At 41.0% G+C, this 109,663-nt stretch overlaps 3 protein-coding genes across 3 annotated transcripts; 2 read left to right on the forward strand and 1 right to left on the reverse strand.

Moving 5' to 3' along the window:
- The first annotated feature begins 204 nt into the window (after positions 1-204).
- clpb (ClpB family mitochondrial disaggregase) lies at positions 205-40,421 on the forward strand. The gene is made up of 16 exons (XM_061719214.1): positions 205-877; positions 3,344-3,395; positions 6,524-6,610; positions 13,393-13,496; positions 14,649-14,777; positions 20,399-20,496; positions 26,206-26,320; positions 30,990-31,067; positions 34,032-34,087; positions 34,176-34,220; positions 34,978-35,139; positions 35,255-35,411; positions 37,034-37,107; positions 37,215-37,334; positions 38,336-38,440; positions 39,282-40,421. The coding sequence occupies exons 1-16, from the start codon at positions 397-399 to the stop codon at positions 39,474-39,476; spliced, it is 2,058 nt and encodes a 685-aa protein (XP_061575198.1). The 5' UTR covers positions 205-396; the 3' UTR covers positions 39,477-40,421.
- A 9,744-nt stretch (positions 40,422-50,165) lies between these two features.
- On the forward strand, positions 50,166-55,611 carry phox2a (paired like homeobox 2A). Its single transcript, XM_061719216.1, has 3 exons — positions 50,166-50,698; positions 51,617-51,804; positions 53,122-55,611. Exons 1-3 carry the CDS (start codon positions 50,476-50,478, stop codon positions 53,608-53,610), a joined length of 900 nt encoding a protein of 299 aa, XP_061575200.1. The 5' UTR covers positions 50,166-50,475; the 3' UTR covers positions 53,611-55,611.
- On the reverse strand, positions 55,291-90,571 carry inppl1a (inositol polyphosphate phosphatase-like 1a). The gene is made up of 27 exons (XM_061719215.1): positions 90,143-90,571; positions 75,195-75,258; positions 74,511-74,658; positions 74,354-74,435; positions 71,887-72,033; positions 71,689-71,779; positions 70,805-70,894; positions 69,872-69,970; positions 68,303-68,453; positions 67,838-67,944; positions 66,268-66,370; positions 65,922-66,118; positions 65,567-65,684; positions 65,102-65,198; positions 64,240-64,378; positions 64,047-64,146; positions 63,203-63,291; positions 63,009-63,090; positions 62,177-62,266; positions 61,800-61,913; positions 61,241-61,417; positions 60,992-61,147; positions 60,823-60,907; positions 59,396-59,482; positions 58,459-59,242; positions 57,651-57,784; positions 55,291-57,399 (listed from the first exon to the last, which is right to left on the reverse strand). Exons 1-27 carry the CDS (start codon positions 90,310-90,312, stop codon positions 57,291-57,293), a joined length of 3,810 nt encoding a protein of 1,269 aa, XP_061575199.1. The 5' UTR covers positions 90,313-90,571; the 3' UTR covers positions 55,291-57,290.
- Positions 90,572-109,663: the final 19,092 nt, after the last annotated feature.

Here is a 109,663-nt window from a genome sequence, read left to right on the forward strand (position 1 = left end):
CGTAATTTCTTCTTTTTTTTGTCTTAGTTTGGCCCTAATACTCCGTCGTAGTTTACTTATCCCTTGAATCAAAGTTGATGCAGTTTATAAAAAAAACTAAAGTGACTCACTCACACTGAAACTACCGAGGTATTTTTCGTCATAGCAACACGCGCGGTAAATAGGACTGCATTTCCCAGAATCCCCCGCGGCTTCCAGTGACATCCACGTTACGATGAGGTGAAACGTTTATTTTCGTCCCGATGTGTGTAACAAGCTTTCGGTAATGCAACCGTGGTTGCTAACCCCAGTCTTGCCCGCGAAGACCGCGCCGTGTTGGATTTAGTTAGCCCTCGGAGTCACTGACAGACTCAGGGTTTCATCTACACCTTGTTCTCGGTGTGGGAGTTTACCGTCATGTTATCGTCTGTTCCCGGCAGGCTGCTAGCGCGAAGGTCGCGCAGCCTTTCACCTTGCAGCCTGGTGCTGCACACCAACACCGGCGCCCAGACCCAGGGCTTCCGCGAGAGCCCGGCCGGCGCCGACCGGAACCCCATCGTGTCCACGTCCCGGGTCTCCAGGAGAGGGATCTTGGCTGAGGACGCCGTCGGTCCCCGTGTGAACCCATCGGTGCAGTACCACCAGCTCGCCACCAGGTGGCTGTCACACCTCGAGAACCGCCGCAGCGCCTGGGCCGCTCTGGCCAGCAGGGGGCGCCAGAACCGCTACTGGGAGGACAGCCGGCAAAGAGGGGAGGACCAGGGCCGGGGCCAGGACCGGGGCCGGAGCCAGGACCGGGGATCAGGTGGTGGAGCCGGCCGTGCAGGAGTGGCCTCTGCCGGTGTTCTCTCCACTGCAGCAGTGGCCTTGTGCCTCAGGAAAGACTCTGAAAACAAAGGTTGACTTAATTACTAGGGATGGGCGGTATGGACTAAAAAATGTATCACGATAATTTCTGGCATTTATCCCGATAACGATAAAAATGACGATAAAAAAAATACCAATTCAACTCCACCTTTTGTAACTATAAATCTATCACCATATTCAGTCTTTGGAGCCCCCAAAACACTGCTCTAAAAGAATACTAAATGCTACTAAACTACACCAATTAAATTGAATTAATAAAAAACAATTAAATTAGTACACCTGTACTGCAAAACTGGAATGACTCAGATCCGCCATGTTCATTTCTTTCTTTCTTTCTTTCTTTCTTTCTTTCTTTCTTTCTTTCTTTCTTTCTTTCTTTCTTTCTTTCTTTCAGGCTCATATCTTTCTTTCTTTTTCTTTCTTTCAGGCTCATTTCCTTCCCTCCTTCCTTCCTTCCTTCCTTCCTTCCTTCCTTCCTTCCTTCCTTCCTTCCTTCCTTCTTTCCTCCTGCTTTCTCCTTCCTTCTTCCCTTCCTCTTTTCTCCCTTCCTTCCTCCTTTCCTTGTTTTCTCCCTTCCTTCTCTCTTTAACGCAGAACCAATTTATCGTTTTTTACCACGAGATGACAAATTCTTACCGTGGGGAATTTTTTTGACGGTTTATCGTGAACGGTAAAATATTGCCCATTCCTATAACTTTTAAAAGTCACTACCAGAGGTGTCAAAAGTATTCACATTCATTACTCAGGTAGAAGTATAGATACTAGAGTTTAAAAATACTCCTGTAGAAGTTGAAGTATCAACTCAAGTTTTTTACTCAAGTAAAAGTATAAAAGTACTGGTTTCAAAACTACTTAAAGTATTAAAGTAAAAGTAATGTAAGGGGGAAAAAAGCCATTAAGGACAAAAGCCATTGAAAATGAATGCATCTTAGTATAATGCAAATATATTAAAGAACCATATATGTGTACTATTGAGCATTGACATGTGTTTCAGAGAGCAGAAGATATGATGACTAGTTGCCTATAAGTATTGTAATGGTGCAAAAAGTCAAACTTCAGAGGCATGTTATCATTTATCCTAACCTTTATTGGAATGTACATCCAAGTTTAGTTGCAGGAATCTGAGGGAACGGATGTAAGAACAAAACTGGACAAGAACAGCTGTACCACAACCACAACCAAATTCACTCTATCCGGATGGAGCAATTTAACTGGATAGTTTTGTTTTAAAGGCTGAAATGAAATAGAGTAACAAGGCTGTTTTTAAAATGTAAGGAGTAAAAAGTACAGATAATTGCTTGAAAATGTAAGGAGTAAAAGTAAAAAGTCTGAAAAATAATTACTCCAGTGAAGTATAGATAACCAAAATTTCTACTTAAGTAAGGTAACAAAGTATTTGTACTTTGTTACTTGACACCTCTGTTACTGACTGCTTTTGTGTGTGGAATATTACAAATTTATAACACTGTTTTAGGATGACTTGCTAGTATGTAAACAAATACACAAAATGTATAGATTAGATTAAATTAGATTTATTTATTGTACCCTTGGGTAAATTTGGTTTACAGTGAGTGATTCCTCTCGTATTATACATACAATCCAAAACCATACACCTAACAACACAGGACAAGATAAAGTGACGACAGTGCTTTGGCTAAAAGAACAAAGAACAAAAAGGATGGCCCCAAGATAAGAAGCAAGATAAGTTAAAGCAGCTCAATGTAACTTTTCCACCTTAATATAATATTTCCAGAGTCATTGTGATGGTACATCAACTTCCAACAGGTTTAATGACACCTCTGTCATGGTCTGAGGGGTCTGTATCGCCTTCACTGGCACTATGTAACTTTGAGGTGGATGGTAGGAACCCTTAAAGCACTACCGCTTTTGTCCAAAGGAGCCGCCAAACTCAACAAAAGCTGAAAGTTACATTGTGCTGCTTTAAAACGTCATTAGATTAAAAAAAACACTAGGATAAAAAATGTGCCTTTTCATAAAAACAAGATAAAGGAAACAATACAAAACATAAATACAAGGTTATGTTGCAATTTCTCTCACTTGTTAATAGCACTGATGGCTGCTGGTACGAAGCTGTTTTTGTAGCGTTTAGTTTTGCAAGCAGGTACCGTGAACCTCCGACCTGATGGGAGTAGCTGAAACTCACCTTTAAGAGGGTGGGAGTTGTCTTTTAAAATAAAGCCAGCTATCCTCTGTAACTGATTAGTATTCAGGGATTCTGGATGAAGCTGAGACTCACCAATCAGCTTGCTTGAGCATTTCACGATTTGGTTTAAACAATTTTTGTTTTTAAAGGACACATTTCCAAACCAAATCCAAAGTATACAAGTACTTACTGCCTATAGAGTTTGAAACATATTGTAGAAATGAACATAGCTCCATTTACATGTATTCCCAGTTTTGTGTGTTTCTTTTAATTATTTGTTTTTATGATATTTTTGCATAGTTAATGTATCCTGTGTTTGTCTTTGCAAAAAAGGTGATGCTCTTTTGGAGGGTGCTAGGACCAGTAACTCTCAGGATGTGGCCAGGTACCACAAAAGCTCCTACACACAAATACACAAGTTTGGTTGAACATCTTGCTTTTCGTGTGACCACAGTGCATTCATTGTTTAGGAGTTGCAGTCCTTGTTCATCCATGCTCTTTATCCTCATAAGCTCCTGCATGAGTTGTAAATACATCTTCAAAGACCATATGCTCTTAAATGGCAGAGCATGTGTACTTTTGAACACATTTGAATGGAGAGTCTGTTTTTGAAATAGCTATCATTCTTCAACGATTAAGACAGTTTTTTGTCGAAGTCTGAGTTGAAGCAACAAAATCTACATGAAAGTCAAATACAGAAAGATTTAAAACTTGTGATTGTATGTAGTACAGAAACAGCCCTGATGGAGACCTTACAGAGCATAAAGTTATAAAAAATCATGATCTTGCTTACAAAAGGAGACACTTGTGGTCGGATTTGTAATAGTTAGACCCAAATTATGATTTTGAAAAATATGTATGAGCCTCTTGGATTTAAAACATGAAGAAATACTGTATCTGTATTTCTAGTGTATATTATTTTTTTTAAATCCAAGAGGAATCATCTGTTTCCCCTATACTTATGTGGTTGTAGCATTGCTAACATGTCAATGTCATATTTTTTCCCTTTGTAACTGTTAAATGACAAAGAATTCCTTTGCTGTTATGATTAAAAAAAACAACATTTCTTAAACTATAACAATCCCTTTGTAAGCAAAATCAACCTGAAGAGAAATGGTGGTTGGCCATTCGGTGGGTTCTTTAAATCATAACATACGTCACTTTCAGCTTGTGTGTTCACAAATCAAACGCTGAGGCAGATTTCCAGAACAGTCCGACTCATCCGGTATTGGGAAAGGACACGCCTGTGCATCCTGTACCTGCAGTTCCACCAGTAACCACCAGGTGGAAGCGGAGGGCCACATGTGTGTGTGTCCAGGAGACATTTGAAGGATAGATAGCCAACTTTTAAGATTTTTTTTCATACCTTTGGCTAATCGCTGACAAATAAACACAAGGTGTGAATTTTATTTTAAATAAACACAGTCAGAGCCAGACAATCAAAGTGGTTTTACAGTAGCGTGAGCGTGTCTAACCGTGTTCAAGTGGGTAAGTCTTGTTTCAAGCATGCAGTATATCTTTGTTTCAAATGTCTTGCTGATGTTTTTGGATGCAGAAAATAGAACAAGAACACTTGTACACAAAATCTATGTGTTTGAGTTGGTACGTATGTGTGTTAATTGATGTGTGTCACTATCTTGCAGGCTTGAGTTACTTGTGCATATGTGGCAGATGGTGTAGGTGAGAGTGCAGTGAGACAGCCAGTTAGCAGGTCATGGATGTGTTAAGTGCCAAGTTGACTTCTTAGAAGTTGTAGAGTGTTAGGGTGGGCGCTGAGAGGCATTGGATAGAAGACAGATCTCCTTTTCACAGAGGTTTTACAAAATATGATATTCTACATATTCATCTAGCTGTTGGTAATACTGAATTCGTGTTAACTTAGAGGACACATGAAGTCGTACTTGATGGGACATCAGTTGTAAAAAATGGAATTTGGAAATGTTATTATAATGAAGACATTTTAATAACTTTAATAGCTGATATTCCAACATTTTCTGTATCAGTTTTATAATTACTGTTGGGGTTTTCTTAAAAAAAAGGCAGACAGGAAGCAAGTGAGAGACAGGAGTGTGACATTCAACCCAGGTCCTCATCTGCGATTTGACTGGAAACTGGAAATGCACTGGAAATGTTGTACTTAGCATGCAAAATTGTTGTCAAATGTTGTATGCCAGTAAAGCAGAAAAACCTATGAAGAATTTAAAAGTAATTCTAGGTTGGTAAACCCCCTCCTTGGTAATATTAATGGTAATATATCTGCTGTATTTATGGCACAGACTGCTGTCTTTTACATTAGCCAAGGACTGAAATAAACCTAAACATGAACAATAGCTCTGTTACATTCAAACCCAGCAGGGCCTTCTCTTCTCATCTACTTTGTAGTTCAGTTTTAGGTTAAATTGAATTAATACAGTGATGCAATCTTTCTGGTAGTATGTTTATAATATTAATAGTACATTTTATTAATGGGCACCTTTCTAGCACTCGAGATACTGTGCATAAACAATAAAACCAATTATTATACCATAAAAGAAGCCATAATATACAAGATATAAAAAAACATGGGCTGTGTCTGAAATTGCATACATAGGAAGTGACGTATGCGCTCTTAATAGTACGTCCGAATTAATGCACGCTACTGATATTTACTCAAAAGTGTGCCGAATTGAAGTACACTTTTTAGTATATACTGTTTAGTATGGCATTTCGGACGCACAGATGTTGAACTTAGACAATGCAACTGTTGTCATGGAGACAAAGTAGCCATAACCAGATTAGTTTTGAGTGTGGATTTAAAGAGTGGAAGTGAATTGATATTTCTTAGGTCAGATGGTTGTGAGTTCCACTTGTCATTTGTCTTTGGCGAAACAGAAATGCTTTGGCTTCCCAATATCTTGTGTTTAACTTTATAATTTGTGAGAGCTGCTCTGTTTGACTGATATGAAACAAGTTGTGCACTCCGATGAGCTCAGATGCAGGTGTGATGGGGAGCCAGTATATCTGCCCCGACCGAGATGCTGCATGCAGAGCAGATAGTGAAAACGGAGCCAGAGAGCATCAGAGCTGAGTGCAGGCCAGACGGAGGCCACCGTGTTGACTGTAAACATGTACACTGGCAGCCTGCTCAGAAAAAGAGACGACAGAAGGATCCCCTTACACGCTCACTTATAGAGACAGTGCCACTCCAGCGCCTGATGATGCACCCTGAGGCAGAAAACACACCACACACCTGGCTTGCTCACACAGACACATTAACTGGTCCAGGACTGAGTGTACGGCTTCACATGACCAACATGTGTGGGTATTATGCTTTGTGTCTCTGACAGGCCACGTCTTTAATGCAACACACGAGCAGCTGGCCTGCCTGATTACTTGCTTTAACATTTTTATTTTGCATAATTTTCCTAAATGTACATGAATATTGATCTGCAATGAATATAAATGTTACTGTCTGAAAACTCACTGGTGATACTGTAGTAAAATAAAACCACTATATGATTCTTTTCCCAACAGGCTGTTAAAAGAAGGTGTGGATCCAAATCACCGTCACCGTCTGGGCTGGACCGCTCTCATGGTAGCTGCCATGAACCGACAGCACAGGTGTGTCTGTTTTATCCACTAAACCTCCTGAAGAAGTCTTACTATTAAAACTTAGGAAGTATCTTTTGTTTTTTAGCAAACATGGCAGGGCTGTTGAGGTTTGCTATATAATACGGCTGTCTGCGTCTGAGCATATGTCGTCCGTGTCCCGGCTCAGTTTCTTACAGTACATCTTACGAAGTGGAAAAAAGTGCAACTTTCAGGCTGACAGACGGCATTTACCCACCGCCCCCCCGCCCCCATCTCTCTGTCCAACAAATTAAATTAGCCTCCTGGCCCACAGAACGCGCACAACATTGAGAGGGGCTGAGGTTAAGGCCAGGCCAAATCCAATTTACCCACCCCCACCCCCCCACAAACAAAAAACCATCAGAACTGTGTGGTCACTTAAAGTCTATCCATGAGGGAGAAGCTTGATGTGAAATCTACATTGAAAATAGCTGCAAATGAGATTAATTTAAATACAAAGGTTTAGGTTGCTTCTTAAGTTCGTAAGGTTCTTTGTCTGAAATTAGTCGTCTTTCGTCAGTATGAGAAGATGTGAGAAATGGATCATATATGTGAAAACAAGTTAGATGTAAGTGATTCATAGAAATCGTGAAGGTACCGCAACACTCAGTAAATTGATGAAAACATTAACCAATTCCCTGCAATTCAAAGTGGTTCAAATTGTATGTGCGTTTGTGTCTTTACCCACAGTCTGTGTGTCACTGCGCTGCTTTTTGTGTGAGTGTGTGTGTTTGTGTTATGAGTGCTATAACTCAGCAAGACAGACACTCCTCTGTGTTTAATCCCGTCTTCCAACCCCCCAGTGAGCCGTCACTGCTGCAGGGAAGACACAACATCAGTTTACACCCATCACTCACATCTCTCACACACACACACACACGCGCGCTAGTGAGGAGTTTATACCAAATATCTTACAAGCCAACTGCCTATTACTCAGCCACACACAACTTTATTTGCAGCCGTTAAGTGAAAACGCAGGAAACATTTCTCATGAACAAGGTCTAGCCTGTAGCTAGAATGTCATACTGGATCTCGTTGTTCAGTTTTTCCACCAAAACTCCCATAAGGTTTTTATATTTTCTTGGACCAGAACTGATGTTTGGAGTTGGAGAGGTTGAGGACTTCCCCACAGAGTCATTTCAGCGGAAAGGGTGGTAGATGTCTCTTCAATGTAGGAGTCGAGGCGTGGCTTTGAGAGAGAATCAGGGTGGAGCAGAGGGGGTGTGCTTAAGAATTAAGGATGAGACATTTGGGGTGGGTGGGTGTGTGTTTGCTTAGCTTTAGCTTTGATGTAGGGCTAAATCTGGGAGGTGCAGGGCCTGGCCTTCTGTTTGCACTCTTTAGCACACAATACGTATCTCCATCACTCTTTCTCGCCCTCCTTCCCTCCTTTTCTCCCTTCACGTGCACAATGAGCGTCCAGCCAAGTGTAACGCATGTTGAACAATCCAGACCTGTCGGGCGAGTGACTCGATGGGTGGGAGTGGGGTAAAAACGAGGGAACGCAGAGCTATGATGGAATGAGAGGATGAGTGGCTTATTTCTGTGTGTGGGTGGTGGCACGGGGGGGATTTGGTTGGCTAAAGAGTGATGTGAAGTGGGATTATGGGTTTGGGACTGAGATTAGCTGCACTGGCTAACTACCGGTGAAAAATTGTCATGTTTTAGTCACGGGGCGACATGATTATGGGTGTAAGCATTCTGGTTTAGTTGTATAATCAGGACTATTTAGGGGGTATGTTTCCTCTATTTACACTTTCCCATGACAGTATTTCCTCTTAAAGGGCCATGAAAGAGAGACGAATTAATTTGTACACTGGAAATTCCTCTCTGATGACATTACATTTTAAGTATCGAGCAGATATGATGCTGGCTGAAATCAAAATAGAAAGTAGCCCAATGCAGGCAGAAAAGCCCTCTCTTTGCCTTCTACCTGACCCCCAGGTGTTCCCCAGGTGAGATGGGGTTAAATGAGGTCCAGGGTCTGGGCCAGGTGGTCAGAGACATGGATGGTCAGTTCAGCTCCGGTGTCTATTAAAGAACAAGGGAGACGGAAGTGTCTGTTTCCTATCCTCCCTCCAGGGTGGATTGGAAACTAACACCAGCCCCCTGTACCTCCACCACTCACCTGCTGGTAAAGCCAAGGCAGAGTACGAGGCGTAAATCTACCAGCTGTAGCATCACAATGTTGAATGGTCACAGCTGTTTGACGGAAAAAGCTGAATGCTGACTGGTGGGGATACAATATCAGCAGCTGGGTAAATGTCTTTATTTTACACACCTCATTGTTTTTAGTTATGTGTGAAAGTAAAAAGAAATTCCTGCACATGCCAGATGAAAAGGTTCCTGTTCATTGGAAAGTGTACTTTTAACCAATTAAACCTCTGCATGCCTTCAGTTTGACCTCAAATTACTGCCACAACTGTGTTGTAGATATCCCAAATAAAGTTAGCCACTTGATCATCAGTTGATTAGTAAAACTATAAACTGTTTTCAAAAGCTCATTAGTTTCAGTATGGTCCTGTATAATTAAATCTACATGTCTTTCATCTTTCTCTTTGCCTTTTTTCTCTCGTCCCAACCTCCTCCTCTAGAGTTGCCCCATCTTTTACCCCCCACCACCCCAGTGTTTACCTTTCTTATGCCATTAAGTCTTTTCAGACCACCTCGTCTCTTCAAACAGTCCTGCCCAGTCTCATGTGACCAAACTTAGTTTGAGTTTTTGTGAGTCCGTATGGGTCCCGTAAAATGCATCGCTGTGTTTGTAGAAGTGCTTGCAAGGGTGAGAGCCTTCCGTGGGTCATGGCCCTCCTGCCACCCCCAGTCAGAGCGATACAGTAACAAAAGGAGACCCCCCACCCCCCTCAACAGTCCTTTTTTTTTATCTCCTTAGCAAGGTCAGACACAAAGACCTGGCCAGAATGTTCTCAGCCTTGGTCTCCCATTTGTTGTCTAAAGATGATGCAAACAACCTCAACTAGTGAGTATCTGAGGGCTCGTTTGGACCAAACGGTTTAAAGGACTTACTGAAGGTTATGAGGGCTGAGGAGCTGCCTGATGGACAGAATACACTTCATTGGCTTTCTCATATCTGCACTGCAGATATGAATGCTGAAGTGATGTAACAGCCACCTGGTGGGTGGTAGACAAGTGAAAACCACATTCTGCTTATCCGGTTGCATATCCGTTTCATAAACCTTACACACTGTTGTCATTTCATCAGGTCTGAGTAGTTTTGATCACTCACCAACCGTATAGTTGGGTCAGATGGTTTCTTTCAGGCTGGGAAAACTCCTACTCTGGACTAAGAAAAAAGACCTTACATAAACGGTTCACATGTTGAAGCCTCCTCGGGCAAAATACTGGACCCCACATTTGTTGGACAGGGCAACATGACCTCTAATCACTATCACATTAATTGATTTTACCTTGGTTATGTTATAATGAAGTTATTTTAGTGTTGTTTTATCTATTACCCTCGTGGATGACTGATGTGGTTTTTGATGTAAACTAGTAAAACCTGGATATTTATTTCCTACTTTGAAATAAGTACACATCACTAGAGATTCATAACATCTTATCAAAACGTTCACATTTTAATTTTAATATAAAAAGTAAGTTAGCAAGCTAAAAAAGAAGAAAATAAATCAGAGAGCACTACCAAAGTGGCAGTCTTATTGTAAAGTGCGCTACGTAGGGGGGATTTCAGATGTGACCTCTCGCTCTTATTGAACCAAACATTTTTCATCTTTATTAATCTTCTCTACGTTCAGTGTCATCTTCAGAAAAATGTGTTGAAACACATTCTGGGTTTTTCTTTTCTTTGTTACAAGCCGTTGGAGTTGTCCAGTTTTCTCCTCCGTGTTGCTTCGGTGTCATGCAGTGGACGGAGGCGGTCCTGTGAAGTAGTACATGGACACACACAGTAGGAGCAGTAATAAGAATTAGAGTGAAAAATTAGAATAATTGACAATGGGAAGATTATGTTGTTTACAGTGTCTGACGTTTTGAGTAATTTTCGATTAATCGCCTAACCTTATTGCGTTGCTGCTACCAGTGTTCATCAGTGTGTGATTGTGTAGAAAGATGTCTGTGTAGATATCTACAGACTAAGAAAGTGCTGTATGAATGAGTGTGTGAATGATTAAACGTGGCTTGTACTGCAAAGTGCTTTAAGTGCCTGACAAGACTAGAAAAGCATCATATAAGTACAGTCCCTTAACTAAAATCTAAAAGATTTGAGATTTACTTTGTTGTATATAATTGCATGTTTGTCTCCACCCCCACCCGCCTCCCATGACCTATGACATATAAAGCAGTTATAGGCAGTTTCGTGAATAATTAAAGTCGATGACAAGTGTCTGAAATTCTCTTGAAGGTACATTTTAAAGTGAAAAAATTTACATCTTGGTATCAAGTTTTTTTTTGTTTTTTAAAAGATACACTGTATAATTAGTTGGTTTTTTTTATTTTTAATATTTCCTTTTTTAATGAACTGATGTATTATTTTTATTCTGATCACTAGCTTTTAGTTGTATAAAAGGTTAAAAAAATTAATTTGACAACTGGTTTTGTATCATCTTTGTTTTTCAAAGTTGTTCAATCGCTATCATAGTCATTTGCCTGGCAGTGTTCATTTTAAAGAGATTTTGTTGAAAAATAAGATTTTCTCTGTTTGAGAGCATGTATTTTGTTGCTAGACATCAACTCAGAAATTCCAACATAACAGAACCTGTTCCTTTTAGTATAATTATCAATTGTCCTTATCTTTATATCCGCTTAACATCATGCTGCAGCTGCTGTGCCCTGGAAGGGATGCAGCAGCCGGGATAAGAGGGAGCGAAGTAAAACTGAGATTCTGCAAACTTGCTGCTGTGAACAGCTGTGTTCAGACATGGTCTGAAACGTGACTTTTTAAACTTTTTTTTTTCTGTTATTTTCACTAAAGCATGACACAGACATTTCATTAATGCCGCAGCAAATAGTAAAGGGAAATTGGTCTAAAACGTAAGCTTACCTCATGTGCTCATGAATAATAATTTTTGCTCCATTTGAGCACTTTAAGTCCACAGCCATAACCGTTTGTCTGACAATGATGCCTAACTCGCTCACTTCCAGGCTGCATTACATGGTCACAGGTTTAATGACGACAACTGCAGCAGCAGCAGCAGCGTATTGGCAGGGTTCACGTTTCGGCCACCCCCTCTCTTGCAGTCGGCGCAGACCGGCTGACTAGTTTTTGTGTGTACTCTTGTTCACGTCTGTGTCTCAGTGTCAAAGCCAATGCTCACGTTCACGGTGGTAAATATAAAATGTGCCTTGTTCTGTAGACAGAGTGACGGTACCTGGAATGTCTGTTTGGGTCACAGTGAGTGGTGTTGCCGAGGTAGTCTTGTTTGCTCTTAAAGGCGGTACGCTCCAATGAAGGATCACACACAAATACCCACTTTGTCACACAGGCCCCCCAAAAGTGCCGGAAATGTGCGCGACCCTTGCCCCTTCAACTTGGACATATGTGTATAACTTCCACATACGTGTTGCAAGGCAGACAAATGTGGAGTGAAGGGAAGAAAAGGGAAGTGACCATTGGGGTGTAACCGCCATAATGGGACAGAATAGATGGACGTTTGTCTGGTGAATGTGGCACGCCAGTTGAGAAAGTTGGACGTGTTTTGTTAGCGTATGTTTGTTCAGGATGCAGGAAATTTTGTGAGAAGATCCAGAATATGTGAGTCTCATCCCAATTTGAAATCCAGTATCGTTCATCCTGGATGAGAGCAAAGAGCCGCTTCACAGGTTGCAGTTTTGATCTAGTTTGGTATATTTAGATCAATGCTTTTTTAGGAAAAGGGTGAGGCCTGATGATGGTTGTCATTTTTCAATAAATGCATTTAGACAACAGAAATGTATCAACTTGCCATTTACGATGAATAATCTCTTCTTCTAATCTCTTCGGTTTGTGGTCTGTGGACTTCGCTGCATATGTGTGTGATATTATGAGAATCCCGGAGAGGCCATGTCTTTGTGAAGACTGGGAGACATTTACCACTATGCAAGATTATTTTTGACTGAACGGTTAAAGAATTACATTTCTCAACGCATAATTATAAATAGATTTTTTTTAAATTTGGTCATTAACAGTAAATAAAGTCATTAAAAGATCAATACAATTCACAAATCTCTGTCAATAAGGTAGAACACAGATACTTATTGATAGTTAATTATTAACAGATGAGCAATTGAACTTCTACATTTTTAGGTCTTATACAAGCAAGCATGGAGAAATGAAGCCATATGCTGACTCCAAAACAGGCCTTTTGCATTTCCATTACCAAGGAAAATATGAGGTGGGTTAGTTGTTGTTGGTAGCAGTTTTCACTTCCCGATGGCACTATATACCCCACAGTAGGAAACTAACTCAAGTTTATTGGCCAACAATATCCTAATTTCCTTTCAAATCAGCTACTGTTTGCCCATACATCCCAAAAAACAACTAAAATCAGTGTTTATTATGACTCTTTCTTTTTATGAATGGTTTATGTCATAGAGGACTTTTATTATACAAAAATAAAATAAATATTGTGCAGTCCTGTGGAAAAAAAGAAAACATGTTCAGCTTTATTGCAATGCTACTGAATAAGAGTTTTGTTTGAAATCTGGTAAAAGCCTGTTTGTGTTCTTTTTGTGTTTCTCATAAAAAATTAAAAAATAAATAAATGTTTCTCTAGAATCATATATTTAAATGTCTGTGCCTTTGTTTTGTTGCCTTCCAGTGTGGTGAAGGTTCTACTTGAAGCGGGTGCTGACCCAAATGCCGGAGACGACTTCAACAACGTCTACGACACTTCACGGGAGAAAGGGATCCATTCACTGGAAGGTGGGGGAACTGTGTGCCTTTTTTTTCCTTTGTTGAAGTCTTTGTTTGCACTGTTAGTTTATTACAATTTTGAATCCGCAGATATTATCATTTGCATAAAAATTTACATTTACGCACATGTTTGACTCTGCGTGTGTTATTTATTTCATATGTTCAGTGACGACTAATGTATTTTTTATTTGTTTTTCTTCTAAGCGACACACTCCTACACAGAAACGCATGCATGGTGACACACTTCAACACCCCCCCACTACCAAGTCTGTGTTGGGTTTCTGCAGACATATTTATATGGGATATGTATATTGCAGACATTTATATGGCTGTCAGGTTTGGGTCCACGTGGGGCTGGTGTAGCGTGGGGAAGCGTTTCCCAGACGCACACTGATGGATGGGCTAGGGGGGTCTGTGCGACGCTTTATTGGGTTAGCTATGATTATCCCACCCTGTGCTTCTCTCTCTCACACACACACACACACACACTGCAGAGAGGGAGACTATCTGTGAGATGGAGAAAAAGAGTGGGATGAATGGAGGAGGGGGAAGACTGATAAAGCAAGCAAGAAGGAAAATGGGAAGACACTGAAAAAATAAAGATGAAAAGAAGGTTAAAGATGGAGGAGTAGGAAGAAGATGTGGAGTTTTGTGGTGATGTTGAGAGGGAGGGGTTGAAGGAAATGGATGGGTTGATGATGATGAGGGAGGGAGAGCAGAAGAAGTCGGGAAATGGATGAGACTAAACTATGGAGATGGAGAAAGGGAGGAGGGATGAAAAGGGTGCAAGTGATGATGGAATCGATGAACATTGAGGAGGAGAGGAAGGAGGCATGAAGAATGAAAATGAATGACAGAGGAGTGGGATGAGTTGAGTGTTCTTATGAAAAATAAGTAAAGAGAGAATTATAAAGTATCTCTATTATTATTATTAAGAAGTACAGCAAGACAGACCCTAATAAGCAACTTGTAATATTCGTTTCAGATAGCTGAACTAAAATTAGGGAACATGAACAAGTTTTTTTTTCTTTTAAATAGAGGCAGCTGCTGTTTCTGAAGCTGTAACAACAAATGTATTAAGAATAGCTACCTCTGGCTCAAACATGCAGCGCATGCACAGATCTATGCCCATTTATCTTCTCTGCGTCCTTGTTTTTACAGTCTTGGTGTCCAGAGAGGATGAATTCAGCAGCCGGCTAAGCAGCAGGGCTGGTTTCCGTGGTTGTACAGCGCTTCACTACGCCACACTGGCTGATGATCCACTCACTGTCCGCATGCTTCTGGAAGCTGGTACGTTGCCACTCCTCAAAGCACTCGAAAAAACGAGTCATTAAACCGCACCCATGACTCCATGGAGGACCTCACGGTGTTGCTCACATGTTAAAGAAGCAAAGTTATTCGGCTGTTTTCTGCAGTCTGAGGCCCACGTACTGTACCTCTTATAATTCAGTCGTTTGCCTTGGAAGGTGGAATAATAAACCCTCATTAATAACATTGTTGCTCCTGTCTTCAAAATGTCTCTCGCTGATATTTATTTCACTGAAATACCACTATTGTGGCCAAACTCAGCAATGCCAGTCCTGTCAGTGTACAACTTCTATTACTTCATCCAAGAGTAAGACATGATCCTCCTTTAGCAGAAAGTATTTTTGTTCTTGTTGTTAATATGAGAAAAGATAGAGCAATTACACTTTAGTTAACAATTTCCTTATTCATTAGCTCTCCCAGGTAAGGAGTCCAGTTCACTAAGTAGATATTTTTCACCATGACAAGTTTTAGTCAAAATGGTGTTAATTCAGGCCAAGGGGCAAGAACTAAGTTGTTAGCCAGCTGGACATGTGTCACATCTGTATAGTGTGTAGTACTATTTTAATTGGGAAAACTCCAAATCTCAAGCCCCAAGGCACAGATTTATGGTTCCCTCTCATGACACAGTGATTTGTTGCTTCAGTCAAATTAAACCGTTATTCTTCTTGTTTTAATTTGTACGTCGGCCCTAAAAAGATACTGAGGTGCAGGAGCTATGTGTGTTTAGGGCTTTCAGTATATAAGCAACATAGATGAGAAAGAATATTTCCATATTTGAAAAAAGAGTTGGAATGGAGTTTATTTAATTTGATATAAACTACATAGACTATTACAGTGTCTGATTTTCACCAACAATTGTTCTGGACATGGCAGTGGAATTGGGGTTTGAGATGTTTGAACTGTTTAAAACTTAGACTTGTGAAACTACTAAAAGATCCTGATGAGTATGTGAAGGAGGCGGCAAAGTTCAAGGATGCTATATCGTACATTGTCTTGTTTTATGTTGCTCCTATGTTTGTGATGCTTTTATTTCATACCAGTAGCATTAGCAAAGTTGTGTCGTTAGTTTGTTGGTGTTTGCAATGATATATGGACTGATTTTAAATTCTGAGGTGTGACACATCAGGACTTAATTCCACTTCATGCCGTTCTCAAAATTGGACATATGCAACATTAGATATACAATATACCTTGTTAAATGTACATTTGACAAAACAATTAGGTTGTCTTAGGTTGCTGATTCGTCAAGCTTTTTCTGCATATTTTAGTTTTTTTGTCCTGATGCTTTTAAACATTAGTCTTGCAAGACGGCAAACCTTCCTAAGATGAGTGTATCATCTTCAGGTTTACTTTTTATCGTCACCTAAACAGTTAAACTTAACATTTAAAGAGAATAACACAACTCATCTAACATTGATTACTTATTCATCTCCTTCAGCCCTCATTACACTCACACCTGTCTTTGATTCAGCTTCACCAGCAGACACACACACACACACACACACACACACACACACACACACACACACACACACACACACACACACACACACACACACACACACACACACACACACACATGCACCCTGGAGGCAGAGTATCCCCCTCAGTTTGCAGGCGAGCAGCTCTTAAACAAGCTAGTCCTCGTTGAACCGTGACCCCCACACTGAACATGCCCTTGGGGTAACTCCACCACAGGAAATGTGTGTCTTTGTGCAGGAGGCAATATGATGTGTGAGCGTGTTTGTGCGCTTACATCTTTGGATATCCTTGTTTCATGTAGTCATTTCTTTTTAGACTGATTAGGTCTTTAATCAAATAGCAACCATTTTTGGATGAACGCACCCCTCCTCCATCCCCCAACCCAGCTGAAACTCTCACACAAGCTTTTACTAATGTCGTGTTTGTTTGTGATTGATGATGCATCTAAAGCTCTGTCTGCCCGTCTCTCCGGTGTCATCCCCGTGTCTGCGAGTATGCTTAAACAAATCACTTCATCTAACTCAATCAGATGTTCTGCAGAAGCATTCTTGAATTAAAAAGGTAAGAAATTTCCCAAAGTAGATACATTTATTTTAAGACAATCAGATTTATGACAGATTTGGTCGTTGCTTGTGCGACGGGGCATTTGCTGACTTGGCGCCACCATCGCAGCCAATAACGGTCATGACATCACACTCCCCATCACACACATCATTTACCGTGTGCAGTCTGTGTGATTGCAGCATTTAGTTGAGACATGACTCATCATTATTATTATTATTATTATTATTTGTCTGCGCTTGATAGTTCTTGACAAAGTAAATATGTTTTTTTAACGCAGCTCCCCTAAGTAGCTTCCTATTAATCACAAAACAAATCTTACCTACCCAGCCACTGGTGGAAACGTTAGTACCTTCTCTTTTAATTTTATTTTTAGCTTTAAAACAAATACAACCTCAGATGGACAACAGGATATCACTTTTTGTTCAAAGTGCAATAATTTAACAAAAATTAAGCCAAAAAAGGAAAAGTCATGAAACCAATACATGATGTGATTCAGTAGCTCATAGAGTGACAATTAGCGACTTGGAGTCATTTCCCATGTGACTTCATCAGTCTGTCAGATAGCTGTGGAGGAATTGTGACCTGTTCCTCTTTACAGTGTTGCTTCAGTTCATTAGTTTTTTTTACATTCTCCTATGAGCAGCTCTGTTAAGGCCACAGCATTTCATTCAGGTTTCGATCTTCCAAAAACTTGAGTCTTTTATTTTGTTCCGATGTAGATTTGCTGGTGTGATTTGGATCATCGTCCTATTGCATCACCTTATTTCAACCAAACTTTGTTCGACCGACAGCCTCACATTTGCCTCTAAAATAGTTTGATTTACTGAGGAGTTCAGTGACCGCAAGATGTCCAGGTCCTGTGACGGCAAATCGACCCCAAATCATCACCTTTCAGCCGCTGTTGAAATGCTGTTTGTTTTTTTTGTTTTGTTTTTTTAAGTTCATTATTATTAAAAAAAGTAATGACACGTTGAAAAGTTGTTCATCAGAAGTTCTATTTGCTTAATATTAAAGCCCACTACACTGAAAAAAGTACAATTGAAAAAGGGGGGGGGGTGCAAATGACTGTGGATTTGAGTCTTGACTTCTCAATGTGGATCATCTTCATGTATGTACACACTCCCCGTGTTTGTAAACCTTTACCTCGTTATTTCCCCTGTGTGTTTGCATCCGCATTACTCTTTTCGCCAAAGGTTTTTCTCCATCGGGTTAAACCGGACCTTGGCTCGCATGTCCATCCATCACATTCTCCAGGCCCACCCTCAGGCCTCACTGCTTCCCACAGTCCCTAGCCCGACCTGCAGAGGCTCTCTGGTTCTCCCCAGGCTGCACATTAGGCCCCTGGCCAGGGGCACTGAAAAATGGACATCTCTGTTGGTGGTGGGAGGCCAGAGGAGACACACATGCTTGCAGATGCACACAAAACAGATACAGGACACACACACACACGCATATAAAGACCAGCAGGGGCTCTCTCCCACCAGCTGCAGTAAAGCAGAGGGTGGGGAAGAGGAGGGACTGCTAATAGGCATAACTAAAGCACTCTTAATGAAGGGATGGTGAGTGTGTGTGTGTGTGTGTGTGTGTGTGTGTGTTAGAGGGGGACAATGTTCAGCTGGGGTGTGTGTCTGCTTGTGTAACTGTCGTTGGTGTTGATCCTGTTATAAAGTGCTATGGCCCAGAGGGTTTGCCTGATATTAAAGCCTTAAATGATACAATTTATTATGTCAAGAGAGAGAGTGTATGTGTGTGTAGTGGGGTGCTTTATTGCTTTACTCGCTCATGTTTTTTTTGGTTGGGGTGGAGTTAGTGGTGCTTTGTTGTCAGGATCGATCGCTCTGTAAGCAGGTCATGAAATTTAGGGGTTTATCGATAATAATCACAGTGATTATTAGTGTCTGTGGTTGGAGCAATAGGAGCCACCCCTGTTTGTATTGATTATGTACCATTTTCCTGAAACTTCTGCTGGCTGTTCTGATTCTTTGTGCCACCTTCTGAATTCTGTCAATTTACTACCAAGATATCAACAACTTGTACATTTGTGATGCATTTCTTGTATCACATTCCCTGCATTTTTCTTCTGCTTCAAAAAATCCTATCGACTTCAAAAGGCATTGCCAGATTTGTTTAAATGGCATGACTCATCAGAAAACCCCAAATACGCTCTGAGAGATAGTGTCAAACAGTGTCAAAATGTTTTTATGAGCGCCGATAACAATAATCAGCTTTTACTGCATGAACTGAGAACATCAAGCTCGTTCTGGTAAATATATATTTTCGCCTTAGTTTTAAGTTAAATTTCTAATATCATGCCTGATGCAGCGGGTGAAGTGTTTCAAGTGTTGTTGTCTGTTGATTAGTACTTGAGGGGTTTAAAATATTTTTTTCAATGAACAACACCTCAAATGTCTTACACGTTCAACTTTGCTAAAGTAAATTCAGTATAAAACTGTTGACAGATAATAAATGGACTCTGACTTGTTTAATTTGTAGATTACTTATAAAATGCACCTTTAATCTTAAAATGCAATGCATCATATTGTACCAATAAGTGTGATGGTTTAAAAAGTCAAATTACTGCTCAGCACTGAGCACTGAATGTACCTTATAAAGGGAGCAGTGAAAGAATGAACAAGGGGCTGATTTCCAACTCAGCCAGAGGCTATAAGGCAGAACATGCTGGTGTCAGCAGTGAAATATTGAAGTCTTTTTATAGTGCCCAGGGATCGCAGTCCCTTCTAGGTTACACTACATATAGAGCTATATAGTCTTCAAAGCATCGCTAGGACTTTTTTTTTTTTTTACTTCATACATTTAATACATTTTTCCCTCTTTTTTTGACTAATGTGTAAAGTTTGTTGCTACCATAAAAGTTTTGGGCTTGGATAGAGTGTACTGAAACGTATGTATGTGTGGATGATGCCTACATACACATGCCTTCTCTTATCTTTGTTTGCTTCACAGTCAGGAGAATGGTTTTGAAAGAAAAAACTAAGACTTTTATGAAGGTGCCATTTGCATAAAGCCTCATCTAATTCTGGGTTGAGAGGTCAGCACAGAAAGCACTGCTAACCACCACAACTGGCAAGCCCATCACCATCCAACACTGGCACACTCCATCTATGCTGAGACATGGTGTTTCTTTCACATTCATACTTTGACCCCATTAAATTGTCACTTTCCTCCATTTGACCTCCCCTATTGAGTGGAGGTGCAGCAACCTGCAGTGTGCGTAGCCTGTATAATAGTCCGGGGTGTTGGTGTGCGGGTTTTGGGGTCAAAGTGTGTATTATGGGCACACGTTGCAGATATGACACCCCCTGCAGGGGCATTGCGTGGTCCTCCTGCTTCATTGCAGTACGCCTCAGTGACCATTGAACCCATGTGACCTCTCAACCCAAACCCATCTTTCTTGATTGACGTTTTGACCCTCCTGCTGAGGAGCTGTGTCCATATTTTCGTAGTACTAAAGAAAAAATAAAAAAAGTGTGTTGCCACTTTTTTGTGATCTCAAGCATTGTATAATTTTGTTTTATTGTGTATAAACTCCCGTACAGGTGCCAACCCCCTGCAGACCAACGGTTTGGGACACATGCCTCGAGCCTATGCTAAAGACGGAGAAGTGAGCACCCTGCTGCAGGAGTGGGAGGGAAAGGTACGATGCACAAACGTTGAAAATATGCAAGCAGTTAAAAGAAAGAAAAAAAAGAAAGTAGTTTCTCTACATAGAAATGTTTTTTGGTCTGATCTGAGTGATCCAGCGCTATTCACTGAGAAGACATCTGTGTCATTTACTCGCCATCTTGCACACAGGCGCGTGCTCCTCAGGAGGTCTGTGTTGGTCTGGTCACAGAGTGACAGCTGCTATTGAGTATTAAAGTTGTGAAAGCTGGAAGAGGTTAACTGGGGTTAAAAACACGTGTTCGCTCACTGGTTTTTACATACAAATGAATCTGGAAATATTTTGACATCGATGCAGGTTTTTTCATTCTGGATATTTATCAAAACTTTAAAATCACAGTCAAAAGACTGATGTGGAATTCAAATGCAAACTCTGCTATAATATAATGGCATTCACCTCTAAACTGGAGGAACGGCTAAGGAATGGCAGTACTTGTACATCAGCAAAATTAAGTTAACTTACTGCAGCTGTCTTTGTTTTGTCTTCAACAAGCAAACTTCTGCCCATTTCGGTTAAGATCAGATGATTTTGGTGTTTCAGAATAGTTCATTACATTAAAAAAAAGTTCTGAATTCATCTCGTAGCATCTTTTAAGTTGTTGTCGGGCCATGATGTGAAATGTCTGGCCATGCAACTTTGCTGCATTTGTCTGAAAGATGTTTCATGAGATTTGAATTGGTAGTTTTTGTGTGATCATCCTGCCAGACGAACGCATAGCAGTGCTGCATCCTAGAACGAGAAATAGTACCTGTTCAGCCTAAAGAAAGATCTAATAGAAATAATTTACTACTTTTGTAGGTATAGTTATATATATATATTTTTTTTAAACGTTATGAAGAAAAAATTCGGCACTGGAGTTGAATAAATTATACTTTTGTGCAAGATATAGAGACCTCTTGGCAAAATTGCAGATGTCACCATTCACATTACTGTTTCCTGTGCGTAAGCATGGGCAGTCGAGTACTCTGATGTTACAAGACTATGGCACTTTTCTTTCCTATATTTGCAGGGTAAGTAGTAATTTTTCTATCTATCAGTGACCTCTCCTCCGCCAAAACTGCTCTCTGGAGATGGTGAAAGTGATAGCTGTTATTAGTTTGTAGAATTGCTCATAAGCGTTCATAGAAAAAAAAAAAAAGAAAAGCAGTGGGGCATTTTGACACATATTCTACTCATTGTAGTTTTTGGGCAAAAAAAGAGAAGAATTCACAAATAAGTTGAAAAGGGTTTTGATACAAAGATAATACTTGCCAGTACGCACATTATTAATTTAGGAGTTTTCCTGGAGTTCGCCAATTGGGGGAAAATCAGCCATCTTTAAAAATGCATATCATTTGCAATGACAGTTCTAATTAACTCAATTAAAAGAGACTTTGTTATTCACTGAAGGGCAGGTGATTTAAAAAGCCAGAATTCCTTCCTGTTAACAAAACTGCAGACAGTTTAAACCCTCTCTCTAAAGCACTGAATCTAGCTCTGCTTTGCCTAATACTTTACACAATACATCTTTTTTTTTCTAGTGTATGGATGTGAAAAAGGCAAAGTTTGAGCAATGCCGATACTTGAATCAGAGGAGTGTGACTAAGCAAAGGTTGGACACACTTCGCTGTTCAGCTTTCGGTATTTCACTGGCGTCTAGTAGTGGAAGTGGGGTCTGGCTCTTTCTTAAATAAATCTCGAGTTATCGGTAGTTATCTACCGGCTTGACAGCAGGCTGGAGCTAAGCAAGATGGAGAGAGAGAATAAACAGCCTGCCTCCAGTGCAGGGTGAAAACCTGGAGTCTGAGGAGACAAAGAGGGGAGGATAAATGAGTCATGGTGTAGCCGTGAGAAAGGAAGGAGGAAGAGAAACTGAGGAGAAAGTTGAGAGCATCGAGAGAAAGACACAGAATGAGAAACAAGAAGCAGAAAGAGGATGATGACAATGAGGAGAGCAGGAATCTGTTATCCGCTGAAGGGGCAGAGAGAATTACAGAATAGAAGTAGTGGACAAAGAAGATAAAAATATGCTTTCAAATTTTCTTCGTTTCTTTGGTTTTTTTTTAAGCCATACTTTTGATGTTCATTATTAAGCGTCATCAATGTCCTGCATAAGTTGCTACAGTTTACTACTACGCATACACATACATATATACACACATACAAACCCAGTTTTAAATTTTTTTTTGGGGGGGAACAGAACAGACACGAAACCGACACGGAACCGGCCAAAACACGAGCAGCAACCGTCCCAAATCTCGAGATCCAATCACAATCTGAGCTAAGCTACCGCGATTAACTAACGACAAAAACTACAGAGCAAGCATGCAGGTGAACGAGCCAGTGTGTATGTCTATGTGTGTGTGTGCGTGTATGTATATGTCTGTGTGGCTAGGCGTAGCTCGATGGGAGCACAGGATCATTATCCGGTTTTAATAAGAGAATAATATTAGCAGAATTCCTATTTAAGGTAAGCTTTTATTCTCCCTAACATTTAGGATCATTTTATAAAATGTTGGTGCTAATATGCTCCAGAATTCCTTATAGAAATTCGTCTGGAAAGCCATCCGGGCCCGGAGCTTTATTATTAGGCATATGCTGAAGAGCTCCATGGAGTTCTCCTATTGAGAGCGGCGAATCTAAATTCATAACCTGCTCCTGATGTAACTTCGGCAGAATAATTTTTCCAAGAAACTGATCGATGGATTGGTTGGCTGGTTTGATTTGTGATGAATATACTGTAGTTTACAGTAAAAGTCTCTAAAAACTGAATTTATTAAACAGGGATCATGTGTAATTTCCCCTGATTGGTCCTTGATAGATGTTATGGTTGTTTTTTTCTTTGTTTACATTTAATTGATTGGCTAAATATTTCCCCAATCTGTTAGCGTGTGCAAAGTTTTCCAGGCGAAGCCTTTGTACTAGAAACCGCGTTTTTGCGTCAATTATTTTATTTCATTCTATTTTAGCTTTCCTTATTCTATTAAGGATATGTTCGTCTGCAGAGGTCCGGAAGGCCTCCTCTAACTTTTTAAATTTGCATTCTAATTCCTTTGTTTTTAAGTTATCTTTCTTTTTCTTATTTGAAGAAAAGGAAATTATTTTACCTCGCATTACTGCTTTTCCTGCTTCCCATAGAACACTCGCTGATATTTCCGGCTGATCGTTATTTTGCAAAAATATGTCCCATTCTTTTTTGAAAAAATGTATAAAGTCTGGGTCCTTAAGCAATGATGTATTAAATCTCCAATTTTTAGAGGATGATACGCTCCCCCTCTTCCCCAGAGTGAAAGAAACTGGTGCGTGATCGCTAATAATAATTGGGTGGATTTGGGATTCTGAAATATCTCTCATCAGAGAGCTACTGACTGAAAAATAATCTAACCTGGAATATGAGTGATGAACAGCTGAGAAAAAAGTATAATCCCTGAGAGTTGGGTGGAGAGAACGCCATGTATCGCAAATACCCAGATCATTCATGTATTGCTTAACAATACTTGCGGACTGCCAACTCCTGTGACCGCCTGCATTACTGAGCCTGTCCACTCCAGAGTCCAATACCATGTTGAGGTCTCCTCCGATGATGACTGTGTTGTCTAGGTGACCAGAGAGTGAAGTGAAAAAAGAGTGAAAAAACGAGGAGTCATCAACATTTGGACCATATACAGCGGGGGAAATAAGTATTGAACACGTCAACATTTCTCTCAAAAAACACATTTCTAATCGAGCTATTGACATGACATTTTCACCAGATGTCGGCATCAACCCAAGTAATGCACACATACAAAGAAATCCAAACATTTATGTCCATAAATTAAGTTAATGTAATAAAGTGAAATGGCCCAGGGAATAAGTATTGAACACGCTTACTGAAATTTGTTTAATACTTAGTGCAAAAACCTTTGTTGGTGATTACAGCCTCAAGACGCCTCCTGTAAGGAGAAACCAGTCGAATACATTGCTCAGGTTTCCACACAAACTGCCTTCAAATCTTCAAGGTTCCGGGGGTCTCTTCTGTGAACCCGGATCTTCAGTTCTTTCCAAAGATTTTCAATTGGATTCAACCTTTGTTGGTGATTACAGCCTCAAGACGCCTCCTGTAAGGAGAAACCAGTCGAATACATTGCTCAGGTTTCCACACAAACTGCCTTCAAATCTTCAAGGTTCCGGGGGTCTCTTCTGTGAACCCGGATCTTCAGTTCTTTCCAAAGATTTTCAATTGGATTCAAGTCTGGTGATTGACTGGGCCATTCTAGCAGCTTTATTTTCTTTTTCTTCAACCAGTTCAGTGTTACCTTGGCTGTGTGCTTGGGATCGTTGTCTTGCTGAAAGATCCACCCTCTTTTCATCTTCAGCAGCCTGGCAGATGACAGCAAATTCTGATCAAGAATGTCTCGATACTTTTCTCCAGTCATTATTCCTTCAATGATATGAAGTCTACCAGTACCACATGCTGAAAAACAGCCCCAGCATGATGCTCCACCTCCAAACTGGACTGTTGGTACGGTGTTTTGGGGTGATGTGCGGTGCCATTTTTCCTCCAAACATGTTGTGTCTTATGACATCTGAAGAGTTCAATTTTGGTCTCATCTGACCAGAGTATGTTCTCCCAGAATGTCATGGGTTTATCCAGATGTTGTGTCGCAAACTCCAAACGAGCTTCAACATGCTTCTTCAAAAATTGAGTCTTGCGTGGTGTGCGTGCATGGAGACCATGGCGGTTGAGTGCATTACTTATTGTTTTCTTTGAAACAACGGTACCTGCTGATTCCAGGTCTTTCTGAAGCTCTCCACGAGTGGTCCTGGGCTGTTGGAGAACCTTTCTGATGATTGTTTTGACTCCTCTGTCTGAAATGTTGCGAGGAGCACCTGGCCATGGCTGGTTTATGGTGATGCCGTGTTCTTTCCACCTCCGGATGATGGCCCCAATGGTACTCACTGGAACCTTCAGAAGTTTAGAAATGCGCCTGTAACCAATGCCTTCAGTGTGTTTTGCAACAATAAGGTTGCGTAGGTCTTTGGACAGCTCTTTTCTTCTACCCATCATGCAATGCTTCTTGTCTAACACCTTATTGGTGAGAAACCTTTTTAAAAGGCATCATTAAGGACTAAACCAGCTGATACAGTATTACTTTGCACTAATAGGGGACAGGTTAACTTTCTAAATACTGAAAAACTCCAGCTGTTTTCTTGGCTTTCCACACCTTTTTACCCCTCCTTTTCTTCATGTGTTCAATACTTATTCCCTGTGCCATTTCACTTTATTACACATAACTCAATTTATGGACATAAATGTTTGGATTTCTTTGTATGTTTGCATTACTTGGGTTGATGCCAACATCTGGTGAAAATGTCATGTCAATAGCTCGATTAGAAATTTGTTTTTTGAGAGAAATGTTGACGTGTTCGATACTTATTTCCCCCGCTGTACATTAGAAATACATAAATTCATACTCTTTCTGCTTTATTGTGGGATGAGAAGAAAAGTTGATTCATGTGTGAGAGCAGAAGCGGGTAAAAGGACAAATGAAGAAGAAACACGACTAAGAGAGTCTTCAATATTTTCATTTGAAACTTTTTTGTTTTCCTTTTTTTTTTTAACCCCTTTTCTCTCTGTGTTCCCTAAAGTCTCATCGTCTTTTTGCAGATTCATTGACCGTCCTCTCTGATTCTTGTGTGCTAATGTCCTTTACCACCTCTTAGTTTAAGGAGCTGCAGGCTCGGCGGGAGGCCGAGGAACGGAGGAGGTTCCCCCTGGAGAGGAGGCTGAAGGAGCACATCATCGGACAGGAGGGGGCCATCAATACTGTGGCTTCAGGTACACATACCTCACATACACCCTTCTATATTCATCCTAGTGGATGCACACACAATGACTATACTAAAAATTACAAGAGCACATCAATCTACGCCCCCCCCCCCCCCATTTGTTCTTCTGAGTTCTCTTCTTTTTTTAAGTTTATTTCTGTTTTGCACTCTCTCTGTCCTTCCTCCTGTTTTGCTCCTTTTCCCTGCAGCAGTAGGCGGGTTCAGACAGACTGGCGGAGGCTGTAATTGGTTAATTGTGATGAATGAGCTGTCTGTCAGGCATACACAGGTGCTGTGTGCATGTGTGTGTGTTTTTGTGTGTGACAGCTGAAGAGGCAAGGTTCGGAGTCGCCAGTTAACACGATTACAGAGAGAGGAGACATACTACAGACCTCATGCCCCTCCTCCCCTTTTCTCTCCATCTTTCTTCCCCCCTCTCTCTGTCTCCTTTTTTCCATTCTGGCTTTCTCTTCCCCGTTTCTCTTCCATCTCTCTATGCCACTTTAATCTCCATCTCACCATATCTCTCCTTCACCCTTCTGTCCTTTCCTGCTCGTACTTGTGCCATCGTTCCTCCGTCTTGCAGCCTCCTCTGAGTCAGGCAAAATGATTTAAACATAAGTGGAGAGATGCATAGATGTGATGAAATACAAATTAAAAACATTTAAAAAGAAATACAGTGACCAGTATGACCAGCAGCTCATAATATTGACAGGAAGACGGAGCACGTAGAGGGTGTAGAAAAGAGGACGCTGGATGAGTTAGAGCACAATAACACACAGGACAGTAAAGAGCTGATATTACAGCGAGCATCCATGGAGGCCATGTGCTGTATTGATCTGCAGATGAGAGACTTAGTGTTCGGAAATGGTTTTGCAGCTGACAGAGAGGTTATGTGTTGTTTTTATGATGCTGGACATTTTTCGTTTAGATTTGTGAGAATAATTGCTCGCCCCCAACCCTAGACAGAGATATTACAATCTATAGTGCGTGGATGAGGGTTTATAACCACTCAAGACCTTTGTACGTAACTTCAGAGCTCTCTCTAAAGACAAAAGACAGTTAGTGGTTAAATGTATCAGTGATGGGAGGCAAAGCAGGAAGTCCTAGAAGGAGATAATCATGAGACTGGCAGCCTTTTTTAAAAGGCAACAAGTGCATGTTGTATCAAATTGTTCTGAGAGCAGTATAAGACATCACCATGGAGATAAACGAACAACTTATTGATCCCTGAGAAGTTTTACTGTGAATATAGTACACACACACACACACACACAAACACACACACACACACACACACACACACACACACACAAGCAGTATTTTTCTTTTTTTAAGCTTCCCACAAAAGTGACCCAAGGACAAATCAGTCTAGCTCTGGCAAAGACTGACGCGAAAGAGGAAATCTGGAGATGAAAAGATGCATCAGGAAGACGAGAAGGGAGGGCGGGGGGGTGTTTTTACAGATAAGGAGCCAACAAATGAGAACGGGATGTTGGGATAAACAGCCACTACTACACAGGACTGGATCATGGATCACGTTGATCACACAGAATTATCATCACTAAGACATTACCTGTTTGTGATGTTTATCCATGCTAAGCAATCCTTCATGTTCTTTGCTTCATATGTTTCTGTATTTTACTCAAAACATTATGTATTTATTTATATATACATTCAATCTATATATATATTTGGTTGAAAGTCGTTGGCTTTGTGGTTGACAGTGATTTCATTTACATAAATTAAACCAAAAAGCTTCAGGTTTGAGCAAGAAATTTGAAAGAACTGACATTTTAAATTACTTAATGGATGATAGTTTCTTTAAGTTGCTAGCAAACTCTTATGTTGACAATTTTGTTATTTATTAAGTTATTGTTCCATCATTCAAGCATTTAATTCTTCTGCAAATAGCAAAAATAAGTTGCAAAAATCAAATGAATGAACTGTTAACAAACGTTGAGAAAACAAATAAAAAAATGTTAGGTGTGTTGTCATGTCTTTAAATTGGCTGTTTCCACCATAACTCCTCAAGACAAACAGCTGGCCTGCAGCAAGACACACACAGCACAAATACAGAAAACCCACATGCACACACACACACACACACACACACACACACACACACACACACACACACAGGATGGAGGTTAGATTGATCCAGGTTTAGCTCTCAGGGCTAAGAGTTATTGAAGAGAATCATCCCTCTCTAATCGTGTTAGAGCCAACCAGACCTGCCCAGTACACACTGTCGTGTTTGCGCGTGTGTGTGTGTGTGTGTGTGTGTGTGAATGCACATAAGAGGGAGCAAGCTTTCATTTGTTTTCCGTCCCTTTCCTTTCCTTCTTGTCAGGGTCCTCTCAGAAATGTCAGTGTGCCCTTCTGTCAAAGTCAGTCTCCATCAGCTAAAACGTGCACAGAAACACCGAAGGTTACGCTGTCATTCACGCAGCCATTGATAAAGGAGACGGAGCTTTGGAGCCCCTCTTGTCACTATTCATCTCCAGGTCCATCTCTGACACGCTCGTTTGTTTTTCTACCTCATTCGCTGTCTCCTTATCTCCATCACTCCTCTCTCTTCCCCCTCTTTATCTCCCTCTCCATCTTTACTCCCCTTTCCTCTCCTTATCTTTGTTCCTCACTCTGCTTCCGTGTCTTCTGCCTTTACTCCTCTTCTCCTGCTAAACATGTTCCCTTTGATTTATCAGCTGTTAGTAGCTAAGTTAACACTTATGTCGTAGAGCACATATGTCATGCTTGTTGTTTAGTATTTTAGCTCAAGTTTTGCTGCTTAGGTGGAAGAAACTTTGAATTAAAAAAAATATCCTGAAACATGCTTAAAAGTAACATTAGACAGGCCTTCAAAGAGCTTTACAATGTACACTTACCTCTTACCCTTATCTAAACCATAAGCAACCATATGTATATATATAAATATACATATACATATATATACTAGGAATGGTTGATATTTTACCGTTCACGATAAACAATTCCCCACGGTAAGAATTTGTCATCTCGCGGTAAAAACGATAAATTCCCGTTTATGACGTTTTTGTGTAAAGCTGATTTATGATTCTGTGTTAAATCCACGCAGAACGTGAAGGAAGGAAGGAAGGAAGGAGGGAAGGAAGGAGGGAGGGAAGGAAGGAAGGAAGGAAGGAAGGAAGGAAGGAAGGAAGGAAGGAAGGAAGGAAGGAAGGAAGGAAGGAAGGAAGGAAGGAAGGAAGGAAGGAAGGAAGGAAGGAAGGAAGGAAGGGAGGGAGGGAGGGAGGGAGGGAGGGAGGGAGGGAGGGAGGGAGGGAGGGAGGGAGGGAGGGAGGGAGGGAGGAAGGAAGGAAGGAAGGAAGGAAGGAAGGAAGGAAGGAAGGAAGGAAGGAAGGAAGGAAGGAAGGAAGGAAGGAAGGAAGGAAGGAAGGAAGGAAGGAAGGAAGGAAGGAAGGAAGGAAGGAAGGAAGGAAGGAAGGAAGGAAGGAAGGAAGGAAGGAAGGAAGGAAATAAATGAGCCTGAAAGAAAGAAAGAGGAGTCATTCTTTGCAGTACAGGTGTACTAATTTAATTGTTTTTTATTAATTCAATTTAATTGGTGTAGTTTAGTAGCATTTAGTATTATTTTAGAGCAGTGTTTTGGCTCCAAAGACTGAATGGGGTGATAGATTTATAGTTACAAAAGGTGGAGTTGAATTGGTATTTTTTTATCGTTATTTTTATCGTTATCGGGATAAATGCCAGAAATTATCGTGATACATTTTTTAGTCCATACCGCCCATCCCTAATATATACTGTATATATGTATGTATGCTGTAAAGCCAATATACATGGATGACACAATAAAGATACTTCTGTAACCAGTTTGGAGCTTTCCAACTTTGGAGGGCCAACATGCGTACAATAAATCTGCAATCAAGTATCTCTTTAATCTAAAATGTAAACCTTTTGAGAGTTGGTGGAAGCAAACAAACACACAAAATAGTCCACACAGTTGAGCCCGAGTTGCCCCGAAGATATAAGCCAGACCGTTTTTTGTTGTTTTTTTTTCTTCAGAAGGCAACACAACGAAGCACTGATGCACGATTCCACCAACTAGCCTGGTAAAGGCCTGTTCATCTGCACCAATAGTTTTGGCTGCAGTCTCTCAACAGGTTGCCATTTGGATGAGTTTGTGCAGGTGTCTTAGTTTGAGGACTGAAACCGCTGCCCCTCTTCACTCCGCTCCGGGCCACATCATCATCTTGTCTTTGTGTATTTGTGTGAGTGTGGTTGCTGGGGTGATGGCAGAGTAGGGGAGGCACTCCTCTTTAAGCAGTAGTGTGTGTCTGTGTGTGAGGCTGCGATCTATGCTAAACTGATTACGCCATGGCCGCGCCAGAGAGGCTAACACAATTACTGCTGGCTAATGGCCCCACTGACTGAGGGGGAGGAGAGGGATCGTGGGTAGCTTTCTGGAGGTCTCTCATCTCGCTGTTCTGCTCTGCTTTCTCTCCTCTTCCTCTTTTCTCCACCAAACGTATCTGACCCTTTTCTCATCCCTCCTTTTCCCTATTTCATCTCAGTTTCAAGGTTCGCTGTCACTCACTCAGATTACTTCAGTGGAACTTAGAATAAAGCAAAGTCAACAAATGTAAATGACTGATGTAATGGATGCTCTGTCTTTCCCTCCCTGTCTCGGTCCTCTCCAGCCATCAGGAGGAAGGAGAATGGCTGGTATGATGAAGAGCATCCTCTTGTATTTCTCTTCCTCGGCTCATCAGGAATCGGTAACTCATTTCACTGTTTCACACTCCTTAATTCAGCTGGATTTAGGCTCCAGCCAATATAAACAGAACGCTTGAATATGTTTCTGAAGTTTGTCAATAATCATTTCAAAGAAACAGAGTAGAGATGACTACAAACTGACACTGAAAATGTCTCCACTACTAGAATACGTCACATGGCTGTTTACACAGATATTAAATAGGAAACATGGAAACAAAGGATCTAAAGGATAAATGCCAATCAGATGGCAGTGTCCCTGGTTTAATTAAAAAAAAAAAAAAAGAACATTGTCACCACGTCTGACCTTTTTGTGACATTTTGGTGAATCAAGGTACAAAAACTATTTTCGCCATGGCTCTACGTCTTTGTTTCTAGCATCTGGTTTGAGAGTGAGCTGGCACTCCACGCCTACTTTCTTCAGGTTGCACCTCTTTTGAAATTCTGGTGTTACAGTTTTGTGTTTCCCAGTTTCAAAGTACAAGAAATGTAGCTCGGTGTGTTGAGGAGGCTGGGTAACTCTTCTCTAATGTAGAAGTGTGATGTTATAGTCCCCTACAAATTTGAATGGCCAACTAGACGACATATTTTAGGGCTTCTGTGGCCCCACTAAAAGTACAGGGTTGTGTTGCCAGTTTTTGAGTTAGTAATCACTCCAAACACCTAAATATGCATACAAAGTTGGTTTTCTTCCAACCGAAAGGCTGCACAATCAGTGTCCAGTCCTATTAGGTGCCACAGTGTCGCTGGACAAGACATTGCACCCCACATTACCCCCAATTCTCCAATTACTCATGGTACACTTCCCAAGCCTGGATAAATAGGGAGGGTTGTGTCAGGAACTGCATCCAATTTAAAAACCTAAACCAGATCAATATGTGGGACATGCTGGTTGGCTGTGTTGATCCATACTAAAGGAAAAAGTTTAAAGCAAGAAAAGTATTTGTGTGACGCTGGCTCCAAAACATGGAGCCAGCATGGCTAAACATGGCTCCAGGAAACTCAAAAATAAAGTAAAAAATCGAATTACAGTGTTTTTAGATAGATTCAGTCCTTCTGCTCAATGTGCTTATGGTTGTTGTGAAAATAATGAAATCTCAATGATATATACTTTTCTCCTATCAGCTTTGGAGAATCACCTCTCCACTCCTTCTACTTATGGTCATTTCTGGCTCCAATAAGCCTAAGATGGTAATGGCCTCAAGCCAAGCTCAGTAACGAGTTCTGCACATCATTTCTTTAGTCTTTGAGCGAACTCCAACTGCAATGATGCACTTTTTCCTTTAAAGGCAACAGCTGGTTTTGCTTCTTTTTTTATTCAAATCCTTCAAATTACTGACATTTAAGAAAGTATTTTGTGTTTATTGCTAATTGACATTACTCAGACAAGTTCAACCTGAACAATTTAAAACGGTAAGGAATAGCTCAAAAATCCTGGTGTCAAAGCAACAAAGCATCACTTTTCAGTTTGTGGTGTTTAGCTATTGCATGCAGGAAATAATTACAGTCAAATCTTTTCATTGACCACTTATCAAACTCTAGTACAACTTGTAATGTCAGGAAATGTAGCCTGACCACCAAGGCCCACGTGGGCTCTGTTTTTCTTTTTTCTTTTTTCCTCGCACAACTTCCTTTAGTGGTTAATAGAATTAACCTCCATCTGGGAAAGAGATTCAGCCGAGAGCTTTTTGAATCACAAAGTGTGCCACAATCTGCAAGCACAGACTTAACAATCGGGAACACAGATGGTTGTGGCTACTGAGTTAACATTGATTTAGTTATACATACCAAGCACATCATTTTCAGAAATATAAACATATACTCAGTTGTCCTGCAGTGTATTAAAGCATATTTTATTCTACAAGTGAAATTAAAGGAGATGCATATGGGGGGTTCTAAACCAATCTGCAAAATGGTTTTCAGCACTTTTCTTTCTTTTTTTTTTCTTTTTTTTTTTTAATTGATTAGCATTGACACCATACAACCCCATCCTGTGGTACTCTGGGTGCTGGAAGCTGCTGACCTCTGTGCGTACACCTGCTGACTGGGAAACAGCTGATTGCACATTAAAGCACTGGGACATCTTCCTCGCACACTATTGTTGTGATTTAAAAGAATAAATAAAACCCAGCATCAGCCTGCAGTTTTGATGGACTAGGATTGCAAAGCAAAATATGTGACAGCGGATATATTTGTGTTGGAGAAATAGAGAAATTGAGTTTGTTTTATTAATTACAAGGAAAAAGAACAGGTTTACTTACTCCCCTCCCTGCAGATGAGACAAAACCTGAATGTGATCATTTAGAGAAGAACTTGGATTTCTTTAACCGGCAGTAAGATGAGGAAATGTGAAGGTGCGTGTTGGTGTGAAGGCAGAGGCAAGAATGTGAGTGATATTAAGGGCCAGATAAATGGCTAAAAAAGAGAGATGGTGAAATGACAGGGCAAAGAGATAGATGAGCGAGAGGCGCTGTTCATATCCTCTGTTCCCTTCAGCGACAAACGGTGGCCATGAGACATCAATATTAAACACGGCAACAAGACACAAGCGCACACACACACACAGTCATCAGACCCATATGCATACCAAACACAAGACATCAATATCATATATGAGCATTTATATGCAGAATATTTTACTGACAAACATAATGTGTGTATGGAGAGCTGGAGATGATTGAAGGCTTTGTAGGACGAGGCGCTGGGATTTAGGCCAGCGCTTGGCAAAGGGGAGGCGGTTTTTCCTGTCTGAAATGAGTAAACTTGTTTTCCTAAAAATCTCTGCATGCTGATGTACTTTGTAAAGGCTGTGATTGTTTTGTATTTAATATATATATATGTATATATATATATATATATATATATATATATATATATATATATATATATATATATATATATTTAAATTGAGGAAGTGATTGTTCGTGTCATATGCTTGTTGTTGATGATGTTTTCTGCTTTTGCCACAGGAAAGACAGAGTTGGCCAAACAAGTGGCCCGATACATGCACAAGGACGTCAAAAAGGTATCTGACGCAGCATCTTGCATACATATACAGTACAAACACCAGTGTTTTATTGTTAAGTCAAGCTAAACCCATCATATAATTGCAGGGTTTCATCCGTATGGACATGTCCGAGTTCCAGGAAAAACACGAGGTAAAGTCATCTTTTTTTGATCTATGGATGGATAATTTACATATGAAGTCACTATCTTTACATTTTTGGTACGGTCTCAGTCAAGCACAACAGTGTGTTGTTCAAATAAGTTCATTCATTGCAAATAAGAGCAGCTTACAGTTGCATTTGTCTCCTGCAGATGTGTGGTAGTCACGCCGCGAATTGGTTCTGTTAACGTATTCATAATTAATGCATAAATCAAACTAATGTTGTGTTTTTGGCCGTTTTCTCCTTATGAAGGTTTGGTGATGAATACATTTAATCAGTGATTCAGATTCAGTTATATTGCAGTGCTTGAGAACCACGTCTAGTCATTATAACTCAAATCACATATTCATTGTGATATCTTGGGGATTTCTGTAGTTGGTAGCAAACAAAAGTTAGGATTTAATGCCACTCTAGACTCTCAGATCCAGGGAAACACTGTGGTGTTTGTAGTTGTGAAAAGCAGACATCATAAGGGGGGAGAGATATGCAATCACCTAATAATCTCACAGGGGAAGACAACTTTTTTAATTAAACGTGACACTCCAGCACAGCTAGATAATCCCAGCGTGGATGGGATGTTAATGTTTTGGAAACTTGGAGGTTGTTGGGTTTAGATTGCATCAGAAAAGCTGTCCAAAGTGCATGGAGTGGAAAGCCACTTTTATTGTGATCCAACAAAACCGATCTGCAGTGTGGCGTCATGTCGTATTATTTTTGACCTGTCCTGCGTCATCTTCTCGTCTCTCAGGTGGCGAAGTTCATCGGGTCTCCGCCGGGTTACGTAGGACATGAGGAGGGAGGTCAGCTGACCAAGCTGTTGAAGGCGTGTCCCAACGCTGTCGTCCTGTTTGATGAAGTGGATAAGGCTCACCCTGATGTTCTTACCATCATGTTGCAGCTGTTTGATGAGGTGTGTGTGCGTGTGCGTGTGCGTGTGCGCGTGTGCAATTATCAGTTTATAAAATTGTTGAACATACAAATCAGCTTACTGAACTTGTATTTCTTTCGGGTCTCTCTACCCTCAGGGTCGTCTCACAGACGGTAAAGGAAAGACCATCGAGTGTAAAGATGCCATTTTCATCATGACATCAAACGTTGCGAGCGAGGAGATTGCCCAGCATGCACTGCAGCTCCGGCAAGAAGCTGAGGTGGTTAGCCGCAGGAAGCTGGCTGAAAACCTCGGTGAGAGAACAAACTTAGGGCCAAATCCACAAAAGGATTGCGCGGCTTTTGCGGCCGCTAAACCGGTGCAAATGAGACAAAAAGAGAGCGTCTAATTCACAAAGCACCCGCAAAGGGCAAATTGCTCCACAAACTGCGCTGCCAAACAAATAGTGGCAGTCTGCGCCGGTGCCATTTGCATGCATGCAAATTAGGTAATATTCATACATTCGGCGCAAAATTGCCCCCTTTCTATGCAAATAAGCCTCATTGCAAAAAGCGCCTAATTCATAAAGGCCAGGGCTATTTGCCACACGCAAAAATAGTGGAGCAAATACCGTGTTTCAGAAGCGTGTATTAAACTGCGCGCAGACTCCTCACTCCCCATCTCTCTGTTTCTCTCTCTCAATGTCATTCAAGCCTGTGTGATACTGAATGATATTAAGGGTGAAATCTACAGTCAGACATGACTGTAGACAGTCAGATCAAGTGGGGTTGTGGACTTATCTCGGATTTAAAAATAAAAATAACAGGAGCTCAGGATTCATCCATGTACAGTAAGGGGCTGCTTTATTACAAATAATTCCACCATATAAACATATAAATCTAGAATGTGTGTGTTTAACAGCTTAATAATGTCATCACATATCACAACATATATCAGACTTATAATAAAATAGCGCTGATCGTGTCCCTGTGAAGCTCAGCGTCAGTCAGGACTCTCAGCTGCTGCTGGAGATGCAGCAGCTGGACGGGTGGGCTGCCACCCGTCCATTGAAATACGCAATTGTTACGTAATTGGGAATTAGAATTCATATAAAACAGTTTATTCCATATTTCACAATCGTCCCATGCGCGTCTGTTACATACGCACACACTAGTTAAGCCTAATTATACCTAAATAATGGTCCGCGTTAAATCGACGCAGAGCCTACGCCGTAGGGTACGTGGCGACGCGCACTGTACGGTGCGCCAGCCCGTACAGTGCTCTGCGTCGATTTAACGCGGAACCATAAATCATCCTTGAGCAGCACTGAGGGAGGAGGGAGGAGAGGGAACTGTGCTCTTCGCACAGTGTCTTGATGATTTGTAATACAGGCTGAGCCTACCGTTAGTTCTTAAACTGTAAAAAAGCTGGGGGGGACTAAAGCATGAGTTTGAATAGTGGGTGGGGACATGCCCCCTGTTCCCAGTGGAAATTGCGCCCTTGCGCCTCACGGCGTTTTATTTCCACTCGCTTTATTTTTTATTTCTGCAGTTTTCATTATGGACCAATGTGTGTGCAGAAATATGGAGAACACTGGAAACAGCTCCGCTCGACTCAGACAAGTGCAAATTGCACTCAGCCGCAAAACTTTATGGGCGTGTTTGCGCCGGTATATCATTAGAGCAAAGTCCTTTGTGAATAGGACCTTAAAGCGGGGCAAATTGCGGGCGCTAATGCAGCGCAATTCACAGCGCTATTTGCGGGCGCAATCTGTTCTTTGTGGATTTGCCCCTTACTGTATAAACACACTGATGAGCATCCTTATACACTTCCTGCTGACATTTGTGCCATTGGTGCTACACTGAAATATTCAAGTGCCAAACAATGATACATCAGGAGGGAATTGAATATCTCCATGTATTTATTTTCCCCCCAGAGGATGTACAGAAGGGCGAGGACATCAAAATCTCCAGACAGTTCAAAGAAACTGTGATTCGACCAATCCTGAAGGTCCTGCAGTCACATGAACACACAAACAAACATGAAAGTGGCCTCGTTCTGGTGGAGTTGAGCGGAGAGGCTCCGTTGTCATCCTTCACTCTTTACTTCATCCACAGGCTCATTTCCGGAGGGACGAGTTTCTCGGTCGGATCAATGAAATCGTATACTTCCTGCCGTTCTGTCACTCCGAGCTGCTACAGCTGGTCAGCAAAGAGCTCAACTTCTGGGCCAAAAAGGTTTGATGCTGGATTATATATATTTGTGTCCAACCCGTTCTTAATTAAATGTTACTACGTTCCCAAAAGTCATGTCTTCAAAGTTGTTCAAGATTTGCTTTATGACTGATACTTCTTGCCTATATAACTTAATAATCCACTGAACCTGCTCTAAACAGTATATTATAGCAGACAGTAGCTCCCAAAGGTGCTCGCCACTCTGATGTGAGGAGACGTTTATTTTTCTGGAGACCTGTCTTCAGTTTTCCAAACATATCGCGTGAGTGTCCTCTAGTGAGAGTGGACGTCCTCGCCCACTTCACCCGCAGCCGCTGAGCTGTGCAGAAACACACACGGATCAATACCGCGTGCCACTGTTACTCACTATAATGTGATTACAGTGTTTAACGTGTGGAGCCTTCATCAATATTTAATTATTCATATTACAGATGGTGTCCTGACTATCAACGTGGCCCCTACAGGGACCTGACTCGTAGCCCATTTCACTGTATCCGTCTTCTGATTGTTGCTATTCCCTGTTTGTACCTGAGGATTTTATTTTTTTTCTTTAAGTGTGGATGTCTCTTAATAACTCGCCTGTATCTGATGGTGGTTCCAGCAGCGGAAATCTCATTATAGACAAATCCCCACAAGCCATTTGTTTGTCATTCACTTATATTAAAAGAATTAAATGTTTATTGCCGTCATTATTGCCGAACCATATATCTGGGGCAAAACAAGGCCTTTTATTTATTGAATGAAGTGCTAACATCAGTAGCTAAATGAGCTGCTCTGATCACTACTATTGACTGGAGTTTGATTAAAACGCATTAAGGGCCTGTTGATTAGCGCTGGCGGACATGCTGCTTGACAGTATCTCCCCATTGCTGCTGGATTTGTCTGCTTCACTCCTTCTCCCCGCTGTCTAACAGATTTGTGGGGGGTTTTTGTCGTGTTTTGTTTTTTTGCCCCCTCCTGTGCCTCCTGATGATGTTACATGGTCTCCACGTCTCTAACATCAGGCTAAGCAACGCCACGACATCACCCTGCAGTGGGATCGACCAGTGCTGGACCTGTTAGCGGGCGGATACAACTTGCACTACGGAGCCCGTTCCATCAAACATGAGGTATGGAGGCGCCGCAACACACGGCTTAAAGCTTTGTGGTTTTCTTTTGTTCAGACAAGGATCCGAGTTCTTACCTTCAAACTTTTCTGACAGTTTCGGTAAAACTTCCGCCTTCTTCAGAGAGTGTCACGTGGTGGAATGTGACACGTCTTATCAGCTGTTGTTACTATGAGGGCGTGACCGACCTGTCAGGTTTGACAGGTCGGTCACGCCCTCGGATCCTTGTCTGAACAAAAGAAAATCACAAAGCTATCAATCTGAAGACATAATGAACACAATATAACTAACACGGCTTAAAGTTTGAATCATACTTAACACAACTCTGGCTTAAATGATGCTCATATGAATATGCTGGTAGTTTTTAACACCGAATAAGAAAACTATGGCCAAAAGTAGCGTTGTTACCCTCACCATGTTCACATTGTTTCTCCAATAGGACAACAGGAAGGGATGTTACCATTGTTGCTATCAAAGTTAATGCTTCACATATGTTTAAAATGTGTCTCCTTGAGCTTTAAAAGGCTAATCGCTTGTTTTATTTACATTAAGTTAATTTACATTGGAATTTTGTTTTTAAGACAGAACAGAACAGAAATTAACTCTTGTCTAAATCCCTGTCTTTTATCTCAAAGAGCTCATTAGTATTTAACTGTTTTATAGCCATACTGGTGCTTACAAAAACCAGCAAATACATTTGAATATAAAACATGAAAATCAAAGACGTTGTCATGGTCCATGAGCCTTTAGATGTCACAATTTGGAAAAACTGGTCCTGCAGTTGTCCCAAACATTTCTAAAAGTGTTCTGTGCATCAGCACTAACCTGGACACTAATCTCTCAGGTGGAGCGGCGAGTCGTCAACCAGTTGGCTGCAGCATACGAGCAGGAGCTGCTGCCCAAAGGCTGCACGCTGCGACTGTCCGTCCAGTCAGATGGCAAGGAGGAGCACAGCACGCCCAGCCTGCGCCTGGAGGTGGTGGGAGAGGACAGTTCGAGGACGCTAGACATCCGGCCACCGCTCAGCCCCGAACACTAAGCTGAAATATCATCGCCATCATCGCCCGCTGTCAGTAGGATGAATGGATCCTTGATGGATACTCCAAATAAAAGTACCTCTAAAGAAATACAACATCACTGCCTCTCTGATTCAGTACGCACACGCAGTATTGCCATTTTTCCACTACGTGCAGTCCCCCGGTTTGCTGTTAGTGGTCCGAGACAAACAAGCTACTTGACCTACAACATTTCTTACTCCAGGCTGTGGTCGGTCTCGTCTGAGGGAGACGAGCACAGTTGGGGTTTGTTGGTCGCATCAGGACCATCAAACATCTCATCAGTGAATGTGAGACATTATATTCATATCTGTTGTAGCTGTTATACGATGTGATACATGTGATAAGTGAATGTTTACTTCATACTGTAGAAAAGGCCAAATGATTAAATATTTATTAACGATATTAGTTCAAATGAAGACCCATGAGAGATTGTGTGCCTGTCCGTGGAAGGATGAATAGCATTTTAAAGCCAATTAAGAAGTGAATGACAAATAGAGTTCTGTACAACTTTGATTTTAACAAGCACATAATCACATCATTTTAAAGTTGAACAAATAAGTTGACACATATCACTTATGGATAGATCCACATCAGCACTGCTACATTGATAAGACACAGAAACAACCTGCTGATTCATTTCATTTCCCTCATAGAATGTGTTGGGAAAGGAAAGAAATAAAATGAAAGCTTAGCAGCACATGTGAATCGTTTCTGTTGATGCATGTCGACGTGAAGAAGTCTCGTCCCTGTCAGGCTTTAGTGATGTGATGTGCCGTCTGCGTCGAGAGAAATTTAGCGCCATAAAGAAGAACGTTGAACGTGTTGTATCATAAATATTTGAACAGCATGTTGATGAGGCACCAAATGTAATCGAGCTACATCTTTCATTCTTGTATCCCAGCCTCCAGTATGTAAATAAAGCCATCACAACAAGAGGGGAATTCCTGTTTTTTTGTGCTGCTTGTGTAGCACTGACACTCCTGATGGATGGATAAGTGTGTGAGTGAGAGAGAGTGAGAGAAAGAGAGGATGTCAGAGCAGCTTCTGGGTGGGAATTCATGAACAACAATAACGCTTGTCCACCTTGTAAAGCAACATGACAGAAGAATTTCCTTGGAATTCTGCACCTTTAGGGGGTCCAAGTCAGACGCAGGGCGGGAATGCAGCGCAGCAAGCAGGAATGTGTCATCTATGGGAGGACATTAGCATGCAGGGTGAAGACACATTCACTTCTGGGCTGTACCTGGACCCCCCAACAACACACACATGCGCACAGGCTGCTCTAGTGACATTTACACGGAGTTACAGCTGTGCTGCGACACGGGCTGCTGTGGTTACAAATCACTCCCCAGTAGTTTTCCTTCAGGCTGGGAATGATGACTCGGTTAATGGGTTTAAGTCAGCAGCAGATAAAACATCTGCTGCTTTTGGCTTCTTCGATGTGACAGTTGTGGCGAGTTGATTATTTTAGAGTAGGTGTGACTGGTTTTCACAGTAACTTCTTTTTTCTCTCCAAATACTGACAGTCTAAACACTAAATGTGTGACTTAGCAGAGGAGATCAGGGTTTTCTCATCCATCCTCTTCCTTTTTGTCTTATTATAAATCCCATCTTTGTGTGCGTTTGCGTTTGCATGGTGATTGTAGTTGCACAGCAGCTTGTGCCGTGAGTCACTACCTGAAATGTCACCTGCTGACGGAGAGGAGCAACAGGCTGAACCCAAGTGGCTGCATCTGGACAGTAGATCAGGTTCTGTTCTGATACCGTGAGGCTCTTGTACTATATGGTTTTAGGAAGTCAAAAGTGTGTGTGTGTGTGTGTGTGTGTATCCATTTACTCTCCTGTAGAGGAAGACAGGAACAAGAAGAGGAGGAGAAAGAGGAGAGGCTCTTAGTCTGTCCATCAGGCTATTTCTGACTGCTGCCATTTCTCTGATTAGATTATGGAGAAACAGAAACCTGGCCCTCCATCGTCCTATCCTCCCTCTCCCTCTGTCTCCCTCCATTTTGCTCTCCCTTTGCCTTCTGCTAGCTCTCTCCCACCACCCTCCCACCTTCAGCTCGTTTTCTCAACTCTTCCTCCCTCCTCGGTCGTCCATCTGTCTGCGTGGCCTCCCCGTCTCCCACCTCCTCCTGCTGGATGACAGTTTCAGGTGCAGGAGGAACAAAACAGCAGAGGATGGGAGAAGGTCAAACATGGGAGTACCAGAGAGTGTTTCTGGTACCAGACCTATACAAGTGAGGGGTCTGAAAGGAGTTTGCAGGTTGCAGCAGCATCAGTTTCAGAAATGTCCCCAGCTTGAATGGAGTCTCTCCTCTGCAGCGGCACGGCAGCCAGGTGGAGGTGGTGAATGATGGACGACTACTAGCGGCTCTCCCATTATCATATCTGTCCCTGCTCTTAACGGGGGATTTTCATCCGTGTCCCTCCTCACTCCTCTCCTCTCTCTCTCTCTCCCCATCTCTCCCTCTAACGTCTCATTGTGCTCCCCCAGGAAAGCGATCGATTTCCCCTCCATTACATCAGTCCACTCAGCTCTCAGTGTTGGAGACGCTCCTGTATCCAGTTTATGGTATACATGTGTTTATTAAAAAAGAAAAAGCAAAACCAAAATTCCAGAACTGGATTAAATGTCTACAACTTTACCTATGGAAAAGATCACTTATATTATAAAGGGCAAACTATCATTGTTTCAAAACATTTGGGGTCCTTTTATGGAGTGTGGATTTAAGCGGTCTGGGGAGTGGGGCTGATGAGGCGTATCAGTGATCCTCTGCAGTATTCTAAAATAATTTCCTTTCTTTTGATACTTTTCTTTATTCTGTGTGAATTGTATATTTGAGTTTATATTTCTGAATTAAGCACAACGGTGAAATACTTTGGGCTAACCCTTGAAAAACAGAGAAACCTGTGTTGATTTGATTTGTGTTACTTTTTTGTTTTGTTTGGGTTTTATTTATTTATTTTTTCTTTCTTTTTCTCTTTCCTTTTCTCATTTAAACCTAAATTGAGTGTTGCTTTATGATATTTCATAAATATCTGAGTTGTAAGGAAATATGATTCGATTGCTGGACAATAATTCAGCTGCCCTTGATGTTTCCTTTTGTGTAAGAGCACTCTTATGTTTGTGTCATTGGAAAGATTTTGAAAACCAAATAAAGATATTGTTGTAAAAAGAAAAAGCAGACACTGGTGGAGGGTGGGTTGGGATGGGGGAAGATGGGGAAGGTGGTTCGAGTACCGGATGCTGCAAGGGGCCCACGTGACCCCCCTCCACCCCAGAATTAGCATAAAAGACAAATAAAGGACCCCACCAAAAAAAAACAACAGTCTGTCCTCCTTTTCTTTTAAGGGAAAAGGAACAAATCCATTTCGCCTAATTCGAACCTTGCACAGGGACAGCTCGCGTGGCAGATTGCAGCCTAATTAGTTTAGAGGAAATGTAATGTAATTAAGTTTGCAGAGCTCCGCGCGGCCGCCGCTGGGCTGCTTTCAGAGCGCGGGGCCAGAGCTGCAGATCAGATTAGTGTGTTTGGAGAAGCTCTGCTGCATGCCCTGCTGCTCCAGCTGTGTGTGTGTGTGTGTGTGTGTGTGTGTGTGTGTGTGTGTGTGTGTGTGTGTGTGTGTGTGTGTGTGTGTGTGTGTGTGTGTGTGTGTGTGTGTGTGTGTGTGTGTGTGTGTGAGAGAGAGAGAGAGAGACAGTTTGCGTGAACAGTGGTCTCCTGGGAGCTGGTTTTTATCCTAAAAAGCTTCTTTTTTAAGTAACATGCCGTCGTCCATTAAGATGATGCAGCTCTGGTGCCGCAGAGAGATGGAGCAGCATGTGAATAACCAGCTGCTCTGCGTCACGTCCCCTCCTGATGGATGCGTGTTCGCTCCAACTTAAGGCTGATTTATGGTTCCGCGGTCAATCGACGGCGCGTACGTTGCGCGCCGCCGCGTACCCCTACGCCGTAGGCCCTGCGTCGGTGTAACGCGGAACCATAAATCAGCCTTTAGAGAGGACTTGTACGGATGAGTGTAATGTGATGTGGTTGATATTTATGGCCGTATCTGGAGAGGGAATATTTGCAACTTCATCCTCGTGCGCATTTGTGCACTGCACAATTTCTAATTTTATTGGAACCCAAGTATTCAAACAGATTTCAGTCGTTTCCCCACCTGAGGTTTCATAAAGGCCAACTGATGCACATATTTTTTTTTGTTTCAGTGTGGTCAGTATATTTTTTTTTACAAAAACTAAAGATTTGTAGTTACTTTAACCTGATGATTTTGATATATTTCCTTTATCACACTAACGAACTTTAAGGAAATTAAGGAAATGAATGAATGAATGAATGAATGAATGAAGTTTATTCAATCATGACAACACAACACAAAAACAACACAACACCAAAAAAACATTGTGCACAGCATTAACATTTCACACAAAACCAAAAATCATGTGTTGAACAATGACTGAAAAGGCATAGCTGCAGCAAAATGCTTATAAAAGCCTATCCTATATTACCAACTTTCTTTTTTTTGGCTACCAACCTCCAGAAAACCAAAGAGACAATAGAAAAGCAAAGAAACAACAAAAGGCAAAGAAACAATAGAAAAGCAAAGAAACATTAACAGATAGTCAATCGCACTTATAAGCTTCAAAAATAGCTTTACAAACCATTTTCTTAAAAACCAAAAGAAAATGACATGTTTTTAAATGTATGCTGGCATCATTCCAGAATTTAACTCCAGTAATGGAGACACATCTCCTTTATACCTTTTTTAGCTTTTTGTACTGTGAAATTGCAGACACCTCTAAGATTATACGGAATCTCCTGAAGAATATCTCTGTATTGAGTAAGGGAGCATTTTTGATTTTGCTCTGAACATAATTTGCATGATTTTATAATAAAACAAATCATAACATTTAATAACATGAGAATTTAGAAAAAGTGGCTGTATCCTGCATCCTTTAAGGATTTGATGCGCTTTGGTCCACACAAATATGAAAAAAATCAAGATTTTAAACATCATTTCGTGTGTTTATTTTTCTCTATTTTCCACCTTAACAAGTTGATTCGCTTCACACTCGATGCTGCTGCTTCCCCTCACTGGCTCGGACGCACCGAGGTGCAGGCACGGGAGCGTCAAGGTGCATTCCCGTAATTGGGGATTGATATGCTGGGACATGCAGGCAGCACCGACGAGACCCCCCATCCACCCCCCTCCCCATCCACTACACCCCCTCCCTATCCATCCACCCCCCTACCCTCCCATCCCCTCCGTCCCATCACCTCCGTCCCCTCCCCTCCACTACTCCATCTCTCATCCATCACCTGGTAAAAAATCAAATGCGCGCCGCCAGCTTGCCGGAGAGACGCGGGGCCGATGTTAACGGCGGGATCCCAGAGTTCTGGATTGATCCTGCGAGCAATCACATCGAGCTTCGAGGGAAAGAGGATCGTAACAGCAGCGATGACACGACACATTTTAGTGACGCTCGCACAGCGAGGAGCTGCTTTGATGGGTTTACCGCAGCCAGCAGAGTTGGAGTTCTAGCAAACGACACAACGGGCCCAATAACTTCATAGAGTTTGTGTACTTCACAAGTAACACAACTGACTGCCAATACCATAAGAAATGTGGGTTATAAAACATGTCATGGACAAGATAATCAAAGAGCGTGTACCAATCAACCTTTGCGCATTTTACGCACTAATCCCCTCTGATGTACTTTATGTCCTCCTGCTTGAAGTTTAAAATCTTCATGAAATTACAATGAACCCATTAGAAAATGAACCTGAGTATGGTTTGCAATTCATAGATTTGCCATATTTTCAATATAATTAACATAATTTGCAAATAATTCGCGTAACTGCTCATGTATGATCTCCGAGAGCCTCATGGATCGTGTTACACCGCAGAAATGTATCGAAAGCAGGTTCCCTTCGCGTTAAATGTAACTTCAGATGGACTCGGGCAGTGATGGAGGTTTGTTCGTTAAGAGGGTGCAGTTTACTGCAGAATCAAGGGACTCTAAGGTCGGTATATTATTTTTATTCCCAGTTGTTTTTTCATAAACTGGATTTACGCGTATCTTTGATTAAAATCCACCCTTATTTGTGCATTTAATGCTCGTTTTGCAAAGCTTCTCTAAAATAAGATTATTCTCCACACCTGAGGATCAGCAGCTGTCCCAATCTGAGACAGGAGCCAGGCTTTGGGCACATGAGACACGAGCTTTGGTGATGGATGGACCTGCCATCTCCGTCTCTGACTGACTGACTGACGGCCTCATTTGCAGGCAGGCTCGTGTCAGCGGGACAGAAACCGGACTGGGGCCTCCCCGCGAGGCTTTGTCTCGAGCCTCAACCATCCCTAGTCTCCACGTCTCTATCCCCCTCACGACTGCGCGTCTCCATCATCACCATCCAGCCACCCGTCCATCACAGAGACCAGTCTCTCCATCATGCACCAGCAGGTCTCATGTCGGGGTCTGAGACCATTACAATGAATGAATACTTATTACAGACTCACAAGGTTCCATATAAAATACATAAAAATACATACAAATTACAGGTCACACATTAAAATACATGCAAACATCTACTCCAATGTTTCTATATAAATTATTTATTTCAAGCCAAGTATTTCATATGGGTTTAAGGTGGCCCATTCAGGGCATTTAGTTGAACATCAGTACAAATAAAGTGCCTTCTTCTCTTTTTTTGCATATAAAATCAATGATGAGCATAGAAAATGTTGTATTCTTTTTTTATTCTGTCAAGGGAAGAATTATACATTTAATTGGAAAACATTCTGAGCTATAGTCATAACTCATTTGTAAAAATGTGTATGTCCAAATGACTGTCTCAAAAATATTAAAATGAAGAATATAAAAAAATGAACACAACTTTGCATATCACTAGTGTTTAAAAAAAGGAATTTAATAAAAATCAAATTTATAATAATCAGTGCACGAAATGGTTAAGAGTTGTATTGAATAATTGTTGGCTTTTCTTAAACCATATTATACCATTATGTCCCCCGGATGGCTCCACATCCATTCCCAGGGCTTCTGCGGGGTTCAGAGGTGAGTTTACCGAGAAACTTTAACTGTTTCATAGTTAAACTCTCAAGGCCATCTCTTGGGGTGAAGAAGATGGGAGAAAAGAGCAACCAGCGAGTCTCGCTTTCGCATTCAGCCTCTCTAATCCCTTCAAAGCAGGAAAGTGGTCTCTTGCGGGCCACTAATCCGCCCGCGCAGGGGGAGACTTCTCCTCCGCAGAGGTTTTAACTTTGGACTTTTACATTCATGGGGGCGATTTGACGGAAACAGTAACGGGGAGCTTAGGCATTCATGGCGTCTGAGTCAACAGAGGGGGACACAATGGTCCCCCGGAGACTCCTGAGGGACCCAGAGAGACGAGCCCGGCTGTGGGGATTTAGGGCCCGCTGGGTTGTTTTAGACTAAAGCCTGAATTAATGTTCCAAGTTAAATCGACGCAGGCCTACGCCGTAGGGTTACGGCGTAGGCTACGGCGTAGGGTTCGAACCCTACGTCGTAGGCTCTGCGTTGGTGTAACGCGGAACCATAAATCAACCTTAACCCTTCTGGACCGCCGTGACGCGCCGTCCGCTTCTAATCAGAGCTGTGATTGAGTTAAGAGTAAAAGACTAATTCACCCTTTCACAGAGATAACTTTGTGGTTTACAAGCCATTGGGGCATTATCCAGCATTAAAACTTCATGTTATAATGGCTGGGGACAATATCTGACAAATTGAGTGATTAGGATCATTAAAGAATTAACCACAAGGAGAACAAAGACGGAAACATGGATAACATTGCAGGCCTGCAGCAGAAGATATATTAGAGCTGGGCTACTATAATTAAACTATCGGATTAGTTTTCTGTTTTTGTAGCTTAGTTATGTTAATATAAAAAAAATATGACTTTCCTATTTAAATACTTAAATACTAAACACCCTGCAGTTAATCAGAAATACATATTTATCGAGACTGCAATCTTTCTGCGCCTTATTTTACCTTTTTCCTTCTTTTTTTAAAGTGTCTCTTGTTTTTTCTCGATTATTTCTATGAGATATGTCTTGTTCTTGTTCTTTTCAACAACCCTTAGATGTTGTTAAGAGAGTACGGTATTTGGGTCACATCATAAATGAGGATCTTTGTGATGATGATGACATCCAGCTCTATGCTCAGGCCAATATGCTTGCCCGTAGATTCCATATGTGCTGATGTTAAAGTAAACCTATTCAGAGCCTATTGTACACCTCTTTACACAGCTCACCTGGTGTAATTATACCACCAAAGCCAAGCTAAAGAAGTTGCATAGCATATGATGCGTTCAGGATCCTCCTTAAGCTTCCAAGAACAAGTGCAAGCACTTTATTTGTTAATTGTTATGTCCACCTTCCATGCTCTGCTGAGGAATTTAAATTTATGTGTCGACTCCATGAGTCAGAAAATTGTCTAATAACTGCACTCACTAACATCAAACGGACTGCATTCTTCCCTTGACAGAATAAAAAAAGAATACAACATTTTCTATGTGCTCATCATTGATTTTATATGCAAAAAAAGAGAAGAAGGCACTTTATTTGTACTGATGTTCAACTAAATGCCCTGAATGGGCCACCTTATATGAAATACTTGGCTTGAAATAAATAATTTTCCACATGACAAAGTTGTGTTCTTATGAACTTTAGGGGATTTGGGGAGAATTTAGGACCATTTGACTCATCAAATACAACGATTTGTTTGTCTGATTTTACCGCACGAATCCTAGAAGAACTTAATTTTTGAGCCCACAGGGATTTTGTGTGTTATTTTTGACGTCGTGTGGCATTAAATAAATGCCACGCCGATGCGTCTGGAATGGTCTTACTGTGGCAGGAAACACTGCATGGAGCAGCTGCTGATGTCTGGTGAACTGGTAACACAGTTACAAGTGAGTTGAATAGTTAATTAGGGTGCGTAAAAGTGTGAAATAAATGTCTATCAAAGAACTTGGGCGCATTTTAACAATTTAGGACTAAATAAAGTCGCTGATAGTGTATTCACATAGGAATTACAAAGTATGGGACGAAGACACGCACTGCAGCATGAAATGAGCAGGATTGAAGATGAGGACGAGGACCCCCCCCCCCGCCTCAACAACCGCGATAAACAAATCTGATTACAATTTAAACGCGCACGGAGTGGGAAATACACGCATGCGCGTGTGCGTGCAGTGGGTTAGTGGTAATAGTGCCCATTAAGGAGCTTCATCCTCTGGTCAAGCGGAGATAAGGGCGCGCTCTGCGCGTTATGGTGCCATCTTATGCGCGGACACATGGGCAAACTTAATTAATTTCTTGGGTGCGCAGACAACGCAATTTTGGTTTGTGTATTATATTATTTGGAGAAATTTGCCCGCTAATAAAAAGCCTGTTGATTACATGAGCTGTATCCAGAAAGCAGCGGTTTAGAAATGGAGAGAAAAAAAAAAAAAAAAAAAAGGCGCACGATTTGGAAAGTGCTGCACGGAGCGCGCTCCTGGCTGCCTGTTCCCAACTCCTCTGGTTCTGCGTGTGCTGGTAGTCGTGTGGGATATGACTTATCACATTGTATGACACCGAACAATAAACTTAAACCAATTTATGGAGCGTCAATGCGTTTACGGTTAGCCTGTCGTGGCTGCTCGGTTGTCTCTGCAGTCACGAAGCTCCCTCTCTCCAGTCCTATACATCAAACTGACGCTCCACTCTGGTGACATCTCCGTACAAGTGATCGGAATCAAATCAGAGCTTTTAATCTCAGCAATCACCGTCACATCTGGACGTTTTCCCTCACATAAAGACTCGTGTGGCTGAGGATGTTTCCACCAGTCCGACGCTGACCGCTGGAGCATCATCTGAGGCCGAATTTGAGTCATCGTGTGCCGTAATTTAGTCACACGTAGACAAGGAATTACCCTTTATTATTATTATTATTATTATTATTATTATTATTATTATTATAAAAGGATCACTGGATTTTACTTTCAAATATTGGCCACGACCCCCAAATAATTGCTTAGGCCTAATGGATTATTTCAATTTAGAAAAAATCTCTAGGCTTATTGGCGTATTATACTATTTAATAGGCATGCACTTTTTTTTCCGTATTTTCGATAAGAAAGGAAAAAAACAGCTTAAAACCCACCGACGTAGCCTAAATGAAATAATAGGCTAATCTTCACATAAATAATTGGAAATGTGCGCACTGAAAACCCCCATAATAAACACAGATCGACACATCGTCATTTAAACCGCGTTGTTTTAGTTTTTGTCGCATTTTGGCTCTGAGGGACCAATACACACACAACACAACTAGAGTGTCCGATAAGGGAAACATGTAGATTATTATTGATTTAAATGGAGAAGCGGTCTTTTTTTTGTTGTTTGTTTTTAGTTTGTTTGTGTGCGTATTTGTTTGCTGTTTGTTTTGGAGAGATCTCTGCAACTCTGCTGACACCTGCGAGCTCCTGATGCTGCTGCGGACGGCGGGGGCGGTGCAGGGAGCTGGAGGAGGCGCTCACTCACCGCTGCCATTGTCATGGTAACGAGACCACCGCCTCGCTATTGTCTCTCCCGCTGCCAAGTTTATTATAAGCAGCGCGCTCCGCGCTGCGCTGTCACACGGAGAGAGCGCGGAGAGAGCTGCAGTCCAGGCTCCAGAACCTGCAGGCACGCACTGAAGCCAATGAAGAAGTGAGTGCAAAGAGAACATTTGGATTACTTTTCAACAAAATAATAATAATATTAATAATTATAACCTAATAATAAAAAAAAACAAGAGCAGACAGTGAGATCTGAACCTCAAAACTGAAGAGAGTTTGGGAGATTCTCGAGAGAAATCTGACTGGTTTGAAACTCAACTTTCACTGCGTCTCCGAGCAGAAGAAGCGGCTGAAACGCCTTTGCAGTCCGGGTTTTTTTTGCCGGCTGACCTCCATGTATAAGATGGATTACTCCTACCTGAACTCCTATGACTCCTGCATGGCGGCCATGGAGGCGTCGGCCTACGCAGACTTCAGCTCCTGCAGCCAGGCCAGCTCCTTCCAGTACAACCCCATCCGGAGCGGGCCCTTCTCCAACCCGGGCTGCAGCCCGCTCAGCACGGCCAGCTGCACCCTGGGGGCCCTGCGGGACCACCAGCCCACCCCCTACTCCTCAGGTAGGACGCTGCTCCCAGTCCTGAAGGCTGGTTCATGGTTTAACGCTCAGCCACTGCAGCCATCAGCAGCACCTGCTAGTGAAGGGATGGCAGATCAGTTATTCCTCATTATTCTTTTCATAATGAGCACCTAATATGAGCAGAAAGGGAAAATATTCATTCTTTAACTGTGTTTTTCGTTGAGTAATTTGGCAGTTTAACAAACTGAGGCCTGAATTGATTTAAATTAGGTTTATGTTGAGAGACGCAGGGTTTGATTCTGTTTAGAATTAAATTGTACATTTTCATAATTCTACAAATTCGCCGAAAAAGCAAAGATATTTGCTTATAGCCTACGATATTTCACGGTCTAAAATGACAGTTTTTTTTGTGGATTTTAACCAGCTGGTGCATCCACTAAATGATTTATTAAGAACGTGGACAGCATGTTATTGCCAAACATCATATAAACCCATAATTAATTCTTTCATCTTCATGGTTTCAGATGCGTAATTTGTACTGGCTTTACTGCAGCACAAAGGCACAAACTCCCAAATTCCATGATATCGTTTTTAAATAAAATAAAATCCAGATCTAAAAAAAAACAGTCTTCATAAATAACCAATATGCAAAATTAATTAATGTAAAAATATATTGCTGTCCCCATATTCGACTTAAATGCTAATGTCTTATAAACGATATATTAATATATTCACTGCAAACAAACCTGGTGACATGGAGCAGTTTATTTTAAAACAAATTAATATTTAAACTAATTATTAAATATAAAAAAACACAAATAGACAAGTGAAGTGATACCGAGGTGTTTCCAGCTTCATTTAGGTCTAACACCTTTTTCAGTTTTTTAAGTCAGTGGCCTCGGCTATTTTTGATGTCAAATCATATTTATATATTTTATCATATTTTGTAATCCCTCAGTCCCGTACAAGTTCTTCTCGGACCCGTCTGGCCTGAACGAGAAGAGGAAGCAGCGGCGCATCCGCACCACGTTCACCAGCTCGCAGCTGAAGGAGCTGGAGCGCGTGTTCGCGGAGACGCACTACCCGGACATCTACACCCGCGAGGAGCTGGCGCTCAAGATAGACCTGACCGAGGCCCGGGTACAGGTGAGCACCGCCGGAAAAGTCTCCTGAAAAGTGAAGAAAATGTAGCCGTGCCTTGTTTTCTCATGTGTTTAACCATAAAGCCTGAATTATGGTTCCGCGTTAAATCGACGGCGTACCCTACGGCCGAAAAGTTTTCTAGGGGGCGCTGTTGAGCCGTTAGGCCACGCCCATTAATGCAAACCATTAAATGTAAAAAATTTTGCCAGGCCTGGCTTGCGTGCAAAATTTGGGGACTTTTGGGGCACGTTTAGGGGGGCAAAAAGGCCAGGGGCGTCACTTGGGTATGGCAAGGTATGGCAGCCGCCACACCTATTATTCTATTACTTAATACATATAGAATAACTACAAATGCAAATCAGAACAACATGATCGATTTCACTAGTTATTTTACACTGCAAAAACTGAAAATCTTTACAAGAATATTTGTCTTATTTCTAGTTAAAATGTCTCATTTTTAGTCAAAAAAAATCTCATTACATTTAAGACAAGACTCAAAAACAACCATTTTCACCTGTTTCAAGTAGAATTTCACTTAAAATAAGTAGAAAAATCTGCCAGTGGAACAAGATTTTTTTGCTTGTAATGAGAAGATAAATCTTGTTCCACTGGCAGATTTTTCTACTTATTTCAAGTGAAAATGTACTTGAAACAGGTGAAAATGGTCAAATAACATGTTACTTTTCTGGTAATTACTCTTGTTTTAAGTGTAATGAGATTTTTTGACTAAAAATGAGACATTTTAACTAGAAATAAGACAAATATTCCTGGTAAGATCTTGAGTTTTTACAGTGAGCGAGACTGCATTTGAAAAAGATCCAATTTTCTTGACCACACATAAGCTACATAGACTTCTGTGATGAGTATTTGCTGGACGTGTTGATTGATACTCTAGTTAAGTTCTGTGACTCGTAACCTTGCCATACCTTAGCTTTGACTGAATTGACGCCACTGAAAAAGGCCCTCATTTCGTCTGAAGAAAAACGAGAAAAACAACGAGAACGAGAACATCTCCTACAGATACAATAGGGCCTTCGCACTGTAAGTGCTCGGGCCTTAATAATAACAGTAATTTAATAGCACTATTAGTGCTGTAACAATGCACGTTCCAACAATAATCATGTCTGCCTCATACTGCTGCACCTTTCAGTTTTTTTTAAATTGTATGTTAATAAGTGCCATATTTGTTTATTTACTGTTTGCACACTTTTTAAATCTGGGTACAGTGAGCGAAATAACCGGAGTCAAATTCCTTGTCGGGCAATGTTCAAACTTGGCCAATAAAATCTGATTTTGATAAATGCTTCCTGTGTCTCACAGGTGTGGTTTCAGAACAGGCGCGCCAAGTTTCGTAAGCAGGAGCGCGCGGCCAACGCCAAAGCCAACAACTCTGGTGGCACCACAGGTAACACCAGCAGCAGCTCTGGAGGGAAGAAGAATGGAGAGGCCAGGTCTTCATCAGATGATGATGAGTCCAAGGAATCCACCTGCAGCCCCACACCCGACAGCACGGCCTCCCTGCCCAGCTCTGCCAATGGAAACTTGGGCAGCCCTGCCAGCTTGAGCCCCAGCCCGGCCCCCGCCAACAGCGGCTACGCCAACAACTCCAGCCCCCCGATCCTGCAGGGCCTGAAGGCCCCCAGCTGGTCCAGCCTGGGACCGTCCAATCCCGCCGTGGCCCAGCCCGCCGTCCAGACTCAGGAGATCCTGAAGGCCTGGCAGCCGGCGGACAGTATGACCGGCCCCTTTGCTGGAGTCCTGTCCTCCTTCCACAGAAAACCCAACCCCATCAAGACAAATCTGTTCTGAAGCACAGCGGAGGAGAGGATGACAAACGGACTGGAACAGAGCGGAGTTTCTAGCTTTGTGGAGGGACTCGAGACTTGCCCGCTGTAACGCTGAACTGACCGGGAGAGTCCTGTGCAGGGTCCTGTCACAGCTCAGATCACAAAGCCACAGGTGTGCAGCTATGAACACGACATGGGAAGTTTCCTCCCTGCTACGACCTTCCTCTCCACCAGAGTTCTTCATTGATGAGAAATCCTGTCTCAGACGCCACTAAGACATTCTCTATTTAATGATTTTGAATTATACAAGACCTCAAACTGCAACCTGAACAGAACTGTTCTGACTTACAGTATAGATGCTCTGTATTCACACAAAAAATCTCTTTCCTGCACGTTGTCTGTCTTTGTTGCACTCTCAGATTCCCACACTCACTGCACGACAGCAGTACTGATGAGCATGGTGGTCAGGTAGGACTCTAAAGCAGAAATCCAAACATCACACTCCAGTCTTTGCTGGGGAAACCAAACAAACCTTCACCCTCAAGCACAACCAACCCCCTCTGACATGCAGACTTCCTCTAAATGGAACAGGGTCCCCCTAAATCTCTTCCCCGAATGGCCAGGAGGCAACCCCGAAATCCAATTAGAGCTGCCAGGTCCAGGCCAGACACATCTGAAGATCAGCTTATTCTCTCCCTCCTTTCATTACTGTATCAAGTTCTGACTCCCACACTCTCTCTCCTCTCGGGGCTTTATTTCCCATCATGCATTCTTCTTATAAACAGTTACCATTTTGGTGAAACTATGAGGGGAAGAAGATGGAGAACTTGAGGCTTTGGCTTCGTTTTTCTATTCACGTCTGCAGCTTTGTCCTTTGGATTGGGGGGGGAGCACAAAGCTGCAGCTGAACACAAAGTTTAGCGTATTTATAAATGATGTGGTGTTGCTGTTGAGGTCCTGCCACCCGTTTCTAACATCAACCACCGATTGAAGACATTGCTAACTCCCCAACTCAGTTTCTTTCTTTCTCTCCACAAAGAAAAGAATGAGTCCATCTCAGAAACGCTGGTCATATGCTGAGATGACATTTTCTACTGTGTTTATTAATGAACAAACTTTGTTCTTGTTGATACCCATCTTTTTTTTTCTTCTGTTAATTACTTGTAATTCATCTGTTACCACTAACTGAAGTTGATCAATTTCACAGGGTTTACTCCAGAAAGCTACTCGAAAGGGGGGGAGGGGGACTATGTATTTATTAATATTTTTTATTGTCAGTGAAAGACCCACACATTTCTTTGAATTAGTTCATACAATTTTGTGGATGTAAATTCTGTAATTAGTAATATAAATATTAGGTAGCCTTTTTCTTTTCTTTCATTTGTTTGTTTTGCTCTACAGATCTATTTCACTGGAGAGCATCTGTCAGACATATCGGTGAAAGCAGACAGAAAGCTCAAGTGATAAGAAGTTATAGCACTACTCTGAATATTCTAATAAATCTACATTATGGAGGCACTATGGCACAGCTCACGACCCGCTTCATGTGTGAAAAACGACAAGCGTCTCATCTAAAGTCAGATTGACAAACCTCATGACTTGCAGGATATACATTTCTAAAGGAACAGAGCATTTGCTCTTTATGAGAAACAATTGGTTCAGCTTAACCTGCGGATGAAAAATGACAGAGAGAAGCAATCTATAACGTAGGGAAAGATATTAGACTTTACTTGAAAAAGTTAAATACAAGGGTGACAATTTTACATTAACTTAATAGAAACTGAAACAGAAGACTACATGTAGACAAAATGGAGTGTCAGAGATAATAACGGTACGTCTCTTTTGCATACATACATACATATACACTTACACACACCACTGAGAACACCGGTGGGCTTCAAGACACATTACACTGAATTTATCCGAATGGAACATCCAAATTCTCTGCGCTTGTTTCGCTGTTTAAGATATCAGGCAGAATGCACCACCTGTAACAGATGAATGGAGTTCAATCTAATTTTGTTGGTGAGCAAAATAAATCTAGAAAATGACTGGGTCACAAAGAAAGTTTGGAGCAAAAGCAGATTATTTCGGAGGCAGAAATGAAGCTGTTATCACAATCAGCTATGATTTACAGATGAGAAAAAATATTCAAATTTAGTGCCGATACAAAGGTGTCGGACAAAGCTTTCAAACAAGACACAAGGTAGTTGTTGACTTAAAAGTGAAGAGGAGAAGCTCCTTTGTTCCCCATGTCTACGGAGTAACAGCACCCCCTGCTGGTGACTTCTAGGAACAAGCATCCTCTCAACGTGCAGCATGTGTCCTGCAGACCTTTCTGCTCATCATGAGTTACACCAGGTGACATCTTCTCCCGTGTGTACAAAATGTGTCACGATGGAAAAACAAGTCAATGTCTCTAGTCATGTAATAAAAGAACCAAATCAGATCAGCATCCTGTTACAGGAAACGGTTTGGTGACGATATGAAGGCTTATTAAATCATCAGCAGAGTAACCATCATTAAAGCTATTCTGTGGTAACCAGTTCCCTGATTGCTACTCCATTTAGACCCCTTCAAAATTAGAATGAGTCAAAATGAAATTCAAGCCCCCAAGAAACCTGAGTCACATTTTTAAAGAGAGAAAAAATAAGAGGACATCTACATATATTTAAATTCAACATCCTCACAGACAGGGTGAGTATGAGAAATAGTACTTTTCAGCCATATTCTAACCTTGGTCCAGCATTTATTACCTTGTGCATATTTGTGATTCTGTAGCCATGTCCACTGATTGACCATAAACAATAGGAATACTTACAACTTCAACAAATATAATCAACCTATTGTAATATGCAACTGTGTGGAAAACCCCCCCCAGAAATGTCAGTGTCAATGAAAGGAGAAAAAAACCTCCAATCATGAAAGTGTTGTGCAAAGTACACACTTATGACTGTAAAAGTATTAATTTGGTTTCCATAATATTCCCTTTATAATATTCAAAAATAATAAATCAAATCATAAATACTTGCACTCATCACAGGCCACCATTTAATAAACAGTGGCCCAGACATCATCACAAAATAACGACTTGAAAAGACTTGAACCAGAGTTCTTAACCTCTTTCCCGTCATCACAAAAGGCAGCTGCAGGACTTTTTCTGTTCCACCCATTTCTCCCCCCCCAAAATAAAACAAAAAAAGGGAAAAATGTTTTGAGCTTGAATGTGAAAGTCTGACGCTCCTCAGCTCTCAGAAGGAAAAAACGCCTCAAACAAACAAACTTTAAATTCCATCTTACAGCTACAGGTCAAATGTGACGGTACAACACACCTGCGCCTCCATCAGGACATCGGTCGTGTGTCTAAACGAGTGTGGCAAAGGGCATAATGTCATCCCTGCTTTTACAGCCAGGGGTTATATGTAGTGATGCTTGAATGACAGAAATGATTATCATTAAATAAGACCACACATATGACAACGGACACACGCATACAGTACAAATGAAAAAGGACATTGGTTTAGCAAGTGTTTTTTGAAAGAACAAATTGAGTGCAATTTCTCTCAGAAGGCACAGTCTGGTATCTGTTGGCACGTTCCAGCTCAGATCAGTTCAGATCAGTTCAGTTCAGTTCAGTTCAGTTCAGTTCAACTAAGATCCGGCTTCTCTGGACAAGGTGTGGTTCGGAGCTGGAACCGTTCACTACTTCTGCTGCGGCTGCTGCTGCTGCTGCCTGAGGCTCTCCAGCAGGATTCGCTTGTGGGCGGGATCGAGCACCCCGGCTTCCTCCAGGTCTTCCTCAGTGATGTCACTGGGAGGAAGTAAAAAAATAAAATAAAAGAGCTGAGAAACAGATTTTGGAAAATGTTGTTTGGAAGGTTTTTGTAAATATTTTCTTTGAAACTCAATTAATTTCATAACATCGTCACAGACCTCAACGTTACATCGTCTGCACTAAATCTAGAGATTTTCCTGCTAATTCTTCCAAGCTTGTCAGTCCCTCAACAGTTCTTTCATTTCATTTTATCAACATTGCACAAACATCTACATCCAACAACGTACCTGAGGAACTCCAGGTCGTCCCAGCCGTTGTGTAGAAGGCCCTGCTCATACCTCTCCAGGCCCAGTCTCTGTAGCCACTCCCCGACTGAAGATTCGCCCACAGACAAAGATGAACTACTGCTGCCCCAAAGTGCCTGCACAGGAGAAATGCAGTGCAGCATATAAAAGGCTGCCACACAATTTCTGGCACAAAAACAATCACCTGACAGTAAAAGATGTAAGTTTTTTTTAATCGTAAAGGGGACCTATTATGAAAAACACGTTTTCTCTTGCTTTGACATATATAAAGTGGTCTCCACTCAGTCTGCCAACTCAGAGAAGGAGGAAAGCAACGAAATTCTGCAGTGTCTGTACAGCCGCCCGGATGAGCCGTCCAGTGTGATGTGGCTTCTACGAGCCGTTCAGATTCTGCTTCCGTCGTTACGTAACAAAGGGAGCGATGCGTGAAACCACGCCCACGACTAACTCCGCCGGCCAGAGCTTCCGCCATTTTTTCGTAGCGGTGTATCACGTCATTCGCGCCATCGCGTCAGGCAGCCAATCAGCACAGTGTTTCATTATCATAGCCCCGCCCACTCAGAATCCTGCATAGATAATGAGGTTAGAGAATGGGAAGATAAAGACATGGCTCAGAGGCTGAATTTCTCATTTATTTAGCAAAAACAATCAAAAGCTTGTTTTTAAGACATTCAAGGGCTGTTTAAAATAGGTATTAGATGCCGTAATAGGTCCCCTTTAAACTAAAAGAAAACAACAGAATACTATGAAAATCTGTGTTTGTGAAAAAAAAACAACTAAAAATGCTCACTTCCTCTGGCATGTCCTCTGCAATACTCTCCGTGATGGGGTTTCTGGGGGGGAAGGTGCGGCAGGCGTCCAGACCTAAACCCATTGGCTGCCCACGAAGAGGCGGAGGTGCTGATGGCGCACGAGGAGGCTGTCCAGGAAATTCACTCTCACTCAGGGTCTTTGCCATCTGGAGCACGGAGCACGACTGATCGTCCAACGCTCCTGCTCCGACACCTCCTCCTCCTCCTCCTCCACCTGCTCCTCCTCCCCCTCCTCCTCCTCCTCCTCGCCTAAAGCCGTCACTGAGTGGCCCACCAGCACCGGCTGGCGGGATCCTGACCTCGGCCAGGTCGGGATAAAGAGCACGTGGTTTGTTGAACGGGGCCTCTGCAACCATCTCCAGGGCTCCTTTGGGGAGTGGAGGAGGAGGGAAGTCTGGAGGGGGTCGGTTAAGCGTGCTTCCAACTGTTCCCGCAACACCCCCCCCTTGTGCCCCTCCCACGCAGGCACTGCCATCGTCCTCTGAGGAGCCCTCCTCGCTGATGGCCCGGGCTGGGTGTCCTGCCACGGGTCTGCGTGGGTGGGGGGGCCCTGAGCTTGCAGGGCTGGGTTTGGTTCGGGCCCCCGCTGAGGGAGCGGGGGCTTTTAGTGCCTGGGGGTTTGTGGAGGTAGGAGATGTGAGAAGCTCAGGAGAAACCGCTGCAGCTGATTGGTTGGGAACACCCTCCAGGATGTAGTAGGCAGGATTATTGTAGCTGTTCTTGCTGATGGATGGATCGCCATCTGATGCATCCTGTTTGGGTCTTCGCAACACAGACAAAAACAAGACACATGGATTTAGAGAAGCGATCTAGAGATTTTGGCTTTCACATGCTCACTTCCTCCTTCAGACCGGCGTGTGACTCCATCGTTGTGCAGTGTGTGTATTAAGAATGCACAGTGTCTTGAGGGTGTACCTTGCAGCAGTTTCCTCCTTGCTGCTTTTTTCTCCCTCCTCACTGACCTTTCCCAGCTCTCCAAGCTGTTTTCGAAGCACAGAAGGCCTGTACCATAAAATCATAAAATGTTAGCAGTCTCTATTTTTCAAACTACAAATATAGAAAACACATTCAGAGCATGAATTTACACGTTTTTACTCAGACCTCTCCCTTTCTTTATTCTGCTCAGACTCTGCTGGAGATTATGCTGCATTAAGTGAGAACTGGGACTAAGTGAGAACTAATATCCAAGTAAAAATAGAAAAAAAGAATATACATTGGACTTTTAGAGCATTTCATCCAATTTTCTTCTCCAGTACAGTGACCTGTGTATCTGATTAAGACAATGTTGTCAACATCAAGCCAATACACCAACCTGATGGTAGGAATGTTTTTTTACCCGCTCATTATGAAATCGACCAACAAACTATAACTATGGGCAGAAATATGTGCCACTAGAAACTGAATTTGAATAATTTATATTTGAATTTGAATTGCTCAACTTGAATAATTGCATTAAAAAACTGAATCTGAATCACATTATTTGAATTTGTATTGTTTAATTTGAATCATTGCATTGAAAAACTGAATCTACATTCAGTTCTCACAATTCAAATTCAGTTCTTGCAGTTCAATTTCAATTTTACTGTGCCAGAGATCTGGGTCTTCCGGAGGAACAGCAATCGAGTGCAGATACAAAGAACTCCTTTTCACGTAGCCTACTATAACCTCTATTTTCTTTCAACGATATAAACGACCTATGGGTGCTAGATATTTCGAAACCTATTGTGTTTTCTCCATTCTGTGTAAAAAGTGTAGATTTATATCTTGCCGTTTTGTAGAAAAATTTCTGCTGAGAAGTGTGTGACCAACTACCGGTATACCTTTTAAGCAAAACATAAATTATTACGCCAAGATATAAATCTACACATATTTCTGCCAATATATAACATGCCCATTTCCAGCTTCTAGTTTTAAAAGAGATTCACATATATGCATCTACCTCTGAATAGTCTGGTGGCTCAGACAGGATTTAAAATTGTATTTCAAGCCATTCACCACATGACACAAACCTTGTCCACCAGATCTCTTCCAGGGGGTTCAGAGTGACTGATTTGGAGCACAGAAACAAGCCAGTTTGCCCTGTTTTGACGCAGGATTTTGAAATGGGAGACAATCGATGTGACGACGGTCCATAGATCGATGTTGGGGGGAGACATTTTATTTATTTATTTTTTTTAATAGCCTTCCCCTGTTTCTGTAATTCCTCTATTATTGTAATTGAAAAACTTTGCCTTATACCTTCACATAAACATTTTCCACAGTTGCAAAGCCAGTTCACCAGCATGATACTTTCCTTAAAAAAAATTAAAAAAAAAAAAAGAGAAAAAGGAAGGTGTACTGACTTCACATATTCATGCCCAGATCTGGAAAGCATTGTGGATTTCCCTTTTGGTCCACCCGTCTCATCCTTGTCCACACTAATCCACTCTGAAATTCAACAAGTATTTGTTTACCCTTCAATTCAAGCTCCATTTGCACAGATTGCCACACAATCAGTAAGTGTTGCGTTACCATATAGTCGCTCCCTGGTTCCCATCCTCTCAGAGGGGACTCTGACCCTCATGGACCCCCGGATATTTCCTGTTTCTTCACCTCGGTGGGACAGGTAAGTGTGGAACTGCTGTGCTGTGCTGCCAATCATTGACTTAAGGGCCAATACACACTCTCCTAACCGGTCAAAAAAAAAAAAACACAGCTGGTGTCAGGTGACAAAAACCATGATTACTTCCTTGACTTAAAACCAAAGCACTCTCTCTGTACCGTAAGACTCGTATCCATCCACTGATTTCACTGTTAGCAGCAGATGCTGGTCCTGCAGGTACTCGATTTCTGACAGAAGTGGCTTGAGTGTTGTGAGCTGCTTATTGGACCAGCCTACGCGCAGGAAGTTGATGTTGTCGCTGTTCTGACTGTCGTTCTCGTAACTCTTCTTAAATTCTACAAATATGTAAGAAAGAGAGAGAAACGCAGGGAGGAATGGATAGAGGAGCCAACAAAGGGAACAAGGAGGGAAGGAGAGAGGGATAAAGAGGAGGGAGACGTTTCTGTCACATCTCATTCAAAAGCACATGGTGGATAGGAAGTGGGCATGCAGCACGGGTCATGAATAGATTCTTCCTAAAAGGTATACTGACTGACTGACAACGGGAAGGAGGGAGGGAGGGGGGGCAGAGGGATACAGGGTACAAAAAGAAGAAGCAAACTCAGTTTTATTTCATCCATTTGCCCTAGAAAGCTTCGCCGCACTTTATTCCTGGCAGTTCTGTTTCTCCACCGGCATGATTGAGTCGCTGCAAAGGTGCAGTTGTGTTCGCCTCACCTTCCAGACATGTAGAGTAAAATTCAATGAAGAATTTAGTCCTGCTCGCGGTCTTCACTATGGCCTCAATGCTCTCAAACTCAATGTAGGCCTGTTCCGAGGACTTTGGCAGACCTACAGTAGAAGAAAGATTAAGGGGAGACACGGGAGTTGGAGGGAGGGAGAGAAACAGCAGACGTGTAATCAGGAACTTTTAACAAGTAAAGAAAAAAAGTATTAGAAACATGTAATAATTCATGATTTAACTGCAATCAATTATAACAGCAGGCTTATCCAAATCTAATCAACCGAAGTGAAAGGAGGTCAATGGAGAGGAACGGAAATAGTTTGCACTTGTCTTTTGTTGTTTATAACAGTTATGAGATATGCACTTGTACCTTTCTTGGAGACAAACTGGGAGGTCACTCCAACTTCAAACGTTGCAAACACAGGGGAATGATCACTGGTGACGATGTCGTCTGTACAGCCTGCCAGAATAAATGCATTTATTTTATATCAATCTCACGTTTGAGCGGCTTCGGTGCAAACCAGATACATTGTATCTTTTTTTTCTTTCTAGTTATTTCAATTCATATTCACAAGCGATTTTTTTAAAACTTCAGCCAAAAAGTCGCACGAAAAGCCACGTAATTATCATTGACATTGGTCAATATCAGTCTTGGTAGAGCATCATGTTTCTATGACAACTGGCCTGAGACGAAGAACTGAAAAGTATATCAATGCAACAAATGCGTGTTTTGACTCAGAATTGGCCTTCTTTAAAAAAAAACATTATTTGTTTGCCTGTATCATTTTAGGCAAATTATACAGTTTGTAAATGAAGCACACCTGCAGCTGGAGGACATTTGATCCGTCCAACCCAGCTGTCAACGGAAGCCTTTTTAGGTCAAACATGAGCCACCAGGGACAGAGAAATGGAGGCCACAGAGCCTTCACACCACAAACTAGCTGCACCAGAGTTACAGCCAGCGCTGGGCCACCTCTCTGTCCACCAACGCAACCGCATCCAGACATCCGTTTGCACTCATGCAGAGTTCCTTTGTGCCGATCTTAATAGTTCCAGTGGAGAAACACCCTCAACCTACTTTTCCATCAGATAGCTTTGTGTTATACAGTATATTAACTGCATTACAAGACATTCGTTATTCAAAGTGAAATGAACTATGATATTTCTAAACTTGTCAGAAAGAAATAGGAGCTTTGTCTCACCATAGGAGTTGCAGACAATGTGTGTTTCGGGGTATGACTTCCACAGGATCCTGTCGCACCAGGATGGAACATTCGTCCTCATCTAGGACAGACAGAAGAGAAGAAGGCGACTCAAAATAGAGGAAGTGGAGCAAGTCATTATTAGTCAGAAATGGCTGGGAGTAAGTCAGTGATGCAGAAGTCGGTAAACGCACCCCTGTGGCCTTCTGCTTCTGCCACACATACGTGTCCCTTGAGCCTCGTTCGTAGCGGTAAGTCGGTGGAAATGAGATCTCGTCCTCCGCTGCAGGCAAAAAGACACAGATTCTCTTTGATGAAGGTTTTAAAAGCAAAAGTTTGGCACATTGTCAGTATCTCCGAATTTGTTAAACAAATGGACAACTGCAGAGATGAAAATAAAAGGGGCTCTCTCTTCCTTTAGAGTTTGACTTTGGGGAACAATATGAATGTTTGTGGATTAGCAATATCTGAGATATTCAGTGGCTGATAAAAGCAACTTTTCCATCTATAACATTGTAGTTAGGTAGAGATCATACAAGCTCAATAAGACAGCTGCCACAACTTACCACAAAGGATTATAGGGCTTTATCTCTGCAAACCTGCTACATAATTGACACATACTGTGTTAACTTTTAAGAAAAACTGGAAAACGAGAATCTCAAAATTGTCTTAATGTTTACGTTTTAGTTCAAATGATTCATGAGAATCATATTTCTATAATCACCATCCACCCCGTCTTTTTCTTTTTTATCTCTGGTTCTTCCTTTTTGTTTGAGTAAGTAAAGAAAACCAGTGGTTTTGCTGAACTATTCAAAAAGCCGTGGTGAAGAGCAGGTGCTTTTGGAAAGTGCGAGTCATAACTTTAGTCGTATTTATGAGACCACAGAAACTTTATTTTAAGGACAGGAAACATCTGCTAGTGTTGAGATTTTACTGTTCTTGAATATAATTTCCCAATATTTAAACTAATCGTTGCCTAACTGACAACTATCTTCTTGTGCACAGGGAGAGGAAGTAATTGCTGTGAGAAATACTAACCAAAGCGCAAAAAGACTTTATTCTTCTCCCTCTCCAGGTTGAGCTGATCCACTTTAAGCAGGGGCTCAAACTCCTTCCTGTTGATGTAGTTTAAAATTTCCTACAGACACAAAGAAAACCCTCAGAACTGGAAAAAGTGTTTTTTTTTTTCAGATTTGCATGATTAAATCATGTTGAATTTTCTCTGCTTCACCTGTATGTCCATATCCAGCCTGTAGTTGAGGTCTCCCAGCCAAAACAGGTGCGTGAAGCGGAGGGAAATGTCAAAGGAGCTGAGCTGTTTGTCTCCTAGCGACAGCAGACGCAGGATATCAAGGTAATTCTGGTTCCTCCTAAACGGGGTCAAAGGTCACATGAGTGAGAGGCAGTTAGGGTCAAAACAAACAAAAAAAATGGTGTCTTTTCTACTACGTTGAGCTTTGAAGGTAGGAAATAAAATCTTGGATTTTTAGCCCGTGTTAAAGAAAAGCCACTTTTGGACAAACAAACTGAATGTTCAGTTTAGGTAAAAATCTCACAAAATCATCTTTCCTTCCAAATATGTTTGAACATTTAATCTTAGAAGCCATTTTCAAGTGCTTGAAAGATCATTGTTTTTTATGCTTCCCCTACAATCTAAAAATGTAGATTTGGCAAAGTAGTCGGCTGTAGGGGCTCTGTCTGTGCCTTATTTTTGTGCTCAAGTAAATAATAAACTATTCCAGTCTAGTCCAGTAGGTGGCAGCAATGATTAGAAAAAAGAAATCATAAACAGAAAAAACTGCAGTGATCACAGAGGGAAGTCATGAAACCGGTTGTTGATCGTGGTTGTGACTTATTGCTTTGGAAATGGGGTCAGTGAGTCAGTGCTTGAAAATAAATGAGCATTTGTAGAAGCTTATTAAAAATGCCTGAAAATGAAGAACTTACAATGGGAAAAATAGTTTCATAAACTCTTGGAAAAACTGAGATGAGCCAGAGACTGGCACAAACAAAATGCTGCTAGCACTTGATCAAACAGACATGTGGCTATAGTGTGTGTGTGGGTGTGTGTGTGTGTGTGTGTGTGTGGTTACCTGGCAATTTTCTCATTCCCTGATGTCAGGTGACAGTTCACAAAGCCAAATGATGTTCCGTTGAACATGAAAGAGACGCCCACTGCTCCTTTGTTACCTAGACAACCATAAATAACCAACAGCTTATTATACTGTAGTTAACAGTATTTGACCAAATATAACATATTTACTTTCGAAAAATAATAAAATGATTACATTTATTGACTATTGACTATATTTACATGAAAAATCATAAAATAAACTCAATGCAGTTAGATTCATTAATTTTATGAGGTTGATATTAATTAGTACAGAGATTTCCTTATGAATTCAAAGCACAAGTCACATTATAATGTGATATCCATGTGAATTAACCCATCTGTGAGACATACATTTAAATGGCAGTATTATTCCTGCCATCATTTTTTACTGGTTGGACAGCATGTTAAGGCTGAATAAAGACTGAAAATAGAGGGCTCTTGTTACCCAGCGTGTTGGCGATGCCCGTCTTCACACTGGACATCCCCACATGGCTGATCCGGTTCTCATGTTCAGGTTTCACCAACACAGCAATTTTTATGTTCCACAGAGTCTGCACTGCGATCTGTAGACCACAACAAGAGACAATGAGGAAACTGCAGTCATCATTTCTGCATTCAAACCACACAGAATAGTCCAATGTTACGTCAACTTTAATTTTTCCCCTACATCTTCTCAAACACAACCCTGCTTTTTTCCTTTAACCCCGCTCATGATTTGACTATGTTTGGCGAGTGCGAGCAAGCACATGTAAAAAATATAAATGTGTCACATCAGGATCCCAGAATAGTCGTTTCCTCACCGGCTTATAATCCAGTTCCGTCTGTTCCTTCAACCCGGCACGTATCGACTCCACCCACTCCCGATCACACACCGAGTTTTCCTGGGTGCCAAACACGTACAAGTCGTGAGGGATGGTGACGGTCATCTCGTCCAGAGTCTTCCCGAGGCCGCGACACAACACCCATGAGGCCACAGACTTTGGTGCAGGTACTGAGCCTGAAGGAAGAAGAAAAAAAAAAAAAGAGAGACCAATATTTCTTGTTGTAATAAAAAGTTAAAAGTTTTGAAAATGTATCAATTCGTGTTCCTTTCTAATAGTAGCACTGTAAGGTGAGCTGAAATGTCTTGCTGCTAGTATGTCTAACCCATATTCCATGTGCCTATGAAGACAGAGATCATGTCTGGCTCGTCCTGGTTGGAATGTTTGTTCTTCATCAGCTGCAGCAGCTGGCAAAACGCCTCCCTCTTCTGAAATAACAAGCACACACACTTCAGCAAGTGGATTGATTGCAAGATGATTCAAATGGCTCTACTGGTACATCTTTAACATATGTGGCATTTATTTCTTAAAAGCTCCCTTATTTACGCAAATGCGGATGACGACTCACAATTAGGGCTGCAACTAATGATTATTTTAATAATTGATGAATCGGTCGATTATTTTTTTGATTAATCGCTGAATCGGACAAAAACATAAAATGTATTCCCGCCTTTCATCTGAAATTGAACATTCGAACAGCTTAGTGTTCAAATGTTCTGTTATGAAATATGAAGTAAAGAAATATATACATTTTTGTCAAATAGCTTTAGTAAAGAAAATAAAAGTAACCAAAATACTTACAAATATATGCTTTATACCTGCAAAATATGTAGGCTACTTTTTTTTAAGTGCAAAAAAAGAAAAAGAGGCATTTTTGATATTTAAAGTCGGTGAGCTGTTGGAACAATAAATAAATGACAAAGAAATGCAGATTGGTTTCAAAATTAACACTTGTGTATTACTATAAATGTAGAATAAATAAACATGACCTTCCATACTACTTCCCTTTCTTCAGGAACTTTGCATTGCAATTCAAAATGTTTATATATATGTATACATATATATATAAAAAAATACTTAATTTGAGTAGCAGTTCATCCTGCCTCACTCCCATACAGTGCAGCGTCTTCACTCAGACCTTTTCAGCAAATTAAAACTTGAAGCTTAATCATTAAATTATTACCAAAACTGTTTTGCAAGTTAAATTTGTTTATAAAGCACATTTAAATAAACTAATTGAACTGAAATAAAAAAAAACACACACCTCTCTCACTGCCCATAACAAGCTCACAAACTAACAAGCTGGCAGCAGCATCAGGCGAGCTAGCGGAGAAACTAGCGTTACGTTTCTTCACCGGAACAAACGCAGCTCATCAATGGCTCATGTTTCCGTGTCAGATGCTGTATCACTTTTGTAAAGCTTGCATGTTATGCATCGTTCAGTTTTGTGGAGAGTGAAGTCCTCCCAAACTTTTGAGGATTTTGGTCGAACAGTTTTCTCTGCATTGTTCACTCGGAGAATTTACTTTAAAAATACTGCCTTGCTCTGTTCAAATCGCTCTGCAGGCTTATTTCAGTCAGGCAGCATTGAAAAAGCTCTGCAGATAAACGTTTTTTTTGTTTGTTTGTTATTTTTTTTACTTTGCAGATGAAATAAATGGCCCCACAACATGGCTAGTCACGCATAAATCGCTAATGAAATTCGTTGTCAACACTTCATAATCGATTTTTAGCGATTCGTTATTGCAGCCCTACTCACAATAGAGGTAAATGATTTTAGTTAGTTTTAATATAGACAAGCATCGTTACTATAAATGTTTCTAGATAAAGTTTAAATGATGGATTCCTTGTAAAACATTGTATTTTGTTGTCTCAAAAGTACAGCCTTGGCAGACCTTGGCACTAGCAAAGATGAAGTCTTTCCTCTGACTCTTATCCTTCTCCTTCTCAAACACAATGCCCAGTTTATTCTGCACCCGCTGAGACTTGATCAGCTGACGAACTGAGAGGGAGACAAGAGGCAATAGGGTAAGAAATATGTAGGTACAAAAAAATTCAACAAAGAAAAGCAAGGCTGACCATCTGTTTGAGAATTTCATAAATAAATGCAATCTGTCGCAGTTGTGCTCAACTACTAGGTTGAGTAGTTGAGCAGAGCACTGAAACATCTAAAAATGTTATCCATATTTATAAAAACAAAACAACAACAAAAATCAACCATCAAGTAAAGCTGTAAATACTATTTTGCACAGACAAAGAATTAATTAATCACAATATGTCATAACAATCAGAGGAGTTAAACTCATCTCACAGTAGTGTAAATAGTATTTTTGTGTGTAAAGAGGGAGTTAATTCTTTACTTTTGTCGTGCGTGAAGGTGGTCCAGTCCTCCTGATTGTCCTTCACTTTCTTCATCACGACCAGCCTCCCTCCCTCCACATCCACAGACAAAGTGTACTTCTGACTTTTTCCTATCTTTGTCAGTTCTGCCAGGTAAACATCAAGTTTCACCTGTAATGAACCACATGAAAAACATTATATTCTCTTCCTCACTCACTCACTCACTCACTCACTCACACACTCACTCACACACTCACTCACACACTCACATTCACACACACCCTGTGGTGTGTTTAAGTGCAACCCAGCAAAGAGGTTGTTTTTTTTACCCTGTATGTCAGGGCCCTATATATATATATATATATATATATATATATATATATATATATATATATATATATATAAAGAAGTCATTTCAGCTGCCTTTAAGTCTCTACCCCATCATATTTAAAAAAGAATGACCATAAAATTATACGGGATGATAATAATAAGAAAATAAATGGTAATAAATTAACTGTGAAGTCCAATATAGTGGTGTATTTTTCGTGTAATACTCTATCTGAGTTGAAAGCCAAAGGGAAAGGGTGAGTCCTCTACAGGGATTTGAATGTCAACACCATCTTCCTTTATTTTTATAACAAAGACACACACAAGTTTGTTGCATCTGTGGTATGAAGACAATGTTAAATCCAAGAAAGCATTATCCACACAATAATAACAATAATAATAATAATAATAATAATAATAATAAGACGCTCATTCTTAGTTTTAGTTTTGAGTAATAACAGATACACACCAAGAAGTTCTGTTTGTGTGGAGAAATGTCTGTTCCTTTGCGGCAGGAAGCTGATGTAATTATCTCCCCACAGATGATGCAGACAATTTTCAAAATTATTCATTTCTTCTTTCTTCTTCCTCCTCACCTCCCTCACTGCATGTGCCCCAGTCACACTTAACTCTCACATCCATTTTCATCACTTTTTTTATCCCTTCACTCCGCTGATTTTTATTCATACTCAGAACTTAACTTGTCATCTCTCCCTTTTTTTTGGAAAAAAAAATATCACTGTCACAGTCTTTCAAACAACATTATTCTCACCTACTTAAATACTTATTAGACAAAAAGAAACGTGAGTTATATCCTTAGGAGATAAATACCATGACCATGTGATGGATGATACAACAGGACGTGCATTGCAAGCATTCTTATGGTCCTAGAAAGCTTCCTGTGTTAAAAAAAAAAAGATACACAACTTTCCTGTTTAGCTGTAATTTAGGACCAGTCTGTCCCAAGTGACATCAAATCATCCCAAGACAGACATCCAACTTCTTAACAACTCCAAGGGGGGAAGTGGTTTCTGAAGTTCATTCTAGCAACTGCTGTCATACACGTCCTTCACATGATTCCCCTTCCCTCAATAATTTAATAGTAAAATATCAACCTGGAAAGGTCAAAAAACTGGGAAAAGCGTACATGTTCATAACTGCTGTTTCACTGACCCTCCATTGCCCTGCAGTTAGGTGACCACTAACAAAGCATGTTAGCATGCATTTGAGGCGCTGGCATGTGTGAGAATGTTGGTGTGTACCTCAAAGGCCTGCACAGGAATGGCTTTGCTGTGACGCATGGAGAGAGGAGGAGGGGAGCAAGGAGAGGACAAACTCATGTCCTGTAGAGCTTTCAGCGCCTGAGGGGACAATGAGAGAGAGGCAGAGAGCCAGATGGAAAAACAATTAAAAGAAAGAGTGAGGGGGAAAAAAAATGAAGAAAATCAGAAAGACAAAAAAAAAAAAACACAAGAAAAGAAAGTGCCACAGACATGACTAGAATCAAAATCAGAGCTTAAACTCAGACTTAATGTTTGAAGCCACAGTGTTTGTGTCAGCGAAGAAAAGGTTTCCCATTTCCTATGATGTGATATAACCGGAGCAGAGAAGGTGGAGCTACTGTCGTCACATGCGTCCGGACATGTAGCTCCGCTGCACTGGAGGCCATTTCCTCCCGAGCCAGCGAAACCCTCTTCAAGGGAAGTCAAACCGCAGCGAGTTGAATGCCATATATAAATTACAGATTCTTCTAATTAGTGTGATTTAATGCGAAGGAACAAGTTTCAGATCACGAATGCAAAGTGCAAAGTGGAATACAAATTTTATCGCAAAAAGTATATCCTTGTAGATAAGAGACAAATGTTATTGTTTTGTTACTATTTTTAAACCTATTACCTTCACAAAACCGTTTACAATAAGGTGGTCAGTGAAGTCATCGAAATAATTTAACTTGTACTTGAATCTGTGTTGAATTAAACAAAAAAGTTTTCTGTTCAACTGCTCACTATATTACATGAGTGTTACATTGCAGTTATGATACTGGGATACAAACTTAACGTGTTGATGGGGTCATTTGAACTAAATAAGTCACAGTGTGTGTGTGTGTGTGTGTGTGTGTGTGTGTGCAAAGACGGATGGAGAAAGTCAGAGAGACGGAGAGAGGAAGCGAATGTAAGTCTTGCGTGTGTGTTTACCTTCTTCTCTATGGAGGACAGCAGGTCTTTGAGAATTGCCAACTTGGTCACCAAATTCTCCAACTCCTGGTCTCCACCCTGATTCACTGACTGATAAAAAAAAAGAAGGAAGATTAGTATCCCTGGGGTTTGGAAAAGGGGATAATGCTGAGCATACAATATATAACTTTGCAATAACTTTTAAACAAAAACTAACATCCTCCTGCATCTCAATACCATAATCCAGAGTTTTAACTACCAGACTAAATTTCAGATTAAAACAATAAAAAAGAAATGAGAGTTCAGCGTGGGCACTATTTACACAACGAAAACCACATTTTATTGAATTATTGCTTCAGTGAACTGGTTGTTGACAAACTGCACCATGGAAGAACACAGTTTACCCGAAACATGACTAAAGACTTAGAATAATATTGAACATTTTCCATGTTGTCACAAGGCTAAGACGTAGAAGAGGCTGCCTCTGTTTTCCCCCCAACTATAGGACAAAGATCACACCAGCTCAAGCAAGACTCTTCCCGCTTTTCTTTGGACTGTGGAAATCTGTTTGCCGTCTTGAAGTCATTTTCATGGTATTATTGTTATAGGTAAGGTCAACTTTAGCTGGTTATGGAGATAGGACATAAAGAAGTAGCAGAACTGAATGTTTGGAGTTCTGTGGTAATTTTTTAAGTTAAATCTGCACCTCAAAAGGCACAGGATTAAGATAAATTAACAAAATGCACATTGTGTGCACTAACATATTGTCTTGTAAAAATGTCAGAATATCATACAATGTAATTTAAATTACAGAGATACTACACCACTGCACAGGACTGACTTTATGCTTCCATTCTCACTGAGCAGGAGTACGGAGACGAAGAAAGAAAATGGCAAAGACGTACCTGCTGGATCATCTTGGAGACCATGAAAGCACTCTGCTGATCAAAGACTTTAGACAGGATCTCCAGACCAGACAGAACTTTATCCACCTCCCTACACAAACAGACGGAAACAGATTCAAAACTTGCCTCCCTCTTCTCTGTCATGTCTTATATCAAAATGTTTGAACGTGAAACGTGCGGCTGCTGTGTGCAGCTCACCCATTAAGGCGTTTGCAGGAGGCCACTAGTGTCTTGTTGAGATGAGGCAGCGAGGAGGCTCCCTGCTTGACCGCCTCCAGGTCCAACGCGTAGCTGCCTTTCAGGTATTCGTGAGAAATGGTGCTTAGGCCATTAGCTGAAGGGGTGCTAAGAGAAATCAAGTTTAAGTAAGCAACATGGTTCCATAACATCACTGTAGATAGGTACGAGAAACAAGGAATGTATGAAAAAAAGAGAGCATTTTTATGATTCTATGTTGGACAGCAGCCCATATACACAGCCAAGCACTGGCTTCATACACACAAACAACTACTTACACACACAGTAATAATGTTGTAACACTCCACTTCAAGCTACCCATCTGGCATTCACTTATATAAATGCATTTTACATGGTCAGCTATTTTTTTTCGTATTCTGTTATTTACTTGCTGTTCTGCACCACCTTCATGTTATTACTAAAGTCAATCCCACATTAAGGCTAAAGAAAAGAGCAGCAGATTTATGTCAAGTCTTGCACGGAGAAAGAACGTGATCAAAGACTTCCTCTACAGTCTACAGCGACTTAAGTCGACTGGGACATTCAGAAAACTGTAAACCAGAAGAGCCGAGAGTGCCATCAGTGCTGCAGTCAACAAACAATTCTGCAACTTCTGAACAATTCAGATTAAAAGGCGCCACAGCTTTGTGGTAGTTCGGTATCAACACACCATTTCTTTTGTAGCTGAAAAGGTAAGATGGTATATTTGAAAAAACAAAGCAACCATCTTGTCTATTTTATGAAATTAAATCAAGGTTGCAGCCTCCTTAACACTCCAGACATTAATTCACTTGCTTGCAAAAGTTTCGTTTTCCTCAAATCCTATAAATAACAAAGAATCTGGTCGCATAAGTCACTCGTTATGATGTCATCTGCCCGAGTGAAGCTCATACTCTGAATATGATTCACACTCTGGCTTCCACATCGCTGTCTTGTTCCCCCACTTCCTCTGATCGATGATGCGTTTTCTCCTTATTTTGGTAATTTAAGAAAATGCTATGACTCATTTCCGAAAAAGAGCTACGGCTGATTTCCGTCGGTAACTTGATGCTTCTTTTCACGACAACATGACAAATGGGGACCACTGCGCCTCAAAGAGAGGTTATACCTCATTATCTTTGCCTACATTTGTCCCTCTAACAAACACTACAGAAATGCACACATTTTCTGCTAGAGCCTCTAAATCCTATATAAATAGAAAACCCGTTAGCCTGAGCAAACCAGGCCATATGGCCGTCTGATCACAGTTAATGTGACCACCAAGGTTGGGAAATGGCATCCCTGACTTCACACAGAAACTTACAGCGGATGCTTTATCAAAACCCTGCATCATTCTTGAACACTGCGGTTTCTAGCAGGATGTGGTACATTTTAGTTGTGAATCCCAAGGGGGGCATGTGTGTGTATCTTTGTGTGACTGTGCATCTGCTCATTAACTTCAATACAAATGAGGGTTTGTGTGTTTGTTGTGTTTATACATGCAAACATAGCTATTGTAATGCATGTGTTAGGGCTGGGCGATATATCGAGATTTTAATATATATCGATATATTTTCAAACACGATATGGTACCAGACAATATCGTTTATATCGATTTAAAAAAAAAAAAAAAAATTTTTTTTTTTTTTTTTACATTTTTTTTTTAAATTTTAATGATTTTGATATAGCTTTTGATATTTTGATATAGCTTATTTTGTGACAAATTGACTTGAATGTTTTATTTGAGATTTGCACAAATGTTTTGTTATTTGCACAACTGTCAACCTCAGTGGAAAAGTCTGCCTGTTACTGTCTACATTGTATTAATTGCACAGTGTATTTTAATTTAATTGTTATGCAGGAAAGGGATATTTGTTTTATTTTATTCAAGAAGCATTTTTATTCTATATATGCAGGCAGTTTATTTTTATTTCATTTGTTTTATACATTTTGATATTGTGCAGACCTCTGTTAATAAAGGAACCTGTGTGACATTTGGCACGAGGCTTTGTATTAAAACAGACAGTTTTTTTAAGGGTTTGCCTCAGAAAAAAATGAAGCTAACAGAGATGCTATGCTATAATGCTTTGGGGGAAACCCCAATTAAGGCACAGAAAAAATATCGAGATATATATCGAGTATCGCTTTTTAGCTAGAAAATATCGAGATATGACTTTTGGTCCATATCGCCCAGCCCTAGCATGTGTTATAGTTAATGACAGAAAGAGTGAAACTGACTGAGACATATGGTTGCTTACTGCTAAATTGTTATTGTGTTATCAACAACCTTCATCTGTGTTCATCTGAAATAAAGCTGTGTGTGTGTTTGTTTATGCAACATGGTTAACCTGATGGTTGATGGTTAAGTCCTGCGGGTAGTTTGTGATTACTGTTTACATATGATCGTGAGCAGAACACCATCAAATGATCCATATTATGGACTTTGTACCTTTCCGTGGGTGTGTCTGGTCCAGGGGGAGTGGAGGTGGAGGCAGAGCGAGGGGGGAGGGGTGGCTTCTCATCCTCTCCGTCTGCCGGTAACAGAAAATGAGTGTCAACAAGTGACAAGGAGGAAGACTGATGGTGAGTGATCTTGCGTCAGCTACCTGAATAGTCCCTGTCGTCAGATGCGGCCGTCTCCTCTCGCTCTACAGGGTAAAGCAGGGTGGTGACCAGACCCTGACTGGGCTGCAGGTACAGCGACACCAACTCTGGCAATGTTTTAAATCGCTTAGGCTGTACGCCCTGAGACGTCTGAAAGGGAGAGGAAGGAAAGACAAACAGGGGGGTGTCATATGCTTCTCTGAATGATCAAAATAGTTACATCCAAACTCCTTGGCAACGAGTAGTTATGTTGCAGTAAACCCTGGTGGCCCCCATTGATCCATAGTTAATGTTGTGTAAGCAAGAGCAGCCGCAGCAAGTTAAAAATATAGATCAAAGATCAAACTCAAGTTCATTTCCAGAATAGGCTTTTTAACCCTTAAAAAAATGAATTAATTTAATCACACAGTAGTTAGAAAGATATCTGTGCTGTGACGGCATGGCCTGAAGCACCACGCTGTCGTGTGCATGTCTGTGTGTGAGTAAGGCTGGTGGTGGAGGGGACTTCACAGCTGCTGGGAACAGGACACAAAGAAGCTGCTGTTGGTGTGTGTGTGCAAGAGAGAGCTCAGAGCCAACAAAAGCATCTCTGCCTGCCAGCTGTTGCTGTAGCGTAAACCAGGGAGTGTGTGTGTGTGTGTGTGCGTGTGTGTGTGCATGCGTGCATGTCTGTCTCACTTCAGTACCTGTACTGCCAGAAATCCCTCATCGTCTGGTAGGATTCTGTAGGTGTGGACATGCTTCTGAAACCTGCAGGGAAAGATGAGACAGAAGTATGAAGAGAAATATAGGGAAAAGAAAAGAAATGAAGACATCTGTTTGGCTTCGCAAAAAATAACATTCACTCTTGTACTTGACCTCAGTCAATAGTGGTGTGTGTGTGTGTGTGTGTGTGTGTGTGTGGTAGTGGGGTCCAGACACTGTAGAGCTTCAACCTGTTGCCGTCCATCACAGCTATGAGCGCATGCTGCATCTTTACAGTAGCATGATGCAGTGAATCAAAAATCAGTGTTTATAAATCAAAGTTAAAGTGATAGAAAAAATAGATAGATAAATAAAAGTATTCAATCACTGCCTGCGGTAAATTCATTTTCCAACTGCAAATCAAACAGGATTGTGAAGTATCTTCCTGACTGAAACACAGGCTGTTTTTTTTTTCCTCCCCCTCATCCCATCACAGATCAATACTTTGACATTGCAATAACCCAGTTGAGACTGGATGCCTGCAGCCACAAGCTGGAGCGTAATGATTTACAGCCTCCGCCTCATGTTGGTTCACTCGACTGGTTGAAAAATGTTCAATTTGACACGCAAACACACACACAATATATATATATATATATATATATATGTTGTGTGTGTTTGCGTGTCAAACATAAATCATTTCAAAAACACGTATAGAAAAATATTTTTCACAAGGTACAGGGATGAGGGTTATTGACTGTCACCATGTGTTCATTGTTTATGTGTATATATATATATATATATATATATATATATATATATATATATGTATATTTATATATTTTTTCTTTTGTTAATTATTATTTATTTATATGTTGTCAGCACAATTAAGAAATATAACGAAAAAAGAGTGTATGTGTGTGTATGTATGTATGTGTACTTGTATGTTTGTGTGTATATGTATATTATGTACGTATAGTATGTATGTGTGTGCGTGTGTGTGTGTGTATGTATATATTTATATATAATTAAGAAAAGAGTAATGTAAAAATAAGAAGGACATAAATAAATATTGTTAATATTTTATGGAGAAGGGGCGGGATTAAATAAGTTATACAAGTTCTTCTCACCCCTTTTCGGACATGCAAGTGAAATTACTGTGCTGTTTTTTTCATTTATTTTGTTTTGTTTTGTAAAATTGTCTTGATCGGCCATTTTGTATTATTATTTCTGTTTTACTTGTTCATATTTACGTTATATATCATTTGCATGTTCGGAATAAATCACTAACTAACTAAACACACACACACACACACACACACACACACACACACACACACACACACACACACACACACACACACACACACACACACACACACACACACACACACACACACACACACACACACACACACACACACACACACACACACACACACACACACACGTTCTGAGGTGTAGGTGTTAGGATAGCCTCCTATGCAAAATATTCATGTTAATACTTTCACTTCAACACCGTCCCTATTTACAGCATGAGTATACCATGTATAAATGAAGAGAAGGCTAAATCCATGAGGAGTACATTCACTTCTAACCACATAGCTGTTTTTCTGTTTTGTTCTACTTAAATGATCTACTTTTATTGCACATTTGTAATGCTACTCAGAGGTTTCACAGCAGCTTGATCACGAGGACTGCACCCTTGTTGTCGATGGTCATCTAACGTGGATTCAGAACTTTGTTTGTAACCACAGCCCAACATGGCATTTGACTGAGGCCGATATCAAAATGAGTGCACCTGCATAAGCAAATTTTCTGCATGCACACACAAACAAACACTTCAGCAAAGAGCTGAGCTGCAAGTCCTGGTGAAAAGAAAACAAACTGTTCTTCCAACGTTATTAAATGCCATAGAAATGAGAGGTTTGAATGATGCTTTGTTTAAAAAACAAAAACTGATATTTACTGCAAGATTTAGGATTTTCCAACCCACCATTTATTTATGTTTCGTGACTATTGGAAACCCCACAATGTGATCTGGAGCCTGACATTAAACGTGCTTGCAAGCATTAAATTTGGGTTCTGCAACTATAACACCTAAACACAGGTTAACTATGGTTAGAATCAATCATCTCTATTCCAGAGCAGCAACAAGTAGTTTAGATGAAAATCAACTATTAAATACACTGATTGACAGTACATTTGTATAATAAAATCTGTCCAAAGTACAGCAGCATGTGTGGCTGGACGAAGAGAGTGCATTCCTCTTTGCCAATGTCTAATTAGCCTACATACTTTATCATGTAGTCATGTGGTTAAAGAGTTCAACAAAAGTGCCAACTACATGCTTATTTATACCATTTTACATCCAAGGTCGTGTGCTTAAAGGGGACCTATTATGAAAAACAAGTTTTTTTCTTGCTTTAACATATATAAAGTGGTCTCCCCTCAGCTGCCAACTCAGAGAAGGAGGAAAGCAACCAAATTCTGCAGTGTCTGTACAGCCGCCCGGATGAGCCATCCAGTGTCATGTGGATCTACGAGCCGTTCAGATTCTGCTCCCGTCGTGAGTCACGACAGGAGCACGATGCGTGAAACCACGCCCACAACTATAAAACCGTGTAACTGCATGCGAGCATCCGACTATCGCACTGCGTGACATCGGACGCTCTCTGTCCATCTCCCTCCAGCCAGCTGCCACTTTATTGAGGTTTTTGTAGTGAAATGAGGAGGTATCATAGAGATAACTTCTCATTTCAACTAACTGGATCAGCCGTTCCTCATCCATGACTGTTTCCTACAGCGCTTTCAACCGGCTTTCAACGCGAGCGGCAGGAAGAAAATAGAAGCCTGCATCCGACAAATGTTCAGCTCAAAACACCGCGCTGCATCACTGCGGCCAGTTAGGACAGTCCAATAGAAAATAAAGAAATGGAATTGATTTTGTCGCTGATGCTCGCTCGCATGCATGACACGGTGTAAAGGCTGATTTATGGTTCCGCGTTACACCAATGCAGACCCTACGCCGTAGGCTACGCCGTACCCTCCGGCGTAGGGTCTGCGTCGATTTAACGGAGAACCATAATTCAGGATTAACTCCGCTTCCGCCATTTTATCGTAGCGGTGTATTGCGTCATTCAGGCAGCCAATCAGCACAGAGCCTCATTATCATAGCCTCCCCGCCCACTCAGAATCCTGCATAGATAATGAAGTTAGAAACGGTAAAGAATAAGATAAAGACATGGCCCAGAGGCTGAATTTCTAATTTATAAAGAAAAAACAATAAAGCTTGTTTTTAAGACATTCAAGGCCTGTTTAAAATAGACATTAAATGCCATAATAGGTCCCCTTTAAAGAGCCTTTTTTGAATGAAAGCAAATAATGAAATATGTTCTCATTACTCATTCATTGACCAGGACTCCCTGGCAGAAGAGATATTGTATCTCAATGGGACTTTCCTGGATTAATAAAGGATAAATAAATAAGAAAATTGCCAGCAGTAGTATACCCTTAACCTTAGTGTGCTGCAGGTACAATAGACAGAACTGGAGTTTGCAGTGTGTCAGTAGTGTCTGTTCTAGCTTCTTCTGTGATGTAGATGTGCTACCAGAAGGGAACCCCATTCTGGCTGTGTATCTACATCTACAAGTATTTCCTTGACTTAACCGTGTGGTAAATGGTCAAGCATATTTTCTCCTCTCTAGCAACCACTACCGTAGTGGGATAAGAATGAACTTAGCACCAGAACCTACCATTCACACATGGGCCTAAGGTGACCTTTACACACAGCACCAACTGACACCTTCCACAGAACGCAGACAAATGAACGGATGGTGAAGCTTGAGGTTACACCTCTACAATTACTACACATTTTAATCAACTTTAGCTCCCAGTGATCAGGGATTACCTGTACCAGCTTTTGCTTGGTCAGTCTGAACCATTTTTATTTAGTATAAGTTCGTGTTGAGGCTTAACAACGCGGAACTAAACATCCAAAACATGACAAAAGACGTTCCTCTGTTGAACCGATTACACAGCACATTTATTTGACTGTTGAGAGTAACAGTTTCATATATTGGATCAGACTGCAAACATTATAAACTATATTAAAACAAAAATCTTTCCCTCAAAACCATCTCCACATTTAATGCAAATACATTGTCAGAACAAGGAATTGAAGTCCCCACAGCACGGAAACACACACAGACGTCACTGTTGTGTACAGTGAAAATGTTTGAGTCTGTGTTTTCCTGCTGGCAGCTGAGGAGATTCTCTGCAGGTCTGTGGAGTAAATACTATTGTTTCAGGCGCTGCGGGGTTAGCTGGGGGAGGGGGATGGAGAAAGAGAGGGACTTTTATTGTAGGACACAGATACTGAAAGTTTACAGTGCGAGAGTTGTCAACAAAAGCCCGTGTTGAATAGATGACTGTCCTGTTGGCAGAAAAGCACCTCCTTTTCTTCACAGCTCATACACAAGCCTTTTGTGACTCAATCTAACTGGCTCTCCTTCAAGAGAGTTCTTAGTTTTTCAAGGTAAGTTGGATAAATTTTGCTTAAGCAAAGCATCTTTGACAGTGACCAAATATTTAAGCTGTATCCGTGAAGGCCCCTTCGTTCATTTAGTCAACAAACATGCTTTTCTGTGGTTTCATGCCTGGTACTGCAGAAAGAATTTGGGTTCAACCAGATGCCTCCTTGATCATGTTTCCACACAAATGGGATTTAAAGCAATTGAAACGCAAAGTACTTTCAAATACATCTATATCAAAGTCATACTTGTGCAACAGGGACATTTACCATTTGGTGATGGTAAAGTAAACTATCTACTGGATACAAAAGGTGGTGTATGTAGAAAAAAGATATCCCTGATATAGGTGTAAAAGGAGCACCTTTACATGTTTCATATAAAAAAGGTAAAGCTATAAATAATCTCCAAGAGTCTCCAATCTCCAAGAATCTCCAATATTTAGTCATGATAAAAGCACATTAAATTCAGAAATGGGTAAAAGTAAAAGACTATTTGGGCAGTGTTCCTATGGTGTGACCAGCATCATATATATATATTTTTTTTTGTCAGTTTAAACTGGGGGAGTGTCCACAAAAGCAATTCACCCGCTGTTTCAAACATACTCATGCAACACAGACGCAGCCTGAACCCAGATATGTTAACACATACTGCTGTGATGCTTAACATTGCAACCCTGGAGAAAAAAAAGAAATAAATAAAATTCAATGTCTGATATTTTAATATTCATCCATGGTGTTTTAGTGAATTTTATTGAACATACCTTTTTGGCTTAAATCACAGCACATGAACAACTACCCACAGCACACATATACTAACCAGAAGCTTCATCAGAAACTAGCAAACTGTAACTGTTGGCGGGGTTACAGAGGTTGCTTCCAAAAATACATTTGTGCAATAAAACTTGCAAGAAGACAAAACTCAAATCCTGCAGACTGAAAGGAGGAAGTGAAACGCAAAGGACTGCAGACGGGGCAGAGACTCAGCTTCGTGGCACAACTGGAAACACTTCCTAAACGTTCTGCCGACTCCAAAGCACTCAAAAAAGGAAGTCACTGTAAGAAAGTCACAAGGGCACTTGAAAAGGAAAAGAAAAAAATTCTACGTCCAGTAGCCATATCCAGCTGGAAAACAAAATAACAAAAGTCAAGCAGAGGACTTAAGAAGCCTACTTCACTTAAGCACTTACACAGAGATGAACTACTCTAATAAAGACCCCCAATTTTAGTTGTGTTTTATATAAACTGTAAATTACCAGCTTTAAAGTTACAAAATCTCTTGCTACAATCACCTTTGTAGCCCCCATGGCAATGCAGCCTTTCAGGTTTACAAGAATGTAACAGTTTTAATAAAACTTTTGTCTAATTTCTGTGTTTTGAGACTGACTAATTAATGTTTGTAGAGATACAAAAAAATCTATCGAGGTAATTCTCACCCACCCCTTCAGTATCTTCTTCCTCAGAGGCGAGCTTGAGACGAGGGTTAAGCAGAGCGTGTAGCAGAACGGTCAGCTGATTTACAGTCTGCCTACTGGAAACACTTTTCCTCGCTGTAAAAAAAGTTCTGTTGCAGAACATAAGTGCAAACACAATGATCTTCATGTACACTTCCACCATCTGAAGAACTCATGCCTCACTTTCCTACTTTTTGATAGCACTGTCCAGAGAGAGAGGAAAAATGACTTTCTTCAGAAAAATAATTGTGTTTCAGTGTCAGATGATGGAACGAGCCTGAATTTGTGACTGAAACATGGCCCATTAACCACATGTTAACGAGCTTTACTTTTACAACCCGCTGCTGCAGCTGCTGCAATCTCGATTTTCGGACCACAGCATTGTCAAAAATCACCATACACATAAGTTGAAGACAGCAGCTGTGCTTTCGACTACATTTACAGCTATAGAAACAACACCCTGTTTTAATTCTAAGGCTTTAAATGTCAGGACAAAAAAAAGATCTTCTAGTCCTTGCAAAGTATTAAAATTACATAAACAACTCAAGTAAATATCAAGTAGTTTAGCAAAGAGAAAACCATTTTGCAGAAGCACTATGTGAAAAACTCAGCAGTCTCTTTCTGGCTCTACTGGGATTAAAATAACAAGTACGGCACCAGCGAGGTTCTGACCCCCAAATGCACTTGATTACTTCAGCAGCAGCAAATGTGAAAACCTACATAAAAGCAGACGTTTTGGCATTACCCTGATCCAGAGCATTCAAATGCGTAGTCACAAAATAACAATGAGGAAAAACATTAGTAATAATGTTAAAGAAGCAATTGTAGCTGCCCATCAATCTAGAACAACTTAAGGCCACTCGAGTGGTTTGTTGTGAAGTTTGCTCAAGACAATCCTCAGACATCCGAGGAAGGACATCCTGAGAAAGGTCATCCTCAGTCAAACTGCAAAACCCTGAAGCTCCATCCCATACTGTACAGGACTTGGTTTGCACGTTTATTGTTAGAGTTTGTGACTGCACACATATGGCCTGTTTTGAAGGGGTACAAAGACAAAAACTCTTCTCTCTTAAAAAGGAACATGGAAGCATATCTTTGATTTGCAGTTAAATCTAAACAAACTACAAGACCTTTGGAAAATTGTCGCTCAGAGAGATGAAAGCAAAGTTAAGACTGTTGCCAATAATTCACAGCATATCAGCACAAACACCTCTAACAGCCAGGCACAGTGAGGGAGTCGTGATGATTTGGTGTTGAAAGTGTCCTGGTGCCAAAAGTGAAGGCAAATTTCTGACACTTAAAGCTTCGCTTAAATAAGAAACAAGACAATGACCTCAACCATGACAGGAAATGCCTGAACAAGACATTTGCCCTGTGAGGCCGAACGTAAAAAACACATCATGTCAGCACAAACATGATGCAGAAGTGATGATTTTGGCTTTGTTTGCAACTACAGAATTTGGGCACTTCAAAATCAATGATGACCATTGACTCCTTCGTACCCTGCAGGTCTTAGAGTAAAATCTGAGGTTGACACACTTTCTTTAATTTGTCAGAAACACTGACAGGATTTATTCTGGCTGTGTGTCCATTTGTTTTTTGTTTAATGGCCATTTGAAATAATCAACAACCAAGGGTGTTGAAATCCCACCCATCTACTATATTTAATTTGTTAATATAGTCTAGTTTTGCTTTTAAGCCCTGCAACATATTCCAGGAAGTTAACACACACAGGGGCAATTTGCACTAGTATAAAGGGGTTAGATTAAAAATAAATCATAATAATATCATTTCAAACAAGTGAAGTCAACGGGCAAGTGAGAATGATTTTGCTCAAAAGCCGTTTTCAAGAAAGGCTTTGTCTTTGAGGATCAGAGGATCTTCACTTTGTCAACAAATGTGTGTGAGATAAAAAAAAAAAATCGTATTGTGCAAGAACAATGCTGCTGAAAGAATGACTGGAAAAGGTCTAAATATTCACACTTCAACGACACATGATATTGTTCAGCATTTCAAGGAATCTTGAGGAGTTTCAGCGCATAAACTGGAAAGAGCACGCTGGACATCTGATCTCTGATCCCTCAGACAGAACTGCATCACCATTCACTGGTTGCTGACATAATTACATGGGCATAAGATTACTTTGAGAAATATTTATCAGACGTTACAATACAGGGCTAGATTTAAAAATGTTACTTTACTGTGCAAAATAGACGACGGAGCTAACAAGGTTGCTCATCCTCATCACCTCTGTTTTTATGTTTTTTTATGTCACAGTGGAAACATTTACCCTAAATCAGTTTTCCAGATCTTCATCTTGGAAAAAAAAAGTGGCTGTGGAAGCAAAAATAAAAAAGGATCATCTGGAAAGGTGTAAATTGGGAGTAAAATATGATGCCTTCAAGATGACATCTTTTGCAGGGGGTGTCCATATATTTTCCAAACATTACAAAGAATAGATGAGGCAGAAGAGGGAATGTTTATCAGCAGGAATCCTAACCTGTCCCCCAGAGTATAAATATACACTGTACTGTTGAACAAAAACAAACACACACAACAACAACAACAACTGTAACTCTTCTCTGTCAAGTATCCTCAATGGCAGAACTCATTTTAAGTGATGTTAGACGAAACTGTGACATTAGAAAGTGCTATACAGTCCCAAATGTTTTTGGAATGTGTTAAAGATTCAAATGTGGGTGAAAATTAACAAATGACATGAAATGAATGAGGATAAACTAATATCATGCGTTTATACGACCTGCAAAGAAATAAAAGTCAAAGTAACTGTTAGAAGAAGTTTTTTTTTTTTCCCCCGTGTCATCCAAACCTCTGAGGTGGAGCTACATGTCAAGTTAACTTTTATTCATATTCCACTGAGAAAATAAAAACATTTATACAAAAATTCTACAATGTTTTCAAATTGTTGATTTATCTGAATAACATGAAAACAAGATTCTTATGACCTGTCAGCAAACAGTATAGTACTCAAGAAGGCTTGAAGCAAAGAATATTCAGCACCAGAATGCGGTACTAGTAGATGGTAAGAACAAAGTATTTTCTTTTGGTTTGTTTTGCCCAAATTATCTTTTCATAATCTGCTTTAGAGGCTTTGGGGGAAACACCGAGATCAAAATGGTGGAAAGTTACTGTTTTTAATATTTCATTTCCAAGTTAATTTTACATCAATGCGGAACTCCCTTTTTTCCCCCCTAAAACATTTTTACCATTCAAATCCAAACAGTCTATGAGCTTATCAAACATCGGTATGGCACTTTCATTTGCATATAACTTCTGTCTGCACATCTGCAAGTTTGAATAAACCCACAATTACAAAACATTCATATCATATAGTGAAATGAATCCAGAAACTACTTAAATATACAACAAATTGGTTCCACTTTTACTTCAACTGACATTGGCACTCTCTACATTTAATTAAATTAATATGTATAATTAATGTCCCAATGTTATTTCAATGTAAAAGCTGCTTCTGTTCCACTTTGAATTTCATTAAATATAAACAACAAAAACATCATTACATATTGTAACACACACTGCATACGTTTATAATAATGCAAGCCTTGAACATTTATCATGATGTAAAACAGTAAACTAGCAAATGATCACAGAATTGATGCAGGGTGTTATTAACTATTTGAAATTCTGTCTTGAAAAAGACGACAATAAAGTAGTGACCACTTAATTTTCTTGTGTCCAACTGCTTCTTTCCGAACACCAATCAGTTAAAAGTGCAAGTGCTATACTGCATTTGCATATTCTTGGAAACATGTGCTACAAAATGATGCACTGCTGGTGTGCATGTATAAACATCAGATACGGGATGTAGGTCATGTCAATGTCACAGAAGAGAGCCACATGGCTTTTAATGCCCTGCATGAGTTCAGTCTGTTGTCTATGCATATATGTTTATCTTTGGGGGGGCAATGCAAGTAGTTTTAGTCGTCAAAATGTCGTATCCCCTCTCCAGACAGCTGCTCATTGAATATATATAAAGTACAGTCATCAGAAAAGTAGATTTTAGTGACTTAGATTGTGTTACAGGCTAAAGAAGGAGTTGAATGGTGGTGAATTATATCCTGTGTCATGGAGGTTGGATGTTTCATTTCTTATTTAGCAAAGGGGAAGCCAAGCCCTGTCAAGTCTCCCTAAACAGGGATAACTTTAATTTCAGTGATACACAAACTGTTGACATTTCATGACGCACTTGTGCAAAGATATTTTAGTGCAACTCCTCGTCTACTGCTTCAACACTCCCCTGATCTTATAAAACCCTTCAATTAAAACATCGAGAAGGCTTCACCAAACCACTGATGCTTTCATTTACCTTCACAAGCATAGAGTTTAAAGCCAATCCTCGCAGCCCACAGCCTGATTGCAGCAGAAAGGCTGATTTATGGTTCCGCGTTACACCAACGCAGAGCCTACGGCGTAGGGTACGCAGCGACGCGCACCGTACCCTACGGCGTAGGCTCTGCGTCGATTTAACGCAGAACCATAATTCAGGCTTAAGACGGAGCTGCAGGCGACCACATCACACACAAGACAGACAGGGACAGCCCGAAAGTTATGTGCCATGCTGGAGTTTCACTTCTGGGCAGACAGGCTGTCCCTCTCTCCCACTCGTTTCTCTCTAGTATAGTCCATGGGCCAGAGCCCAAAATTTCACTGGTCAGTACCACTCAAGGTGACAAAACTTGATTATGATTTTTGAAAAGATCCATGTCTATAGATGATATTCTGGTATGATAACCCTTCCTGAGTGGCAGCTGTATCAGAGTTATCAGCTCATGAAGTTACCCAGCCCCTTCAGAAAATTACATTTTAGATGCTTGTTTATAAAACTAAGCTGATTCCTTATCTCATTGAGGTGTCCTTTATGTCCTGTATTTGTATGATAAAGACCAGTTTGTGACATTAGCCTAGTGGCTGTTATAGTTTCATAGGAGCCTAATGATGCTCTTCTAGTTTAAGGCTCACAATGACCTGTAACATTGATATAGTAGGGGTATATTATACATTTCCTGAATGCTTATGGTCCTGTGAGTTTTCCAGTTTTTGTGTCTCTGTTGTTCCTAGATGACACAGGGATAGAATATATAGTATATCATTTAGGTGAAAATGGTGTAAAAATGTTTGTTGTTTATAGTTTAAAGAGCTGCAGTGGACTCTATGTTGGTCAGAAAGTTTCACATCTTAGCTTGAATGAATGCTTAAAAGGTCCCCTTTAAAATGATACCAAAGACAATGTTGTGAAACATTGACAGATATCCTGTACATGAGTCTAAACCAGGATATGCAGCAGCATCTAAAATGTAATTTTCTGAAGGGGCTGTGTGACTTCATGAGCTGATAACTATGATACCCGTGTGCAATAACCTGTCTCTTTGTACATACTCTTTTCTACTTTTTATATTGCTCTTTTTTTATTATTTAGCTATTTATTGGTTATTTCTATTTAAAAAATTTTGTATAAACCGTTGAGCGTGTGTGTGTTTGGCTGCTGCACGATTGAATTTCTCCTCTGGGAGCTATACAGCTGCCACTCAGGAAGGGTTATCATTAGTGGTGGGGGGAAAAAATTGATATTGCAATATATTGTTGCGCTTTCTGTCACAATAAATAAATCGATAAACTGATGGCAAATATTGATATTTTATTACAACACACATAATGGATTTACGGGGTTGTCACCGCACTATTGTTCATGCACTTCAATTTGTCCAGCTGTACAGTGTTTACGTTTACAAGACTAGGAGGCAGTGAGGCTCTATACAAATGCACTTTCTTTGTACATTGTATGAAGTTTTGGCTTTGAATAAATGCATAACTACAGACGTTTGGGTATTTTTTCTTTTGTCACATATCGTGATATATCGTTGATGAAATTTCTTACAATATATCGAATATCGTAGATATCGTGTATCGTGATATTATCGTTATCGTGGGCCACATATCGCCACAGTATTGAATCGTGAGTTACCCATATCATCCCACCCCTAGTTATCATACCAAAATATAATCTACAGACATAGATATTTTCAAAAATCATAATCAAGTTTTGTCACCTTGAGTGGCACTGATATCTGGTCTGGCCCATGGACTAAATGGGGGAAAGTAAACACTGCAGGGTTTGAGCTACAATTTGGTGCCCAGAGGTGTCAAGTAACAAAGTACAAATACTTTGTTACCTTACTTAAGTAGAAATTTTGGTTATCTATACTTCACTGGAGTAATTATTTTTCAGATGACTTTTTACTTTTACTCCTTACATTTTCACGCAATTATCTGTACTTTTTACTCCTTACATTTTAAAAACAGCCTCGTTACTCTATTTCATATCGGCCTTTAAAAAAAAACTATCCAGTTAAATTGCTCCATCCGGATAGAGTGATTTTGGTTGTGGTTGTGGCACAGATGTTCTTGTCCAGTTTTGTTCTTACATCCGTTGCCCTCAGATTCCTGCAACTAAACTTGGATGTACATTACAATAAAGGTTAGGATAAATGATAACATGCCCCTGAAGTTTTACTTTTTGCACCATTACAATACTTATAGGCAACTAGTCATCATATCTTCTGCTCTCTGAAACACATGTTAATGCTCAATAGTACACATATATGGTTCTATAAATATATTTGCATTATACTAAGATGCATTCATTTTCAATGGCTTTTGTCCTTAATGGCTTTTTTACTTTTACTTGAGTAAAAAACTTGAGTTGATACTTCAACTTCTACAGGAGTATTTTTAAACTCTACTATCTATACTTCTACCTGAGTAATGAATGTGAATACTTTTGACACCTCTGGACATAAATATTTTCAAAAATCATAATCAAGTTTTTACACCTTGAGTGGCACTGATATCTGGCATGGCCCATGGGCTAAATGTGGGAAAGTAAACACTGCAGGGTTTGAGCTACAATTTGGTGCCAGTTTGCTGCAGGAGACGAGTTTATGTAGAGCCCAGAAAAGAAAAGCCTGTGCAGTGGGACTTTTGAGGCGGCTATGGACTTTAGGCTTGCCACCCGTCCCTTAAAATACGGAATTGTTCCGTAATTGGGAATTAAAAGTTGTGTTCCGTATTGAACCAATACAGACACATATTATGCTCTTATTTATTGATGTCATAATATACAGGTGAAGGTCGGAGAATTTGAATATATTGCAAAACTTTATTCGTAGTAAATTCAACTAAAGGTGAAACAAATATATTATTTCCCACTACATTCAAAGTGAGATATTTCAAGCCTTTATTTGTTATAATTTTGGTAATTATGAATCACAGTTTATGAAAACCCCAAATGAAAAAATCTCTATATTATGAAATCAATAAACAATTCAAACATCAAAATAATAACAAATAAAGGTTTAACATATCTTGCTTTGCGTGTAATGAGACTATGTAATATATTAGTTTCACCTTTTAAGTTGAATTATTGAAATAAATTAACTTTACACCATATTCTAGTTGAATTATTGAAATAAATTAACTTTTACACCATATTCTAGTTGAATTATTTAAATAAATTAACTTTTACACCATATTCTAGTTGAATTATTGAAATAAATTAACTTTTACACCATATTCTAGTTGAATTATTGAAATAAATTAACTTTTACACCATATTCTAGTTGAATTATTGAAATTAATTAACTTTTACACCATATTCTAGTTGAATTATTGAAATAAATCAACTTTTAGACCATATTCTAGTTGAATTATTGAAATTAATTAACTTTACACCATATTCTAGTTGAATTATTGAAATAAATTAACTTTTACACCATATTCTAGTTGAATTATTTAAATAAATTAACTTTTACACCATATTCTAGTTGAATTATTGAAATAAATTAACTTTTACACCATATTCTAGTTGAATTATTGAAATAAATTAACTTTTACACCATATTCTAGTTGAATTATTGAAATTAATTAACTTTTACACCATATTCTAGTTGAATTATTGAAATAAATCAACTTTTAGACCATATTCTAGTTGAATTATTGAAATTAATTAACTTTTACACCATATTCTAGTTGAATTATTGAAATTAATTAACTTTTACACCATATTCTAGTTGAATTATTGAAATAAATTAATTTTTACACCATATTATAGTTGAATTATTGAAATAAATTAACTTTGACACCATATTCTAGTTGAATTATTGAAATAAGTTAACTTTTACACCATATTCTAGTTGAATTATTGAAATAAATTAACTTTTACACCATATTCTAGTTGAATTATTAAAATAAATGTACTTTTACACCATATTCTAGTTGAATTATTGAAATAAATTAACTTTTACACCATATACTAGTTGAATTATTGAAATAAATTAACTTTTACACCATATTTTAGTTGAATTATTGAAATAAATGAACTTTTACACCATATTCTAGTTGAATTATTGAAATAAATTAACTTTTACACTATATTCTAGTTGAATTATTGAAATAAATTAACTTTTACACCATATTCTAGTTGAATTGTTGAAATAAATTAACTTTTACACCATATTCTAGTTGAATTATTGAAATTAATTAACTTTTACACCATATACTAGTTGAATTATTGAAATAAATTAACTTTTACACCATATTCTTCACCTGTAGGCTATATTACATCTGGGCTGATGTGGACATACATAGCATAGGAGGATATTTCAGTTGCTAGTATGGTAGGCTGTCTGTACAGTCATGCAAGTTCATTGCTATTAAAGCACTTTAAACTTTAAATCAAAGCATTTTGTTTTTTCATATAAAATAAACACATTTTTATTCAGTTTAGAAGTTTTGGGGCTTTTTTTTTGGCTCCTGCGCTGCTGAAATCGGGGCGTCCCTTATTTCTATTTCTGAAAGGTGGCAGCGCTACTGGACTTATAAACCCAGTTAGTCCCTGGAGAAAGGTAAACAGAGCCGGGTTGGTACTCACAGCACACACAGCGCGTACGCCCCGCTCACGCTCTCGCTGTCCCGCACCAGGAAGCTGCCGTCCCGGCCGGCCCGGGCCAGCTGCTCCTCGGCCGCGGCGCGGCTCAGGTCCCGGTGGTACCACATCGGCGGAGAAACCCCTCCACCTCCACCTCCTCCTCCCCCGGCCATGGCCACAGCCCTTCAAACCGGGCTTTTTCCTCAAAGCGCTTCCCGTTCCTCTCCGAAAAAACTTCCCAGCTTCTCCCCTCCTCCAGTCCAGGACCAACTCCGTCCTACGGAGCAGAAAAGCGGGGGAGAAACGTCGTCCTGGAGGCCGGGGCGGCGGGGGTTTAAAAGCTGGTCATTTGGTTAAGTTACTGCTGTTTGTGGTAGTTTCCCTCGGTTCCTGAAGGGCGCACTAACCCTCCCCTTCTGCTTCCCAGGCAGTCCCACGGAAACCAGGCTGCTGTGCGTTAAATCGACGCAGAGCTTACGCCGTGGGGTACGGCGTAGGCTCTGCGTTGGTGTAACGCGGAACCATAAATCAGCCTTAAATCTCTCACTGGAGGGACCGGCGGCCCCCGCGGCGAGGACAGCCAGCTTCCTGCCGAGGATTTCAAAATAAAACTCAACAATGAAGAAATTTACAGCGAGACATTTTATCATAAAATGTGTCTCCTGTTATGTATCACTTCAGTTAACTTGACAAAGATGAACCCTGGTGGGCAAGATAATAATCAAGAAGAGGAAAGTTAAAGGGGACCTATTATGGCATCTAATACCTATTTTAAACAGGCCTTGATTGTCTTAAAAACAAGCTTTTGATTTTTTTTGCTAAATAAATTAGAAATTCCGCCTCTGAAGGTTGGATTATGGTACTGCAACAAATCGACGGCGAGCGTGCGCCGCAGGTTGCGCCGCGTCGCGCACAACCACGCCACGCCGCACGCCACGCCGTGCCTGACGCGCACCTCCCACAAATTGTAACTACGCGTCAAGAGGTCGCAGACCAATGCAGACCGAGAGGGCTGTGATTGGTTCGCTTGGTAGCAACGCATTTCCGGTTCTGGTTCTTGAACCAGTCGTGAAATTTCAGCGCTCTTTTCTTCATGTATGTGTGATTTATTTTGTTTTGGTTTTTTGCAGAATAGTTGTCCTTATCTCTTTGATTCACTGTGACCGGAAAAGTCGGATAAACCATTCAGGAAAAGATCGCACCCCCCTAGCGCTCTCAGGGGATATTGCACCGCCGCGAAATGGAGTGTTGGAGAAGTCCGGAGGGTTCACGAAAGCGTCACGGCGGCGGCGTGTGCTCTGCGTTGGTGTAGCGCAGAACCTTAATCCAGTCTTGAGCCATGTCTGCAGCTTCCCATTCTCTAACCTCATTCTCTATGCGGGATTCTGAGTGGGCGGGGAGGCTATGATAATGAGGCTCTGTGCTGATTGGCTCCCTGAATGACACGTAGCAGGGGAGGGCACAAAGACAGAATACAGACATTTGTGTTGGTTTTTACAACCAACAAAAGAGCAATTCGCATGTCTAACTCGAACAGACGCCATCACGATACACCGCTACGGCCGCCGGAGTTAGTTGTGGGCGTGGTTTCACGCATCGGAGGCCAACCTATGTAAATCGCATTTTCGTTACGTAACGACGGGAGCAGAATCTGAACGGATCGTAGAAGCCACATCACACTGGATGGATCATCCGGGCGGCTGTACAGACACTGCAGAATTTGTTTGCTTTCCTCCTTCTCTGAGTTGGCAGGCCGAGCGAGACCACTTTATATATATTAAAGCAAGAAAAAACGTGTTTTTCATAATAGGTCCTCTTTAAGATAGGGACTAATAAATGTCAGTGGAAGAAAAACGCACTTATTTATTGCAGATTGAGATTTGAAGTGGGCCTACATTAAATGAAATGCAAATATTTAGATGAAACATATACTCCACTATGTATTGTAGTGTGAATGTAGGGCTTAACAATTCAAACCCAGCATCACAATGAGGTGCAGAAGGTATTTAAGTAACTTTGAACATGGCACGTTTGTTAGTGCCAGACAGGCTGGGCTGAGTATTTCAGAAACTGCTGATCTACTGGAATTTTCATGCACAATCTCAAGGGTTTACAGAGAATAGTCTGAAAAAGAGAGTATATCCAGTGAGCTGCAGTTGTCTGGATAAAAATGCCTTGTTGATTTCAGAGGAGAATGGACAGACTTGTTCAAGATGATAGAAAGACAACAGTAACTCAAATAACTACTCATTACAACCAAGGTATGCTGAAATCCATCTCTGAACATATGATAGCCTACATCAAACCTTGAAGCAGATTGACCACAACACCAGAACCTAGGTGCCACTCCTGTCATATAATAAACTGGAAACCAAGGTTACAATTTGCACAGGATCCTTAAAATTGGACAATAGAAAGTTGGAAAAACCTTGTCTTTCTGAGCCTCGATTGCAGCTTCGACATTCAGATCATGGGTATTTTGTTGACCCACTTTGGTCCCCTTAGTACCGAGATAGCAATGTTTAAAGGCCACAGCCCACCAGAGTATTGTTCCAATTCAAAAATACTTTGTTAATCCATGAGGGGAAATTAGTTGTTGCAGTAGTCTTCATTTAAGTGTCTTCAAGGAGTCATTGTAGAGGTTTATTGATAGAGGCAGGAATGATCATGTCGCTGACTATGTCCATCCTTTCATGAACACAGTGTACCCATCTTCGGATAGTTGATTCAAGGAAGATAATGTACTATGTCACAAAACTCAAATGATCTCAAACTGGATTCTTGAACATGACAATGAGTTCTCTGTTCTCCATTAGCCTCCAGAGTGACCAAGTCTCAATCAAGTGAAGCATCTTTGGGATACAGTGGAGCGGGAGATTTGCATCATGGATGCATAACTGACAAATCTGCAGCAACTGCGTGAGGTTATCATGTCAATGTGGACAAAAATCTCTCTCAGGACACATTTCAGAGTAGTTTTTAACAGGCTCCACAGCGTTGATAAAAAAAAATAAAACTATTAGTCCCTTTAAGCTTCTTATGTGGTTTCATTTCAATAACTTAATAATCATATATTTCACTGGGGAAAAAAAGAAGCAATCATGGAAAAATGACAGTAGTGTGTATATTGTCCTCTCTACATTAAAATGTAAATTAAGCAGCTCAGACCAGTCTGGATCAACAAGTGTGGCACACTTTTTACACATTTAATAAAAGTCTACGTAAGCCAAAAGACCAAAACAAAATATGTAATTTTTATAGTTTCAGAATATTTGGCTGTGCATGCTTGTGTACTTTTTATGTAATTTGAATTTACATGCAGTTTTTTAAAAACCTGAAATTAAATATTCTTAAACTGCTTTAATTCCCTGTTTAATATGCATATTTTGACTTTTAAAATATGCAGTTTGTGTTGCATCTAGAAATAGCCATCCAATATGATGCACAGTAATTCAAAATGAGCCTATTTGACTATGTTCTTTGTTAGGCTACAAATATATTTTGACACAATCCTGTACTTGTTTTGTACCTTCAGAATTTTTAGTATAATGCTGTAGTTTTACAAACCGATATCAGTGGTTTAGAATCAATAGTACTTGTTTCATTGATGACAAGGAAGAAGTGCCAACCAAATGTGTTTCAGTATACTGCAGGGATGGGTTCCTCTTTATAGCTTTAACTTTATACTGTAGCTTCAAATGTGTTAATACAACTTTTTTTTCAAAATTCCATCCACTTTTCATTCACATGAGGTAAAATAAGCTGTGAAAAGCCGTCAACCTGCTTTAAGTTGTAGCCTACATTGCCAAAGCCGTCTCTAATGCCAAAGGGCTTTCCTCTTCGAGCACCTATTGCCACCGGGGAAGCCAGGGTGTAGCAATTTCTAAACACAAGCTGCAATCCAGTTATGCAATCCTATTCTTTTCCAGACCACACACATTCACATGCATACACAAACTTCTACAAAGTGAAGCTGCCAACCTGGGGGCCAGACTGGCAGACCACAGGAAACAAGCTGCCCAGAATTTAGAGATCATACTCCAATTTAGCTTTTTTATTTATTTTTTTCTCGCCACAAAAAGTCTGACTCCTGAAATGTGGAATGAATACACACAGACAAAGTGAAAAGAGGTAGACAAACAGTGAGGGGTTAAGAGTCAGGCAGGGCGGTGTGTGTTGCCAATGACCTCAGAAAAGCTTAGTATTAATAGCCACAGGGACAGCAGCCATCCCAGAGCTATTTCTAGTTATGAAATCACACTGTGTCTTTGTGTGTGAGTTTAAAGAGAGTATAAAAAAGCCAGTCACTACAATGTAATTTTTTATTTATATTTTTTCCCTAACCAAATGTTGATCATAATTGTTCCCTGGTATAGTTACCGGGTTAAAAGCCTAAAGCCCCACCAGCAGCAAAGAGTTAAAAAAAAAGAGCTTTGCTCAAAAGTAACTTCTTAGTATTATTAAGTATTATTCTTCAGCACGTATAAATTGTGCCTGAAGTGTGTTGGGCACTGTATCATAGGGTTGTCATTCATTCATTCATTCATTCATTCATTCATTCATTCATTCATTCATTCATTCATTCATTCATTCATTCATTCATTCATTCATTCATTCAAATTTCTCACTTGCAACTTGTAACTCACGGGTAACATTTATGAGTAGTAACATAGTTCTCCAGAATCTATCCATAGGTCTACATGAAAAGTGGTCACCTATTGTTTTTCCTAGTGCAATTTAAAAAATGTCTATTGTGAAGCAAGGTTTCCAAAAATAATAAAATATATTACTGCAATGCCTTCTGTAAAGAATTTACAGTAAACACGCTAGAGACCTGTGAAACAACATCATATGATGTTTTGAATTCCTCACAAATTTACTGAAATAAACATTCAAACCTTGTGCCTGATGAAAGACATAATCCTGACACTTAAAAAAATGAAATAAAAAATGTAACCCATCATTAATGGTGAAATGGAATAATTGAAAATGAGGTTTGTGTGATGATTACTATACTGTTGATTCAGAGCAAGACAATTCCTGGTTAAATCTTTGGCAGGGCCTTTCTCTGTGGATTTTCCGCGTTGCTACTGTGTCTACAGGCGTTTCCTCTTTCCCGCTAGGTTTATTGGCTGTAATGTGACCACCACTGTTGTCTGTCTCTGTAATAGTCTAATAAAGGACTGGCAGCATGTCCAGGCTGTACCTCAGCCCTCATCGGTCCATACAGTCTCTTTCGCCCTAGATAAAAAGATAAATCAGATATAGTAAGTGGATGAAGACGCTCTTGTAAACTAAAGTGCAAGTGCTGGAACTTTTCCTTCCTGTTTTTTTGTTGTTGTTTTTTATGCTTGAGAGTATATTTTGGTGTCTGAAGTGACTACCAACTCAGAAACTTTGCGACTATCAACTCACAACCTTGTCCTTTTGTATGCTGCCGCCTTAATCATAATAATAAAATATGTAATACAGTGAGTGATTCAGACCTGCATGATATTTTGACATCATAGACCAGAGTCAAATTATCTAGTTTCCCCCATTTATCTTCACCAAGTTTCACATTTTGTACCTCTGAAGCTATAAAGTAGATTTCAGAAGAGGCAGACCCTCGGTAGAGGAGTTAAAATGCTAGTATCATAAAGACCCATTTTGTTTCATAAACACGTATCAGTTTTATCATTTTCATGATGCATGGCTGCCCCTTCCATCTCCAAGCATTTCTTTATTTTCCAGATGTTGACAAGACTTCAAGAGTTCCTCTTAATAGTTGCTTTTTAATGATATTTCACACTGTGGAAACTGCAAGCTGGAAATGCTTTGATATCTTTATAGCCTTCACCCACTTCGTAACCAGCAATTAGCGTCACCTCAGTCAATTCCTGGAAGGAGGTAGAGAACGATCATTTCTAGAACTACGTTCTGGAGCTACGTGCATAGCGTAGTTTATACAGAACAGAAAAGACATGAGAGAACGGGATGAGGTTGGCTGAACTTGAAAGGCAATAAAACTGTATCCAAACAGAAGACATGTGACCCAAAGTATAAGTGAACAAGACAGTATTTAGCTGTTGATTGCAAGCAATACATTTTGTAAGAAAATATTTATTTATGACTAGATCGATTCTAAGAGGCCTTAACATCAACATCACAAGTTGCTAAATACAGACAGTATATATATGTTGAGTGTTCATTAATGAGGAATAATATGAACTTTTTTGATTTTAGCAAAAGGCTGCAATGAAACAAAGAGAGATACATTTAAAGGGAAAATGTGGCATTAACACATTTGCAGACAGTAAGGCAGTAGTTGTGAGCTGTTACAAAACCAAAACATAATTAAAAAGGACCTGGTTCTTACTGAGACTTAAAATTAGGTTAATATCAGAGAAGCAAAAACACGTGAATTTGATTATTACTCGCTACAAATGCTAAGTTAAAATATAGAAGCAACATGTGACAAATACACCACATGATCCCAGAGCTCGAAGCACATTTTGCAGCAATAATTTGATGTAGTAATTTTAATTATATGATATTATCAGTCGCTCACATCATTGTGGAGGAACTTTGGCCCACTCTTCTTTACATCACTGCTTCACTGCAATGGTTTCTGTACGTTTTTCTTTAGACCCTGCCAAAGCTTTGAATTGGGTTGTGGTCTGAACGTTGACATATATTTGCTGGTGTGCTTGGGACCATGCTCCTTTTGCATCTCCTATTTCCATCTAAGCTTTATTTAGCTGTCAGAAATAAGTCTTTACATTTCATCCCAGAGCTGTTGCGACACAAAATCATCATCACTCCAGTACTGAGCCTGGTATTTGTTTTGAGGTGTTTGTGCTCATGTGCCGAGTTTCTTTTCACTAAATGCTGTGCTGCGAATTGTGGGCAGCCACCTGAGGTCTGGTTTAATCTGTCCAAAGGACATTGTTCTAAAGTCTTGTGCTTTGTTCAGCTTGACTTGCAAACCTAAGTCATGTTGCATCTCTTTTCAGAGAAATGAAGGTATATTTCAGAAACCTTACAAAATGTGGTATGATTGCTTTGTCTTTTTTTTTAATGGCACTATAAACACCTTTTTTACGTGCTAACTGACATAAATAAGTATACACATACACACACATATATATTATATATATAAAAAAAAAAATAATAATATATATATATATATATATATATATATATATATATATATATATATATATATATATATATATATATATATATATATATATATAATATAATATATATTACGGTATATATATATCCATACAGTCCTTCAAGCACCCTTTACATGTCTGAAATTATTGCTGATGGCATTCAACACACAACTGAATGCTGAAGTTTAGCTGACTGTCAGAATGTCTGCTTTATGGAGTTCAGTAGGTCACACATGTTGAGGATCAATGAATAAAATGCATTTGATAAGCAGCACCTGGATGATAATTACTCCCCTTATCTGTTGTTGGTGCATGTGCTTTTTTGTTCACACTGCTTCAGCATTTTTGCTTTGTTTCTGTAAATAAATAGTCACAAAGTTTTATTTGTCATGTTTTATCTCATCAGAAGTTGTATTTACCTATTTTCCTAGCCTACATATAAATCAACATACAGTAGATACACCTTCCTGAGGCTTTTTGTCTTTTCATTTAGCCACCCCTTTTGTCACACAAACATACACACAAACACACTCGGGGGACTAAAACTTCATAATTACCAAGCCCTGGAGCCCACTAACCACTGGCTGGCCCAGAGTGGTCATGTGACAGAGTGATCACTGGGGACCAATGTATAGAAAGATTTTCCTCCAGTGCAGATCCGGGGTCATTTTAATAGTTTCTCCACTGGTAGTTGAGGCTACGGAGGGGTTATTAAGCTGATCTACAGTCTGCACTTAAGAGAAAAAACACCAACCCAGATCGGGGCAGAAAAACAGAATGTGACGCATCCTGTCATAGTTCTTCCAGATGGTGAGGGTTTATTTTTGTTTTATAATCCTCATCCAAACAGACATTTTACAAATCTGCTTGACTTTCCAAGTCACAAAATTGCCAGTCTGCTTTAATCATAATTTACATTTAGGTGTTGAAATTTTCTCCATATTTATCTATGTTTATTCTGGAGGAGAAAGTCAAACATGTGGAGTGTTTCCAAAACAAGACAGCTTGCTTCCTCACTAAAGACTATATTACATAAGTTTACATTTGTTGGAGGGTGTGACCTCTAACGGTGGAGATCAAATCAGGAATATGTGTGTCTGTTTTTGAGGCTTCAGTCCACATCAAAGAAGGACTATGATCTTATGTTATCAAAACTATTTCAAAGCAGGTGTAGAAAGCTGCACAGATGTTGTGTCACATTGTCATAGAAAACACATGTTTATTCTTCAATTTATTTATTTAAAATATCAACTATTGATTTGTAAAGGAAACATGAAGGAAAACTACCGAAACTACCATCTAAAGTTATTGTTTATTGTTTATTGCATTGATCCTGTTACAAACCCATCTGTCTAGGGGTAAGGTGAGTAGGTAACATGTTTAAAGAGGAACGGAAACTATGGTCAGAGTATGAAGTTTTATTACAATATCTTGAAAAGTGTGCTTTAGGCACGCTTACAAGGTTGATGACTCTATAACTAAAAATAAAAGACAATAAACATGAACAGAATCAAAAGGGCAAAAGCTTAATGTAAACAAACTCTCCTTTCCCAAGGGAGAAACAACACAAAAGTTTAACAGAAACAAACTCTCCTTTCCCAAGGGAGAAACAACACAAAAGTTTAACAGTTAGTGGTTAACAGGTATACATAGTAGCGGCAGGTCGGAGGAAGACCATAGGGGTGTTCCTCCTCGATTGTCAGGTTCAAACTGAATATATAGTACTGTGGGCACCCATGGCCACTGGGTGTCACATGACCGGCAACCAATAGGACAGCCAAGGGGTGATCAGACCCTTAACTACTGCCAGCCCTTGCTGATGGCATTAACAAGGCAAACAGACCTGCAGTGGAGCAAAAACACATTATACATAATAGAAGGCGCTCTCTATTCTATTATAATGATGTTCATGAAGACTCAAGTGTTCAGCAACACACAGACCTCATATAAATATATATACATATATACATTAGCCAATAGATATATATTATATATATTTATACTACAATACCACTAAAATCATAATACCAAAACTAAATATAATACATAATAAACACGGCGACAGCAGTCGACGTAACACCTCCCCCCCGAAAGGAAGTTATTCCCCCAAATAACTTCCCAACAAGGACCGAAGCATACTACACCCTGGACAAAGCATCTGCTAGGAGGTTATCCAACCCCCTCTTATGGCGGATTTCCACATTGAAGTCCTGGAGTAGTAACGACCACCGCATCAGCCTCTGGTTTGAGTTTTGCATTTGCCTTAGAAAAACAAGAGGATTGTGATCAGTGAACACACAAACAGGCAACGGGCTTGAGCCAACATATACCTCAAAATACTGTAAAGCAAGTAATAAGGCAAGCGCCTCTTTTTCCACTGTACTGTAATTAATTTGTGCCGAACAGAATTTTTTTGAAAAATAGCAGATGGGATGGTCTACACCCTCGTCGTCTTCTTGCAGCAGGGCAGCACCGGCACCACACGCGCTGGCGTCGACCTCCAGCTTGAAAGGCTTGGCGAAGTTTGGAGCTGCCAGGACAGGAGTACTGCAAAGGAGAGCTTTACAAGATTGAAAGGCTTGCTCACAAACAGGCGACCATTTGAATACCCTCTTCACACTAGTGAGTGTAGTTAGAGGTGCAGTGACAGCAGCAAAATTCTTACAAAACCCGCGGTAGTAGCCTGCCATGCCCAGAAACCTGCGGAGCTCTCGCCTAGTTTTAGGCACGGGATACTCGAGTATTGCTTGAATTTTTGCGTTCACTGCACGCACTTGTCCCTGACCAACTTGTCTACCCAGATAAGTTACGGTCGCACACCCAAACTCACACTTCGACAGATTAAGAGTCAAGTTAGCCTCGCTTAAACGCTCAAAAATCTGCTTCAATGTATGTATATGATTATCCCACGTATCATTATACGCTACCAAGTCATCCAAATAAATTTCACAGTTGTCAACCCCCCTAAGGACTGTATTCATCATTCTTTGGAAAGTTGCTGGAGCATTTCTTAAGCCAAACGGCATTACAGTATACTGATATAAACCGTCCGGTGTCACAAAAGCACTGATCTCCGACGCACAGGCACTGAGTGGAATCTGCCAGTATCCCTTTAACATGTCCAATTTTGTCACAAATTTAGCCGAACCCACCCGATCAACACAGTCCAACATCCGTGGAAGCGGATAAGAGTCTGGCTGCGTTACATTATTAACCTTACGAAAATCCGTGCAAAAGCGCTGAGAGCCATCATTTTTTGGAACCAAAATACAAGGACTTGACCACGCGCTGTTACTATGAACCGCCAGCCCGTTCTTTAACAGATAGTCAACCTCTTTTTTCATCATAACACGTTTAGTGGGATTTACGCGATAAGCGTGTTGCTTAATCGGAGGATGGCATGGATCATTCAACACTATATCGTGAGAAAGGGCTGAGGTGCGTGATGGAGTATCTGAAAACAGATTCACATTACCATTAACCAAATCAATAATGTCGGCTCGCGCTTGTGGATTTAAATGCTTTAAATACCCGTCCAAATCATGCAAAATGTCGGAGTTCTGCAAACGTGACACAGATGCATTTTTAACACGCAATCCGTCGCTCTCGGGGGAGTAGAACGAGGGTACTGCTTCAGATACAGAGCAGGCGACAACTGTGGGGACCGAAGCTGTATCTGGATCAGCACGAGTCAGATACGGCTTAAGCATATTAATATGACACACCCTTGATTTGTTACGACGATCTGGCGTCTTAATCACATAATCAGTTTCACTCAATTTTTTTTCAACCACATACGGACCACTGAATTTGGCATTAAAAGCTGAACCTTGCAGTGGCAGCAGAACCAACACCTGCTCGCCTATTGCGAACTCTCTTCGTACAGCTTTCCTGTCAAATCTTTCCTTCATTTTACCCTGGGCCTCTTTCAAGAACCCACTAGCCAACTCCCTGGCTTTGTGCAAGCGCTCGCGAAATGCTGAAACATAATCCAAAATGTTAGGAATAGGCAAACGCGCCTTTGCCAATAGGCCTTCTCTAAATGCACGCAGCGGACCACGCACCGTATGGCCAAACACCAACTCGGCAGGACTAAAGCCCAATGATTCCTGCACGCATTCTCGTACCGCAAGCATCAAAAATGGCAAACCCTCGTCCCACGACCTTGCCGTTTCGTGACAGAATTTTTTCATCATCGATTTTAAGGTCTGGTGGAAACGTTCAAGCGCGCCTTGAGATTCCGGGTGATAGGGTGAGGACTGTCTGTGTTCAATACCCAGTACGGACACAATTTGAGCAAAAATATTTGACATGAAATTGGAACCGCGGTCGCTCTGCAAATACCGGCAAAACCCGAAAGTAGAAAAAAAGTTAGTAAGCGCTTTAATAACTGGTTTAACTTTCAGTGTGCGCAAAGGAAACGCCTCAGCATATCGCGTCGCAGTGCACATGACGGTAAGAATGTACTGATTACCAGATTTAGTTTTTGGCAACGGTCCAACACAATCGATCATAATATGCTCAAACGGCTCTCCTACAGCAGGTATAGGTCTCAATGGCGCAGGCGGAATCATCTGGTTTGGCTTGCCAGCCATCTGACACACATGACAGGTGCGGCAAAACTCCACCACAGATGATTTCAACCCAGGCCAATAGAAATACTGAAGGATGCGCTCATAAGTTTTGCGAATACCCAAATGACCCGCAATGTTGTCATGAGCCACACCGAGAATCTGGGCACGAAAACTCTGAGGCACAACGATTTGGCTTACGGCATTCCACCCCTGATCACCAACAGCGGCAGGGAACCATCGGCGCACCAAAATGCCATCCTCTAGCCCATATGCGCTGGGAGCGGCAGCAGCCCCTCTACTATTAGCCGCCTCCCAACACATAGAGAGCGAGGGATCACCTTTCTGTGCGTCGCCAAACGAATCCCTGTCGATGCTGAAATCAAAGTCAGCCTTGACTTGTAACAGACTCCCTGTAGCCTTTTTGCGCCGTCTGCGTGAAGCACCACCCACCGTCGGCTTCTCGGCACATAAAAACGTGTCACCCAATGCAACAACGTCATCAAACTTTCTGGTCTGTGCCCGAGTTACCGCACAAGCTGGGAAAACAGTGGTTGGCTCTGCACGCACACACGCAGCGACAGGCTTTTCAATAACCTCGAGTGAAGGAAACACTTTTTCACCGGCAATATCGTTTCCCAGAATCAAGGACACGCCCTCGATAGGCAAACTTTCACGTAACCCGACTTGCACAAAACCAGACACAAGTGGCGAACGTAAATGCAGCGTATGCAGTGGCGCACGAGAGGATTTCATCTCAACTCCGAGCACCAAGGCATCAGCACCACTAAATGAACACTCTGAGAAAGCCAGCGCGCTCTGTAAAATGAGGGATTGGGAGGCGCCCGTGTCACGTAAAATTGTGACAGGCACTCGTCCCTCCTCCCCGTCTGACAGAGACACTGTTCCTTCCAGCATGAAAGGGCCAAAACATGCTTCAGTCTCCTCCCTGACAGCCGCAGTTGTCGTGGTAGCAGACCGAGGCACAGAACGTACAAACGCAACACCTTTAGCTTTCTTTGGATTTACACCATCCTTTTGCTGTTTAGGTGGCACTCTTGGACACCGTGAAATTAAGTGGCCTACTTCGTGGCAATAGAAACAGGCACGAACGTCCGGCGCTCCACCGGCGCCCCTCTGTGGACTGTTCGTTTTTGCACCCCTGTCTCTGTGCCGTCTCTGTTTGTCAAGACCACCCACCTCACGGTGGCCAAAAGAGCCGCCTGCACGATGCGTTAGCTCAAACTCATCAGCTCTAATAGACGCTTTAGACACTGAATCAACTTTTTGTTCTTCGAGATACACCACAATACGTTCCGGTATACATGCCTTGAACTCTTCCAACAAAATTAAATCACACAACTGCTCGAAAGTTTGAACGTTGCTTGCTTTACACCATTTATTGAATAGCATGGCCTTCTCTCGGCCAAACTCGACATAAGTTTGAGTAGCAGACTTCTCAGCAAACCTAAATTTTTGCCGATAATGTTCGGGCACTCTCTCAAATCCATTAAGAATCGCAGCCTTAACTCTATCGTAGTCCAAGCTCTCATCAACTGATAGCGCGCTACAAATATCCTGTGCTCTTCCTGTCAATTTACATTGGAGTAACAGACTCCAGAACTCTTTTGGCCAATGCACTGCCCTAGCAATCCTCTCAAAAGCACAAAAGTAGTTGTCCAACTCGCCTTCCTTAAACGCAGGCACCAAGGCTATTTGCTTGCTCACATCAAACGATGACACATCTCTGGACCCAGGAGCTGACACATCTCCATGCTGTTGCTGATGCTGGGGGGCGGGTGACACTGCGGACACCGGCTCGGGGTAGGCTCGGTCTCGCAGGCGTGCAAGATATATTTGCTGTCTTTGCTGTTCCAGCTTGCATTCCTCGCTTTTTAAGCGGATTGCTTCGATCTCGCGCTGCAACTCAAGCTCCCGGAGACGCGAAACCCCCCCTACGCCCTCGGTAGGACTCCCCCCAGCCACAGTGTGTCGTTGAACCGGAGCTTGAGCCCCCGCGGACTCACCGTCACCAAAGTCCAACACATTAAAGGCACCAGACACACTGGTATTAACTTCTGTCATAGTAAGCTCTTCTGTGTCACCCTCCAATGTCATCTTTATAACACCACGTTTGGTTAATTCTCTGAGCACAGCCGCAAACACTTTATCCTTCTTTTTGGCACCTTGCGGGAAAGGAACGCGATATCTCTTAGCAATGGAATATAACTCCCAATAATTGCACTGTTCTAACTCTCTTAGCGACAGGATATCAACGCAAGCATTATCAGAATCTGAGGCCATAACATTGCAACGAAGTCTTCTACTCAAACTAAAGCGAGCAACGTACTCACTATTCGCAGCAGCATCCACCGAACCGCCTAGGTCTACTAGTACACAAAACAAAAACAACAGGCTACACAGCCAACCAGAAAACATAACCAACTGAACTGAAACTTTTAAATGTATTAGAACGGACGAGCCCCCAATCATGTTACAAACCCATCTGTCTAGGGGTAAGGTGAGTAGGTAACATGTTTAAGGAGGAACGGAAACTATGGTCAGAGTATGAAGTTTTATTACAATATCTTGAAAAGTGTGCTTTAGGCACGCTTACAAGGTTGATGACTCTATAACTAAAAATAAAAGACAATAAACATGAACAGAATCAAAAGGGCAAAAGCTTAATGTAAACAAACTCTCCTTTCCCAAGGGAGAAACAACACAAAAGTTTAACAGAAACAAACTCTCCTTTCCCAAGGGAGAAACAACACAAAAGTTTAACAGTTAGTGGTTAACAGGTATACATAGTAGCGGCAGGTCGGAGGAAGACCATAGGGGTGTTCCTCCTCGATTGTCAGGTTCAAACTGAATATATAGTACTGTGGGCACCCATGGCCACTGGGTGTCACATGACCGGCAACCAATAGGACAGCCAAGGGGTGATCAGACCCTTAACTACTGCCAGCCCTTGCTGATGGCATTAACAAGGCAAACAGACCTGCAGTGGAGCAAAAACACATTATACATAATAGAAGGCGCTCTCTATTCTATTATAATGATGTTCATGAAGACTCAAGTGTTCAGCAACACACAGACCTCATATAAATATATATACATATATACATTAGCCAATAGATATATATTATATATATTTATACTACAATACCACTAAAATCATAATACCAAAACTAAATATAATACATAATAAACACGGCGACAGCAGTCGACGTAACAGATCCCCATTAGCTGCCGCCTTGGCGACCACTAATCTTCCATCAGTTATATATGCATAATATCATAATATATTAATAACACTATAATTATACTAATACACTATAACAGCACTAATAATACCATACATTAGTAATATATATTTACAGTCACTGCTATCGTTATAATAATTCTACTAATTTTTATATCAATAATAAATCCCCAGTCATATGGTCTGCAGCATTAGGTGAGCCTTAAGTCGTTTTTTAAAAGTTAATTTGTTTTGTGAGTGAGATATGTGAGGAGGTAAAGAGTTCCAGGACATTATTGAACGATAGATAGAGTGTTTGAGTAGATTAGTTCTCGGAGTTGGAGGTATCAGCTATTTCCCTATATGTTTCAGCCAGTCATCAGTTAGCTGGGCTAGAGCTGTGGTGGTTGAATGAGACTCTCCGTATGCATGCTGTGAACTTGTGATAAGATTATTTATGATAAAATAATTTTGGATTTGATTAAAAACTATGTTTTCTAATAATTTGCTTGAGACAGGAAGTATGCTAATTGGAAGGCTGTTAGCATCTGTAAAGTTAGATTTATTGTCCTTTGGTATTGGAATTATCTTAGCCTCTCGGCAAATCCTTGGGCAAACCCCTTTAGTTAAACATCTATTAAAGATGTGAGAAATTGGAGTTGATATGTAAGCTGCCGCAATTCGTAGCAGTTTACCATCCAGGTTGTCTGTTCCAGCAGGCTTTTCAATTGGCAGAGCTAGTAATAGTTTATTTATGTCAGGGACAGCAATCTGCACAAAGTCAAACTTACAGTTCTTATTCTTCATCATACATTTCTCAATTAGTGTGCATGAGGAGGAGCCATCGTTTGGCATTAAGCCTTTTCTGAGACCATCAACCTTGCATACAAAATAATTTGCAATTTCAACAGGTTTTGTTAAGAAAGTACCATTATTTTCTATAAATGAATTTGTCTGGTGTGAAGACCTTCCCATTATTTCGTTCAATGTTTTCCATAGTTTTTTACTGTCGTTATTTTACAAAATTTCTTTTTGTCCCCAGAGCAACTTGGTTTTGCAGCAAAATGGAGGGAACATAAGAGAAACATAAAAGCAGATTAAATACTGTTGACCCTTCTTAACAGCATGTCAGAGTTATTTTATATAGTTTATTAATGATTGGACACCCAAAGTACTTACACCGCTCCACAAACTCCACTTGCTGACCAGGATGACCAGGATGGACTGATGTACAGAGGCCCAAGGGGGCCCAGGTGGTTGGGGAGCCCCCGGCGGACTCGGAACGGACCGGGGATCCCTGTTGGCGTGGGCCTGACTGCCGATGCTTCCAGAGGGGGCGCTAGAGGACAGTGAGCCCGGAACGGAATGACTGTGACTGTTCATTTTTTAACCTTTTAAGGATTGGCCAATTTAAGAAACAGTTCTCCCATTTTTAGTGACATTTTCCCCACCTTTGATTTTACAGTCTTTGCGCAATAAATGTTTGTTGCTGCACCCCTGCTTTGTTTGTGGGTTACTAAGCGCTGCTCACCCTTGAAGAACGAACTTAAAAGTATTTAATTGGGGAACCACCCCTTTGACAGATGGACAAAAATGATGGCTATGAGATACTTATAATAAATAAAAACGGAAAAAGAGAGGGGGCAGCACGGTGGCTTGGTGGTTAGCACTGTTGCCTCACAGCAAGAAGGTCCCCGGTTCGACTCCCTGGCCCAGCAGGGTCTTTCTGTGTGGAGTTTGCAGGTTCTCCCCGTGATTGCATGGGTTCCCTCCGGGTACTCCGGCTTCCTCCCACAGTCCAAAAACATGCATATTAGGTTAATTGGTGATTCTAAATTGCCCGTGAGTGTGAGTGTGCATGGTTTGTGTGTTTATATATGGCCCTGCGATGGACTGGTGACCTGTCCAGGGTGTAACACCTGCCTCTCACCTGAAATGAGCTGGGATAGGCTCCAGCCGACCCCCGTGACCCTGCAAAGGATAAAGCGGGTATAGATGGATAGATAATGGATGGATGGATGGAAAAAGAGAGGAAGGGAAGAGGAGAGGAGAAGAAGGGTGAGAGGCACCGCCCAGTGGATCATGTCGGTGCCCCCCTGCAGCATAGGCCTATAGCAGCATATCTACCACGGAGCTTGAACAGAAAACATGGGTTACTTTTGTTATGTTAGGCTCGAGGGAAGGAGGGCGGACCCAAATGCAGGACAACACGAGCAAGGTTCAGGTATAACAAAGTTTATTAACAAAAAGCGCTCCACAAAAGGGCAGGAAGACAAACACAAAATCACAGACCTTAAAAACGCGGCGGAGGGAAACTCACGGCTGGAAAATCCAACAAAGGGCGCAGGCCGGAGGGAAACTCACGGCTGGAAAATCCAACAGAGGCGCAGACCGGAGGGAAACTCACGGCTGGAAAAAGGTAATCCAAAAGACCCAGGAAGGGAAGGTCCATGAACGGGAAACTAGGGAAGTCCAGGAAACTGGGCCGAGTACGGGGCTCTGAGCTGGAGAGAATCATCCGACACCGCAGCTTGTGGGAGGCAGGCTTAAGAGCAGGCTGGGTGATGAGGCTGAGTGGTGTCAGGTGTGGGGACGGTGTCTATCTGGGGGTTATGAGTGGTCAGCCAAGGAGAGCCCAGGACCACCGGAGCTGCGGAGGAAGGAATTAAGAACAGTTGAACGTGCTCCCAGTGGTTACCTGACGTGAGTAGGATAAGTGAGGTGGTACGGTGCGTGTAACGAGCGAGTGTGCGGCCATCGAGGTCCTGGACGGTGCGGGGTTCCGGGAGTTCCACAACGGGAAGTCCAGCCTGTCTCGCCAGGGCCTCATCTGCGCCTGAATCCACCATCAGGGGAACCGGAAGCGAGGAGTTCCCCCAAAGGAGCACCCCCCACAGGATCAGACGCGACGACTCTGGATAGGCAGAAACTGCGCTCGCCAGCACACCTACCTTCGCTGGCGAGCCTGGTCTTTTTGGGCGCAATGGACAGGAGGCGATGAAGTGTCCTGTCTTGCCACAATAGAGGCAGGAGTCGGAGGCAAGACGGCAGCGTTGCTCCGCCGGCGAGAGGCGAGTTCCTCCCAGCTGCATCGGCTCCTCGTCGCCAGACGGAGGCTGCTCACGATGCGGCGAGAGTTGGGGTCTCGGAGGAAGGGAGCAAACCCGCTCTCGCTCTTGCTGTCGCTCTCGCTGGTAGTTATCCAAATCGATTGCCCGGTCAATCAATTCGGACAAACCACCAGGTCGGGCTCCGGTGACGAGGACATCGCGAACCGCGTTGTTGAGTCCAGTGCTTGCCCATTCCATTCACTCTCGGCGGCCAGGGTGTCGAACTCTACCGCATATTCCGCCACTGAACGGCTCCCCTGACGGAGAGTTAGCAGCCGATCCCCCGCACAGCCCGCATGGTTGGGGCAAGGAATTCGGCCAGAGAGTCGAAGCGAGCGGACGCGTTTGCCTGTGCCCAGGCCAGAGCTCTCCCCCACAGCAAACTGATAACATAGTTAATTTTGGAGCTGTCCGATGGGAATAGGTGTGCGCACTGGGAAAAAACGAGCGCACATTGAAAAATGAACCCCCGACATCTTCCAAGATCGCCGTCGAAGGGGTCCGGGTCGCAACGTAAGAGGAGAATGCCTCTCCCTCACTGGAGGAACCCGGTGGCCCAGACGTGCCGGTCTGACCCAGACGCTGCATCAACGTGTCCACGGAACGAGCCAGCAAGGCAATGTTGTCATGCGCCATCCGTATTGACTGCTCATGTCGAGCAACGGCAGCGTCCCGGCTACTGAGACCTTGTTGTGTGTCTGCTGGGTCCATAGTGGTCGGATTATTATGTTAGGCTCGAGAGAAGGAGTGCGGACCCAAATGCAGGACAACACGAGCAAGGTTCAGGTATAACAAAGTTTAACAAAAAGTGCTCCACAGGAGGGGAGGAAGACAAACACAAAATCACAGACCGTAAAAACGCGGCTGGAAAGTCCAACAAAAGGCGCAGATTATTGCTTTCAACATCCATATGAATATTAAAGTCACCCACTATGATGAATTCATCTGTACTGATCAATAATCCAGATAGGAAATCTGAAAATTCAGACAGAAACTCTAGGTAAGCACCAGGCACCAGGTTGCTAATGGAAAATGTTTGTGTAGATGCAGGTCATCTTCTTGGTGTGTGTTGAATTAGTCTTTTCTGTTTCTTCTGCTGGATGGGGCTTGAACATCCCAGAGAAACCTGCAGCTCCTTAAAACGTGTCTTTTTGAAGGGATTCACTTCATCCCTTAATTTCTCAGTCAGCTGCCTTGCTTCTTCATCCTGCTGGTCTTTGCTCACAGGTCTTTTTGCTGGAGACATTTTTTCTACACAGGACATGCCTTTATGTGATTCGTCAATGGCAGCCAGTTTTTTAAAGGTATCTTGCTCGTCTTCTTTTACACATCTTGAGTCAGATGTTGCATCATCTTTACTGGAGCTGGCATCATTTGACCCCTTTGTAAATTGTAATATTTTAAAGTCTTCATACTTGACTTTCTTCAAAGTTGTTTCT

The sequence above is a fragment of the Cololabis saira genome, chromosome 4, assembly GCF_033807715.1.
Source record: "Cololabis saira isolate AMF1-May2022 chromosome 4, fColSai1.1, whole genome shotgun sequence".
Taxonomy (NCBI): Eukaryota; Metazoa; Chordata; class Actinopteri; order Beloniformes; family Belonidae; genus Cololabis; species Cololabis saira.

Bases quoted from the DNA above. Each gene is read 5' to 3' on its own strand.
- clpb (XM_061719214.1), top strand. From the start codon at position 397: ATGTTATCGTCTGTTCCCGGCAGGCTGCTAGCGCGAAGGTCGCGCAGC. The intron at 20,497-26,205 runs GTACGATGCACA...ACCACCTCTTAG, and splicing joins TGCAGGAGTGGGAGGGAAAG to TTTAAGGAGCTGCAGGCTCG. The intron at 35,412-37,033 runs GTGAGAGAACAA...TTTTCCCCCCAG, and splicing joins GAAGCTGGCTGAAAACCTCG to AGGATGTACAGAAGGGCGAG.
- phox2a (XM_061719216.1), top strand. From the start codon at position 50,476: ATGTATAAGATGGATTACTCCTACCTGAACTCCTATGACTCCTGCATG. The intron at 50,699-51,616 runs GTAGGACGCTGC...GTAATCCCTCAG, and splicing joins GCCCACCCCCTACTCCTCAG to TCCCGTACAAGTTCTTCTCG. The intron at 51,805-53,121 runs GTGAGCACCGCC...TGTGTCTCACAG, and splicing joins TGACCGAGGCCCGGGTACAG to GTGTGGTTTCAGAACAGGCG.
- inppl1a (XM_061719215.1), bottom strand. From the start codon at position 90,312: ATGGCCGGGGGAGGAGGAGGTGGAGGTGGAGGGGTTTCTCCGCCGATG. The intron at 60,908-60,991 runs GTAACGCAACAC...GTTGAATTTCAG, and splicing joins AACCAGGGAGCGACTATATG to AGTGGATTAGTGTGGACAAG. The intron at 59,483-60,822 runs GTCAGTACACCT...TTTATGGTACAG, and splicing joins TCTGGGCATGAATATGTGAA to GCCTTCTGTGCTTCGAAAAC.